The sequence below is a fragment of the Salvia hispanica genome, chromosome 5, assembly GCF_029641045.1.
Source record: "Salvia hispanica isolate PSC_SH4W2 chromosome 5, Shi_PSC_v1, whole genome shotgun sequence".
NCBI lineage: Eukaryota > Viridiplantae > Streptophyta > Magnoliopsida > Lamiales > Lamiaceae > Salvia > Salvia hispanica.
Genome location: NC_142696.1, coordinates 8,996,362 through 9,140,540, shown reverse-complemented (window position 1 = coordinate 9,140,540; position 144,179 = coordinate 8,996,362). Strand labels below are relative to the sequence as shown.

General features: G+C 35.6%; 8 protein-coding genes across 14 annotated transcripts in view; 1 reads left to right on the top strand and 7 right to left on the bottom strand.

The window, feature by feature from the left end:
* Nucleotides 1–23,137: 23,137 nt before the first annotated feature.
* On the bottom strand, nucleotides 23,138–28,830 carry LOC125187955 (casein kinase 1-like protein HD16). Of its 2 annotated transcripts, none has more exons than XM_048084642.2 (17): nucleotides 28,503–28,830; nucleotides 27,747–28,196; nucleotides 27,470–27,595; nucleotides 27,311–27,384; nucleotides 27,133–27,202; nucleotides 27,012–27,067; nucleotides 26,849–26,920; nucleotides 26,610–26,704; nucleotides 26,368–26,434; nucleotides 26,158–26,287; nucleotides 25,854–26,072; nucleotides 25,557–25,687; nucleotides 24,730–24,904; nucleotides 24,534–24,624; nucleotides 24,185–24,342; nucleotides 23,577–23,759; nucleotides 23,138–23,463 (listed from the first exon to the last, which is right to left on the bottom strand). In XM_048084642.2, exons 2-17 carry the CDS (start codon nucleotides 28,140–28,142, stop codon nucleotides 23,404–23,406), a joined length of 2,103 nt encoding a protein of 700 aa, XP_047940599.1. In that variant the 5' UTR covers nucleotides 28,143–28,196; nucleotides 28,503–28,830; the 3' UTR covers nucleotides 23,138–23,403. The 2 variants fall into 2 exon arrangements, with proteins under 2 accessions (XP_047940599.1, XP_047940598.1); XM_048084641.2 differs by having other exon boundaries at nucleotides 23,571–23,759; nucleotides 28,503–28,829.
* Nucleotides 28,831–36,694: 7,864 nt separating this feature from the next.
* On the bottom strand, nucleotides 36,695–37,887 carry LOC125186748 (Late embryogenesis abundant protein (LEA) family protein). The gene is made up of 3 exons (XM_048083194.2): nucleotides 37,752–37,887; nucleotides 37,494–37,631; nucleotides 36,695–37,259 (listed from the first exon to the last, which is right to left on the bottom strand). Exons 1-3 carry the CDS (start codon nucleotides 37,851–37,853, stop codon nucleotides 36,999–37,001), a joined length of 501 nt encoding a protein of 166 aa, XP_047939151.1. The 5' UTR covers nucleotides 37,854–37,887; the 3' UTR covers nucleotides 36,695–36,998.
* Nucleotides 37,888–40,370: 2,483 nt separating this feature from the next.
* LOC125188992 (26S proteasome regulatory subunit 4 homolog A) lies at nucleotides 40,371–43,331 on the bottom strand. The gene is made up of 6 exons (XM_048086142.2): nucleotides 42,804–43,331; nucleotides 42,046–42,291; nucleotides 41,385–41,554; nucleotides 41,102–41,318; nucleotides 40,892–41,032; nucleotides 40,371–40,610 (listed from the first exon to the last, which is right to left on the bottom strand). Exons 1-6 carry the CDS (start codon nucleotides 43,278–43,280, stop codon nucleotides 40,527–40,529), a joined length of 1,335 nt encoding a protein of 444 aa, XP_047942099.1. The 5' UTR covers nucleotides 43,281–43,331; the 3' UTR covers nucleotides 40,371–40,526.
* Nucleotides 43,332–51,239: 7,908 nt separating this feature from the next.
* On the top strand, nucleotides 51,240–54,353 carry LOC148924324 (uncharacterized). The gene is made up of 8 exons (XM_089058343.1): nucleotides 51,240–51,320; nucleotides 51,406–51,489; nucleotides 52,625–52,759; nucleotides 52,848–53,014; nucleotides 53,101–53,281; nucleotides 53,350–53,472; nucleotides 53,745–53,888; nucleotides 53,976–54,353. Exons 1-8 carry the CDS (start codon nucleotides 51,240–51,242, stop codon nucleotides 54,351–54,353), a joined length of 1,293 nt encoding a protein of 430 aa, XP_088914469.1.
* Nucleotides 54,354–55,134: 781 nt separating this feature from the next.
* On the bottom strand, nucleotides 55,135–59,131 carry LOC125220948 (protein FAR1-RELATED SEQUENCE 5-like). The gene is made up of 4 exons (XM_089059053.1): nucleotides 59,041–59,131; nucleotides 56,925–57,657; nucleotides 56,223–56,655; nucleotides 55,135–56,133 (listed from the first exon to the last, which is right to left on the bottom strand). Exons 1-4 carry the CDS (start codon nucleotides 59,129–59,131, stop codon nucleotides 55,135–55,137), a joined length of 2,256 nt encoding a protein of 751 aa, XP_088915179.1.
* Nucleotides 59,132–70,886: 11,755 nt separating this feature from the next.
* Nucleotides 70,887–97,388, bottom strand: LOC125187869 (CLIP-associated protein). The gene is made up of 21 exons (XM_089058141.1): nucleotides 96,991–97,388; nucleotides 95,859–96,014; nucleotides 95,665–95,727; nucleotides 91,543–91,611; nucleotides 91,231–91,396; nucleotides 90,734–90,895; nucleotides 90,368–90,465; nucleotides 89,970–90,044; nucleotides 89,825–89,893; nucleotides 78,519–78,604; nucleotides 78,266–78,383; nucleotides 78,052–78,150; nucleotides 77,630–77,972; nucleotides 75,649–77,435; nucleotides 75,365–75,466; nucleotides 74,783–74,887; nucleotides 74,610–74,684; nucleotides 73,347–73,415; nucleotides 73,183–73,251; nucleotides 71,501–71,602; nucleotides 70,887–71,289 (listed from the first exon to the last, which is right to left on the bottom strand). Exons 1-21 carry the CDS (start codon nucleotides 97,321–97,323, stop codon nucleotides 71,131–71,133), a joined length of 4,305 nt encoding a protein of 1,434 aa, XP_088914267.1. The 5' UTR covers nucleotides 97,324–97,388; the 3' UTR covers nucleotides 70,887–71,130.
* Nucleotides 97,389–101,308: 3,920 nt separating this feature from the next.
* Nucleotides 101,309–117,363, bottom strand: LOC125188309 (polycomb group protein EMBRYONIC FLOWER 2-like). Of its 5 annotated transcripts, XM_089058315.1 has the most exons (21): nucleotides 117,018–117,363; nucleotides 116,497–116,665; nucleotides 116,094–116,149; nucleotides 113,955–114,069; nucleotides 113,717–113,874; nucleotides 113,592–113,635; nucleotides 113,033–113,172; nucleotides 110,598–110,657; nucleotides 110,380–110,501; nucleotides 109,433–109,497; nucleotides 108,914–108,966; nucleotides 108,777–108,830; nucleotides 108,640–108,699; nucleotides 108,385–108,431; nucleotides 108,176–108,297; nucleotides 107,419–107,590; nucleotides 106,101–106,149; nucleotides 105,500–105,583; nucleotides 103,721–103,800; nucleotides 101,788–101,877; nucleotides 101,309–101,578 (listed from the first exon to the last, which is right to left on the bottom strand). In XM_089058315.1, the coding sequence occupies exons 1-21, from the start codon at nucleotides 117,050–117,052 to the stop codon at nucleotides 101,452–101,454; spliced, it is 1,902 nt and encodes a 633-aa protein (XP_088914441.1). In that variant the 5' UTR covers nucleotides 117,053–117,363; the 3' UTR covers nucleotides 101,309–101,451. The 5 variants fall into 5 exon arrangements, with proteins under 5 accessions (XP_088914441.1, XP_047941043.1, XP_047941044.1 ...); XM_048085086.2 differs by lacking the exon at nucleotides 113,592–113,635 and having other exon boundaries at nucleotides 113,715–113,874; nucleotides 117,018–117,362; XM_048085087.2 differs by lacking the exon at nucleotides 113,592–113,635 and having other exon boundaries at nucleotides 113,715–113,874; nucleotides 116,497–116,644; nucleotides 117,018–117,362.
* A 21,983-nt stretch (nucleotides 117,364–139,346) lies between these two features.
* LOC125188719 (uncharacterized) overlaps nucleotides 139,347–144,179 on the bottom strand; it is a 5,404-nt gene continuing 571 nt past the window's right edge. For both annotated transcript variants that reach the window (XM_048085734.2, XM_048085735.2), the window contains exons 2-7: nucleotides 143,700–143,756; nucleotides 143,458–143,607; nucleotides 142,925–142,998; nucleotides 141,044–142,813; nucleotides 140,264–140,414; nucleotides 139,347–140,170 (exon numbers count right to left, since the gene is read on the bottom strand). In XM_048085734.2, coding sequence (XP_047941691.1) covers nucleotides 139,476–140,170; nucleotides 140,264–140,414; nucleotides 141,044–142,813; nucleotides 142,925–142,998; nucleotides 143,458–143,599 — 2,832 coding nt within the window. In that variant the 5' untranslated portion in view covers nucleotides 143,600–143,607; nucleotides 143,700–143,756 and the 3' untranslated portion in view covers nucleotides 139,347–139,475. The remainder of the gene's footprint in view (nucleotides 140,171–140,263; nucleotides 140,415–141,043; nucleotides 142,814–142,924; nucleotides 142,999–143,457; nucleotides 143,608–143,699; nucleotides 143,757–144,179) is intronic.

Sequence of the window (144,179 nt, the reverse complement as noted above, 5' to 3'; positions counted from 1 at the left end):
ATATTCAAATCTTATTTCCAAATTAATCTTGAATAATTTCCAAAATTGAATCCAAAGATATGGAAATCCTAATCAATTTTGGAAAGCGAAGTCACGAGACGAGGTAATGCGACGTCGCGCGGGTGCACATAGGACGAAAAACCCTAATTTCATCCGTTGATGGGGTTGCTCACGGAGGGACACAGCTGCTGCCTGACGTCGATGCTGCTGCGTCGTCTCCGACACTGCTGCTGCATCATCATCGCTGCTATGTGTCGCCTCCGACACCCCTCTAGGCACCGCAGCTACGGTGTAGTCGCTGCCTCTGCACCGCCGGACTCGCACTGCTCCGCTGCAGCGCTGTCGTCGCCTCACGAGTCCGGGAATCCGCCAACGGGCTCCCACTCGAGCTGACGGTGCTGCTGCGTTGCTATCTTAGTGGCTGCTCCAGCAGCTGCTTCTGCGTCGTCGCTGCTGCGACGTCGCTGCAGCCGTCTCTCGGCAGCCTCTGCTGCTCGTGGTGGTGACGCTGCCTGAAATCCGCCGTAGTAGCGTCCCTGCAGCTGCTGTTGTTGCTGCGTCGTCGCTGCTGCGACGTCGCCTTCGCAGCGGCTGCAATAACAGCTACTTTCGAGCCCGGAAACTGCCCATGAAGGACTCCCACTCGAGCCGTCACTGCTGGACTCCATGGCTGCTGTTGGGCTTTCTTTGTAGCCGCCGGCGCTGCTCATACGCAGATCGCCGTCCTCGCCCACAAGACGCCAAACTGCCAGGCATAACAGCAACCGCTCCGACTCGCAAAACGAATTTCCATGTCGCAAGTAATTCCCGTGATTCAATATTTGAACCAACAATTACAAGATTGACTTCATCCAATCATGACATGTAATGATTACAAATCATGTCGTCATGATTAAAATTGGAAATAGGTTGCAAAGACGTACACCGACAATTGAAATTGAGAAACAGTCCATAGGCAGATGTTATCTATCATCGTTAAAACATTCTTCGTTCTTACATGCATTCATCGTTAAAATTAACACGCAACGAAGAAAACAAAACATGCATTCAAGCAATTTACATAACATGAAATTAATCCACATAATCAGAGCCAAAAATTGGCTCTGATACCAATTGTTGGGGTTTGGTGCCCCTTGCACAGCGGAAGACTTGTACAAAACAAATAAATCAGATACGGATCTATTTGACTGATTATGCGATTAATCAATTCACATGTTAAACAGATAATTGCATGCTAGAACGCAAATAATTCATGCTCTAAGAAAGTAAATCCTAAAACATGAATTCTACGGTTTAGGGTTACCGATTTGATTCTCCAAAGAATCGTCGATTGCTCGCGCCTTCTCCACGTGATGATCTTCAATACTAGACCACGGATCTTCTCTCTGGTTCCCGAACTGTATCTCGATATCAGGGTGGGCTGATCTTATCAAAACACTAGGACTCGAATAAAGAAGACAGAAGAAATCCTTTTGGGAAAAGGAGTGGAATTCGAAAATTCCTACAGCTGATGGGGCTGATATTTTCGAAAATTTCAGTAATGAAAATTGTGATTATTCTGTCTCCTTTATTCTCCTATTTATATTAAGTTCCTTTTGGGCCCAGACAGGGATCTATGGAAGGTTTTGGATATGGGCTCGCCCAATTAGCTTTTTACTAATTAAATTGAACCCACAATTTAATACAAGCTTATATTGGAATATTACGAGCAGCCACTACAGAAGTAATATTGAACTCTCCCCATCCAAATCCGAAATTACAAGTAATCCGGGTTTCCACTTTTATTATTTATTTCCCGCGCTTAAGATATAAATGTCCATTAATTAATTAATGTCTGCTATGGACTTAATTAATTAATATCTTATTAATTCCAAGAGTGGACTTAGCAAGAATCATTTATTTATTATTCATAGAGTAATAAAACTCCAACTGGCCAGTTTTCCGAATAATAAAACCTTGTTCGAGCTCCTCTTGAGGACATTATCAAACGAGACTCACCTCGTGCACGTTTCAACATAATAGCAATCCTAGCACCGCTAGATATTAATCACCACTACCCAGTATATCAGGATTATTGGGTTGCGAAAAACCCGCACCATTTGATAAGTCAAAGTAGTGCATAATCAATACCGTATGCTCAATGCTAACATATGTAGATTAAGAAATAATATTTTATCAAGACCTAGTCTTTCAGTAGATAGCATAAAGACACGTCTTGCTGTTAGATCCGTTCAGTGCTATACCACACCAATGTCAAATTATTTCAGTAAGGCTTAGAAATATGCGGACTGACATTGCAACCTTTCACGATAGGTAGCCAAAGCCTATCTAGGTTGTGAAATTCTTCTTTTTCTTTTGCAAAGCATTGCATAGATCTGACCGTGTTACCTTAAAGTGGACGACGCCCACAACCGGTCTACTAAGCAAAAGACTTAGACTTTGTTTACTTCTTATGCATTTAAATGTTTGTAAAACATCTTATAAATGCACAAGCAAACACAATGTAATAATAATAGTGATTCTATTCGTGCGAGACTGCTCGAATAATACTGAATCAGGTTAAAAGTGGATTATAGAGTTTTACGTATACAAGCAAGATTCTATTCGAGCGAAACTTGCTCGAAACATGTTTTTCAGTATACCAAACCTAACAATCTCCCACTTATACTCAAAACATGCTTTCGAGTATACCCACTGCCAAAAACTCTCCCACTTATACACAAAGCAGGTATTGATACTAGATATATCGAACTACCATTCATTTCACTAAGTGAAAGAAAAATCTGCTTGGTAGTTCTCTGATTATATCTTTGTCACCATAATGTCTTTGCTGCGTACTTGATCTTTAATTAATTTCATCCCCATATGTGATTGCTTAGCTTAATAAACTCGTGTGTCCTTTGAGTTAGCCTTCACTAGAGTAATTAAATATAATACTTATAGGCATACTCAAACTTACGATTAAAGCTATTAGGAAGATATTCCTAAGGTAAACACATAATCAGAGGATAACTTACTCGATCACTGATTAGTAATAAAACTAAGACAGTGTAACCCCAAGGACATTACATGAATGACTGGTAAACTAGAATATAATTACTAGTCTTTCTCAAGCACTAGGGTATATTCATTACCTCAATCAAAATCCTTTGCCATGGTTAATATGATATATACTTGCTATGCATAAGCACAACTAATATCAAACTTAGTACACATTATAGCATACATGAGACAACTATCTCCGAAACTAGTCTCATAATTCTTGATCTCACAAGCGTCAAACGACACTTGACTAGAGACAAGACAATTCCATCTTGAGAGGTATAAACCTTTTCATGGAATTTCTAATGCTTAAATGTTCCAAGCAATGTGTAGATATAGGATTCCTAAGAGAATGTCAACATTCTTTCTAGCGATCTTAAAAGGACTTAGATGCTAAGAATGTAATTAGTTTCTCTTAAATCATTTATCTTAAACTGGGTAGACAACCAGTTTCCTACGCCAGATGTCAGTCTTAGTTGTTTGCAACTTTTGTAGATTTCATCATCGTAGAGTACCAATAATACCATACATAATGCACTTTCAACTTCCTTGTGCTTACAACACTGTTAAGGACATAAGTCAAATTCCAAATATTTGATAATTTTGATAAAACACATATACTCTGATTTAGATGCTTGCCTAAGACCACGAAGGTCTATATAAGCTTCCAATCATGCGTTTCTTGCCCTTAATTACATATCCCATTAGAATGTTCTAGTAGATGATTTCCTCAAGACTTCTATTTATAGAAGGCTGTCTTGACAATCATAATACATACATTCTAATTTATGTAAGTTCTAATAGACAATAGGATCAAATAAATCATGGCACAACGATAGCGAGAAGATAATTCTCTTTGGGCATAACCCATTGTCATTGTCTAGCCATTTGAGATCCACATTTACACTTGCAAAGATACTTGCTCCCACTGATTGACACAGCCTGTAGGTAGTATTGCAAGTCTTGTAAAACATGTTGTCTATCTTAGATTGTAATATGGAATCTATCACCTGTTCAAAGATGATTATCCAAATTAACCAATACTACATTGTAGTTAAAGGGATTATGTTCAAGTTAATCTAAGACCGAGTCTTACGACACTCTTAGACCCAAGAACTTGTTGTGTTCCAGTGGAACGCTCCCACTACGATATGGTTCTTACAATCTTAGGTACTGAAGTTGATTTTATTAGTGCAAAAGTTTCTAATGGTATGACTTCTTGGTAATGTGGAATATCTAATATCTCTCTCTTTATTTTGAGAGTTATCACGTTGTTAGGCTTGTAGTTCATATCTTGATCTTCATACAAGAATTATATCTTTGAAGATTACAGAACTTATAACAATACATCATTTGGGACAAACCTTAAAACATGCCTCAGTACTCAACTCCAATTTCTTGGACACTTTTCCAACACGTGTTGGAACAACATTACACCTTGAGATGTGCTAGACTAGAGTCGCTCTAGTCCACAACTCGTGTTTTGTAGAAGGTACTGATGTTGGTAGTTTCTTTAATGTTTATCCCATCAATGATAAGATTTTAATGAGTACAACTCATCACTTAATCAAACTTGTCTTAGAAAGACTTTGATTCCTTCTTACATAACTATCTCATTCATTAGGTGAATGCTTGGATTCGTTAATGGAGATTAGACTCCCACTACTGATCATAACCCTTTGCTCGTCTTCTTATGGTGTAAACCATTAAGACTCGCTAGTCTTTCTATATTGCACTTCTATAAGTATTCTGAATCAAACGATTCTAACTCATAGTGCATCAAACAGACTTTCTCAACTGTCAAGCTATTTAACGAAATGTTAAAATCTTGATAGTCTAGATCAGTTCAAACAATTTCTAAGTATTTTCTTGGCCTTAAGGCTAAGAGCCATAAATACTTTATCATTCAATGATTAAGAAGTTGATGTGTTGTTGAATACTCAACCTTGTCGCACTTATATTATTTTAATACTATGATGCCCTAAGCATCAACCATAAAATAATAGTTGAGCATTAATAGCTCCCACTGCAACAAAAACCTAACTGGATCAAGATCTCTTATTTAGAAGTTGCATTGTCATGTAAGTCATTGTCCTTCTATAAAATAGGTCAATCCAACTCACAAAGCATCTTTACTCGCTTTAAACAAACTTCGATGACAATCCAGGCTCTCCCATTTCCATATCTAGTCTTTTGTTCAAATGACCTAGGACTTAAGAAAAATGCAGCCTTTATGAATTCGTCATCTATCATGTTGCTTTCCTCTAATAGTAACACAACGACTATTATTCTGAAGATTTTCTACTTTTCAGTTAAACCTTCTTATAGTCATTTCTTGTTACTTTAGGCGATGACTTCTGTCAGAAACTATTTGAGTGATCAAAAGATCCTCAAAACATTCTGTCACTTAGGATATTCCAATCGAATCATCTTGACAGATTCTATTGATATCCATCTTTCATCGTCATTAACCAAGACTTGTCGAGCTACTTAAAGGAAAATAGCTTGACCTTATTCCTCAAAGAGCTTGTCAAGTACATGTATAATGCATTCTCGAACATTCTTCGTGGAATTATGTCGAGGAAATGGAGGACATGAATCATTGAGTATAAACTCCAAGCTTTCAGCGATGAGAATCTTATCCACTTTCGTTTCCGGTCTACATAATTTAGGCATTCGAGTTTTCTTTCTTTAAGGATCGCAGACAAATATTAAATGACATTATGAAGATTTGGCAAATAAACTTATTATCACATACTCATGCTCAATACATAATCACAAATAACCACAAAACAATTATGTATCTTACAACTGCAAAATTAATAAATTGTATCCTCCTCTGGAGGTTAATACGCATTAAAATTTTTGACAATTTTACTGGTCACAACACCGACGCATCAATAGCTTCCTCCTCTGGAGGTTGACACGCCTAATGCTGCCTAAGCACGACCATCAGATTTAGCATTACAGAATTTTATTTCTACAACACACTCCCATAACAATGTTCATGTGTTGATAACAAAATCAAGCTATCTCATAAATTCTGATTGAACCCTGAAACTCGCAGTTCCTTAGGATTATTGTCCCCACTCTGCAGGTGGCAATAATATTGGGAACCACTTTCTAGTTCATTCTATTTATTATGTGAGAAGTCCACCCTTATGAACTTACTGTTTTCGTAGGATTATTGTCCCTACTCTGTAGGTGGCGATAATATTAGAAAATCAGCTTCACAAAATTTTGCAGTCCAACCGATGGAGACCATATACAACGCACTTGTTGTAATCATCACTTAGATATTTTTATATGGTTTTTGCATAATTATCACATAAGCAGATAAAACAGATAATCCACTTAAAATAGATGAACACCAAATAAACAGATAAATCCATTTAATGCATGGTATTTAAACACACTGGATAATTAACGACAATTATTTAATCTAGTCAAGGGAGAATCAATTAAATAATTAAGTTTTATATTGGATCATAATTATCCAATTACTGATAAGATTTATCAAGATAGAGTTAACTATCTAAATCCATTTAGGATTATTCCAGATTTTATTTCGATAAAATCAAATCCTACAATTCAAGATAACGTTGATCTAGGATTATCATTATTTAAATCGTACTAGGATATTACTAGATAGAAACACTTCCATCATAATCCTTAAGATAAATAAAATCCAATCAACCAAGATTCATACAAATCTTGATTCTATTTAGAATAGACATCCAGAATATATCAAACATTTCTTAGGATTTCTTAGATAAATAAATTTATCTAAATCCAATTAAATAAGGATTTCTTATATATCATCTTTATCCTAATCTATCTAGGATATACATCCAAAAGATAAGGATAATTTGGATTAATACTTATTTTAATCCATCTAAGATTTGTCTTAATAGAATTAAATCTATTCAAATCCATAGGATAAAATAAATCAATATTAATATTAATCCTAATCCATCTAGGATTTAACTTGGAGTAAATCCATATAAATCCATAGAATTAAATAATATTATATTATAATTATTCAAATCTATCCAAGATTTATCTAGGAACAAATCCATATAAATCTATAAAATAAGAATAAAATATTATACCATTCCTATCCAAATCCATCTAGAATTTATCTATGAATAAATTCATATAAATTCTTAGATAAGAAAAAAGTATAATATTATCATTATCTAAATCCAACTAGGATTTGTCTAGGGATAAATCCACATTAATCCTTAGGATATAGATAAATATTAGATTGTCATTATCCTAATTTAACTAGGATTTTCGTCTAGGAATTAAATCCCTACAATTCCTTAAAATAAGGATAAAATCTATAATTAATCCATGATTTAATACAAAATCAAATCTTATATAATAAATATAAAATCCACAAGATATATTCAAATCTTATTTCCAAATTAATCTTGAATAATTTCCAAAATTGAATCCAAAGATATGGAAATCCTAATCAATTTTGGAAAGCGAAGTCACGAGACGAGGTAATGCGACGTCGCGCGGGTGGAACCCGCGCGAGCGTCGCACATAGGACGAAAAACCCTAATTTCATCCGTTGATGGGGTTGCTCACGGAGGGACACAGCTGCTGCCTGACGTCGATGCTGCTGCGTCGTCTCCGACACTGCTGCTGCATCATCATCGCTGCTATGTGTCGCCTCCGACACCCCGCTAGGCACCGCAGCTACGGTGTAGTCGCTGCCTCTGCACCGCCGGACTCGCACTGCTCCGCTGCAGCGCTGTCGTCGCCTCACGAGTCCGGGAATCCGCCAACGGGCTCCCACTCGAGCTGACGGTGCTGCTGCGTTGCTATCTTAGTGGCTGCTCCAGCAGCTGCTTCTGCGTCGTCGCTGCTGCGACGTCGCTGCAGCCGTCTCTCGGCAGCCTCTGCTGCTCGTGGTGGTGACGCTGCCTGAAATCCGCCGTAGTAGCGTCCCTGCAGCTGCTGTTGTTGCTGCGTCGTCGCTGCTGCGACGTCGCCTTCGCAGCGGCTGCAATAACAGCTACTTTCGAGCCCGGAAACTGCCCATGAAGGACTCCCACTCGAGCCGTCACTGCTGGACTCCATGGCTGCTGTTGGGCTTTCTTTGTAGCCGCCGGCGCTGCTCATACGCAGATCGCCGTCCTCGCCCACAAGACGCCAAACTGCCAGGCATAACAGCAACCGCTCCGACTCGCAAAACGAATTTCCATGTCGCAAGTAATTCCCGTGATTCAATATTTGAACCAACAATTACAAGATTGACTTCATCCAATCATGACATGTAATGATTACAAATCATGTCGTCATGATTAAAATTGGAAATAGGTTGCAAAGACGTACACCGACAATTGAAATTGAGAAACAGTCCATAGGCAGATGTTATCTATCATCGTTAAAACATTCTTCGTTCTTACATGCATTCATCGTTAAAATTAACACGCAACGAAGAAAACAAAACATGCATTCAAGCAATTTACATAACATGAAATTAATCCACATAATCAGAGCCAAAAATTGGCTCTGATACCAATTGTTGGGGTTTGGTGCCCCTTGCACAGCGGAAGACTTGTACAAAACAAATAAATCAGATACGGATCTATTTGACTGATTATGCGATTAATCAATTCACATGTTAAACAGATAATTGCATGCTAGAACGCAAATAATTCATGCTCTAAGAAAGTAAATCCTAAAACATGAATTCTACGGTTTAGGGTTACCGATTTGATTCTCCAAAGAATCGTCGATTGCTCGCGCCTTCTCCACGTGATGATCTTCAATACTAGACCACGGATCTTCTCTCTGGTTCCCGAACTGTATCTCGATATCAGGGTGGGCTGATCTTATCAAAACACTAGGACTCGAATAAAGAAGACAGAAGAAATCCTTTTGGGAAAAGGAGTGGAATTCGAAAATTCCTACAGCTGATGGGGCTGATATTTTCGAAAATTTCAGTAATGAAAATTGTGATTATTCTGTCTCCTTTATTCTCCTATTTATATTAAGTTCCTTTTGGGCCCAGACAGGGATCTATGGAAGGTTTTGGATATGGGCTCGCCCAATTAGCTTTTTACTAATTAAATTGAACCCACAATTTAATACAAGCTTATATTGGAATATTACGAGCAGCCACTACAGAAGTAATATTGAACTCTCCCCATCCAAATCCGAAATTACAAGTAATCCGGGTTTCCACTTTTATTATTTATTTCCCGCGCTTAAGATATAAATGTCCATTAATTAATTAATGTCTGCTATGGACTTAATTAATTAATATCTTATTAATTCCAAGAGTGGACTTAGCAAGAATCATTTATTTATTATTCATAGAGTAATAAAACTCCAACTGGCCAGTTTTCCGAATAATAAAACCTTGTTCGAGCTCCTCTTGAGGACATTATCAAACGAGACTCACCTCGTGCACGTTTCAACATAATAGCAATCCTAGCACCGCTAGATATTAATCACCACTACCCAGTATATCAGGATTATTGGGTTGCGAAAAACCCGCACCATTTGATAAGTCAAAGTAGTGCATAATCAATACCGTATGCTCAATGCTAACATATGTAGATTAAGAAATAATATTTTATCAAGACCTAGTCTTTCAGTAGATAGCATAAAGACACGTCTTGCTGTTAGATCCGTTCAGTGCTATACCACACCAATGTCAAATTATTTCAGTAAGGCTTAGAAATATGCGGACTGACATTGCAACCTTTCACGATAGGTAGCCAAAGCCTATCTAGGTTGTGAAATTCTTCTTTTTCTTTTGCAAAGCATTGCATAGATCTGACCGTGTTACCTTAAAGTGGACGACGCCCACAACCGGTCTATTAAGCAAAAGACTTAGACTTTGTTTACTTCTTATGCATTTAAATGTTTGTAAAACATCTTATAAATGCACAAGCAAACACAATGTAATAATAATAGTGATTCTATTCGTGCGAGACTGCTCGAATAATACTGAATCAGGTTAAAAGTGGATTATAGAGTTTTACGTATACAAGCAAGATTCTATTCGAGCGAAACTTGCTCGAAACATGCTTTTCAGTATACCAAACCTAACAATCTCCCACTTATACTCAAAACATGCTTTCGAGTATACCCACTGCCAAAAACTTTCAACCAGAGCAAGAGAAGGAAGAAGATGAGCCGGAGCTGCCGGCTAAAAAGAAAGTGAAGATGACCCGACCCGGGATCCCACCCCAATCTGGCTCTTGAGGGAGCCAGACCCAAAAGTGAATCACCCCCATGACCAAGTAACTTTTAGTTTCTGCATTCCGTTATATCTATTTATTTTTTTTTGTCTTTGTTATTATCTGTGTCTCTGTGAATATTTGCTATATGTGTTTACCTTCTCCCACTTAGCTCAATGCTTGGTCTAAGTGTGAGAAGTTTATGTTTTCTGTTTATTGTGTCTTCTCCCACTTAGCCCGATGCTCGGTCTAAGTATGAGAAGTTTTATATGATTATTATTTGTTTGTTGTGTGTTGAATTGACTACCTTGTTTCCCCCCTTCACGACGATGGCTTGGGGACAAGCTAGAGTGAAGTGGGAGGGGGAGGGGAGTCAATGTGTGTAGTTGTTCAGCATGTTAGGAGTCGTTAAGTCTAGGTTTCATTTGTGTCTCATGAGCTGGTGAATATAATACGGCAGGATCTCCTTAGTAAGAGTAATTGAAAATAGGATGTATTTCAACTTGGAAGTCTTTTCCTTTAATAAGCCGAAGTCAATCTGGATGAAGTAAGAACGATAGAGGATGCCTTAGCTTACTTAGTTGTGAAGCCCCACTATAAGAGCGAGTTATAAGCCTAAAATAATTTTGAGCTAACACATGTAAATGGGGCCACCACTGAATTCTTAGGGAGAAGAGTCATGAAGGAGAAAAATAGGGAAATTGGGTTATGAAGGTATAAGCTGGACGAAATCCTGGTAAAGGAGTTATAAGCTGGACGAAGTCCAGAGGAGAGAAGAGGGAAATGGAGGAATAAGCTGGACAAAGTCCAGAGAGAAAAAAAAAATTTAAGAAATAAAAAAAAAGGGAGGTATAAGCTGGACGAAGTCCAGGGGAAATATGTCTAAGGGCAGGAAGCAATAGTAACCTGACCCAGTAAAAAAGGGGAGAACGAAGTGTAAAAAGGCAATGGACTAGCGAAGGAAAGTGAGCAGAGTTAAAGAGAAAAATGGCTAGACAAAGGAAGTCCAAAGTCGAGGGTAACGAAGACTATTCACACCCTGCTGGACCCACTTCTACGCCTATATAAAGAGGAGCATGCAGCACACGAAACATACATGATTTTGCTCTCAGCTCACACACTTACACACACTTGGGAAAAATGAAAATTCGGGGGTAGTTAGGGGTTCATCTTCGCAGAAAGTTAGTGGTAACACCGTCCTCACGAAGGGCGAAGAAACAATCAGTTTACATTCAGTTTTTTTTTTGCGCTGTTATTCCGTCGAACTTCAACGTTTTGGAAGTCGATTTGGTTGTTGGTTACTTACCGATTATCTATGCATTTAGTTTATGTCATGATGGTGTTTATCTTGTGTTGATTTACGTTGATTCTGTGTTTTTGAGGTTTAATTTCAGAAGTTGAATGTTATTCTCTGTTTTGGATGTTTTTGTGCTTGATCTGGGAAATAGGTTGTGGATCTGTGTTGTTGTTGTTGATCGGTGGTTGATCGGCGAATCTGTAGCTATGGACATAAATTTGGACGGATTCGGATGCTTGGATCCGGAGTGGATTTAGCATCCGAAGTATGGATCTGAGCAGGGGAAACCGAGTTGTGCATGGATTATGAATTTTCTGCTCTCTTTTCATTTTACTTCGTCTAGTAGTCGCAAATCTGCTCATGTTAAATTGTTCTTCGTTTAATTGCTTTAAATTCAGTCTGCTTCGTTTCGATCTATGTCCTATCTCTGTTTCAACTGAAAGTTTTATGCAAATTGTTGGAGAAGATGATGTCGCTGTTAGTTAGTACTTTAGTTTGTTGTTTTTCAGCTTTTCATCCGTACTTTACCTTTTCAGCAAATGGTCCCCACCGTTAGTTTATTTCTCATGTCTAGGTAATTTAGGGAATAGTTTTCTTAGATCTAGTAATTGCCTCACTTTTTTCCAGTTATATGCATGATTTCTGTTTCTGCCTAGATCTAGCTGTTAGCGTAGCAGATTTCAACTCCAAGTCTAGTTTAATTTCCTCAAACCAAATTGCGTGGCAGCAGCCAACCCAAAAATAGTCCCCAATCCTTGAACATGTTTAATTGCGCATTCATCTCTGTGAGATCGATCCCTACTTCCCTGTGCTAAATTTAGTATGCGTGGTTGAGGGTTTTGAAGAGGTATTCTGTGTGTCCGACGACCGAGATCTTCCAACGATCCGTGAGTTCCTAGACCCTGTGATCTAGTGGATTCGCTGGACCTAGGAAGCTTGATATTCCTTACTAAGCACACAGTCTAAACCCAGCAGCTTCAGGAGGCTTTTGGCGACACATATTTGCGACGCCCGACTGCTGATGATTGCCAGAGCCTGATGCGGATGCACGAGATGGTGCACGGCTTCCCTGGGATGCTAGGGAACATCGACTGTATGCACTGGCAGTGGAAGAACTGCCCGACGGCCTGGAGAGGCCAATTTACTAGCGGCTACAAGGGCAGCCACCCGACGATGATCCTAGAAGCCGTCGCTGACCACCGCCTCTGGATCTGGCATGCCTACTTTGGTGTAGTCTGGTCGAACAACGACACCAACGTCCTCAACTCATCCACCCTATTCGCCAATCAGTGCAGGGGTCGCGGTCTGGCCATTCAGTTCATTGCCAACGGCCGCACACATCATATGAGGTACTACTTGGCCGATGGCATATACCCAAGGTGGCCTGTTTTTTTGAAGACGATCAGCTGCCCAATTGGTGAGAGGAGAGCCTTGTTTGCGGCAAAGCAGGAGTTCGCGCGGAAGGATGTGGAGCAGGCTTTTGGGGTGCTCCAATCGCGGTGGGCAATCGTGAAAGGTCCGGCGCGTTTCTGGTACAAGGAAGTCATCGATGACGTCATGTATGCGTGCATCATCATGCATAACATGATAGTCGAACAAGAACATGGACATGTCACCAATTGGGTGGATGATGAAGCCGGATCTAGCTCCAGCACGGCGACCTCGCCTGTCACTCGAGGATTACCGACTGGCTTCGGTGCGGTTCTACAGCGACAGGCCTCAATGCGCAACCAACAAGACCATACTCAGCTCATGACCGACATGATTGAAGAAGTTTGGAACCGCAACCACCGTCGTTCAGAAATTGTAGTTTTTTTATTTCGTATTGTAATGTTTGAATTTTAATGAAATGAAGTTATTTTTCCAAATTTTGAAGTATTTAAATATTCAAATAATAAATAAAATGCTTAGGACGGACTATAGTCCGCCCACTGCAGGTGGAATAGGAGGAGGATAAAATGCTGACGTGGCGGTGCATAGGGCGTCGCTTAGGACGTCGCTCCATGTTACATATTTTTTACTTATTTGGCAAATTAGTAAGTACTGTGGATAATTAAATGCAAACTCTGAATATTGTACAATTCCAAACTATGATTTGGACAGTTAAAAAAGGTCAACAGATTACAAAATAATATCAACGTAAAATATTAACACACTGTCAACAGTTGACACTGTGTTGACATTTTGTTGATATCAAAATCTTGAAATTTTACATTGTGTTAACATGTGTTGAAAAGTTTAGAGTTTGTACAGATTTGTATTTTATCACTGCGTTACGAGTATTTGTATTTTATCACTGTGTTAACATGTGTTGAAATTTTATTAACATGTGTTAACTTTGCATTTCTAATACATGGAGTATTAATTTAAGACTTTATAAAACCGAAATCGAGTACAAATGAATAAAATTTGAAAAAATAGAACTTTATAACCAAAAAAATCTTGTGGGGGGAAATATGACACACTTAGTCGTGGATGGAGTGAGTATTATTTGAAGGTGAGTATTAATTTAAGGATTCATAATTAATAATATTTGAGAAATTAGTAGTTTATAATGAAAGAAATTTACCAGGACTGCAGTACATAATGACTTATGACTAATTAAATATATTTATAGAATTAACAAGTTAATAAATAAAGATTTGGTTTTAAACGTACTTTATGACCAAAGAAATTTACCAGGACTGCAGTAGGTAATGGCTTATGACTAATTAAATAGATTTGTAGAATTAACAAGCTAATAAATAAAGATTTGGTTTTAAACTTCGGTGATGACATCCACGTGTGATTCATGAATGCAATCATATATAATTTCATTAAAAAAATTCACCGCAGAAATATTGCGAACAAATCAATCATTTGCTCGCATTACAAAATTGACCGTTTTTACAATTTATTTATTTGCTTAATTTTTTTACTGTATTATTTTTAGATACAAAAGCGGGATTGGCTGCAGTGGGCAAATCCATATCATGGAATGTTGTGTGCAACACCCATGAAAATTAAATATAATTATTATTTTTAATTAAGAACATTCACTTTAATTAACATTCACTTTTTTTCCATAATAGTGTTCACTTTATTAGAGTATATATAAATCCCCATAATAAAGTAAAATACATTTTATTTATCGTCTTGGAAATATGTTTACTCTTTAGTATTGCCTTCGAAACCGACGTGACTAAATTAAAGCTGAAGTGATGATTAAATATTGAGTAATTAATCGATAATATCATGACTTTCAGTTGAATTTTGGATTATTTTTTTTAAAATTTAAATGTGGTTATAATTTATAAATATCACAAATTTTGTCTTTGTCGTTGTTGTCAATTTCCCTTGACCTGCAAAATCAAAATAGTGTGGCTGAATTAAAACTGAAATATCAAATTTAATATAAAAACAGATGACATTTTAGTTAAAAAAAAAAAAACCTTCTCGTCAATATCTTTTTTTTTTTAACTTTACATCCACCTCATGCCCTTCTTTTTTCTACTAAATTACACTATTGCAAACACAATTTTTTAATTTCAAAATTTGATTAATCACATCTTTCTCAATTTTTCCCAAAATAGTCTCTCTCTTTCTCTCTCGTTTCCTCTCATTCGATGTCCTCACAATAAGACGATGATGTCATTTCCCGACGGGTTTTGGTAGAGAGAGAAGTGCACAGGATTCTTGTGAAGGTGGTTCTGTTTTATTAATGTTTTTTAATTTTATTTTTGAAATGATGTTATAGTATTTTATATAGTATATCTATACATAATGACACTTAAAACTTTAATTTTAGCAACGTTTGATTTCGATTTTGCGGGTCGGTGCAACATAATTTTAAATTTGTGTTAATGAATTATTGTGCAATATTTAATTGACACTCCGTCTATAGTTTAGCCGTATCAATTTCAGTTTTTGGAATAGAAAAATGTTTTAGAGGCATAATGACAATGTCATAACGAGGTTAAAATAGTAATTGTGCATTATATTATTATTTGTATTTAAAATGATGTAATGTTTATATTATACTTTATTACCCTTTACATTAAATTGTTCACTAATATACTTAATTAAGGACGTTGCTCTAATTATGCCTATTCAATTATTTTCTTAACATAATGCATAATGTGTTTTTCACATTCATAATTTCAATTTCTCATGATAATAAACTAAAATATAAAGAATTTTAAAAAATTTACAAGTTTTAGCATTGTTGAATTAAAAGGAATATAAGGTTTGAAAATGCCAAAAAGGTATAATTAGTAAATTTATTTGAATTTAACAGGAAGAAAAGTTGTAATAATATATATATATTATAGTATGATTAACAAGGATATTATAAAAAGAAACTCAATGGAGTATTAAAACTTTTCATATTTGTTTATTGAAAATTATGTTATAAATTTGGTATTTCTAAATAAAATTAAATTTATTATTAAATTTTTTGACAGAAAACTTTTCAATGAAAGAAAACGTTTTGCTTTCAAAAATTGATAGTGCATTTATTTTATCATGGTATAAATTTACTTAATATAGCATTAGGGTGAATTAGTCATGATATAAAATATAGTTATGGCAAAGTGATATAAGGGCATTATGACATAAAGGCATTATGTCTCTAAATCACTGCCCTTTGGAATAATAGGAAATAATAGAAAACAATAACAAAGTTAATGATATTTTTGAGCAAGTTTTAACTTCATTGAAAAATCTGTAATTCGACCAAAGTTAGTGATAAAAGTGTATTAAATAAAAATTAATGTACCACATAAAATATTAGTATCATAATTGTTGAGTATTTCTCTCATGCTTATAGTAGCGTATTTTCGTCCTATATTTTCCCTAAAGTCTACTCCTAGACTTTTTTGTTAACAGCTGCCATTATTTAGTTTTAAGCAATGTTTTAAAAATCGGATCGGCCGATGAACCAGTGAGGCTACTGGTTCACGGTTCAACCGGTCCGACCGGTTCAATCACTGGTCGAACCGTTTTACCTTGCAAAAATAAAATTAAATATGATTTTACAAAATATATTAAATTTGGTGAGCATATATTACAATTAATATTAACATATAACAAAAATATATATTAAACATTTTAAGTAAATTAAATATTAAGAGTATTTAAAGTAAGTGAATGGTAAAATTTAAATATTTATTAAATATATAAAATTTTAATTAATGTAACCAAAAAAAGTACATATTTTACATATAATAAATAGATAAAATTCATATTATCTCGAAACATTTATATGGTTAAATAATATTATAGACAATATATAAAACTAAATATCAATTTTTAGTTAATTTGGATAAATATATACTATAATAGTATTATTAGTTATTACATAAAATTAAACTTGAATTATTAGTAAATATGGAGTAATAAACTATATTAATAATATATACTCCATATTACATCAATAAAAATAAAATTTAGTGGCTTATAATTAAAATTAAACATATCATAACTAAAAATTATTTTTAAGTATAAAACTAAACACAAATTATTAATTTGTGTGGACAAAAAATTTATATAACAATAATTAATGTTCACAATATTTCATTCAAGACCATGTAGTGGAGTGGTAGAGGTGTTTGTTTATTACCTAGAGGTCTAGGGTTCAATTCCCTCTAGAATCATATTTTGAACAAGCTTTTAAATGTAAAAACCGGTTCTCGGTTACCGGTTCAACCGGTCCAACCGGCCGGTTCCGGCGGTTCAAGACGACTCAACACATGAACGGTTTTAGAGAGCCGAACCGGACTGGACCAGCTGCTGGTTTGCAGTCCGACCGGTTGAACCGACCGGTCCGGTCCGATTTTTAAAACACTGGTTTTAAGACATGTTTTGCTCCTTAATGAAGTACTGTTGTGTTACATAAGAGGAAGGCAACCAGACACAAATTAATGCACATGTTTTGCTCCCTAAATGGCCATAATGTGGCTGGCTATAAATAATTTTTTGGAAGAAAACCGGACCGGTTCAATTACAGTTAATGCACATGGAAAGTATCAAAAGTTTTAAGACGATTATATCCTTAATGCTTAAGTGAGTATAAAATAATCAAGGCTCTTAAATACAACTACAGTTTTCTTTCAAAATTATAATTACGAGACTTGGGTGTCAATCAAAAAAAATACTACGAAGTATATCTAAAAAATCAAATGTCCACTCATCGGCTCCATTTATTTTACAAGATTTTTCGCTTTTTATCTTTTCAGATTTTTCATTTTTTTAAAAATACATTACATCATAATTGTAGCGCCTATTATAATCTTAAAGTTTATATCATAAAATAACTAAATAGTAGTCTTATTAATTAATAATGTTGTAATACCATGCAGTTATTGTAGTGTATTTCATATGAGACTATTAATTTATAACAATCTTAATATCATAATAATTCCTTATATTAAAAATTATAACAACATTTTATAGTGTATAAATAAAAAATATCAAGGGTTGAAATAAACGTGGAGTACTAATCTTATGTTATATCAAGGGTTGAGATAAACGTGGAGTACTAATCTTATAAGTTAATATTATTATGATTGAATATTTACATTTTGTTATGGGTGTATATACAATAATGCAGTGTCAATTTGTATGATCTTACATTTGTGATTTTATAGATTAATTACATCGATGATAATTGAATTGTCAATAATTATAATAGTTTGTAGTGTTATATCACATTTCATAATTTAATATATATGCTTAATCTATTTATAATTAAATTTTGAATTTTTAATCTATAATTAATCTTTAATGGAACTAAAGGCCATTTATTTCAATCGTAAAATTTGAGATTCAAACACTAATAATATTATGGATCTCATTACTACTAACATTACTTTAACTACAATTCTCCTTATCCCTTTTACTTTACCAATTATGTATCAGTCTCATGCCATTTAAAATGCAAATATTTTTATGGGACAAAGGGAGTATAATATAGTTATTTTTTAATGTAATAAACTTATTTTACATAATACATTGTGGGATTATAGCATTATCTTAAATATACAATTGTTTATATAATTAATATGATACATGTATGAATGAAATTACACTGTTGATTATATGATACAATTATAATTTATAAGTAATTTATATGATATGCAATACAATTATATATTGTATAACATTGCGTATAGATGGAAAATGACTAACAAGTTAGAATAGTTAGGAGTAACATCATTGTGTATAAGATTAATTAATACTCTCTCCATTCGCTCATAGTTGAGTCATTTTTTCATTTTTCAAAGTTTCTTCATAGTTGAGTCATTTTTATATATAATAATAATAAACATTTTTCTCACTCTTACTTTATTCTATTTTACTTTATTATCTCTACTTTATTCACTTTATAGTCTATCCTCTTTATTATTTTCTCTCTTACTTCTTTTATCTATCTAGTTAAAATACTAAATATAAATTTCTTAAACTCCATACCGAAAATCTCTACCTCAACTATGAAGGAACGAAACTTTGATCATAAAATGGAGCATTAACTATATGCAAAGTACATACTTACTAGCGTAAATTATTTATGATATATGACTATATATTTTAATAGGTATGGTATGATATATTTCCCAATATATCCATACATTTTATTTGTTTTAACGTGTTGAAAATTTGTGCACAATTTAATGTATTATTATTAATTTTCTTGGAAAAGATAATTGTAATTATTATGGACAGAGAACGTATATGTAAATTTGAAGTAAAAGATATTACTCGTACTAATATCTTTCAAAATGGTGGGAAAGGGTTAGTACGTAAATTCACCTTAGCACTAACTATTTCTATTAGTTTATTACATTAACTTTTATAATTATTTATAAAAAGTACCACACAGCTAGCTGGCCATAATGTGGCTGCATAGCATTTCCCTTAATCATAATATAAATATAGGAATATAGATTGGAGCTGTTTCCTTAATCTAAAATTTACGTGGTAATTCTACATGTTATTATTTTTATTAATCTAAATTCTTCAGTTATGCTTCCTTAATTTTATTATTATGTTTTCCATCCCCTGTCAAATATCAAGTTTTATGAAATTCTCGTATCGAATAAAAGGATATATGGGTCCCTAAAACATGAATTTTGGCCAAGTTTTAGTATTTTCTACTGATTTTAAAATTTTTCTAAAATATTACAAACTTTACATTTTGTTTGTTATTTTTCAACCCAGCTCAAATTAAATATTTATCGATAAAAAACTTATTCTACATGGATAATTGTGAAATGTTTATGATATTTTAGACCACTTTTTAAGTTTATGACAAATAGAATAAAAAGTCATGTAGAAAATCACATATATTTAATAGTGTCAAGATAAAAATAAAATGCATGTAAATTAGTTGGATATGGTCATTGACTTACCATAGAGTAACATACAAAATGTAAAGTTTGTGATATTTTAGACAAACTTTAAAATTTATGGAAAATACCAAATCTTAATCAATTTTTAATGATTTTATGGACCAACATCCCAAAAGAAATTATACAAATTGAATGTGTTTGGGTACCATAAAATTGAAAGTTTGGATTTGAAATGGAATCTTCAATTTCATCTAGTACAATATTTGGTACAGGGTATGAAACTAAATTTCAATTCCAAATTTATTGGAATTTCAAATTATTGTAAAATTGAGCATAATAATGGAAATTAGTGTGGCTAAACTAAAACTAAAATATCAAATTGAATATAATAAAATGATGACATTTTAATTATAAAATTCAAAAACTTTTTCCTACCGAAGTCCTATCTCTCTCTTCAACCCACAAATTTTTTATTTTAAAAAGAGTAAAGGCCCAAAGTGGTCCTTAACATATGACGATTTTATAATTTTGGTCCAAAACATTATCTTTTGAATTATTTAGTCCTCCACAATTGAAAACGGGCCAGATTTAGTCCTTCTTGGACGGTACCGTTAAAAATGGACGGTAAATTCATGTTTAAGCTATTTTGATGGGATTAGGTAACTAAGTATGTTTTGTTAACTACAAGCTAAATTATTATCAAAAAAAGCTCCGCGCGGTGGCGGAGAGGTAGCGCACCGCCGCATTCCCGCACCATCCCGGCGGTGGGAGGTACTTCTCGTCGTAGTTCTTATTCGATAACATGGACGCGATGGAGAACGACACCGCACCACCGCCAATCGAGCAGAAGCAAGAGGGTTCCGGCGACGGATCTCGACTGAAGTCTTTGCTGGATCAGAATATTGTGAAATTGAAGTTCAAATCGAAGAACAACACCAAATTAGGATTCGCCGATGGTGTCAAATATAAGAGATCAATTCCAGAGCTCAAATCCCGATCGATTACTCAGAAATTCTAGAGGAAAACACCTCTCACGAGCACGATCTCATGAAAACAGCTGGGTGGTGGTCGTTGCTTGGCTGGGCAAACTAAGAAGGAAACTTCTTTGCAACCATTGCCTCTCCAAGTTCAATTTGTTGTAAATATGAGCCATTCTCGTTGAATTTCTATGTTCCATTTTAGAGGAAGTCGGCCCATTTTTGTTGGATTTTTTTTGTGTTCCATCTTCGATTTGGTTCGATTGTTAGGGTCGATTCTGGTTCAAGGCTATGACGATATCCAGTTGAATTGGGGTTCTTTCCGGTTGAATTTTTGGGTTCTAGCAATTGCCGGAAATTTCAGTGATTTAGCTGCACACAGCGTAAACGTTCATTTATCAAATCATTATTATTTCATTGCTTTTTGTTTAATGAAATTAATGGGATTTTCATGTTTAACAAATTAATTTAAGTTGAGGAGCACGGTGGAGGAGACGGTGGCGTCGATAAAAATGTTGGGCGAAGGATTGTGGGGATGGAGATGGCGAGAGGTGGAGGCAGCGCGGATGGAGATGGAGATGGAGTAGATCGAAATGATGCTGGAATCCTATGCATTTTTGAAGGGATTGTTTCAGCTCAAGAACAACAAGAAGAAGGTGAAAAGTGAAAACAGACTCATCTGCAGATTCACCTCTTACTGTATTTTCTTTCTTTTTTTTTTTCCAGCTAATTTAAAATGCTTATAATATATGGAGTTTGATGATTAATTTAGTTTTAAATAAATTAAATATTCTAATTAAACTCCTAATCCAATCAAAATAGATTAAAAATGCATTGACAGTCAATTTTTAACGATGCCGTCCAAAAAGGACTAAATTTGGCCCGTTTTCAATTGTGGAGGACCAAATAATTCAAAAAATAATGTTTTGGACTAAAATCGTAAAATCGTCATATGTTAAGGACTATTTTTGGCCTTTAGTCTTTTAAAAAATTAAACTATCTCATAATTTGATTAAGCTCAACTCGCTCAATTTTTTCCCTCAATAGTCGCTCATTCTTTCGCAGACGTTCTCGAAATTAGATGATGATTTCATTTCCTGGCGTGATTTGGTAGAGAGAGACGGGGCACGCGGTGGACGTGAAGTTTTGTTTTTATTAAATTTTTTTATTTTACTTTTGAAACGATGTCTTATATATCCATATATTTTGATACTTCAACTTTAATTTTAGCTTTTTAGTTTCGATTTTGCATTTTTATTAAAAATCCGCAACAACAACAAAGTTATGTGATATTTACATCCTAGTTCTAATCTTGAGGGAAAATCCAGATGTCAACCAAAGTTCGTGATATTAGTGAATGGTTGTTCAATATTTAATTGACACTCCAACTTTAGTTAAGCCTCGTCAATTTCAATTTTTGGGATCGTCCCTAACCTTTAGGGTTTTTGCATTACAGACCCCTGACAAAAAAATATCGCCAAACGAATTATATAATCACGAATGGGGGTTTTTAGTCACTTTTCGAACGAAAATACTCAAATCACTTAAAGGGCATTTTTAGCAATCCCTAAATTCGCTGATATATGACTTTTGTCACATTTCTGCTAACAACTTCTTATGTGATTTTTCTCATAAGTTTTGGTGCTTCATATGTGATTAAAGTTTTCACGTTAATTACGACAACAATATACTCTAATTTGCTTCAAAGACAAACTGACCAATGAAACATTCCCCATTCTCTGCAACATAAGCTGTGTGAATAACAATAATGGAAAAGTGAGGATTTTGAGCATGAACGGCAAGGATGCTATCCTGGCCGGCAACACCCTCGTCCACCTCCAATCCATTTTCATAGCTAAATCTGACAACCCCACAATAGCCCGTATAGCCTGAACCAACGGCCTTTACTCTTGGGTTAAAGCATCTCCAAATTGCTGAAGAAAGTGTTTGGAGATCAGATCTAACGCTCAAGGACACGCAGACAAAGGGAGTGCTAATCACATGCTTCAGAGATGGACGACTGCATTTTCCAGGTTGCGGGAGTGGACTGGAGCAGCAAGATCTTGGGATGTGCAGCCCGATGACCATGTGCTCAACAATAAACACAAGTTCCCATTGTGCAACACCCTCGGGGATTTGCTGGTGGTGTCATGGATGATATTGTTTCCGACATTGTGGATCAAGATGTTGGTGCACAACTCACTCTTCTCTTGGAACTTTTCTCATCTTTCAATAAACCTTCTACTACATGCATTTGATATGATTATGGTAGGGGGCTAATATCAATAGTAAATCATAATAGGATCGAATCACATTTCAAATCTTAGCAATAGCTTTTACATAAGCACACAACCTCCTTGCTCTCAATCCTTACCCCATTGTACAGCTTCAATTTTCTATCACGTCCACGGCACCTTCTTCTTCTTCAATGTCGTCTTTCCATTACACGGAAGCACATCATGTTATATTTTTACTGCCTAGAAACATGGTTACCCAATTTAATCAAAAATGTAGCCTGCCCCCTCATCTCAATAAGTACATATTATACAACTTCAGCAAACTGTACGACCATAACATATCGATGCGATGTAGAGATTCTTGGACCACTTCTCCTGTAAACCAAATACAAAGAATAAATGAAAAAGGAAGTTGTAATATTGAGGAGAACTTGAGAGTAAACTCTCATGTAAACCTCCAATTCTTAGATAAAGTTTAGTACCTTTACATGGGTGCTTGGGAATGCAGATGTACGGAGTGTCTCCTGAGTCTCATCCATTATTTTGCGTCTCGGTATGCTAAGTATGAAAGCTGCTTGATCGGCAGTAGCGGCCATGGATGTTATTCTGTACCCACTTTCCCAACGTCGGTGGATTCCTTCACTTGGATAAAGAAAATCAAGCTCAACCACCTGAGAAACCAATCCACCCGATTAGTATTACGTTATGTCCCAAAACAACCAAACAGTAAAACACAATATTTCCAGCCAACTCATATTGGCTTATTGGGGGGAAAATGATTGGCATTGATTATATACAAATAATTCCTCCACAGTAAATGTGCACTTCAAAAGTCCCACACTACCATCAATTTTTTTCAATTCCCATTATCATAAAATACCAAGGAAGGATATCTGAAATAACAATTTAGTATGTGTAAAAATGACAATGCATTTTGTTGTGTTGATGTGAAGAATAAAATGCAGTTAATCTGTAAATGCAAATGGATGATACAAGTGTTCAAAGATTATAGACCCTCATTAAAAATAGAGACTTGGTACTTTTTTTAGCAAAATTTTACAGGTTAGCTTAGTGAAATATGGTGAGATGTTTTTACCTGTTCAGAGTACCCAGAATTTCTGGACATCACAACACCCCAGCGGCTGCCAGCAGTTGTCATAGATGTGACATGGAATCCTTCTTTCCACTTCTTATTGATCCACTTGAAAGGAAAGGATTCACTAACTTTATATGATTGTTGGGTATAAGGTGTTCCTGAAGGACAGACGAGTTAAAAGCAAAAACATCAGTCTTAATATAATGAAGAAGATAGAATCTCTACCTAAGTAGAACATTTAAAGGATAATTTGTTAGCAAGGAAACTTTTAACAATGAAGAAAACACAGAGGGGGTTGGACAGTGAAAAGAAGAGATATAAACGAGACAACAGTTAGATAAGAGTTTACCTTTAGACATAACCACCAGTGAACTTCCATTAGTAGCACCAGCTATAGAACTGATGTAATAGTTTTTTTCCCATTGTTCCATGATCCAATCCTGCACAGAACCAAGAAAATATTATTGCATGGGCATGTACAATCAGCTAGAATGAAGAAAAGAAAACAACGCAAATATAAAACGAAATAATAAGATTATCTCTACCTTATGAAGAAAAACAGCTGAAAGCTCATAGACTTGTGAAGTAAAACCTGTTCCAGCATCCATGATCAAGGCCCACAGACTTGATGCTGAAGCTACACAGCTAATATACAAGCCATCTTCATTACCCTTCTCTACATGCTGACGGAGTCTTGAATCCGCAACATTGTAGTGATATCTACAAGGAAAATCTCACAAAAAATTATAGAGGTTTGCGATAAAAATGTGAACATAATCCAAGTCAAACACACATGTCGGTTCAAATGTTGCATGACGAATACACCATTCACAAAGATAAAATGCAATCAATTCACATTCAGTTATCAGAGTTGTTGAAAATCAATTATCAAAATATTGAGTCAAAATTGGAGGGTAATCCATGCTGAACACTGTAAAGAACAGCAGCATAATCACAAAAATACCGATTTGCATATGTGAAAATGTATATCATACACCAAAATGTAGAGTGCATTGCAAGAGGCAGCAAAATATGTATTTAAAATGCGACAGTAGAAGGAGAAACATATGAAGCTATTACAATAACTGACATAAGACAGCACCAGAAACTACCAAGAAAACCTGAAAAACCACCAATGATAATATACAAATAATTCACATATTAATCCAAGCAAAGTATGAAACTTGAAGGAACTTAGGACTTCAATATCATTTAAAGTTGTGCGAGGAAAAGTAGATAACAACTGGCAGATATCAAAGTACGTTTGCTAGTCCTCACATTTGCAGTACATTTCTAGATAAAGTACAAACTTTTGGAGAAGTAAAAATTGCATGCACAAATTCCTAAATAAATATTCAAAATCAGCAGTTACCTCTGTTTCATTGGGCGTCGTGCATTATACACTGAGATCCACTGAGTCGCAGGACTACCCAGCCGTACTTTCTTCTTTGGTTGTTCATCTTCATCCAAGTTAAGCAACAACCTACCACGCTTTTGCCCAACCTGTGTGAAGGAATACGATAAATATACACAGATACATAGAAACCTCAAAAATGCACATCCATAATGAAAATGCTAAGTTTGTCTCGAGGTAAATTTTTGTGCTAAATGAAACTTAAGTGAGAGTCAACACACTAAACTTGCTCAAACAAACTGGTTTTCATGCTACCTTAAGAGCTCCATCTATCCTTATTGGTCTCAGTGTAGTGCATGGTTCAATCAGACTATCAAATAAGGAAATCAGCTTAGAATAATTTGGCTCCTCATCAAACTTCATATTAGTAACAGCCTCAAGAAACTGTTTAAATGGAGCAGGGCAAAAGCAACACATCAGTTCCGGAGAGGTCGCCATTTTCTTCTTACAGACTAGAAAACTCTTGTTATCACCCTGTCACGTCACCATCAATCATGAAGGAAGGATCAGCCAAATCTGATAAGATAATCATCAAGTTAACTAAGTAAATGTCAATTACCTGATACCCTTGCCATGGCAACCTTCCTTTTATAAGAAATATCAGGGTGTATGCCAACGACTCTAGATCATCCCTCCTACTTCCTGTACGACCCAAGTGTGCATGCACACTTGCATACCTTATGGTGCCCCTGTGGATCGATAACTAAAGTTTATTGCATACCTTGTGGTGCCCCTGTATATAGCAAAAATTTACATAAACTTAACAAACCTAAAGATATCTGGCCTCTGATCATACTCAACATGTTGCCCGGATGATGCATCTTTCCACCTGGAAGCTGCAGCACAGATTGTGTTCAGAATACCAGAAGATATTGTACTGAGAAAGTGTAGCAAGATCACAAATACTAGAGAGAAACAAAAAATGCTGTATCTCCATTCTATGTTTCTTGCTATAACTAATCAATATGAATGTAGCTAAGCCACATGTTAACAGAACAACAGTTATCTTACCCAAACCAAGATCAATAAGATACAGCTTTTTCTCCTCTGCTGTTCCAGGCTGGCCAAGTAAAAAGTTCTCTGGCTTCACGTCTCCATGCACAAATCTAGATTAGCACCAGAAATTGTGGAAATGGATTTAATAGCCGTACACAAGTGAAAGAAGCAATTAAAAAGGAACAACTCCTTTCCTAGGAAGTGGTGATCTGACATTGAAGAAAATATATTCGGCAGTATTTTGAAGGCTTTACCCCTTCATGTGGAGCTTCTCAAGAATTGAGATAGCCTCAACTGCTATGCAAGCTGTCATACTTGGCGACATCCTGTTTCAGGTGCTCATGGTCAATGGCAATGTGAAGCCTAAAAAGAGGAATAAATGGAGCACATGTCAGAGAAAGAGAGAGATGATCTTACGACTGGCCCAAAGAATTCCAAACATCCCAAAGACTAGGCCCAAGTATATCCATGACCTGAAACAATATTCATTAGAAACAAGATAGAAATTATGAAACCTCTTGAAAATATGTAAACCCACCAGAATGTAGAAATCTCCTTGGCGGCCCTTGTAGTGAACCCATGGTACCCCATAGCATCCATTTAGGGAGCTTAACAGAAAAATTACACAGCACTTACGAAAATGAATATCTGAATAAAATAGAGAAAAAAATGGAGAGATATTGAGAACATTCTCAAACTTTGAACTAAGAACTTACTTGTAGACCTGCCATTCATAAGGAGGGCCGTAATTGCAACCCTTGCTATTTCGGTGTTCAAACTTCAACGCTACCTATACAGAGAAATTTTGATTTTATTAGACAGCGCCAAGATCAATTAGGTAAAAACTTTTAGCAATTATTTGTGCCACATGATACCTCGACAGCATCAGGTCCCATTCTTTCACTGCCACCACTTACTCTTCGACCAACATAAACTTGGCCGAATCCACCCTTACCTAATTTTCTTTCCGTCTTATACATTGGTGAGTTGCCAACTTGAACCTGCGCCAAGTAACACTGGACTCACTAACCAGAATAAAATTCAAATTCAAAAGATTATTGAGATGCGATATGAATGGTGACTGCAATCTCAAGAAATTGAAAGAACCCTCAATAATCCCAGAGGAATTGAGAAGAAGAGGTAACCAATTACCCTCTCAGGCACTGGAGTTGAACTTGGTTCTTCTTCAACTCCCATTACTTTATCAGCACTTCCACCGTCCATTGCGATTTCTTTATCTGCCCCACCCTCTACTTTATTACAAGCTGGATCCCTTGCCCCAACACCAGCTTGAGGAAGAATCTCACAAGGTGGCTCTGGTTCTAAATCTATCAACCTAACCCCCCTGCCTCTACCACCAGCAGTCGGCCTTGCGGGTGTTGCTGCAGAAGGACCTTTAGCTACACCAGCTGCATTCCCTCTCCCTCTCCCTCTTCCTCTCCTTCTGGTTCTATTCTGAGCAGGTGAAAGAATATTTTCTTCTTGATTAGCAGGCTGGAGATCACCAAGCCGTTTTGATCTCCTTGCTCCGCTACGCAATTCTGGCATCGTCACCCATGCAAATCAGCTCCTGCTCACTTCTGTGCAGAATCTTCAGTCAACCTTTAGAAGGGGGAAAAGGTAAAGTCTTCAGCCAACAAACCCTCTATCACCGGGGAAATTCCAATTTATAATCACAAAATGTGCAAAATTTCAAAAAGACACCAAATTTTCACAACATTTAACAGTTATATATACGCTCAATAGCCAATAGCCAATAGCCAATGCAACAACAAAAAACAGATAGATAAACAAACCTATAAAAACACTATATCAGTCATCTCACTGTAAGTTCATCGACAATCAAGGAAGATTAAACAGTTCATTTCCATCGAATATAAGCAGTTACAAAAGAGCAACAGATCGTACCTCATAAACAGCAATAACTGGATGATCGGAGATAGAAACAGGGGTTAGAAAGTTCAATTTAATTAAGCGATCAAAACCAGATCTTCAGCGGAACATATTCGTTATACCTAAAAAAGTAATTATCCTTTAAAATTGGGAAAACAGATAAAGATGTATTGTTGAGAATCAGAAGATATAGAGGGTGAGGAGGCGTTGTTGCAAGGTGTGGATATGGAAGAAACTCGAGGTAGAAAAATTAGGGAAAATCGTTGTGTATTGGTATTGTATATTTGTATTGGTGTATACTGTATAGCAGCTCTAGAATCTATGGCTCTACACACATCTACAAACCTTGGTTAGTGTATTCAATTTTGTATTCATCTAATTATCATCTAATTCTATCGTTTGCCATTTCAATGGGGGTATTTATGGAAACAAAATTAAGGCCGTTAGTTAATAAAAAATCTGATGACTTAAATTCGATTTAGTATAATAGTCATGTATTGAAATTTTGAAATTTGTGAATCAAATTGAGGAGGTGGGTGATTAGGGAGACAAGACTAGTTGAGTAATTCATTTTCAATTGATTACAACTAAAATGCTTACCTACCGAGTATTAGAGAAAAAGGATAAATTTATTTTATTAATAAATACCTAGTATAATATTACCAATATAAAAGACGAAATAGAAGAAATTATTAAGCCAGTTCCATACGAGTATGGCTGGCTGTATGAGAGTAATGTCAAGCCATAGATTTTGCCTCTACGAGGCTGACAATTGTTACTATGTCGACCTAATTTTACTTTATCAGAACATGTTTATTTGGATCCTGAGTCGATCATCCTTTTCACTTGCCCATGTTAATTTAGTTGTGATCTAATTTCAGTTGAACTCGCTCAAATTCCCGCTAGTTGGCTAGTTTAATTTTTACAAGTACCTATCTCAAAACTAATACATGGTTGTATGCCAACCTTCTATAGTGTGCAGGGATCAACATCTGCACATCTGCACTTACCATATACTAATCCATAGTATTTTAGGAAGATTGAAATCTATAAATCTTGTTGATAAGTAGAATGCGTACATACGATACAGTTGGATAAAAACAAAACTATGATTTTTAAGAGTAGTGATTTAGAGACATAATGTCTCCAAGCCATAATAACATTGTGACTAATTTACCCTAACATTAAAGTATTAAATAGATATATACCTAATTAAGGAAAATTTAACCAAATTAATTATTCTTATCTAAATGCATATATGTTAATTGGAGATAAACTTAATCATGCAACTAGAGTAATGAATTTAAATTTTTTTCAATCAAAACCATTCTTGTCGTGTAAATTTTTAAAACAATTAATTAAAAAATCAGTAATTTAGATTACCAGTATTAATTAACACACTACATAACTAAATTATTATATTTAATTGTAAAATAATTTGATTACTTAAATAGCATCATATGCTTTTTCAAATAGATTTTACGTTGTGCTATTCTTTCATAACTTATTTTTTTCCTTAAATTTTCTGAAACATTTTGTCAATATAGTAACAATGAAATCATTCATTTAATAGTATATGAAAAAATATGTAAAAAATTAAACATTTATCTTATTCAATTTGGTTTATATAATAAAATAATATACTATTTTTTCATTATCTTTTCAATTTTTTTATTATTTTTTTTTGCTTTAACTAAATTTAATATTTTTTATTTAATTAAGCTAGGGCGTCTAATATTTTAATATAACTATTTAGTTTTAAAATATTAAATAGATGAGTTAAGAAAATACAATTAATTTTTATTCAGATTCAAATCTATCATTTTAAATGTTAAAAATCAAAGAAATTATTAATTTAATACAAAAATAATTGGATGAATCTACTTTTCTCATTTTAGATTATTTTAATATACCACATGTCAACTACTACTAATTGATTAATAATTAAAAGTAATAAGAATCATAAACTCTGCTAATATTATAAGATAGTGCGGAGTATTATTTGTTTAGAGTTAGGAATTCTAATATTTGCAAAAAAAAGAGTAAGGGAATATTAAATATGTAGCTTTAAAATGTTAAATATATAAGTTAAGAACATGCGATTATTTATTGATCACTGTTAAACATAATCTTTCAAAAATTATAAATTAAAGAAATTATAATTTTGTAAAATAAAGAATTAAACTTAAAATCATAAACACTAGACTCAATTAGCATTCGTACACCATGTATCAAATTTAATTTATTGCATGTTATAGTTAAATATTTTAATATATTTAAAATATGAAATAAATGATATAAGAACATATGATTTTATCGAGGTTCAACTATAATGGTCCAAGATTTAAGAATTTAAAAAAATCAAAATAAAAAAATAAAAAATTAGAACTAGAGAATTCTTAAAATCAAAACCATATACTCACTTAATTAGTAGTATTAATATATAATATAGTATTATCAATTTTAATGTGTTGGGTGTTATATTAAAGTGAGCTAAAAAATTTATTATTTTTTAAAGATTATTGTGAATAAAAAGTGATTAAAAGAATAAGTTTATCAATATTGAAGATTATAGTATTATAATTACAAAGTAATTATTTTTTGTCACATGTTATAGTAACTCTAAGTATTTACAGTTCAAAAATATTAGATAACTAATTATTTATATTTTATAGTGCTAATTATTTGTTAAAAATGATTTAAATTCACATTTATAAAGACTAATTCATTAAGAAGTCTGAAATTATTTGTTTGTTGATAAATCTTATTTTATTTGTAGACAAAATGTACACTAAATATATAAAGCTAATAAAATTAATATTTAAAATTTTAAAGAAATATCTTTAAGTAAATGCATTAAAATGGGCATATATAAAAAAAGTTATCAAATCATGTTTTAAACAATTAGATGATTGCAACATGTTATTAAATGCATGCATCATCTATGCATAATCAAAATTTATATCCTTAAATAGGTGTATTTAGTAAACAAATTAATGTTAATGTTTTGGAGACATAATGTCTCCAAGCCATAATGCTTAAAATGGTAAGTATATATTATATCATATTTTTAATTAAATTTATATTTTGTATATGTACTTTATTACCCCTACATTAATTTGTTTACTAAATACACCTATTTAAGGATATAAATTTTGATTATGCATAGATGATGCATGCATTTAATAACATGTTGCAATCATCTAATTGTTTAAAACATGATTTGATAACTTTTTTTATATATGCCCATTTTAATGCATTTACTTAAAGATATTTCTTTAAAATTTTAAATATTAATTTTATTAGCTTTATATATTTAGTGTACATTTTGTCTACAAATAAAATAAGATTTATCAACAAACAAATAATTTCAGACTTCTTAATGAATTAGTCTTTATAAATGTGAATTTAAATCATTTTTAACAAATAATTAGCGCTATAAAATATAAATAATTAGTTATCTAATATTTTTGAACTGTAAATACTTAGAGTTACTATAACATGTGACAAAAAATAATTACTTTGTAATTATAATACTATAATCTTCAATATTGATAAACTTATTCTTTTAATCACTTTTTATTCACAATAATCTTTAAAAAATAATAAATTTTTTAGCTCACTTTAATATAACACCCAACACATTAAAATTTGATAATACTATATTATATATTAATACTACTAATTAAGTGAGTATATGGTTTTGATTTAAAGAATTCTCTAGTTCTAATTTTTTATTTTTTTATTTTGATTTTTTTAAATTCTTAAATCTTGGACCATTATAGTTGAACCTCGATAAAATCATATGTTCTTATATCATTTACTTCATATTTTAAATATATTAAAATATTTAACTATAACATGCAATAAATTAAATTTGATACATGGTGTACGAATGCTAATTGAGTCTAGTGTTTATGATTTTAAGTTTAATTCTTTATTTTACAAAATTATAATTTCTTTAATTTATAATTTTTGAAAGATTATGTTTAACAGTGATCAATAAATAATCGCATGTTCTTAACTTATATATTTAACATTTTAAAGCTACATATTTAATATTCCCTCACTCTTTTTTTTGCAAATATTAGAATTCCTAACTCTAAACAAATAATACTCCGCACTATCTTATAATATTAACAGAGTTTATGATTCTTATTACTTTTAATTATTAATCAATTAGTAGTAGTTGACATGTGGTATATTAAAATAATCTAAAATGAGAAAAGTAGATTCATCCAATTATTTTTGTATTAAATTAATAATTTCTTTGATTTTTAACATTTAAAACGATAGATTTGAATCTGAATAAAAATTAATTGTATTTTCTTAACTCATCTATTTAATATTTCAAAACTAAATAGTTATATTAAAATATTAGACGCCCTAGCTTAATTAAATAAAAAATATTAAATTTAGTTAAAGCAAAGAAAAATAACAAAAAAATTGAAAAGATAATGAAAAAATAGTATATTATTTTATTATATAAACCAAATTGAATAAGATAAATGTTTAATTTTTTACATATTTTTTCATATACTATTAAATGAATGATTTCATTGTTACTATATTGACAAAATGTTTCAGAAAATTTAAGGAAAAAAATAAGTTATGAAAGAATAGCACAACGTAAAATCTATTTGAAAAAGCATATGATGCTATTTAAGTAATCAAATTATTTTACAATTAAATATAATAATTTAGTTATGTAGTGTGTTAATTAATACTGGTAATCTAAATTACTGATTTTTTAATTAATTGTTTTAAAAATTTACACGACAAGAATGGTTTTGATTGAAAAAAATTTAAATTCATTACTCTAGTTGCATGATTAAGTTTATCTCCAATTAACATATATGCATTTAGATAAGAATAATTAATTTGGTTAAATTTTCCTTAATTAGGTATATATCTATTTAATACTTTAATGTTAGGGTAAATTAGTCACAATGTTATTATGGCTTAGAGACATTATGTCTCTAAATCACTACTCCTAATTTTATACGATACAGTTGGATAAAAACAAAACTATGATTTTTAATATCCATGTTATTAAAGATTATGAGACTAACTAATTTTGTAATGTCCCCGGAATTCCCTTATTTGTCTGATTATTTCTATCAGTTTTCGCTCTTTTATTATTAGTTGCTTAATTTTTTTTATTAGTTTCTTATTTGTTTAAACATAGTTAATAATCAAAACCATGTGTTTCCAGAAAGTAAATAACGCTCATTTAATTATAAGACATTTTGTAATATTATTCTTCACGTGCAATATCTCGATAGTGATCTTTAGCAATACTATTTTTACACTGTACAGTTGCAGTTAGTTATAGTGCTAGAAAAAAATGCATCAATATGCATAAGAGAAATACATGCAAAGAAAATAATGTGTTAGTTCAATTCCTAGCAGAGAAGATAGAATTCGATCCAGTAACGAAGCCAGAATTTTACGATAGGGGGCCCCAAGTCACTATTAATAATTATAGGGTCGATGTATGTGACCACCCAAAAGCTTGAAATGAAGTAATATTTAATAATTTCAATTTTTATGTAAGTTTAATATAGATAGAAACAATTTTTAATTATGAAGGGACAAAGATTTAAAATTCATGTAATTAATAGTGTAAAAGAGAACAGAGAGAAAAACTAATACAATTGGATTATACACATTATATTGTATAAGTGGAAAGAAAAGAGAAAAAAATATGAAGCATAAAAGAGAGAATAGAAATATGTCGCCACTGGGGGTAACTTGTGGCATTTAGGTCACTAGCACCATCTCCAACCAACTGAGCTACAAATGTTACATATTTTTTTTTTTTAATATATACTCTCCCCGTTCCATAGTAATAGAGGCATTTCATTTTGCGCACTCATTTTGAAAAAATAATTATAAATAGTTAAAGTAGAGAAAAAGTAAAATAAGAGAGAGAATAATATAGAGAAGAGTCTTATCTATAATATTCTCTCTCTTACTTTACTTTTTCTCCACTTTAACTATTTATAATTATTTTTTCAAAACGAGTGAGCAAAATAAAATGTCTCTATTACTATAGAACGGAGGGAGTAATATATAGTCAATAAATAAATTGATGGGGAGACCATGGCGGCCCTGCCCCAACATAGTTTCGCCACTAATTAGATCCATTACTATAGGGGAATGATCAATTGCTAACTCATCATTTAATTGCTAACTACAACTAATTTAAGGCCATAGGATTTTGGAAAATGTATGGCCTACAATTTGCCACGTGTAATTTTGATTTTTATTAATTAAATCGAAAAAGATAAAAAAAAAAACTCCAAATTAAGGTTTTAGATGAAAAATGTCAATATAGTGTTTCGAAAATATCAACACAATGCTTATATTGACATTCTACATGTATTATATTGACATATTTTATATAGTATATTGACATATTTTATATAGTATATTAAAATTTCTGCTGTACGAAAAAATTAAATATTTTCAAAAAAAATTTTCAAATTTTGACGTCAGAACATATGCATGTAGTATATCGTTGGAATCCTTACAAAATTATCTTTAATTTGATATATGTTATATGAATTTAAAGTTTTGGGATTTCTTTTAAAAGTTAGTTATAACTAATTTTGTAGTTAATTGACATTAATACCCCTATTGATATTTTTTGGAATTAATCATATGGCCTTATTGACGTTTTTTGTTGATCGTATTGACATTTCAGAGTTGATGATCTAGGCCTTTTATTTGAATATCTAATTACTATTAGTAATTAAGTATTGAGTTAGCAATATAACACTCCTCTTTCTCTATATATCCTCTTTCTCTATATATATAGGGGAGTAGGGAATAAAATTTCATACAATTCATAGCTCTCCAGAATTTTCCATGATGTGATATTCTCTCTCCTAGATTTAGAGCTTTGATATTTTGTCGTCAATGCAATTTTCTAATCTTGAGTACTAGCAATTAGCTAGAAGATTCGAGATAGAATCCAAATGGAGTAATAGAAGTAGCTAATAGTCTATAAAAAGAAGATTGACAATAAAAGGTAATCCCTCGGCCTGAAAAGTATTAACATTTGATTATGCACGAGTTTTAATATATAATTAAAAAAATAAGATAGAGATCTAAAGATTTTTTTTTTAAAATATTATAATTAGTGGAGAATGAGTGTCATTTCATTAAAGAGAAAGAAGTATCCAAAAATAGAAAATTTATACTTTTTAGAGACAGACTAAAAAGGAAATAGATCAAACTTTTTAAAGACGAAGGGAGCAGTAATCTGTAATCCGTAACAACGTGCTTGGGATTTTTTTTATTTGATATATGTAAAATTGCATTCAAGAAATTTCTCTATTTGACATTAATTACGTGAAATTAATTCAAGACATTTCAAAAATCATCTTATGATAAAAAATAAGAATCTTTGGTAATCAACAATAGCTACACACTTACTTGTTTTTATCCATGTTTTAATAATATATCTTTGCTATATCAATTTTTTTCTCTATTTGACATTGACTCTACAAAGAACAAGACTCAAACTTAAAATGGACTCAATGACAGTGGTTAGTAATGTCAATCATACCAGCTACTCTTATTGCAAGTTAATCAGGTGTGGCTAATCGAGCTTAAATTTTACCGTGTCGGAACACAAACCTTTTGGTTAACTTTGCGTCTTTTCGTTTGCTCATCTATGGCTGTCTGTAGTTAGAGACATATGCCCTTCGTCCAATATGTATCTCACATAGTCACATTAGTCTTACACAGGTTTTAAGAAATACTCCGATCCCTTCCTCCCCCAAAGATTCTCTCATTTTACCATTTTTTGTTTGTCCCATAAAGTTTGTCCCACTTGAAATCTTACTAAAAATAGATATTAAACACACCATCAATTTCCTCAATGTGGGACCCTTATTCCACTACACACTTTTATTTAATACAAAGTCAAACAATTTCTTAAAAATCCGCGCTGGATCAAGTTGGGACAAACTTTGGAAAACGGAGGAAGTATAATAGAAAATGGGTTTTAAAAGTTATTACTAGAATTTAGTCCTACGTTTATATACTATTAGTTTTTTAATAAAATGTGAGTGAAAATGAGTTAGTGGAATGTAAGTTCCGTCACCAAAAATGGTAAAAATAAATTGGGACAGTTAATATGAAACGGACCAAAATGAAAAACTGTTTGCACATAATAGGACGGAGGACGGAGGGAGTAAGTTTTGTAAATGCATATGTTATGTATACTCTATTTTTAACACACTGAATATTTTCATATACATTGATACTCACTATTTACTATTTACAAACATATCGATATATACCCATCGAATTACAAATGGAGACACCAAGAACTATCTACCTACTAACATTTTTATCCCAACAAGACAACAGACCTATCTCAAGCACATTGTGGCTGAGATTATTCCCTATAACATATTAATCGTTAAACTGAACATGGTAATTAATATAGATAATTTTAAATTTAATAATAGTCACAGTAGAGTTTAGTTAATTGATTCATTTCTTAGAGTTGATGGTGCGGTCGACTTTGGCCGCCCCTTCCTTGACGGCGGCTTTAGCCGACTCGGCGGAGGCGTCGGCCTTTCCCACCACCGTGTCCTTCACCTTCTGAGTGGTGTCTTTGACGGTGCCCCACGCGCTTTCCGCTGTCTGTTGCACTTTTCCGGCAGCCTCCTGTGCCACGTCCTTCACTTTGCTCGCCGCATCTTGGGCCGTCCCTGAAATCTTTCCCGCGACATTGCCCGCCTTTTGACCCGCCTGTTCATTATCTAATCATATGAGATAGTGAAATAAACATGAATGTAAAGGCTGCGCTAAGCTAGACTCCGAGTCAAATTGAAAAATGTCAATAACAAATGAGATTTATTTTTTATGCATGTTATAAAATTGAAAATGTTAATAACAATTTTATAATATATTAAAATCAAACTAAATATATAAAATAAAACAAACTAGAACGATGCTCATATAAAATATGTAGCATATGCATACCTGGTCTGCAGCTGCAAAAGCCTCTTTCTTAATGTCATCGGCACCCTTCTTAGCAGCGTCGACGCCCTTCTTTGCAGCGTCGCAACCTTGATTGGCCGCGTCATCAAATTTAGACTTCGCACCGTAACATCTTCTCGCCTTATAAAACAACAAATATTTATTCGATTCCATAATTAATTCTACAATCATTAATTCAAATTTACACAATTAAATTGTATTTGTGGATTTTAATGGAGGTATGAATGATTATCAATTCACCTGAGGAGCAAAAACAGAAGTGTTAGGCCTGCGAAAGATGATGTCCAGTTTCTTGGTGGATTGGAGCCTTGTGAGAGAGTTAGCGAATGCCATGCTTGCCATTTCCGTTGTGCTTTTTGTGTATTTTTTTCTATTCAATAACAAATTATAAGTTTGTTAGCAATTTTGGAGAGGGAGATGTATTTATAATGGAAATGTTAAAAATAGTAGTAATATTTTTGGTTACAACATGGTGGACCTCCTTCGAAATGGGTTGACAAAACTCTTTTTGTGGTAGAAGCGGTTGACCAAGTATTGGCGTCATACTAATTTTTTTGTGTATATTAACATTAATTTGCATAATTGTGAGTTAATTTAGGTGTATACTTGTGGTATTTGATTTTGTGGTAAAACATACGCATATTGACTAGGACCTAGGCGGTGTATGCTCACTCACTTATTCACTATCTAGACAAAACATAAGTATATAGCAAAATAGTGGAGTGTTATATTGCTAACTCAATACTTAATTGCTAACTATAACTAAATAATAGTCATTAGATATTCAAATTAAAAGCCTAGATCATCAACCCTGAAATGTCAATACGATAAAAAAAAACATCAATAAGGTCATAGAATTAATTTCAAAAAATATCAATAGGGGTATTAATGTCAATTAACTACAAAATTAGTTATAACTAACTTTTAAAAGAAATTCCAAAACTTTAAATTCATATAACATATATCAAATTAAAGATAATTAAGAATTCCAACGATATCCTACATGCATATGTTCCAACGTCAAAATTTGAAAAAAATTTCAAAATTTTTTAAATAACATACTATATAAAATATGTCAATATAATACATGTAGAATGTCAATATAAGCAATGAGTTAACATTCTTAAAGCATTGTGTTGACATTCTCAAAGCATTGTGTTGATATTCTCGGAACACTATATTGACATTTTCATCCATAACCCTAATTTGGAGTTTTTTTTTTATCTTTTCTGATTTTATTAATAAAAGCGAAAATTACACGTGGCAAATTGTAGACCACACGTTTTCTAAAACCCTATGACCTTAAATTAGTTGTAGTTAGCAATTAAATGATGAGTTAGCCATTGATAACTTTCCTAGCAAAATATAAGCATTTCCTCAATCTTAATCTACAATTTACAAGTTCTTGATGCAAATTGGATATCATTGAAGCATTAATTTTAACAAATAACTCGTTCATAGATTTTACTTGGACGATAATCCTCTAGTTTAATAGGCTAAGTCTCCAAAGTCCAAACTATTTTTTTCCATTTCACACTAGAATTTAATATAATTCAATGGCTTGATATAATCATACTTATATTCCATCCAATTTTACTCACATATGATTCCAAATAAAAATATAGTTATAAGAAATAAATTAATATTTAAATAATCTTTTGATTATATATCCATCTATCTAATGATGGGATTGTGTCATATAAGAGCCTCTATAAATTTAATCTGTCAATTCAGTACGTATATTTTTTAGTGCAAAAATATCTGAAAACTCAAATGTATTAAATGTTACATGCATGCAATTTGAGAATTTGATTGAAATCAAATTACTCCATTCATCCATTAAAATATTCACTTACACATGGGTTGACGACATGAGTTTGAGAAATTGATAAAGTAAAAGAGAGATAGATAAAAAATAAATAAAATATGAGAAAGAAAAAGGAAAAATAGAAAAAGATAGTGTTAATAATTTGAGAGAAATTTTATATTTTAAGAAGAGACTATTTTTTGTAAAAAGTAAAACTATTTTTTATAGACAAGTGGGTATATTATTATATCAACAATCAACATACGAAATCAAAGTTGTTAAAAACAACACATAAGAAAAGTGGCATAGAAAATTTGTAAAGTACTCCTAATAATATACAACCAACTTAAATCAAAAAATTATACAAAGAAAAAGGATTTAACATAGTAGTATAATCTAAGTCTATATAAACCACAATCAATCAAAAATTCACCTTAGACATCTGTGTTTTAATCAGAATTTTTTTTTTCATCATTATTAGCAAGTTTTCATAAAATCTCCAACAAGCGTGCGCCTAGGGTCAGTTTAGACCCTTTCGACCCAAATCCGATCATGCTTTTGACCTGTATATGACCCCAAATATAAAAATGAAAAAAAACCGACAATGAGATAACCCTTTTCTTGTGATCCTCGTCTTGCTATCGTTGCCACCTCGCGCAAGCGCTGCTCTTCTTGACCCTTCCACGGCCTCATGTCGTGTCTTTGTCTCTATGCGATTGGGTTTCGTGAGAATGAGAACCCAAGCCACATACACAATTCTGAGATATTATCGGCTTCGAGCCTCCTCCAAAACCTAGGGTTAAACCTGACAGACTTACAATTTCATCAATTAGGCAATCTTTTAAAGCCTAAGTTACTCATAGTCTTGGAACCGAATAAGACTAGTAAATTATTATTCCAAATTTCAAACTTAATGATTTATTATTCAATTTTGAAAAATACGAGACCAACTAAAATTTGATCAAATACATAATTTATTTGACATTTAACAGCTACAGCAAGAATGTAAACTAAAGACAACGCAGTTATTGTTCGTGGAAGTAAATCAGCTCTTTGTTAAATAATGGAAAACAGATGAAAATCATTGCGCAATTGATTGTAAACATATTTAGTTTCCAAAAATAACTTCAAAGAGCAACAGTCGATAATAAACTTGCAAACTCAACAAGCGATACACATCTACTCCCCAACTCAACATATTCATCTCATCACATATATAGCCCCTCTGGAACACCCTCTTTCTTCTTGAACATGACCTTGTCCTTCGCCTTCTTGAAATCCGCATGCGTCACCTGAGAAATGTATACACGCATTAATAAATACATGTCAAAACATACCAGACCTCATGCATCAGTAGCCTTCAATTACAGACTCACTGAAGGTAAGCGTTGACCCCGAGAAAACATCTATTACTAATATTAACAGCTCTCACCGTGCAATCTACTAGTCCATTCGCTATATAAATTATCTATATGCTGAAATTTAATTTTATGCATGGGTTTCCTTCCCCTCATCCCTGACCCCTATGCTTTCAGCAGAACCCTAAAAAGTGGTGACAGGTTTGAAGAGTTACCTTCATGCGACGCTCTCTCAAGGCAAGCAAACCTGCTTCGGTGCATATGGCCTTGATATCAGCTCCGGAAAACTCATCTTTCGTCATAACAAACTCTTCCAGGTTCACATCATCAGCTAATGTCATCCTTGATGTGTGAATCTACAAGGAAAGTTATATTACGTGAACTCAAAAAAAATTAGTTTAAACAACAAAGCATCCCGTCATTACCTGGAAAATCCGTCTTCTGGTCTTGATATCTGGTAGAGGAAATTCAATCTTTCTATCTATTCTACCTGGCCTAAGCAAGGCAGGGTCAAGACTTTCAATTTTATTCGTTGCAAGAATCACTTTCACATCTCCTCTTGAATCAAAACCATCTAGCTGGTTCAGCAATTCCAACATGGTCCTCTGAATTTCACGTTCACCACCTGAGTGGGCATCATACCTGTGACCAGAATTCTCCAATAAGTACCAGCTTTACCTATTTTAAAGGAATAAATATAGAAATTACCTTTTTGTACCAACAGCATCAATTTCATCAATGAAGACAATTGAGGGAGATAGGTCATCAGCAACTCTAAATAGTTCTCTCACCAACTTAGGGCCATCTCCTAGATACTTTTGAATTAATTCACTTCCAACAACACGCAAGAAAGTTGCTGAAGTAGAATTTGCCACAGCCTGAAGGTTTAATGAAAAATAGAGGTTCATTAATTAAGGCCAAAGTAAGTGTTAATGAACTTGTACTATGAAGACACAAATCCTCCCGAGATGTCTATTACTCATTAGAAATGTAAATACTACTTCCAGATAGTTTCCAATACCAATGGTGCTTTGTATCTTTCAGTTCAGTAGATTGAGCCCTTATAGCAACCAAACGAAAAAAATGAATAAGAATGTTCAGCTTTGGAGCGAGCATTAGCCAAATGCAAGGTCCACTCACTATCACTATTAAAGCTAATTTTTCCTTTAGTGCCTCATAGTACTCATTTTTCTCACTTCTTTTGTTTCTCTCATAAATTCAGGCAAACAAAATATAACATGTCCACTGGCAAATAAACAAGACATGTTGAAAAAACTATGTAATAATTTACAACATTACCAATTGCGAGAAAAAATAATATATGATCTTGACATTTTAGATACAATGAACCAAAAACAAAAGGACACACCTTTGCGAGTAATGTTTTTCCAGTTCCAGGCTCTCCGTAGAGTATAACACCCTTGGGAGGTTTAATACCAATATCTTCATATAGCTCAGGGTGAGTTAATGGAAGCTCAACTGCCTCTTTGATCTCCTGGATCTGGGCATCCAGTCCACCAATATCAGCATATGACTCCAAAGGAGCCTTCTCAACCTTCATCACAGATACCATGGGATCAACATCATCTTGAAGCAGTCCAACGACAGAAAGAACCTGCAACAAAGGAGATTTTCTAATTTAAAAACCCATCCAAGTCCAGGAAGCTATTTCTCTATACAGATCTCTTTACAGCTCTTGCTTTGGTGAAACTTATTTTGTTTAACTCTCTTTTTCTGGTTAGTTAGACACGACAAATGGAATGTATCTAACCACCACAAAACATCATCGCCTGACCGAATCTAGAAAGCCTACTTACTCTACATTCACAAGATAACGTTTCTCAAATCGGTGTGCATCGAAGAAGCATCTAAAGAAATCGTTCTAGCTGACATTGTACATAGATAATTATTCAATTAGCAATGAAAAAAAGTAGCATTCCAATTTACTATCCATAGCAAACTACAACTCCACTCTCAGATGCAATTATAGAGAATCAATCGCAATTATTAGACGCATTATCTTCTCCAACTATATAGGGAAAACACGCAAACAAACGCATACAAACTGTTCAAAACCCTAACAAACTGCAAAACTCTAATTACAAAAGCAATCATATTCATATATACCTTATTGTGCATCAGAATGGCACATCCCGGCTCCAGCTGATCCTTATCGACGAACGACAATATCCCGACGTAATACTCAGGTCCAACAGACGACGAAACGATGGCGTGGTTCTCATCAATCAGCTCCTCCAAATTCCCGACGCTCATCGGCGTGCCGCGCAGGTCGTCGACCTTGGAGCGATCCTCCTCCGTCTTCTCCTCCTGTGGCTTTAGGCGTTCCTGATTGGCTACAAACTCCTCCTCCATCAGCAGATAGTCCTTGATTCTGTCGAGCTTGAGGAGGCGCAGCTTGCACTTGGTCAGAGGCGTCACCACAGGGATCCGTGCAGCCGCCTCCGGGCCCTTCTGCTTGCGCTGCTTGCGCCCGACGCGAGCCGGTGGCGCCGCCGGCTCGAATTTTTTATCCTTCTTGTCGCCGTCGTTCTTGCGGTCGCCGGGGAGCTGGCGATTGAGGCCTCCGGGAGTACCTTGACCCATGATTGGAAGGCGAAATTAGGGATTTTGGAAAATGCAGAGAAAGTTGTCTTAGCATTCAAGAAATGAATGTAGAGAAAAAGGATAAGGGCAGGGTATGTGGGTCGGGCTTTTCCGATACCTGACCCAGCCCATATAACATCTTAGTTAAAAATATACTCCTAATGTTTAAATAACTATTTTAATAAAATTATACTCCATAGAATATTTTTTTTGGTAATCCATGCCCAAGGAAGACGAAAACTAACGAAAGTAAGAAACACTTATTCTATCATAAAGCAACCAACTACTCAAATTCCTCGGTGGATCCTCTAGAACATGGACTCCACTAGAAAAACTATAAGCAAAATGAGACAAAATCAGCAGTAAAATTATCTTTTCTGTACACATGTTGAATCACAACAAAATCAAAATCTTTAAGCATGTCGCGCACCTTCAATACCAAAGGCCGTTGTGATTGAGATATCAAAATGACCCATAATCATCGACACACCAACAAAACTATCACTCTTTACCTCTAGTTTACGACATCCTCTCTCCTTGGCCAATTGTAGCCCATAAAATAAACACCAAACCTCTGCAATCAAAATAGAGCAGTTTCCAATGCTAGCCACGAAACAATATCGCCATCTTCCTAGGGAATCACGAAAGAGACCACCCCAAAAGCTCGTCATGTCCCCTCTTCTAGAGACGCATCTGTATTTAACTTTAAGGTATCCATCGAGGGGGGACGCCATCCAACCTGTATAGGTAATCGTGGAGTTTCATCCCCTATACCATCAACCACACGAAGCTCTCCCACAAACTTGGCCATATTAGTTATTTGAGTCTTAGACCAACATCCAACTCCAAAGACTGTGCACCATTTCAATCTTCTATCCAAAAGACAATTAGAACTAATATTCTGTATCACCCAATCCATCAAACTTAACGAACAGTCAAAAAAGCCTCCACTCTATTATACTTCAACAAACCTAACCACACATACTTCGCATCTGGACAATCACGTAACATATGCAGTCCGTCCTCAGGCCCGCTACCACACATACTACAAGAAACTGTCAAAGACAACCATCTTCGAAACCTTTCTGCATTAACCAAATCCCCATTATGCAACATAAGCCAAAAAAATATTTTTATTCGTTGTGGGCCATACCAACTCCAAACTCGCTTCCACGTCAAAAATTGTGACGGACTTTGTCTAATACATAGTCCCTCGCAAGCTGATTTAATAGAGAACTAGCCCGATGATGACCCAGAAAATCTCATCCTCCCCCTGCGACTCCCCTGGAGGCACGATAGCTGCTATAAGATCCACCACCTCATCTGGCTGAAATTTAGGCCAGTCTCAATCTGCCCCATCTACAAAATATTCTACTAGCTTATAAAGCATATAATCAGCGATATGTTGCGTAGCTACTTTAGATAAGGCGTCATCCAAAGTCAGAACCCAGTAATGGTTCCAGAACTGAATGCCCCTTCCCGTTCCTAAAGCCCACATCAACTTCTTGTTGGGGTTTGAATCCCCTTGCACAGCGGAAGATTTGTACAAAACAAATAAATTAGACGTAGGATCTATTTGACAGATTATGGAATTAATCTATTCACATGTTAACACAAAATTGCATGTGCTACAACGCAAATAATTCATGGTTAAAGAAAGTAAATCCTAAAACATGAATTCTACGGTTTAGAGTTACCGATTTGATTCTCCAATGAATCGACGATTGCTCGCGCCTTCTCCACGATGATCTTCAATACTAGACCACAGATCTTCTGGGTTCCCAAACGGTATCTCGATATCAAGGTGGACTAATCTTATCAAAATACTAGGACGCGAATAAAGAAGACAGAAAAATCTCACGAAGGAGAGCCTGAGAGAATTTTCGAGCTCCTCTAAAAACAAAGGGGGACGAAAATTACTACTACAAATTAATTGTAATTTCTGTCTCATTTATTCTCCTATTTATATTAAGTTCATATTGGGCCCGGTCAGGGACCTATGAAGGTTTTGGATATGGCCTCACCCAATTAGCTTTTTACTAAGTAAATTGAACCCACAATTTAATATAAGCTTATATTGGGATATTACGTGTGACATCTCTAACCCGAAATCATGCATTATTTTGAATATTAGCATATTATATTGTCATTTTTACTGTAGTATATTAAGTGTGTGTCATAAAAGATATATTTAGTGTTACGATCAATCAGTATAGTCGAATAAATAGATAGTTTCGATTCATGAGAATTTTTATATAAATGTAAATAATATATGGAGTAATAAGTATGGATTATTTTGCTTATATTAAATAATTAATATAAATGTGTATGCATGTGTTGTAACGTGTGCATATGTAAATGGGATTATAGTACTATTCATGTATGTAATTTATATATATATATATATATATATATATATATATATAGAGAGAGAGAGAGAGAGAGTCCTATTAATCACAACTCCACTCTTAAAGATCGAACTAGAGACCGAATCTTGACCACATGATCTTGAATTTGATGGATTAGATTAGATAATCAAAGGTTAATTTTTGCACTTCATTATACACTCAATTTACTTCAACTCGGGGGTATTTTTGTAATTTCATAATTAGGGTAAAAATTTAAAAAATTACTCTTCCTCTCTCACGCGTTTTTCGCCGGCAAATCTTCTCTCAAAAGCTTCTCTCAAAAACCACTCTCCTCTCAAAACTTCTCTCTAACTTAGTTCATCTTCATCTTCATCTTCCATCGATCGTCGCCGGAAGAATACCACTGAAATCGGCTATAAGTTCAACATTTAATCGCTAGATTAAGTAGCAAAATGGTCGATACTCGCAAAACTTCTTCTGGACGCCAGTTGAGTTCTGGCAATATTTCAGATGAAGGTAATACAATTTGAAGCTTTGAAAACTTCTTACACGTAATTTAATTCATCTAATTCCTAACCTAGATTCTTATTTTCGTCAAAATAGTATTGAAATATAAACGCAAGCAGCCGGCAAAAACAGAGACAATCAAAAAGTCAAATCGGAATCCGGATGAAGTTGCTGGAAAAAAAATTACAGATACAGAAGGTAAACCTAGAATTAAATCGGAAAAATGAAAAATAAATTATGACAATGAGGTAACACATGATCTGTTGGATGCTTGTTGATAGAGGATTTGTTCATTAGTATTCGAACATGAAGTTTCATCAGAGAATGTAGGATTAAACTTAACTGTTGTAGGTAAATCTTCCTTGAATGAGTTTAGGATTTTAGAATAAAAATTAACTGCTGCATTGTTTGATGTTTTTGAAATAAGAATTGGTTGTAACTGAGATTGAGCTTGTTGTTATTTGATTTTGTTGTTTATCATTGTTCTTGATCATGAACCAGTTCGGGGTTTGGAGTGAATTGCTTGAATCTTTTGATCTATGTCAAGGTTTGTTTTGTATTTGACTTTGCCTAAAATGCTTTTGATCCTGAATCTCTGATATTATCCTGTAAATGAAGTAATAAAACCATATACTGAAGTAAATTCCTAATATACTGAAGTAATTTGATAAAATGAAGTTAAAGCCCTAATATAAAAACTATCTTGTTTAGAATGTGTGGCTGAGTATGTTGAGATGCATCTAGTTTTTCCAATATCCAAACTGTAACATGTGTCATCTCTTGCTAAAATGATCTATTACTAATGAAGTAACAAAACAATATAATGAAGTAAATGACACTAAAAATGAAGTAACAAAACATTATAATGAAGTAACATCTTTAACTGATGTATTGTTTGTACATTAAAATAAACTACATAATCTTTTTTATGAAGTGGTAAATTGATATAATGAAGTTAATTGTGTCTTTAATGAAGTAATATAAATTTAAAATCAAGTAACATAGTATTCTCAGAACTATATGTTGTAAATATATACTATATTCTTATGTATAGGTGAAAATTCGTCTCAAAAGAAGAAGAATGCAAGAATTTCTTTAGACATCCTCTCAATGTTCATATGCAAGTACTTCATTCATACACCTAATTACTTAATTCATATTAATGCACACATTAATGAACATAGAGACTGTGCTATATACAGGTGACAATAAATTGAAGCCTCCAGATCAAAGTATTATAACCACAGAGAAACTAAAAGGTTTAATTCATAAACTCACATTATATTTTAATTTAATACAACATGTCATTTAATAAATTGGAAAGATGAAGTAATAAATTGATATAATGAAGTAATCTATTTACTAAATGAAGTTATCATCTAAAAGGCTTAGAAATAATTCTGTGCCAGAAATTAAAAAGTGAAATCTAAGTTATATAATGAAGTTAATTGTGTATTTAATGAATAACATAGTATTCTTTGTGAACTATCTGTAATTGGGAAGATATGTTAACATTGATTATGTATTCATTATATCTATTTACTAAATATGAATTATCTATTTAGGAGGTAAAACTTGCTTGTAATGAAGTGATAGACATTAAATATGAATTATCTATTTACTATGTTGAATGGGTTTAGGATATTAGGATTAAACTCAGCTACTTTGTTGTTTGCACATTTAAATGACCTATATGCTCTATTAGTTGAAGTAGTAAATTGGTAAAGTGAAGTAATAAATTGATATAATGAAGTAATCTATGTACTAAATGAAGTTATCATGTAAAAGGCTTAGAAATAATTCTGTGCCAGAAAGTAAAAAGTGAAATCTAAGCTATATAATGAAGTTAATTGTGTATTTAATGAAGTAACATAGTGTTCATTGAGAACTATCTGTAATTGATGATGATATCTATATTTATTTTGTAATCTTGTGTTTAGGTGAAAGATCCTTACAAAAGAAGAAGAATGCAAGTATTTCTTTGGAAATTCTCTCAAATTACTTAGGCAATTACTTCATTCATACACTTTATTACTTCATTTATGTTCCATGTTACTTCATTCATACAAACTGTGCTATATGCAGAGGACAAGAAATTGAAAGCTCTAGAAAAGAGTATTATACCAACACAAAAATTCCAAGGTTTAATTCATAAACTCACATTATATTTTGATTTAATACAACATGTCATTTTATCCATTGACTAAAATAGTCCTCTTTTTTTTTTCTTCCAGAAATGTTGAAAATGAAAAATGTAGCTGTTGGTGATAATACTTCAAAACAGCATGCTAATGAAGAATCTGAAGTCCATGATGAATTGCGTACAAAGAAAAATCATGACAAGTATCCAGCAGATCGCGAAGGAGATAAAAACAGAGGTATATCAAATTAATGTTGGATTTTTGTTTCATATTTAATATCTCATTTGATGTTTTATTTAAATTAACTGATAAATCTATAATAGAATTGTGTAATACCATATTGAAGTACTATAGTGCTCTTTTTTTTTCCAGAAATGTTGAGGATGAAGAAATTATCTGGTGGTAATAGCTCTTCAAAGCAGCCTGCTACTCAAAATCTAGATAAAACAATTCAAGCATCAGGTTTGCAGCATATGTAAACAAGTTTTAATTATTCAATAAAAAATAATAATATAGGTGACTAACATAGATAAACTGACATGTTTTAATGAAGTTAATGATGAATTGAGAACAAAGAAAAGACATGACAAACAGCCTGTAGAAGAAGCTCAAAACAGAGGTACTATACAAGTGTTTTCAAATATGATGTTATAAACTATGATCTACTACCCTTGTGTGTGTTTCACTTCCTTGTATCTGGAATTTCTTTACTCGACATTGATTATATTGTAGTGCAGAAAGAGCATTTAAAAATGTGCATTATTGGCATCTCTTTTGACATCATTATTGGATAGTAATGAACTATATTCAATAAATATGAACTAACTTAAGTATGTTATGAAGTATTTTTGACATGTTATTGAATTAGCTTAATGATACAACAAATTTTAGTGTTAAACCTTAAGCGGTAGTAATGAACTTTTATACATTTTATATCATTATCATTATTAATTATAAACATATATTAGGTATGAAGAGGATAAGGGGAACTGAGCAAGAACATACTTCACCTACTGGGGAAGATGTAAACAGAAAGATAGTAAAGAAAGTGTCAAAGAATGTTGATAAAGTTGCTGCAAAGAAGGGCACAGGAGTTTCTGACAGAGTTCTGTGTCTTAAAAGAGGTCCGACAAAGTTTGTTGAAGCAATAAAATCTCTGAATGAGGAACAACAAAAGGCAGTAGAAGATATAGGTTTCGAGAGTCTTCTTCATTTCAATTTGACCTTTATTCCAGCAAAGCTTGCATATGAGATACTAGATAATTTTGATATTGATACATGCGGAGTAAAGTTCAGACGAGGAATACTACATATCGGCGATGATGATGTCCATGCCACGCTTGGTTTACCAAATGGTCATTTGAAATTTGAAAGGAATGGACATCAAAAGTTGGACAAATTCATCAAAGAGATTGCTGAATCTTGTAACCGAGCTAGAAAAAATATGGGTCCTGATATGTTTATGGAAAAAATGTTAAGTGATGTTGAAGATGGGGAAATGTTCAGGAAGATTTTCTTGATTTTATTCGACACAATCTTGATTAACCCCTCTGGAGACGGATACTTGACAACACAGATTGAAGAGGTAATCGATGACATTGATAATGTCAAAGATTATAATTGGTGCGGTTATGTGATTGATTCTCTCCTTCATGCCCACAAGGTTTGGGCTAAAGACAAGAGCAAACCATTCACTGGACCTGTTTCATTTCTGGTGGTAAGTAACTAAAATATATATTCTTGAATTAATCTGTTTTAAATATGAAGTATTATTTAGAAGTGATGAACTAATGCTAAGTTTCATTTTGTAGCCATGTTATGCTGATAGGATTGTTCTTCAATCACGGCTCGTCACAAGAACATTCCCAACAATCAAGGGCTGGACAAGCAAACTGCTAAACAAAAGACAGAAAATGGAGCTTAAGCCTGGGCCATTTGGAAGAGGCATTAAGGAGGGTATTTTCAATCCCCAAAGAAGCAATCTGTTTGAATTGGGTGCAAAGCATGACATTGCCAGCTCATCTTGCATAAAAGGAAGTGATATCTCTCCTGCTGCAAAACGTAGAAAGCATTTTTTCAAAGTTATGGGAATTGCAGCTGATGCACTAAGTGAACTTATGAAGAACATAGAAGAAGATGCAGAAGATGTCAAGAAAGATGCATGCTCTAAAGTTGCAGCCAAATGCTCTTTGAAAATGATGGGCGTGCAACAGATGGGACAAGAAGAAGATGGCATTGAAATCCAAAACATGTCTCAAGCAATGCAAGATGACGACGTTGATGATCCAGAATTTATCGCTGCAGTTGAGAAAGTAATGAAGGTGGCAGAGCTAAGAAAAAGATGGGAAACTGAAGGTCCTTCGTTTGATTTAGGATTTGAGATTGGAGGAAGGAACGTAAGTGGATGAATGGCTTCTTGGTTGAAAAATTGGATGTTGTAGTATGGGAACTTTGTTTTGTTGTGTTGTAATTCATATAAACAATGGGATGTAACTAACTGACTTATTTTGTTTTGTATTTGGGGATGAACTAAACTTATTTTGTTGTAAAATATGAAATGGTTTTTGTAACTAACATGTTCTATTTAGGCAATGGAGAACAGTTGTTCATTGGGTAATGTTTGTATTGTTGTTTATAATTGACAGGTTGATAATACACCGTCAAGGGACATATATCCCGGGAACTATATCTTCGAGGCTGTACAATTCATGCCCATAGATGATGTGAATAAGGTAAAATTTTACATTGCTGAATAATACACCGTTAAGTCTGTTTGAAGTAATATTTCAGTATAATGAAGTAATTGTTGTACTGAATGAACTATTTTTTTACGTTGTCCTTTATTAACTCTGTTTGAAGTAATATTTCGGTATGATGAAGTAACTTTCATTCTGAATGAACTATTTTTTATATAATACTACTGGCAGGGTCTTAATGTACAAATGGGAGATGTTACATCGCCATCAAACTTCAGTGTTGACGCAGGCCTTATGGATAACTTAAAAGCTAATATAATGGAGAAGGTAAAATCTGAATTTTTAGAAGTATACATCTCAAACAATGAAATAGTTTGTCTTTGGAATAAATAATTTTCTAAATCAATACCAGGATTTTAATAAATTATGTGTTGTTCAACATGGATCAAATGTGAGATTGCATATAGATGATGAGCCAAAGGATGATGGTACCAAGGTATAAATCTAAATTACATGATTAAAAATCTTTATCACCCTACTACACACAACATACAACCTTGTGACATGATCCATTTACTTGTTTGATCCATGTTTACAAATGTCAAACCTAACAAGCACTGCATACTTTTTACTTCATTATATTAATAATTTGGTTCATTACGTAGAAGATCCAGTTCATTATGAATTAACTATCTTATTTAATGAAGTATTTTGTTATGTTATTCTACATCCAGAATCTTAGTATAAAAAATGGCAGATATTACACAGCCATCAAAGTTCAGTGTTACCTTGCCTCTTATTATCTCTCTTTAAAGTAATATTTCAGTATTATGAAGTAATTGTCGTACTGAATGAACTATTTTCTACCTTACCTTTTATTAACTCGGTTTGAAGTAATATTTCAATATAATGAAGTAACTGTCGTACTGAATGAACTATTTTTTACCTTGCATTTTATTAACTCTGTTTGAAGTAATATTTCAGTATGATGAAGTAACTGTCATTCTGTATGAACTGTTTTTTATATAAATCTAAATTACATGATTAAAAATCTTTATCACCCAACTACACACAACAAATGTCAAACCTAACAAGAACCGAATACTTTTTACTTCATTATATTTATAATTTGGTTCATTATGTAGAAGATCCAGTTCATTATGAATTAACTATATTATTTAATGAAGTATTTTGTTATGTAATTCTACTTCCAGGATCTTAGTATACAAATGGTAGATATTACACAGCCATCAAAGTTCGGTGTTGATGCTGGACTTATCGAAAACTTAAGAGTTAATCTAACGGAAAAAGTAAAATAACAATTTGAGAAGTATACATCTTAAATAATGAAGTATCTTGTCCCTGAAATGGATCATTTTCTGAACCACTACCAGAATTTGAATACACCGTGTGTTGATGAGCATAGATCCAATGCGAGATTTCATAAAGATGATGGAACCAAGGTACAAATCTAATTTACATAATTAAAAATATTTATTCCCCTACTACACACAACATAAAAGCATTGAAATGATCCTTTGCTTTTATTGATATATGTGTATGATTGTCATACTCAAACAGCAGTGCATACTTTGTACTTCATTATATTTACAATTTAGTTCATTATGTAGAATATTAATGTGGATGCGGAAATTCAGTCAGTGTTGAATGCTTATAAGGATATAGACATGGATGATGATTTCATGGAAAGTTGTTTGGTTGGTAAGCCAGTGTCAACTGAGCTCATTGTTTACAACGCCAACAAGGTAAGCTTGTGCAAAGTCATAGATAATTTGAAGTTTGTTCTTAATATGATGAAGCTATAATAATTGATTTATTTATTGCAAACAATAGATCAAAACTTTGAAGGAACGGATAGATGTACGTACTAGAAATGAGAAAACTGTGTCTCATGCGTTGAGATCTCCATTCAATGAACAAGCAGTTAAGATTACAAACAAGCTCAGTAAAGATGAAAAAGAATCATATTACTGGATTCTTACAACACATAAAACAGAAGAGTATGATTTCTAAATTGCTTTCTAACATTGTATCGCATTATTTTTACTAGTATGTGAAATTCTAACATATATTAAAAAATATGCAGACTTGAACTTGTTTATGACGATGACGTTGTAAAAGTTACAAAGATGGAAATGTGTTCCTTGATACCTAGGAAATTAATTGTGGTTGGCGTTATAGATGCATGGGCTTCCTACCTCAACAATATGGAAGAATTCCGATCACTGTACTCATCAAGACGACTATTTTTCACCACTTATCCTTGTGTAAGTAAAAATTATTTAAATTAAATAATATTAATTGTTGTGAAAATCCTAACTATGTTAATATACAGTTGTATACGATTGTTACAAAACCTCAAAACATGGATGTCAGCAAAATCATTGCAAACTTCTGCACCAACTTGGACAGAGAGGTGAAGGAAATACCGAATTTCAAATGGGAACATGTGGACACGGTACAAGCATCATTCTGAAGTGTCTTAATTTTTTATAAAGTAGTAATTTGAAAAAAGGAAGTTAAAGCTATACTGTATAAACCTATAAAGTAGTTAATTGCCAAAATGAAGTAATAAAACTTAATAGTGAAGTAATAGACTATAAATATGAACTATCTATTTACTGTTTTGTACTCAGCTGTTGTGTTGTTTCATATTCTTCAGATATTTAACAATACTTCATTCTCCCAGTTTTTTACTTCACTCGAGTGATCTTTTACTTCATTACATAGGTCTTTTTCCCCATATGTGCGAATGAGCATTATTATGGTATTTGCTTTTGCTTCAAAAGAAATGGAATTGCTGTACTAGATAACTCTGAAAATGGCGACGACAATGATCTCACAACCAATTATAGTGACATTCCAGAGACGCTGGTTTGTATTTTTCACATATGATTTAATTTTATTACACTTACATATGATACACAACTAAAAATAACATATATTTTATTATACATGCAGAGATCATATTTTTGTCAATTCCTCACCAACATTGGTCTTCACAAACAGTGCAAGACAATATCCAATGCTAAAATACAGAGATTCAAAATGCCATGGAGAACTTCTGAAAATGTTGAAGACTGTGGAGTATTTCTAATGCGCCACATGGAAACATACAAGGGTGAGCGCGAAGGTTGTTGGAACTGTGGTTTAAAAAAATCAAGTTCAGGTGTTCTCCAAAGCTTGAGGGCCAAGTATTGCTCTGCATTGATGTTAGCAAATAACAGCCATAAAAGCTTCAACAACAAACAAGTTACCGAAGCATACTATAAGGAGGAAAGCAATAGCCATGTAATAGATGTTGAGAAAATGATTGCAGCATATTTAAAGAAAAAATGAAGATTTTAGCAGATTAAGTTTTGATATATACATAGATCTATTTTGAGCAATTCAAAATAAAGTACTTCGCTTATTAATGTTGTTCTATATTAGATTTAAATGTTGCATTGGATAATAGATATAGTTCATTGGGTAGTTAATTTGTACAATGAAGTAATAAATTATAATAATGAAGTGGAAATCTATAATAATGAAGTATCAGACTTTGATTATGAAGTATCTATTTACTGCGTTGTATGGGTTTATGGTTTAAATTTAACTGCTGTGATCAAAGTTCAGTGTTACCTTGCCTTTTATTATCTCCTTTTGAAGTAATATTTCAGTATTATGAAGTAATTGTCGTACTGAATGAACTATTTTCTACCTTACCTTTTATTAACTTTGTTTGAAGTAATATTTCAATATAATGAAGTAAATGTCGTACTGAATGAACTATTTTTTACCTTGCATTTTATTAACTCTGTTTGAAGTAATATTTAAGTATGATGAAGTAACTGTCATACTGTATGAACTGTTTTTTATATAATACTACTAACAGCTGTGTAATTTGCTCATATAAATGAACTAAATATTCTATTTAATGATATAATAAACTCATATCAATCAATAAGCTAATGATCTGTTTTCATAAAAAGTTTAAACTAATTCAAATTCAAATTTTAAATGAAATAAGAAACTACGGGTCTGAAGTACTGAACTTAAAAAATGAAGAACAAAACATATACCACTGAAGTAATAAACGACAAAACAGAACTACTGTTAGAGAAAAGAACAACAAGCATCAACATTGTTGTTTCCTCTTTTTCTTCTTCTTCAACTCCTGTATCTTGTCACAATTCCTTGAATCATGCTGACCAATCTCGCCACATTTGCCACATTTCCTTCCAGGCTTCGACAACTCTCTTATTTCTTTCTCAAGGCGTGAAAGACGTCGACCAGAACCCTTGGTGCTGACAACATCAGGTGGATGAACTTCTATTTCACTAGGGACTTCTGAGCCATAAAAATTCTCAATCATCTGTCTCTTTTCACTTATAGACAATACATTTCCCTCACCAAGTACTTCTTTTTTCCCTTCAGCCATAATATGTCTAAATGCACGAATTTTATCACCATCTCCCTCTATAAGCCGTGCGATATCATAAAAATCTGAATGCATATCCTTGTATTCCTGCTTCGTCTCATCCACAGCAATAAATGACTCAATATTATCATCAAAACCAAAATGCACAGCCTTGACAAATTTAGACTTCAACCAACGTCCTCCATGTAACTCATCAGGGACTAACTTCAATTTTTTGTTTCTCAAGATCCAAAATATGTGACTGCAAACGAGCCCAAGCCTCTCAAACATCTTACAACCACATGCATATGAATCACAAGAAATTGAGTATGAAACTGTCCAGTTCTTTGAGAACTTATCATTCAACACATAAATCTCATTCTCACCAACGATTGACACTGTCACCATAGTGACATTATCGACTGCTTCCTCAATCTCACTCTGAATTAGTTTGAAACCACTGTCACTGTAAATTGTTGATGCATGCTTCTCAAGAGCCGAATTTGTTTTCAAAGTTGGAATTGTGTTAAAATCCAAATATTCAAGCCTATTATTGTTGCTCCGTTGACCATCCAATGCATTGTTGTAATACATAAGAAATTCAACAAGATTAGATCGAGACTTGGAGTACCTCTTGAAGAATATGTTCTGAGATTCAGATATAGATGTGGTCTTTATCAGTGAACTCATTGGAAAATCCCTAAAATATGCAGGAACCTGTAGTTCATCAAGTAATACAAATACTTCATTTATTGGCTAATATACTTCAGCAGACAGAAAATATGTTTCCAAAGGAGGATACGTACCCAATATTTTCGTGAGTCAAACATAGAGGTAAACCACTCATTGTCCTTAAGCCCATATTTTTCCATTACATTATTCCAGGATTCTTCAAATTCTTCAGGCTCTATCAACTCAGACCAAACACAACTATTTAACTCCTTTTTCAAATCTTCATTGCCAAGTTGACTCTTTGGTAACTTTTCCACAACTTTAAACATGATGTGCCACATGCACCATCGATGTCTTGTATCAACAAGGACTCTTTCCACAGCAACCTTCATTCCCAAATCCTGATCAGTAATGATCAATTTTGGTGCAGAACCCATGCATTTGACAAAACGTTCAAACAACCATGAGAAAGAATCGGCATTTTCCTTAGATAGTAAGCCTGCACCAAATGTTACAGGTCTTCCATGGTTGTCTTTTCCTGTGAACGGTGCAAATATAATGCAGTACCTGCATTAAACCAATTCATCAAAAAGATTCAGTAAATGTTATGCAGTACATGAATTAAAAGTTAGTTCATTCTGTTTGGTAAATACTTCATCCTGTCGGAGTTTTACTACATTCAACTAAGAATTCTAAATAATTATGCACTCACTTCATTCATTCCAGTAGACTATTAATTCATTATTGACTGTTACTGGTACCTAAAGTAAATGTTTCATGCATATGCAAGTTGATCACATCAATAATCATTTTACTATAAATAACATACTTCATACCTGTTAGTTGAATAGGTTGTGTCAAACGATACTATATCACCGTAGAGATGGAAATTCTTCTTAGCAATGGTATCACACCAGAAAAGACGAGTAAGCCTATCTTTGGAGTTCACCTCAAAATCATAAGTGAATGCCGGACAATTCTCCTTCTTTCGGCTCATTTCATTAAGTATCATTTGTGCATCTGCCCCACGAGTAAATGCTCTCAAGTCGCGCCTATAGTTTCGAACTTCTACAACCGTACACCCAACATAATCCAGCCCACCAAGAACCTCATTCAGCAACTTAAAAGTCAACGTAGGACCTATGTTTGCACTTGCACAATCTAATATAAATTTCTGATGCATTAGATCAATATTGCGATTCAGCCTCATGAATCGCCTATGGCGTCCCTCAACCATATCATGATTATGTTTTTCTTCAAACTGTTTGACAACATAACCAATTCCCTTACAAAACTTAATCCCAATTTTAGACTTGCAAAAACACTTCCTAGAAGAACGTCTGCGTTTTGACTCATGCCCTTGCATTTTATTTTTCTTCTCACCTTCTCTACTGCACACAACATATAACCATGTGACAAGATCCCCCTCCTTCTTTGATCCATGTTTACGAGTGTCAAACCCAACATGCCATGCATACTTATTATAGAACTCAGTAGCATCATCAAGTTTAGGAAAAATCTGTCCTACATAGGGCTTTGGTTGGGATGGACAGTCAGGTAGGTATGACACTGATATAAAACATGCAAACTACTGTCAGTGGAAAATTAAAACAAACAATTTATGCCTACAAATTTAGTTCATTATAACAACAGTTTAGTTCATTTAGCTGTTTTATTACTTCATTATAACAACAATTTAGTCGAATTGATGGCATACTTTAATATACAAACAACACATCAGTTAAAGATGTTACTTCATGATAATATTTTATTAATTCATTTTAACAGCGATTTACTTCATTATTATGAATTATTACTTCATTTTAACAGTGACTTACTTCATTATTATGAATTATTACTTCATTTTAGTAATAAAACCTAACTGTATAAACAAATCAATGATATTACTTCATTATCATAATTTATTACTTCATCTTGTCAGTTTATTACTTCATTAAAAAGAATATGTAGCTCATTTTAATGTACAAACAAGTCAGCACTACAATCATATCAGCATTTAATATTCAATAAGAACAGAAGTTCAGTTTTAATGGTTATTACTTCAGGATAACTTAACTTTACTTCATTATAACAACAATTTAGTCGAATTGATGGCATACTTTAATATGCAAACAACACATCAGTTAAAGATGTTACTTCATGATAATATTTTATTAATTCATTTTAACAGTGATTTACTTCATTGTTATGAATTATTACTTCATTTTAGTAATAAAACCTACTGTGTAAACAGATCATTTATATTACTTCATTATCATAACTTATTACTTCATTTTATGATTTCAATACTTCATACTAACTAGATTATAATTAAAAGGAAAACAGATCATTTATATTACAGAATCTTATCAGTTTATTACTTCATTCTCATGTTTTATTACTTCATTTTGGTAATAAACCTAACTGTGTAAACAAATCAATGATATTACTTCATTATCATAATTTATTACTTCATCTTATCAATTTATTACTTCATTAAAAAGAATATGTAGTTCATTTTAATGTGCAAACAAGTCAGCATATATACTACAATAATATCAACATTTAATATTCAATAAGAACAGAAGTTCAGTTTTACTGGTTATTACTTCAGGATAACTTAACGTTACTTCATTATGAGTACAAATCGCATATACACTACAATAATATCAGCATTTAATATTCAACAAGAACAAAAGTTCAGTTTTACTTGTTATTAGTTCAGGATAACCAAAGTGTAGTTCATCATGAGTACAAATCGCATATACACTACAAACATGAAAAAAAATTGTTTTACTTCATTAGTTTTAAGCTCATGGATCAGCATTCCAACGTTGAAACGTAGTTTTTAGCTCATTTTTCCGAACATTTACTTCATTATCAATATGATTACACTACAAACATGAAAAACATCAAAAATAACACATTACTCAATTGAAAAAAGTCATGAACCTTCGACTGTGGTGTTATCTGATTCTGGCTCTAAATCTGAATCAGAATCCGTATCAAAAAGAGATCCCCCTGGATTAGTAAGATCATCCATAATCGATCCAACATTGTTCGATGTAGATCCAGTTCAAGTAGATCCTAATCCGTCTTCAACCGCGGAATTTGTTGATGTAGATCCTAATCCGTCGATATTCTCCATGAGAGTCAGAATATTGCCAAATTGAAGCAAAACGCGATGGTAAATCAAAGGCAGATCGTGAATTAAAGTAGAACCCGATCGTGAATTGAAGAATCGTGGAAGGAAGATTGAGGAAGATTGTAGAAGAACTTGATTGAAGAATAGAACGCGATCGACGAATTGAAGAACTTGATTGAAGATCGTGGACGGCAGATCGTGAATTGAACGAGAATTGAACGAGAATTGAAGAATTGAAGGAGAACGACGAAACGCAATTGAGATGAAGAGAATAGGTTTTGCATGTTAAAAATTAGTTTCCTAAAATACCCCTCAGCAAGTTTTAATTGAATAAAATTAAAAATAAAATTGTAAATTAATCCTAGCCACAAGATTAAGAAAATAGAAGGCCCTAATTTGGTCTCTAGTTCAGCCCTTAAGAATGGTTCGACATTGATCACAACTCTATATATATATATATATATATATATATATATATATAATTATAATTTTAGTTTGTGGATAGACTAAGATTACATAAATTAAATAAATAAATGTGAGTACGTGGCATAGCAAATGCATTTTCATGTATTATTTGGTAGTCTAAATTCTTAGAAAGATATACACGTTTCCAAATTCTCCTTTATACGTGGTTTTAGTATAAATATAAAGTATAATACTAAGTGACTCGCCTAGTTTTGTAGTGTATATTCTTTTTTCATGAGAATGCAAGAGAGGATATTGGAGGAAGCTACGGTATATTATGTTTTAGAAAGGGACGAAAGTTAGGGGAAAAAAATGAGTGAAGAACAACAGAAGTAGAAAATAATAAGAAGAAGAATATTTAGCATTTAGGAGTAACAACTATATATAATCTGAGAGTGGTAAACAAAGAGAAGGGATCGAGCTTTTGAGTTGTTTATCCATCGTGATCAGGTGTGTATAAATCACACTTTTAATTTTTACATATTTTATGTGATTGATTGTTATGTGTTAATTGGAGTGAATATTTGAATCATATGATGTGAGCTTGAAATGGTTATGTGTTATTTGATATTGATGGTGAAATATGATGTGAATATGTGATTTGTGCAATGGATATGTTTATCTATAGTATTGGGGTTAATTGATGGAATATATGGAGATGTAATTGGTGCAATGGATATGTTTGATGTATGGTATTGGAATTATTTGAATCATGGAATTAAAGAGGATATGTGACGGTCTTGCCCTGGATCTGATATCAATGGTAATGAAAATAGACCTACGGGTCATATTCAATGATAATGGCCCTACGGGTCAAAGAAAACATGCAAAGAGGGGCCTTCGTGGAAAGGTCAAATCAAAGAGGGGCCTTCGTGGAAAGGTCAAAAATGCAAAGAGGGACCTTCTTGGAAAGGTCAAATCAAAGAGGGGCATTCGTGGAAAGGTCAAAAATGCAAAGAGGGGCCTTCATGGAAAGGTCAAATAATTAAAAGGGACCTTTGGGTCGTATACAATGGAAATCCCGGGCAGATACCAGGCTTGACCAGTCACAGAATAATAAACTGAACAGAGTGGCATATGCATATGTACATGAAATTGTTTCTAATATTTGTTGGTTATTATTATATATGTTGGTTAAAGAATATATTGATATCTGGGATGTGGAATTAAAGGTAAGGTTTATATACACTGAGTTGTGGCTCATATAAACCACTAATATTTTTCAGGAATAAGATATCAGTGAAATTATTCGTTGACATAGGTCGTAGGAACTCCACATGTTATCAGGGTCGGCGGCTGACGCATTTTGGCAACTTCTCTTCCTCATCATTTTTGCTTGTAGATAAATGTGTAGTATATAGAGTGGTGAGAGGGTCCCACTATGGTTTAGAATGTTCTGAAATATGTACTTGATAAATATTGATTTTTTGAAATTATATAATGTGTTTTATATTTACTTGACGTGTGGATTATTTATTTTAAATTGTGAGTTTATTTATAGTAAGTGCATAAGTCATAAGGGTTGAGGTGTGACAGTTTAGGTGGTATCAGAGCGGGGATAGAATCCCGCTGGGACATAGTATTCATGTATATCATATGATACATTTTGGTTATAAGTTTCATTTGCATTTGTATTGTCATGAGCATATGTCACTGAGGAGAGAAGGGTCAGCCGCCCTGCATCATCAATTAATTGTAGAAACATCTCATATACATGCTGCATCATATGGGGATTACCCAGGCTTTTAGAACAAAGAATACATGGACCAATGATGAGGTAAAAGGGTAGAATATTTATAGAGCTCGGAAAGGTAGAAGTTGTTGATTTTATGGAACTAATCTGACTGAGGCTGGGATATAGTTAAAAATGATAGAACTGGTGTTCAATCAGATGAGTTGTATGTCAGAAGAAGGTTTTGATTATAGGGTATCTCTTCTTTGAAGCAATACTTATTCTTGGTGGGAAACAGTCCCACAAGCTATGATGCAACCTCTGGTATTCAGTTCAGACGATTTTTCTAGAGAACTCAATGTTAAATATATGCAGAGAAGTGTATTGTGATAAGAAGAAGAGAAGGTTTTGTCTTTAATCAAGGAACTATGTTTGTTGATTATATGAGCTGTCAATATTTCAATATACACGGTTTTCTAGAGAATGTGTTGCGAGTTAATTCAATTGAGCTGCCAGCGGATATTGATTCTCTTGTTCATACACAAGTTTTGATATTATTATGGGTATAGATTGGTTTTCACTTCATCAAACCAAGGTAGCTTGTCAAGTAAAAGAAATGGTAATACAGTCATCTAGACGGGATCGAGTGATATTTTACAGTAATCAATATATTGTTCCAGGTTTTCTTATATTATCTAGATCGGCTTTTTGATTTATTGGAAGTGCATATTTATCTGGATTTTCACCTTATCAGGAGACATATTTCTCTATTGAGCACTGCATTTATTTTTATTTCTACTTATCAACCGTCTTCATTAGAGTTTCAAGAGTTGAAGAAACAGTTACAAGAGTTGTCAGAGATATGTATGATTAATGTTTTACCTTGGAGAGCACCAATATTATTTTTGAAGAAGAAAGATGATACACTGTGACATTATATATACTAGTGGAAGTCGAATCGAGTGACAGTGAAGAATAAATATCTATTACCGAGAATAGAAGACTTATTTGATCAATTTCAAGATGGGCATGTTAATCACTTGCAGTCAGTATTACAGGTTTTGCAAGATAAACAGATTATTGCAAGGTTGAGTAAGCGTGAGTCTAGCTAGATCATATGGTATTGTTGGGACACGTGGTGTCAGGTTTTGGAATAGAAGTGGATCTACAAAAGATTGAACTGGTTTTCAACTGGAAATGATTCTCGATTATTATTCAATTGATAATGAAATTAGTACAGCAGAATTCTTCTTTTATATGGAGTGAAGCATATCAAAAGAGTTTTAATGAGTGGAAGCATCGGTTGAATATGTCACCTATTTTGGTTATCTTCGCAGGTACAAGATATTATGTTATTTATAGTGATGCGCTGAAACATAGATTTGGTTTCTTCTGATTTAATGGAAAGTTTATTGCTTATGCGTCGTAACAATCGCAAGTACAGGAAGTTTCTTATTCTGTTCAAAATCTATTATTAGTGACATTATTTTGCTTTGAAGATTTGACATCATTATCTGCAGGAACACGTATATGGTATTCTAGTATCTTATATATTGACAGAGATCCGCGATTTACTATCTCAGTCTTGATAAAGTCTTTTGTAAGTTTCGCCTCAGAAAAGAGTCATGCGATTCGAGCAAAAAAAAAAAAAAAAACTAAGTTGAGTCCTCATTATATTGAACCGTGAGATATTGTTGAAAGAGTTGGACCATTGGCGTATAGGTTAACATTACCTTCAAAGTTGGCACAGATTCATAATATTTTCTACGTCAGTAGGATTCGGCTTTATCGATTTGATCCTTTACATGTTCTGAAAGATTCTGATATACAAATTTCTGAAAATTTGAGTTATATAGAAGAACCTGTCAATATAGTGGACCGCCAGCTGAAACAATTGCGAAGAAAAGATATTCCAATGGTAAAAGTTATTTGGCAAAATCATAGAGTCGAAGAGGAGACTTGGGAAACAGAGGGTAAAAAAATGAGAAAGAACTATCAACATCTGTTTATGGGTTAGCAATTTCATTGACTGCAATAACTTAGAGAGAAACGAATTTTGCGGACAAAATTCTGAAAGTGGGGAAGAATTGTGACATCTCTAACCCGAAATCATACATTATTTTGAATATTAGCATATTATATTGTCATTTTTACTGTAGTATAAGTATGTGTCATAGAAGATATATTTAGTGTTACGATCAATCAGTATAGTCGAATAAATAGATAGTTTTGATTCATGAGAATTTTTATATAAATGTACATAATATATGGAGTAATAAGTATGGATTATTTTGCTTATATTAAATAATTAATATAAATGTGTATGCATGTGTTGTAACATGTGCATATGTAAATGGGATTATAGTACTATTCATGTATGTAATTTATATATATATATATATATATATGTGTGTGTGTGTATGGGAGTGATCAAAACAAGTATGTGCTTAAATTAAGAAGTGCAACCCAAATCTTGGCTCTAGGATTAGATGATCTAATGGTCAATAATTAACCAAAAATACGGAAGGTCATAATTAAGCAGTTTTAGGTCATATTATAAAATTCGGGTTTATGTCATGTTAAGATCATTTTAGGTCATGCTTTGTTAGCATGACCTAAAAAAATAAACTAACTATGACCTAAAAATACCCTACGTACGACTGTGTTCTGCGTTTCTGTATTTAATCTAGTTTTCATAGATCAGAACCCTATATATAATTATATATATATATATATATGAAAATGATCAATACAAAAATGCATCTCAATACAAAACCCAGACCAAATTCTGAACAAGAGATTTTTCAATCTAATGGTCAACATTATAAAGAAGTTTTAGGTCATATTATAAAATTTGGGTTTCAGGTCATGTTAAGATCATTTTATGTCATCCTTATTATAATGACATAAAAATAAGCTTACGATGACCTAAAAATGACCTCTGTATGCTCGATTCTATATTTTTGTATTAAGAATGAGTTTTACATAGATCAAAACTCTGTTTCTATAATTATAATTTTAGTTTGTGGATAGACTAAGATTACATAAATTAAATAAATAAATGTGAGTACGTGGCATAGCAAATGCATTTTCATGTATTATTTGGTAGTCTAAATTCTTAGAAAGATACACGTTTCTAAATTCTCCTTTATACGTGGTTTTAGTATAAATATAAAGTATAATACCAAGTGACTCACCTAGTTTTGCAGCTTACACGTATTAGGACTATATAAGTATATTCTTTTTTCATGAGAATGCAAGAGAGGAGATTGGAGGAAGCTACGGTATATTATGATTTAGAAAGGGACGAAAGTTAGAAAAAAAAATGAGTGAAGATAAGCAGTAGAAAATAATAAGAAGAAGAATATTTAGCATTTAGGAGTAACAACTATATATAATCTGAGAGTGGTAAACAAAGAGAAGGGATCGAACTTTTGAGTTGTTTATCCATCGTGATCAGGTGTGTATAAATCACACTTTTAATTTTACATATTTTATGTGATTGATTGTTATGTGTTAATTGGAGTGAATATTTGAATCATATGATGTGAGCTTGAAATGGTTATATGTTATTTGATATTGATGGTGAAATATGATGTGAATATGTGATTTGTGCAATGGATATGTTTATCTATAGTATTGGGGTTAATTGATGGAATATATGGAGATGTAATTGGTGCAATGGATATGTTTGATGTATGGTATTGGAATTATTTGAATCATGGAATTAAAGAGGATATGTGACGGTCTTGCCCTGGATCTGATATCAATTGTAATGAAAATAGACCTACGGTCATATTCAATGATAATGGACCTACGGGTCAAAGAAAATATGCAAAGAGGGGCCTTCGTGGAAAGGTCAAATCAAAGAGGGGCATTCGTGGAAATGTCAAAAATACAAAGAGGGGCCCTTCATGGAAAGGTCAAATAATTAAAAGGGGCCTTTGGGTCGTATACAATGGAAATCCCGGACATATACCAGGCTTGACCAGTCACAGAATAATAAACTGAACAGAGTGGCATATGCATATGTACATGAAATTGTTTCTAATATTTGTTGGTTATTATTATATATATTGGTTAAAGAATATATTGATATCTGAGATGTGGAATTAAAGGTAAGGTTTATATACACTGAGTTGTGGCTCATATAAACACTAATATTTTTCAGGAATAAGATATCAGTGAAATTATTCGTTGACATGGGTCGTAGGAACTCCACATGTTATCAGGGTCGGTGGCTGAAGCATTTTGGCAACTTCTCTTCCTCATCATTTTTGCATGTAGATAAATGTGTAATATATAGAGTGGTGAGAGGGTCCCATTATGGTTTAGAATGTTCTGAAGTATGTACTTGATAAATATTGGTTTTTTGAAATTATATAATGTGTTTTATATTTACTTGACGTGTGGATTATTTATTTTAAATTGTGAATTTATTTAAAGTAAGTGCATAAGTCATAAGGGTTGAGGTGTGACATTACGAGCAGCTACTACAGAAGTAATATTGCACTGCCCATCCAAATCCGAAAGTACAAGTAATCCGGGTTTCCGTTTTGTTTATTGTTTATTTCTCGCGCTTAGATATTAATATCCATTAATTAATTAATGTCTCTATGGACTTAATTAATTAACATCTTATTAATTCCAAGAGTGGGCTTAGCAAGAAGCACTTATTTAATATTCATGGAATAATTAAATTCCAACTGTCCAGTTTCCGAATAATAAAATCTCGTTCAAGCTCCTCTTGAGGACATTACCAAACGAGACTCACCTCGCGTACGATTCAACATAATAGCAATCATACCACCGCTAGATATTAATCACCACTAAATATATCAGGATTATTGGTTGCGAAAAATCTGTACCATTTGATAAGTCAAAGTAGTGCATAATCAATACCGTATGCTCAATGCTAACGTATGTAGATTAAGAAATAGTAATTTATTAAGACTTAGTCTTTCAGTAGATAGCATAAAGACACGTTTTGCTGTTAGATCCATTCAGTGCTATACCACATCGACATCATCTTATTTCAGAAAGGCTTAGAAATAATCGGACTGACATTGCAACCTTTCACGGTAGTCTAAGCCTATCTGGGTTGTGAAATTCTTCTTTTTCTTTTGCAAAACATTGCATAGAACCGACTGTGTTACCTTAAAGAGGACGACGCCCACAACCAGTCTACTAAGCAAAAGTCTTGGACTTTGTTTGCTTTTTATACATTTAAATATTTTAAAAAACATCTTATAAATGCACAAGCAAACACAATGTAATAATATACGGATCCTATTCGTGCGATACTGCTCGAATAATACTGAATTGGGTTAAAAGTGGATTGTAGAGTTTTTCGTATACAAGCAAGATTCTATTCGCGCGAACTTGCTTGAAACATGTTTTTCAGTATACCAAACCTAACACTTCTCGTACATCATCACCCAATATTTATAAATTAGTCTCCAAAAAGGCGGACACACGCAGGCCTTCACGGGTCAAGTCCATTTGAAGGATCAAAATTATACTTAGTACATAACAACTTCCCCCATAAGGACCAAAACTGCCCAGCATGCTTTCATGCCAAAAGTAAGATTAAGCAGTCGTAGATCCCGAAGTCCAACACCACCATCCACTCTTGGTCGAGTAATTTTGCACCATGCCACTTTGCTTAGCCGTTGCTCTCCAATTTACTGCCTTAAACAAACCTTCTAACAATATTTTCCATTTCAGAACACGTACTCAAAGGTACAAGAGCTATCTGCATTGATAAAGCGGCATAGTATTTAAAACTACTTGAGCCAAAGTAGCTCTCCCACAAAAGAGAGATGTGTCGCATTCCAGGTTGCAATCTTCCCCTTCATCTTCTCTACAACATACATAGGAATAAGTAGCTTTGGTCACCTTCCTATGCAATAGAGGAACCCCTAGGTATCGACCTAGGTCATCCACTGCCTGCACACTCAAGACATCTATAATTTGAAGTTGATCCCCAGATTGCACGTTTCTAGAAAAGAACAAGTTAGTTTTTGCACTCGAGCTCGTACAAAAATCTTTTTAAGTATTGGAAAAGGCCTCAGCAGTAATAATATCTGCTTCCCCGAAAAGCAAAAGATCATCCACAAAAAAGAGATAAGTTAAGCTCGGTCCCTTCCTGCAAACCCGAAAAGGTCTCCATTCTCCCCATCTTACCGAATGATCGATTCCATGGGCCAATCTCTCCATGCATAAGATAAACAAATATGGAGATAATAAGACAAACAAAAGAGATAATGATCGATTCAATGGCACAATCCACTAGACGGTAGAAAGGATCAGTTAAGTTCTCATTCCAAAAAATTTGCACTGAGCTAGTCGACACATACCTCAATCACATCTATGAGAGATGCTGGCAACCTCACTTCATTTAGAGTATCAAATAGAAAATCTCAACTTACCTTATCATATATATGCCTTCACTAGATCAACCTTTACCGCCATAATGCCCTTCTTGCCCTTCCTTTTCGTTTGTTTCGAGAAATCTATCGATCCATTCCGATTCTTTCTTTTTCTCTTGATTCTTTTCCGATCGAGATGTATAGATCCTGTTCATGGATTAACGAAAATGTGCAAACTTCGCCACCTGGGGCTGTAGTATGTTCCAAGGGTTGGGCTGTTCGCCCATTAAAGCGGTACGTGCGCTGGGTTCAGAACATCGTGAGACAGTTCGGTCCATATCCGGTGGGGGCGTTAGAGCATTGAGAGGACCTTTCCCTAGTACGAGAGGACCGGGAAGGACACACCGTCTTCTTTCTCATAGAATAGATCGCCTCTTGCGCTATGACTATACTATCAGTTGTACGCCTTCCTGCTATAAAGCTAGATTGAGAAGGGCACTGGCGGAACCAGCATAGGGCCAAACCCCCGCTCCAGCGGGGGCTTGCCTGGTGCCGGCAGCCCATTTATACATAGGAGAGTTGAAGAGGTGGGAGCGGAAGGGGGAGAGAGGAGACGCAGCGCAGAAAGAAAGGGGAGGCGGAAATGGGGCGCAGAGGAGAGAGAATAGGGAGGAAGAAAATGGGAGAGAGGGAAGAGGGGTGCGCATTGGAGAGAGAGAAGTAGTTTTCTACTATTTGTCAGTTTTTTTTTTAAGTTTTGGAGTAAATCTCATATCCTAGACTAGGGGAATTTTTACTTTAAAAATTTAGTTTATTCTTAAAAACTTTTGATAAAACTGTATTAAATTTGTGCATTTTATGTGATAAAATATTGTATTATTTTCTATATATATAAAATTCATTTAATTATTTTATTTTCAAATTGTTTATAATCATAATCTCTAATTTCTATTAATAAAAAAAAAATACTTTCTCTGTCCACTATTTAAAGATATATTTTTACTTGCCATAGTTTTACATTGTTATTTAACTTTATATTTATAAAGGTTAATGAACGAAAAAGTCAGTGGACGTTGAGTTTCATTTTTATATATTAATATTATCAGTAGTAGAATGTGAATATTATGAATTAGTGAAATATGAAACCAGCTTATTAAAAGTAAAAAAAAATTACATGTGTCTAGAAATAACGGACAATCCAAAATGACGAAACATGTTAGATTTTGGCTGATGAAGGGAGTAATTTATTTCTAATTCATTAATTCAATACTGATATTGTGACACTATTAGAAAAGGCTATTCGCTCTCGAAAATAATTAGGCTACCGGTGCCGCGCTGACATATTTTTTGTTAAATTTCAGCACCGGCTTCTTACAATTCCTGGTTCCACCACTGGAGAAGGCCCAATGATGAGAGGCATTAGTTGCTTCAAGAGATTTGCAATAGTCTTTGTTACCAACTTATAGATCACACTGCAATGAGAAATAGGTCGAAATTGGGTTATGAGTGTTGGGGCTTCCACCTTTGGGATGAGACAGATCATCGTTCTGTTTATTCTGCCATCCATCATTCCACCCCAGAATTCCAAGAATATTAGCACAAACATCTGCACCTATCACGTCCCAATGTTTTTTTTTAAAGAAGCCTGCTTGAAATTCATCTATGCCTTGTGCTTTCCATGATTTCATGGAAAAAAGAGCATCATTGACTTCCTTTGAAGAAAACTGCGCTCTGATCTCATCAGCAATACAATGATCAATAGCCGGAAAACAATCACGATGCGAGTATAGAGGCCTATGAAGCTCATCCTCTTCATATAACTCCTTACAAAAGAATACTGCAACGTTTGTAATGACACACTCACCATTTTCATTTATAAGCAGCTCAATTATGTTCCTCATTCTTCTTGAAATCGTCCCCAAATGGAAGAAAGAGGTATTTTGGTCCCCTAGTTTGATCCAGTCACTTCGAGATTTCTATTGCCATAATGATTCCTCCTGCTAGGGAACTAAATCTATCTCTTTCTTTAGTTTAGCCTCTAGTGACAATAGACTAGACGACCCTCTATTTTCTAGTATTCTCTAAACCCTGCAATTCTGGTATAGAGATTCTTCTTTCGCCGAAAAATATCCACAAAAACTTCTTTAATCCACACCTTAATTTGCTCCGTAAAATGATGGATAGAATACATGCAACCCTGACTTCATATCCACGAGGAGCTGACAAAGTCATTATATTGATCATGTGATCCAAGCTCTAAGAAAATGGAACGGTCTCAAATTATGTTATGAGCCAGTGCAAAAGTAAAAAAGAAAAAAAATAGAAGCTTTGATTACCTAAAAACCTGATAAAAAAATTTAAATATGACAATAATGATTGTCATGTTATGGCCTAGTGCAAAAACTAAGCAGAACTGTGACATGATGAGAGCAAGGTCGAGGGTATCATGTTGTGGATGCTCTAAGCGGTCACATGCAATGTCCAATTGCATGAAATGTTGTTCTCTGACAACTCGACATGGCCTTTCTTTGCGAGCTTGTCGACACGAAGTGACCTTAAAGAAGGCATCATTGTTGATGGCTTTTTAGTTGATACTTCATACGTTCCATAGTAGTAGAGTCATTTTACCATTTCTGTACGTTCCATAATAGTGAGGTCATTTCCCTTTTTAGTAAAAGTCAACACATTTCTTCTCGCTTACTTTTCTCTCTCTTACTTTCTTCTCTCTACTTTTTCATTTCTCATACTTTATTACTCCCCCGTCCGACCGAATCAAGATGACCACTTCCTTATTTAGAAAATATTTAAAATACTCAATTATCTTTTTTAAACACCCAAAAACCTAAAAACCTTTTATCTCTATTACTTTTTGCATCTCTCCTACTTTTATACATAAACAACCTTTTAATTCTCCTACTTTATTCATCTCTCGTACTTTTAAGCACCCAAATAAACACTTTAAAATTACCATGCATAAAATCTCATGTTGTCCCGAGGAGTCATCTTCCTTGGGATGGAGGGAACATTTTTTTATTTAATACATTACACACTTTTTTTTTTAATCTCAGTGTCGGAAAGAAATGCATCCACTGCCGTGGAACACAGAGAAGTAACATTTAATCATAAATACCGAAGATATTATGCGTAATTGGAAAAAATGATTTCATTTTAGACAAAATGGGTATACATCACAATGTAGTTTTCCACACACCAAACAAGCTGACAATGCGCACAAATAGATTAAATCTTATGTAAAAAGAATTACAACTAAACATCCCCATCGCCTACAGATTTCACACAATATACACGCACACAAACAAAATGAAGAAATAATCAAAATTAACCAGAATCATCAAGCAACGCAAAGCCTCTGCATTCGAATCCGCTGATTATTGGGTAGCATCGATTGGAGTACCAGTCCTCGCTTGAGATATTCTGTTTGCATATATCGTCACCAACCGTAGTTGTGTGTTATTAAGCCCTTCCAAATACGGCAAAAATGCTTTCCCCAGCATGATATATATGTCCACCAGACAGAAAACAACAGTCTGCAAATTGCCAACAAAAATGGAAAAGTTCATTTTCCGATTTTAAGACGATGTATAATTTGAGTGAATACTATACAAACATGATATGTGGAGTTACTCATAGGTCACCTAAACGTCAGAATAAGGGAGGGAATGCTACAGAGTAAAATTCCAGAAGCAAAACCTACATTTGAATTGATGAATTCATGATTGTGAGATTAATTATTTTTACCTTCCGGACATCTGCACTCTGATTCCCAAATGCATCAAAAAGAGCAGGCAAAAATGAGGGCAACTGAGCCATCAGTTCCTCTTGAGAGAGCCTGCCCACAAGCTGCAAAGTAACAGGACATTCTTAGGCTGTATAAAATGCCCAAAAAGTTTCTAACTGCAGCATATAGATTGTTCCTAAGAATTTGCACCATGTCACATATGCTTTGACAATAATGTAAGTAAACAAACAAAAGATTTAATGCTTCAGTGATTTATGTAATAATCAATAATCGGGTCAACAATGTCTTGGCTATATATAATAAATCAATATTCCAATTCCAATACACACATCTATTAACTTAGTTTGGCCAATTTCATATTCCCTCCGTCCCACTCTAAGTGGAGCCTTTCCTATTTGGCAAATGATTTTATACAGTTTTGTTCAATGTGTTGAGTGGAGAGACAATGAAGTATGAGAGAGAACAAAGTATAAATAATGATATTTCCATTTCAGGAATGTGTCAATAAGAGTATGACATCCAAAAAAAGAAAATTTGTCACTTAGAGTGGGGCAGAGGGAGTATTAGATAGCTTTAATACTCAAACACCTATTGCAGTCTTTTCCGTACATCATCATGAAATTGATTCCAAATTCATTCAGTAGAAGACTTGTGATACATCTTTAAACAAAACCTCCACTCAAACTATATTCTTATATTTGAATGCATAGTTAATGACTATGTGAACTAGTGATGGATTGGGCCTTGTGGAATTAAATCTATAGCAACACTCAATATGAAAATAAATATAGGAATTTTAAGATCGTTTCCAGTTTTGGGGTATTTGAATTTTCACCCTTAATTGGTGATTGGGAATTGTTTAAAAGAAAACCTTGCAATTTTGAATCCCTTCCACATCTCCTTCCATTTCTCTCCTGTAACACAAACAGGTTGAAATGTACATCTACTATGGCCAAGTATTAGCCATTCCCTTTCTCTTTTCATGTCCCTCATATAATACCCCCCTGTTTTAGTCATCAGACACTACTTCTTAAGCTGGGAAAAACTAAACCATATATCATACTGCCAGTTGCATGGCCTTGTATCGGATATTTTATTGGTTAAACTTGGTAGAGTCAAGAAGATGATGAGGGACAAAAGGCTCAATGACAAGAAGAGGCAAGGTATCGGCATACTAAGTACTACTGAATTGGACATTCAAATCTATCTACTCTTAACGCATCACCAGATGTAGAATCCTTAAAATCAGTCAGTAAATTAGCAAATATATGCATAACCACATGCATTTGTGTCTTCAAGGACCAGTTCCTACTCCCTCCGTCCACCATATAAACTTTGACTCAGCACAGGAATGTGGGCCCCATTTACCAAAAATAGTAAAAGTGAAATGAGATATCTATTGTGGACATCCATTTCTGTAAAAATGACATTTTATGGTGGATGGAGAGAGTATTTCATAAACATAAATTTATAACGTCTCCTTGGTAAATCTGTGATGTTGGCAAACTAACACTGCATAGATCAGACATCCTTAGATGTCAAAGTCTTGAGAAACAGTGAACAATTGAAAAAATAAAAATGTACCACCACTTTCTGCTAATCTTATTCCTCAGATAGAATAGAAATGGGAAAGCAAATGGAACTTTATATCATAACTTTAAGAATTCCTCATGGATTTTACCTTTGTCAAACAGTTTATGCATGTCACAAGAGTTCTCTCATCTTCAGTCACAAGCAAAGGAACAATAACCTGCAACACAACAGAATAAAATGATGGAGGAATTTTAAAATTCGATTCCATATACCATGAAACTAGACATGTATATAAATCATAAATAATCTTACACTTAGACATCGGAATGGATCATACTGAGACAACACAATCATCAAGCAATGTTCTGATTCATTGGAGACCTAAATGTATACAGAAGAATGAGACAGTGAAATAGGACTGTATGAAAAGCACAGAGGCCATGATTGGTATGATTGAACGGAATGGTATTCCTACTATCAATCTATTTCTTTGCTTTATTTATTTCTTAGGAATTACCATTTCATTCCCTATGGGAATATCCATCCTTCCATTTATCCAAGGAATGGCAACTCCGTTCCATTTTTCTTTCTTCTTGTTTTAGATTTTAGCAAAATTATACAACCTTCGTCCCACAAGAATATGCACTTAGGCACGGGTTCTAATGCATAATTGGTAAAGTAAGAGAGAAGTAGAAAGAAAAAGTAATTAAGGTATTATTAGTGGAGAATGGGTCCCACCTCATTAGAGAGAAAAGAGTTCCCAAATTTCAAAAGTGCATATTCTTGTGGGACAGAGGAAGTACAACATATTATGTTATACTCAATTATATTTCAATTCTATGTATTTCAATATTATACTCCCTCTGTTCCATTGAAAATGACCCACTTTCCTTTTAGTTTGTTCCACTCAAGATGACTCATTACTAAAAATAGGAACACCTTTTATCTCTAATTTATTCCCCCTCTGACTCTCCACTCAGCACAAAAATAAAGTTACACAAAATTCCGTGCCGCCCAAAGAAGGGGTCATCTTCCTTGGGACGGCGGGAGTAATTTTTAAATTTCACAATAAAAATAAAATTTTGAAATTTTAATAATTGAAAAAATACTTTGCACGCACACACAGATCACACATATACACACATTATGCACACACCCCAGCACATATGCGCATACACAACACCAGCACACATAGAGACACACACACACACCAGCACACATACACACACTATGCACACACTCACACTCACACACATACACACTCTGTGCACACACATATACGTATGATCCAAAATATTTTGTAAAAATTTTTGAATAAATTAATTTTTGTGTTGGAATAAACATTAATTATTCACATTTCATTCCATTCCATTGCCTTTCTATATTATTTGTAGTCACCAAGCATAGAAATGAATCAACTAAGGAATAACAATTTCATTCCTTTTGTATTTCTTATCAATACCAAGCAAGAGAATGGAATGAAATTAGCATTCCATTCCCATGTTCATTTCATTCCTTCCTTATTCCATTCCATCATACGAAGAAGGGCCATAGAGCTTCAGGAAATACATGTACCTTCAGAACATTGTCCTTCGTCACACTAAGCAGCTTTTCAATTACAATCTCAACAGAATCCTCCATTGAATCCTTCTGAAAGAGGGAAAAAAACGCGCACAAGGATGTGCGGAGTGTAGTTACATACAAATTGACAGAGTACTAATTTCTGGACATGTAGACAGACCACGGACCTGATTCTTTAACATCTCAACAATGAGTGTCAGAGCCAGCTCGCTGATTAATGAGTCGGAATCATCCAGCATTTCAAGCACAGATGTTAATATCTGATTGAAGTACTGAAATATGCCATTTGTTTAGTAACCAGAAGCAAAATGTTGTAGAATGATTAACAAAATATGACAATCAAATTACTTGAGAAGCTAAGCAACAGTGTTGTTACAATTAAAGCAATCTATTGCTTAGCTTCCACAATCAAATGGATAACTGTGAGGATTTTTCAGGATATAACAGCTACTTCTACATAATCTATTGTCAATCTTTAATCCATATTTTGCGTTGATTTTCCACCTAGCAAGCATAACCAGATGGGAAACAAGTACTCCCTCTGTCCAATTAGAAATGAAACGTTTTCCTTTTTAGTTTGTCCCATTAAAAATGAAACGTTTCCTAAAATGGAAACATCTCTATCTCTACTTTTTCATCTCTCTTACTTTACTCTCTCTTCATTAACTCATAAAACAACACTACATAAAAACCTGTGTCGATTCCCAAATGTTACATATTTAGTGGGACAGAGGGAGTATTTAACATACCTTGTTCCAGACAGAGTGGTCATTACATATGGAAATTTCAATCAACTGTTGAAGTGCATGGAGTTTATTTTCTGAAGTACTGTCATCACTCCCATTGCATATCTACCAAAAGTAAAGAAAGCCTAAGAAAGATACGAATGAAGACTTCCACACCAACATTGCCACTGAGAAGCTCCTTGAATTATTACTTCAAATTACTTAAAAGAATGAGAACATGGCCAGGAGGAGAGTGGCAGATGCAAAGTTTTAAACTTTTGATTCAAGCAAGCAGAAGAAACACTCACCATATGAAGAATTTGAGGAATACTCGGTCCTGTTTCTGTAGAAGAATTCAATTTTAGAGAAGCAAGTTTAGGAAAACTTAGTAATGGTTCAGGTGAATGCTCATTGTCAACCCCAATGTCTAGAGACTTCTGCTGATGATCATATCCAATCAGTCCATTGATGTCCAAACGTGGTGACAAAGAAACCTCTGCATTTGGATGCTTATCTATTGCGGATAATCCCATATTATCACTGGAGATATTAGATGCATATTTTAAACTTTTGTAATTTGAAGTTGTAACATCAGCATTTGAGTTAGTCTCCACCAAATGATGATTCAAATTCTCCTGTGTATCATCAGAGTTTTGGTTGCCGATGGAACCTGTGATGAAGGATGCATCTTGAAGAGAGTTCCACTTCCTCCCACTATCACTGTCAATAGATCCAGAAGAATACCTACCAAACAACTGACTCTTCTTTGATGATCCATTATAGCCATCTTCAGAAGATGCTCCAACCATATCTGAAGGATCATATGAGAACTTGCCACGTTTCTCTTTCTTGCTTTGCAGAAAGTTCATGAGTTCTACCTCGATGCGAGGAGTATACTGCTTGAGGGCTCTTCTTAAGGAGTTCTGTTCTTGAACAGATAAGCTAAGAATGAAGTTCAATACCGCCACCGAATCAAAGTGAGTATAAACAGATATTATGCATGTTATAGCTGCTTCCTTCAGTTTTGTATTTTTATCATGAACCAATGGGGTTAATTTTGCAAGCCATAGCTTAAGGATACCACTATTGGCAGAACCTTCAGAATTTGAAGCATGCTTATTAAATGAGCCAATAGCAAACTCGATAACAGCCAATTTTGCCTTGGGAGACCGTTGTTCGTCCAATGAACGCAACAGAGCAGGTAGGAGAGAATCGGTACCATATGTTTTGCCAACAATATCCAGTGTAGTTGAGCAAGGTTGCCTCACTAATTCCTTGGGATCAATCAACCTAGAAAAAACATGGGGTAGAATCCTCTCCATATAACTTTCAAATGGCTTTCTGCAAGCTGGAATAAGATCTGCAAGAGTTGAAAGGGCTGCCTGTGCAACTTTGTGATGCGGGTCATCCAGGTGTTGGAAAAACAGCTTCATGACCTTCTCAAAACTCTGCATTACTTCTTGAATACCTCTTGGCCCTTGCTGCAGAAGAGAACGAATATAACTAAATGCTGCCACCCGTGCATTCCAATCTGAACTAGAACTGAGCCCTTCACTTAGAGCATCAGTAAGAGAAGCTGGGCTTTCTGAATAACTTGAGAGATCACCCAGTGGGAGCTGACTGTCATCAAAGCTTCTCCTCCTGCCAGCAGACATTCGCCCAGCAGCAGTATTCTTCCTTAGAAGTGGACGCTGGAAATTTGGTATGTGATTACTATGTGACTCCCTATAACTAGCATCTCTGTATTGTGTCTCTAAGTATTGCCTATCATGAAAATTCATATGTCGCCTTGATTCTCTAAAATCAGAATTTTCTTCAGCAAATCCTCTATCATGTACCTTTTCTGGAGCCCTCTTGGCTAAGTAAGAAGAATGTGAAGACTGAAGCTCAGTTCCCGTGCTGTTATAGTGTGATAGTTTACTTGACTCCTTAGAAGCCTGTATTTGTGTAATGATATCAGAAAGCATCAACCCTCCATTGCGATTGTTTCCTTTAGAGATACCAGATACTGGATCTGTTAAAGAATTTGTTAGACTAGCTGATGCTGGAACAGCGAGGGGGAATGGTGGATCACGAGATGATGGAGGGTCAACTCCTGCACTAGGGAAAAGAAAATAAATAGCTAAACCATTCATAGTCATATAAAGACTCAGGAAAATTAGCATCGGCCATTCAAAAGGGATAAAAGTATTCCAGGAGTGGAGCAATTTTTTTACAATCAATATCAAAACAAAAGAGGACCATATAAATTATAAGACAAAATTTAGATAAGGGAACAAAACTAAGTACCTAGGTCCAAACTGGAAGATCGGCCTCTCTCTGATATATCCATGCCTCTCAGCATACTCTCTATGGCAGTAACCTTTTGTTTGCTTGAGTGCAACACACTTTCTAGGCTACGCTCTGCACCCTTGCCCATAGATTTTGCTTGAGAAAGTAGTAGTCCAGAAGTAAGAGACGTCCCTGATGATATACTACCACTTCTATTCATTGCAACTATTGCAGAAGTCCCGTAACCAGGTATAGTTGAAGGTGTGGATGTATGAGAGGAGAGTGACATGTTTGAACTTATTTCACGAATGGAAGGTGAAGCATGTCTTCTATGCATTCCTCCATCTTCATCGTTTATTACCTAGCACAAGATATTGTTTCTCAGTTAATGGTTTCACAATAACTGAAGGGTTCAAATGAAAGAAGAACAACATGTATACCCTTTGAACAACAGGATCGAAGGACATGAACAGACGCCGGGAGCGATCAGGCCAAGTTTTAGCAAACATTCTGTAACATGTCCTTGCAGTAGATCGCACCTATTGAAAAAATGTAGCCCATGAGATTAAAGTAAACCGTGCCTGCAGCTATTGTAAACCTGAGATATGAATGCTGATGCATGCTGATACAAAGACGTATTCCGAGGACACAAACCTCACTCATTGCATCAGCCACACAACATTTGATAAGGTCTTCATAGAGGTCAGCCGAGCGTTGTATTTCAGGTGCATCAGCCCAATATTCAAGTATAAGGAGCGCATAATCACAACACCTAATATAAGAAATCAAGGGGTCAGTACAACCTACAAAAAATAGTTTCTAAGAAAATAAGAAACCAGTACCTTCATGCTTTGTACTGTATATAGAGTATAAGACAGCAGACTAGACTAAGAGAACAGAATAATACCTGGCACGGAGTATAGCATTGCGGTCATTCTTTGCAGAGTCCACAATCCGGGGAAGTACACGAGGAACTTTGCAATTGCGTAACATTGAAGAGTTGATTTCTTGCTTGCTGTATCCTATCAATTTCTAATTACACACTTCCTAGATCCAGTAAATCAACTAGATCACAAGGTCTAGAGACTCACAAGACTGGAAGTCTGGTCGTTGGTACGCAAGCAAACCTTCAAAACCCTCAACCACAGATACTAAACTAGCACAGGGAAGTAGGGATCGATCCCACAGAGATGGACTCGTATAGTACATGCATAGAGATTTGGAAACTATTTTTGGGTTGGCTGCTGCCACGCATATTTTTGGGTTGAGGAGTTTAACTAAGTGAAATTGGAAAATAAAGTACGCTATGCTAACTGCTAGATCTAGGCAAAAAATGAATTATGTATAAGAACTAAATCAAATCAACTACTAGATCTGGGACTTCTACGAACATCTCTGGACCAAGGAGATTAAAACAAGTGGGGACCAAACTCTGAAAAAGGTAAGTACGGACAGAATCGAATCTGCAGCCTAACTAACTAAAGCATCAACTGAAAATGACTTCATCTTCTTCAACGAACACAAATAAATGCAGAGATCAAGAAAAACAAACTCAGATGTAGATCGGAGGCATAATCTTAACAGAAAACTAAACAACGACGGAAATTAAACTGCTAGACGAAGCAAACCAAGCAGAACAAAATCCCCATAATCTCATGCACAAATTTCACCTCCCCTGTTCAGATCCACACTTCGGATGCTAAATCCACTCCGGATCCAAGCATCCGAACAAAAATCCAACCGAACACAACTTCAATACCACGATTCTCGAATCTCCTAAAATATTCAGCAACAAATTCAAGAGAACATCTCAAATAAACAAACCAAAATAGCAAGCGTCATAATAATCAACACGAAATCCAACTTCATCAAGGCAAATCAAACGTAAACAGAACGGATAAACTGATTCAGCAACAAAACAACAAGCTCGACTTCCAAACGTGAAGTTCGAGACTGAACTGAGTACCAAACAGAAATTTTAAAAGAACAATTGTTTCTTCGCCCTCAAGGGACGGTGATGCACTGATACGTAATTCACGAAAACGAAAACCACCCCAAATTTCCCATATCCCTAGTGTGTGTGCTAAGAGCGTGACTGTGTGTGGAGTGTAACCGATCTGCCATTCTTGTTGCGCACTCCTTTATTTATAAGCTTCGAGGTGGGGCCCAGCGAGGTATTGATTGACTTGATTGCCCTCAGCTTTTGGCTTCCTTCCTCTAGCTTTTCCTCGTGATTCCGTTCCTGCTCCTCGCTAGATATCCTCCTCCAGCATCTCCTGGATCTAGCGCTACACACACACCTGGCTTAACAAAACTTGTTAGATCCAGCAGAAATGTGATGTTTTTCACTACATAACCAATGCATGAAATTAGCCTTATCAAACTGCTCACACTTACACCATACTTGTCCTCAAGTATAAAGACAAGAAGAAAAGAAGAATAAGGCGAATTTCAAGCATGGTTATCCCCTTGACCGACTCTACAGACTCTAGACAAAACTCCTACACCTAGACACAACTGAGGCAAAGCTAGACACTAAAACAAAGAGTACATAATCACATAGGATGAAAACATATAAACACATATGCATGAACTGGTTTCAACTTTTAGGCAACCGTCCCCACAAGATTAAGATCAATCCAACAGGCTGCACTCCTCCAAATAGGCCCTTTTCTCCCCTCTACCTAGCCAATCTGTCAGCTCGTCAAGATAGCCTGTTACTTCCCCAATTGTTAGATTCACTCGATCGCTCATTCCTTACCAGGGATGTTAGGACCGATTCTCTCTTAAGTTATTGCCAAACCACTGAAGCCTCGGGTTATGAGAATTCCTCCTTCTATCCTCCGTCACTATCCCCCTTTTTTTCTTTTTTTTTTTTTTTTTTTTTTTTTTTTTTCTTTCTGGACTTCGTCCAGCTTATACCTCCTTGATTTCCTGGACTTCGTCCAGCTTATACCTCCTTGATTTCCTGGACTTCGTCCAGCTTATACCTCCTTGATTTTTTTCTCTCTTTTTATTTCCTCCTCTGGACTTCGTCCAGCTTATACCTCCAGATTTATGATTATATATTTTCTCCTTTCCCCCTTTTTTATTTATATTTTTTTTTTTTTCTTCTCTTTTCCTTCAGCATTCAGTGGCAGACTTTTGACATATGTTAGCTCTAAGTGTTATCACAGGCTTATAACTCACCTCTAGAGTAGGGCTTCACAACTGAGCAAGTAAAGGCATTTACTATCGTTCTTGCTTCATTCAGATTGGTTCGGCTTACTAAAGAATCAGGCTTCTAAGTTGGAATACCTCCTATTTTCAATTACTCTCCCTAAGGGAATCTGCCGTATTATATCCACTAGTTCATGCGATACAATCCTAGACCTACAACTCCTCAAAGCATAATAACACTGCATTGATTCCTCTCCCCCTCCCACTTCACTCAAGCTTGTCCTCAAGCCATCGTCGTGAAGGGGGGAAAACAGAGAATTCAATGCAGAATTAAACAACAATTTCACTTCTCACACTTAGACCGAGCAACGGGCTAAGTGGGAGAAGAATAAACCAACAGAAAACATAGAACTTCTCACACTTAGACCAAGCATTGGGCTAAGTGGGAGAAGATAGCATAAAACACAGCAACGCATGGAAATAAAACACAGAAAAAGAAACACAAAAACTAAAATTTACTTGGTCTGGGGAAATTGCTCATTTCTGGGGCTGGCTCCCGCGAGAGCCAGACGGTGGTGGAACACTGGGGCGGTTTGTTTTCACTTTCTTCTTCGCTGGTTGCTCCAGCTCTTCCTTTCCTTCTGCAGCTTGATCGAGTCCTGGTTTCCTCATTAGCATTTTCGTCCTCGGTGGATTTGGAACTTTCTCGGGAATAGTCGGGGTGGTCAACTGCTGGAATGGCTTGATCGAGGGACTGCTGTGGATGATCTTCTGTGCCTCGCCACTTGACCCAGGAGTCGACTTCGACTGGGTCAAGGGAAGCGTCTGATGCAGCCATTTCAACATCCGCGTAGATATCTCCACAGCTTCCGCCACTCTTTCACTTTGTTTGGCACATTTCGTGGCCAAATCTGCTACGTTGCTGCTCAGAACTTTTACTTCTTCCCGACTCCCATTGAGTTCCTTCCGTATTCCCCCGAGTTCCTTCATCATCTCCTTTTTCATCAGTTGCATTTCCTTTTTCATGTCCTGCACCTCCTTCCTAAGCTCTTCCACCTCTTCACTTGGCATGGCCTCCTCAGCTTCCTCTAATTGATTCCCTTGACCGCGACCTAAAAAAATATGAAGACCCCAGACTCCTGGGTCAAGGTTAAAGTACGAGACATAAATCCCCTTTGAGTTTGGGTCTTCGAAAATATTTTTGGAAATTTTTGAATTTTTATTTTGTTTGGATTTTCTTTGTCTTCTAAAGCAATTAAACTATGTACAATTACCTTTGAATATTCTCGAATCCCCTGGATCAGTGTGTAAAAACATAACATTTCCCTTGACCCAGGAGTTCATCGAGAATATTCCTTTGTCTGGCTAAGTGATAACTGAGAGCGCACGTAGTGGTATTTCCTCCACTACGCATAGCTCAGAATTATCCCTATAGACTTTCAATCTATGGCCATTAACAAGAAAAGGGACCGAGTTAGGAGCACTTCCCTGGATTTCCACTGCTCCGTGTGCGCGGAGGCCAACGATGGTATATGGACCTACCCACTTTGACTTCAACTTCCCTGGCATTAGCTTGAGTCTGGACTGAAATAGAAGTACTTTCTGCCCCACCTGAAGTTCCTTGACCCGGAGGTTCTTGTCGTGCCAGAGCTTCGTTCTTTCCTTGTACCACATTGCTGAATCGAATGCCTCTAGCCGTAGTTCCTCCAGCTCCTGTAATTGCAGCTTCCTTTCTTCTTCACATGCCACAGACTTCATATTCATCTTCTTAATGGCCCAATATGCCTTGTGCTCCACTTCCACGGGTAAGTGACACATTTTCCCAAACACCAACCTATAAGGTGACATCCCGATTGGTGTCTTGTAAGCAGTTCTATACGCCCACAAAGCATCGTCAAGGCGTTTACTCCAATCCTTCCTTGTGGTGTTAACTGATTTTTCCAAAATACTCTTTATCTCCCTATTAGAGACTTCAGCTTGCCCATTCGATTGGGGGTGATATGGTGTAGACAATCTATGATGCACGCCGTATTTCCTCATGAGCGCTTCTATAGTGCGGTTGCAGAAGTGTGTTCCTTGATCTGAGATAATCGCTCTAGGAACTCCATATCTGCTGAAAATGTTTGACTTCAGAAACTTGGCCACCTCTTTAGACTCACAAGTGGGCGTAGCCTTCGCCTCTATCCATTTGGAAACGTAGTCTACAGCGACCAATATGTAAGCATTTCCGTACGACGACGGAAATGGGCCCATAAAATCCATCCCCCAAACATCGAAAATTTCGCAGATCACTATGGGCACTTGGGGCATCTCATCTCGTCTCGAGATTCCCCCTGTCTGTTGACACCTTTCGCAGCATTGACAGTATTCAAAGGCATCCTTGTTCAATGTAGGCCAGTAGAATCCACTGTCTAGAACTTTCCTTGCGGTTCTCCTTGGTCCGAAATGCCCTCCACACGCCAAGGAGTGACAATGATGGAGTACATCTCTTTGTTCCCATTCAGGAATGCAACGTCGAATTATCTGATCTGCACACATCTTCCAAAGATAAGGATCATCCCAGAAGTAATATTTGGCTTCGCTTTTAAGCTTCATCTTCTGGGCCCGGGAGGCTTCCCCTGAACTTGGCACCTCTCCCGTGACCAAGTAATTTGCCAGGTCGGCGTACCATGGTTCTGCGTTACGTACGCGCTTTCCTCGATCAGATTCTCCTGGACCTGTTAAAACTAAGACAGATTCCCAGCTTATCGGTCTAGGTGGTTCGTCCATATAGTACAAATGTTCTTCGGGAAAAACATCGGGAATAGCCTCGTCCGTATCTCCTTGATGAATTCTACTCAAGTGGTCAGCCACTCGATTCTCTGTTCCTCTTTTGTCCCTTACTTCCCAATCAAACTCCTGTAGAAGTAGGACCCATCGAATTAGCCTTGGCTTTGATTCTTTCTTAGCTAGCAAGTACTTTATTGCTGCATGATCAGTGAAAACAATAACCCTTGACCCAAGAAGATAAGGGCGGAATTTTTCGAACGAGTAGACGACAGCCAACATTTCCTTCTCCGTAGTATCGTAATTCTTCTGAGCTTGATTTAGTGTCTTGGACGCATAGAAAATTACGTAGTTTTTCCCATCTATCTTCTGCCCTAGGACGGCTCCCACAGCGAAATCGCTCGCGTCGCACATTATCTCAAAAGGGTGATTCCAGTCCGGTGCCCTGATAATTGGTGCGGACACTAGTCTCTCCTTGAGCAATTGAAATGCCCTCTTGCATCCCTCATCAAACTCGAACTCCACATCGTTGTGCAGCAAATGAGTGAGTGGTTGCGCAATTTTTGCAAAGTCCTTGATAAACCTTCGATAAAACCCTGCGTGACCGAGGAATCCTCTAACTTCCTTTTGATTTGTAGGGTAAGGTAGCTTTGCAATCACTTCCACCTTTGCCTTGTCCACTTGTATTCCTCTTTCAGAGACCACATGACCTAAAACAATCCCCTCAGTTACCATGAAGTGACATTTTTCAAAATTCAGAACTAGATGTTTCTCTTGACATCTTTGCAGCACTAGGTCAAGGCTGGCTAAACAAGTGTCAAATGAGCCTCCATATACAGTGAAATCATCCATGAATATCTCGATGCACACCTCTAGTAGATCCGAAAAAATACTCATCATACAACGTTGGAATGTCCCTGGTGCATTACATAGACCAAATGGCATCCTTCGGTAGGCATAAGTTCCAAAAGGGCATGTAAATGTGGTCTTTTCCTGGTCCTCTGGGTTCACGAAAATCTGGAAATAACCGCTATATCCGTCGAGGAAACAGAAATACTGTTTGCCAGCCAGCCTCTCTAGCATCTGGTCAATGAATGGTAAAGGAAAATGATCCTTTTTGGTGGCTTCATTTAGTTTCCTATAGTCGATGCACATCCTCCATCCAGTGACCAGTCGAGTAGGCACCAACTCGTTCTTGTCATTCTTCACCACTTGTATTCCAGATTTCTTCGGTACCATGTGAACCGGACTGACCCACTCGCTATCTGGAATAGAGTATATGATTCCAAGGGACAGTAGTTTCAGAACTTCCTTGAGCACTTCCTCCCTCATGTTTGGATTCAGTTTCCTTTGTGGATCACGCCGAGCCTTTGCCCCTTCCTCTAGTCTGATGTGGTGCATGCAAAGATCAGGGCTAATTCCAACTAGGTCAGAAAGTGTCCACCCTATGGCCTTCTTGTTCCTCCTTATTACTTCCAGCAGCGCACTCTCTTGGTCTTCAGTCAAGCGGCTGTTAATTATCACTGGACAAGTTTCTCCTTCCTCCAGGTATGCATACTTTAAATTTTCAGGCAAAGTTTTCAACTCCTTCTTCGGTGTGATGGCTTCCTGAGGTAAAGGGTTCTCCGCCTTACTTCTTGGCGCCATTTCCTCTAGATTCGCTCCCTCGTCTGGGCTCTTCTCCTGAACAGATCTGGCTGATTGGAATGATAGTGGCTGGTGGCAGAATGCCATGATCGCTTCATTGATCTGATCATCTGTCAAGTCCTGTGTGAAAAAAGTTTCACACCATCCTGTCACCTCCTTTTCTACAGTCTGGCTCAGCTCCGAATTGTCAAACTGTTCCTGCATTAGTTCAGTCTCAAGATATTCTTGGACTAGGGGGTTAATTACATCTACAACATGCAAGTTTTCAACATCAAGCGGTTTTTTCATAGCTTCTTCAATGTTGAAGGTGTATTTCTCCCCATGATAGTCCAGGCATATGGTTCCATCAAACACATCAATAACAGTCTTCGCGGTGCGAAGGAAAGGTCTCCCCAGTAACACCCCACTAGACTCAGTAGATTCATTTCCCCTCATTTTTATCACATGAAAATCAGCTGGGTATAGGAAATCATGCACTCTAACTATAACATTTTCCAATACTCCCTCAGGAGAGATGCATGTTCTATCGGCCAACTGAATCACTACTTTAGTATCGACCAAACTGACTCCCACCAATTTTTTATATATTGACAGCGGTAGGACATTTATCGAAGCACCTAGATCACACATGGCATGCTCAATTTTAATATCACCTATAGAAATAGGAAGAGTGAACATACCTGGATCTGTACACTTTGACGGCATCCTCCTCTTTTGTATCACGGCGGATACATTTTCTCCTATAACAATCTTCCCATCAGGTTTGGTTTTTCCTGCTATGAATTCCTTGATGAACTTGCTGAAGGTGGGTATTTTCAGAGCCTGCAAAAAGGGTAGGTTAATCTCCAGCTTACTAAATATTTCCACAAGGTCCTCAGTATCATCTTTCTTTTTCTTGGCTTCTCCTCGATATGGGAATGGTTTGGGTCGCTTTACTGCATTCGTGGAACTCCCTGCTGGGGCTGCACCTGTCTCCCTGCTTCCCTCTTTAAGTTCCAACTCAGGTTCTGGATCAAGGAAAAATGGGTCACTTAGTCGAGGCATAGATCCCCTTAAATCTCCCTCCTGGAGGTCATCCTGTATAGGAATTTCTCTGAGTCCAGGATCATCTCCTCGAGACTTCTGATTCCCCTTTTCTCCGTTCATCTGTGAGGGTGTCTCCTCGTTTATCACTTGCTTCGGTCCTTCATAGCCTTTCCCCGATCTCAAGGTAATTTGACTAATATTTGCTCGGTCTGGTGGTTTGACAGTGGCAGGCAATTTCCCTTCATTTCCCCGCATTTCGTTCAGCGACGTGGCCAACTGGGACATCTGCTTTGCCAACATGTCCATGGCAGACTTCTGCTCCTGCTGGGCATCTTGAATTTTGTGCACCACGTCATTGTTAGCCTGCATGTTATTCTGCATGTGTTGTTGGAAATTTACCAGGTCATGCACCATGTCATCAAGATTCCGCTGTGGTCGGAAACCTTGAATTGAACTGGGATTAAATCCTTGATTTTGATTGGTTCCAACCACCTGGTTCTGGCGAAAATTTCCCTGACCTCCTTGATTATTGTTGTACTGGGTTGCTGGACCTGGGTGACTCTGTTGGAAATTTTGATTGTTTCCTGAATTGTTCCTCTGATGCGGTGGCACATAAGAATTCCCTTGGTTGCTCTGGTTCCTGTTGTTCCAGTTATGCTGATCCCCTTGGTTACGGAAATTCCAGTTGTTCAGCCCCTCTTGCTGCTTCCCTGCCCAGTTAGAATTATGCTGTGGTCCTTCCTGATTCCGGCTGGGCCATGTCTGCTGGTTCTCCGCTGGACCTGGGTGTTGTGACTGTGGTTGTTGGTTCCCTTCAGCCCATCTGAAACAAGGATTGTCCCTCCATGGTGCCTCCTTAATCTTCCACTGGTTCCAGTTGGTATTTTGATTACTTTGATTCCAATTCCCCATTGCATTCACTTGAGCTTGGAAATCTCCATCGAGTGAGGGATTATTGTAAAATTGAAGCTGATGTTCCTCTTGACCTGGGTTTTTTTCCTTATCAGTCGACCCAGGGGTATTTTTCTTTTCAATGGCATTTAGCAGTGCCTTCTCCAGTCGATCTATTCTGTCTCTAACCTCTTCTCCTTCTCGTTCCTTAACTGTGTTCGCGGAGCTTCTCCTCATGATAGCACGCGGGCAGTCATACGCCTTCTTCGCGTCGATTAATCTTCCCAGAATCTCGCGTGCCTCGCTTGCCTTATTCTTGGTGAAATTCCCCCCGCTCGAGGAATTCATTAAGTCCTTGGACTCAGGATTTGCCCCTTCGTAGAATAGATAAAATGTTTCAGCCTCCGTCATCCTGTGATTTGGGCAAGCGTCAAGCAGGCCTTTAAACCGAGACCAATATTGGCTTAAAGATTCATCGTAGTCCTGCTTACACTCTTGAATTTCTTTTTTCAAAGCGTTTGTCTTATTGGACGGAAAGAAATAGTCCAGGAACTCCAATTTGAAATCCCTCCATGTGGTGATCGAGTCAGGTGGAAGCCTCAGCAACCAAGTGTTTGCCTCTCCTTTCAATGCAAATGGAATCGCTCGCAGGCGATAGTCCTCCTCGGTAGTTTCGTTAGGCCTTTTCTGGATGCTACATAGCTTACTAAACTCGTTCAAAAACTCATAAGGACACTCATTCCTCCGTCCAGAGAATGTAGGTAAAACGCCCAGCACATTCGTCTTGATCTCAATAGACCGCTGACGTTGATTTGACACTATGGCATGAGCTGGCTCTCCGTCGAGATGTGCAGTTAGCGAACCAATCTCTGGGTCTAGGTCCACTAAGTTTGCCATTACAGACTCCTCTTCCTCCCTTTCCGAATGCTCAGTTTCTGACGACGACCGTGAATCCTCTTTCCCCGATGAATTCCACTCTTCTTCACTCCCTGATTCAAACGGAAATGGATCTACAGTTGACAACCCCGATCTGGTAGTTATGGCGGATGTTGATTCCTTAACTTGCCACTTCAACTGCACGTTCCTTGACCAAGATGGGTTGCTCCAGATTCCTGACCTTGAGCCCTTGCTCATAAACTGCCAAAAGCGAAATTCAAAAGATTAAAACTATTTACACCAAATCTCTAAACACATAAACAAACTACGCCATCCATCCCCGGCAACGGCGCCATTTGAAGAGTTGATTTCTTGCTTGCTGTATCCTATCAATTTCTAATTACACACTTCCTAGATCCAGTAAATCAACTAGATCACAAGGTCTAGAGACTCACAAGACTGGAAGTCTGGTCGTTGGTACGCAAGCAAACCTTCAAAACCCTCAACCACAGATACTAAACTAGCACAGGGAAGTAGGGATCGATCCCACAGAGATGGACTCGTATAGTACATGCATAGAGATTTGGAAACTATTTTTGGGTTGGCTGCTGCCACGCATATTTTTGGGTTGAGGAGTTTAACTAAGTGAAATTGGAAAATAAAGTACGCTATGCTAACTGCTAGATCTAGGCAAAAAATGAATTATGTATAAGAACTAAATCAAATCAACTACTAGATCTGGGACTTCTACGAACATCTCTGGACCAAGGAGATTAAAACAAGTGGGGACCAAACTCTGAAAAAGGTAAGTACGGACAGAATCGAATCTGCAGCCTAACTAACTAAAGCATCAACTGAAAATGACTTCATCTTCTTCAACGAACACAAATAAATGCAGAGATCAAGAAAAACAAACTCAGATGTAGATCGGAGGCATAATCTTAACAGAAAACTAAACAACGACGGAAATTAAACTGCTAGACGAAGCAAACCAAGCAGAACAAAATCCCCATAATCTCATGCACAAATTTCACCTCCCCTGTTCAGATCCACACTTCGGATGCTAAATCCACTCCGGATCCAAGCATCCGAACAAAAATCCAACCGAACACAACTTCAATACCACGATTCTCGAATCTCCTAAAATATTCAGCAACAAATTCAAGAGAACATCTCAAATAAACAAACCAAAATAGCAAGCGTCATAATAATCAACACGAAATCCAACTTCATCAAGGCAAATCAAACGTAAACAGAACGGATAAACTGATTCAGCAACAAAACAACAAGCTCGACTTCCAAACGTGAAGTTCGAGACTGAACTGAGTACCAAACAGAAATTTTAAAAGAACAATTGTTTCTTCGCCCTCAAGGGACGGTGATGCACTGATACGTAATTCACGAAAACGAAAACCACCCCAAATTTCCCATATCCCTAGTGTGTGTGCTAAGAGCGTGACTGTGTGTGGAGTGTAACCGATCTGCCATTCTTGTTGCGCACTCCTTTATTTATAAGCTTCGAGGTGGGGCCCAGCGAGGTATTGATTGACTTGATTGCCCTCAGCTTTTGGCTTCCTTCCTCTAGCTTTTCCTCGTGATTCCGTTCCTGCTCCTCGCTAGATATCCTCCTCCAGCATCTCCTGGATCTAGCGCTACACACACACCTGGCTTAACAAAACTTGTTAGATCCAGCAGAAATGTGATGTTTTTCACTACATAACCAATGCATGAAATTAGCCTTATCAAACATCTATAGATCAAAATATATTTCAAATATTAGAAGGATATAAAAATTATTTTATTTAAAAAAAAACTAAAGACAACCTAACTAAAACATTAAAGCATTACCGTCTTTATGCAGTTATCAGCTGACTCTGCAATTACAAGCACTGTTATGACAACAAGCTTGAAAAGGACCTAAATACAGGAAGGATAGTGAGAGGCAAGATTAATTGTATCAACCATGAAAATGTGTACAAAGAGTTGTTCTCACCGGAATAAACATCTCAGCGCATCCCTCAAAATCCCCCAAGAGTTCTTTAGATAAGAAGTTTAACAAATGGCATGCCTAGCAAATGGAAATTACAAAAGTGAAAAGACCGAATGGATAAAACTTCAGCCAACAATTCAAAAATACATAAAAATTTCAGGTATGCATTGGAAAAAAAAAAAAACCATTGACTCAAAACATCCATAGGATGCATGTATTTGCATCTCAAAAAAAAAAAATTCCGCATCTCAGAAAAAAAATCCGCAGGAAGGCTAGTAGTGAACAATTTAGAATTGAATGTCATGATAAATGATCAGTAACTCATCATAGTCTCATTCTTTTAATGTAAATGTCAACAATCTTATAGAAAGAATGGTTTATGTGATCACACAGGGCCAAACCTGCTTCACAATGCTAGAGCGCCGGTCAGATAATTGTGTGCTCAAAGGACCAATCAGCTGCTTGAGAAGTCCTCGGAAACCAGGGTAATCAGCTGCACCTGCTCAGTTATAAAAGAATGGTAAGCATTCCTGTAAATCCTGATCAACAAAATGATTTTACTTTGTCATCATAATTATATGACAAAATTACTATAGCAGGAACTATTCACTTCTGTATCATAACATGAAATTATCTATTCCACATATTACGAGGCTGTACTCATAGCATAAAGAACAAATTTTTATATCTGAGACAAGACTGGTGTTGATAAATAAAAAAAAAGAATTGGCACCAGGGCTTGGATTATGGATTAGAAACGAACAGACCTCCAATAACAAGGCCTTCGATTCTCTGCATAGCAGCAATACGTATAGACCAATCTTTTTCAGGCACTAAGGTAGAAACTATCTTCTCAAACTCCCTTACAAGCTCTTTTTCTGAATATACTTTAATAGGTTCGACAGGCTTTTCTGTGATGTCACCATCTCCTGCTCAGTGTCAAAAGAGGCAAAAAGTTATCAAAACTTGAAGTAGAAATATATGTTGTCATTTATGCAAAAATGTAAAGTGTAAAGAGAATGAATATAGTTCCACAGTCTTGTGCGTTTGAATCGTAAACTGGTTTTAGGGATAGCAATTTATCTATACATAAACTCAGAAATTTAAGGCATTGCTTCATATGCTAAGAAAAAAAACTGGATTATATTATAACATATGATCTAAAGCGATGACTTACCAATCATTAAATTAGAAAAACAATAATAGCTAGATGACTATGCATTGAAAAACAATTTTGTAGGTAAGAACTGTCATGGGTACTAACCTCCAAAGAGAGAAATCTCACGTGACGTGTTTTTGGCTTTTGGGCTGCTTTTCTTTGGATTATGCATTGTAGGCTTAGTCTGAGTAGATGAGTAATTGCTTGCAATAGCATCCGAAGAGTGAATCTTGGGCTCAATTCTTTCCAGCCTGGCATTAATATCTCTTAACTGCAGCCAATGTGTGACAACAAAGCATTTAAGAAACCATTCAACCTCTGTTTTCTTTTAAAAGGGCTGATCAGTTAAAAAGGGGTTAAGGGTAACAAAAATGTTCTGTTTCATTCAATTGATACAAAAAAATGACCAACACATACCATTGGTGTAGGTAGATGATGTCGATTCAATTCTTCAAGGAACTGAGGCCCAGCCTGAGTATACATCTCCTGAGATGGTTCAAAAAAACAGGAAATGTGGCTCTTTAGCTCAGAAACAATACCACTAGGTAAGCAGATAGTCTAGAGCAACAATACCAAATAAAGCATCTAGAAATAGAATGGTACATATATACTTAAAAAAATCTGCAACAAATTCCTGAAGTAAGAGCTTCACGAAATCACATCACCCTGATATAAAGAACTTTTTGACATAAGATAATTAGTTTTGATTACTTTTACAACACATCCCAATTCACACGAGTAAATCAAACACCAGTCAATTCAAGCTACCAACACATTTAGTGCCCTAAACTTCTCCAAATTTGTGTGAATGGTAAAGTAGTAAAGTACTGAAAGAGTCTATGGTCAAACTGTCAAAACTGCCAGCTAAAAAGGAAAGATTGTTAAACACAATCTAAATTCATAAAATGGTCACTATTCTCATAACAATGTTCAGCTCAGTATTTGATAATAAGACAGATTGAACAGCTTCTCTGACACCAATTGCATAAAAACAAACAAAATCAATTTCAATTTAAACATAATATGCTCCCTCCTTTTTCGCAGGATACCACCCATAATGTCGTTGGTGTCAAACCTTTATAAACCCATTTCCACTATACAAGGAGCATAAGCATCAGTAATTGATTTTAAAGTTGGAGTCTTTGTCAGTCTTATCCAGAGACTAGAGAAAGACTGCCTAAATCAAGGATCAGAAACTATTTATTTTTTCTTCCATCTTGATATTAGTTTTAGTGATGTTTAAAGCACTAAAATGCATGGAATAAAATCAAGATACGTCCCAGCTTAGAAGTTTAAACCCTAATTCGACTATAATATAATATTACCAGTTACTTTTTTGTAACTATGTTCACTAATACTCCATCAGCCCCAGCTAAGATTGACACATTTCTTGGTTGGCACAGGATTTTAGGAGCTATTAGTTAATGTGTTTAATCGGAGAGAAAAAAGGTGGGTGTAAGTATTAAAATGAGAGAGAAAGAGAGATGAATTTTTTAATTGGAAAGAGAAAAAGTGGTTGGGTGTATTAATTGGAGAGAAAAAGTTGTTATATTATTTCCAAAAATAAAAATGCATCATCTTATCTGGGAGAGACTAAATCACTAAAAAGGAAAACGTATCATCTTAACAGAGGTCGGAGGGAGTATTTTCCATGAAAAGAACAGCCTGATTCCTCAATACTCTGACTACAGAGCATGAGGAATGTCTACCTTTATAGAACAAGTGATCAAGAATCCACTTCACTCACTGGTTAATGAATCGTGTTTTCTAGGGAAAGATGACAGCAACTGCAGTAGAATGTGGATGCAGTAGAATGTGGAGCAGTAAGTTGCACGTATTTAGTGGTTATTTGAGCATGAGAACGTGGAGAGGTTGATACATGAATTTAGATATTTGCTTGTAGTTTTATATATAACACATGTACGAAGAGGGTAATCATATTAGAAGTACTTTGCAGCAAGTGTCGAATTTGACAAAGGGTAACGAATGAATCTCCCTTTGTAGTTCTTTTAGCAATTATGTGTTGTAGTTAAAGAAGGAAGTTCCTCTAAATATTGCCATGTATTCAAAGTATTGTTGAACTTGTTCATTTCAATCTCTTACAATCATTCCATCCGCCTTTCACTCCACATCAAATGGCATGGTGAGCTTGGAGTGCCGGAAGACAAAAACTGTAGGATTGGCAAAGGCGGATGAGGTTCCTTCCATATATGGGCATGAAGTCCTCTAGTCGGTCCAGGATATCCTCGAGCGCACTGAAGCACAACTTTATGCGTTTACGTTCCCACCCCAGCCCTTGCCCATCAAGATTTTATTTGACGAGGTAGCAAGAACCCCTACAACCTTCTCTACCAACATGGTGCCAACATTTCTGCTGCAGTCCAGCCTTCCGCCACCACCACAGCCACAATTAAGACATCCCTAGTGTCTCTGAAAGTGGCACCAACACCTCTGCTTTCCAGTCACCACAACCACATCCAGTAAACTCTTTAAGTAGAATTGCCAAGGTCTAGAGCATGTCAGAAGTAAAGAAGGTCTTGGCTCTAAAAAGGCTTTCTAAACGCAATAATGTGTGAATCTCCCCAATCAACCACCAATTGGCTACGGCTAGCGTTGACAAAACTTGGAGATTATGGGATGTATAGACAAGTGAAGAATTGTTTCTCCAATAAGGTCATAGTAGGAGCTGTATATGAATTTACTCATAACAGCTCCTTAGAAGGCTTTGTCCAGTTTGATGTGCAGTCTTTGGAGTTTCGATGATTCTCCACATTTGTTCATGTTCTCAAGCTTGAGTATGAGCCTCCTCCGGACAGAGCAACGGGTTTAAGTTTCAATCCTAGCCTTGAGGGCAAGGCTGTTTTGACAAGGGGGCAATTGATAGCAACTGCATGGGCAGAAAGCTGCGTATATATAGTTGTTTATTTGAGTATGAAAACGTTGAGAAGTTGTATACATGAACTTAGTTAACTGCTTGTCATTTTATATATATAACACTTGTATTAGTCTATTAGAGAAGAGGGGAATCATATTAGAAGTATTTTGATAAAGGTTCCACTCTTTGTAGTATTTCATCAATTATGGGATGTAGTTAAAGAAGGAAGCCCCTCTGAATAATGTCATGAATTCAAAGTATTGTTGGAACTTGTTAATAAACATTTCAATCTCTTACAATCATTCCATTGTATAACTTATTTGCAATTCAACCACATTATTATAACAATGGTGTGATATGCTTCATATGCTGATATCTTGCCAACAGTCTAGCGAGCATCCTCCTTTCACTCCGTATTACAAGATGAATGACATATTTGCAAGTGTTAATAAAATGACACTATCAGATGCAAAAACCAGATGGCAACCATCAGATAGTAGCTTACTAACAGTAAAAAAGAAGATGATTCAAGGACATAGCAAAAAGAATAACAGTGTATTCTGAATGTACTACATACTGAGTACATAGCTCAGCAAGAAATTGATATGTTCACACCTAAATGGCCTAGATACCCCAAAATGGATACACTTGGAATACAATCTATGTTCCAAAGTCCAAACCCTGCTGAATGATTTTAATCTGGATATGTAAGACACATATAACCATCTATATCTAAACTTAAAATTACATATATGTGAAATTAATAGGAGTAAAGGTGGGGAAGATGGATAATTGGCTGCAACAACTAAATTTATGGACACTTTGAACTGAGATACATCACCCTATTTATAGATTGTACTAAACACTCCATGTTGAATTAAAAACTCTAACAAAATAAAGACTACTATACATACTGAAACAAGGAAAAGATAAACTAACTCAAGACTCCTAAACACACTAAAATTATGAAAAGATAAGTACACAAACTAAGGCATAAACTATGGAACAAGATGCATATCAGAAATGGATTCACACCTAACCGTTTAGATACTCCAAAATGGATCCACCCGGAATACTATCTATATTCCGAATCCAACAGCATTATTTTTACTCTGAATATGTAAAACATCTACTCCCTCCGTCCTTGAAAAGTATGAACTATTTCCTTTTTTAGTCCGCCCTGAAAAGTATGAACTTTCTAATTTTGGATACTTCTTTCTCTCTATTGAGGTGGGACCCATTCTCCACTAACAATACTTTAAAAACTTTTTCTTTCTATCTCTCTCTTACTTTTCCAATTATGCATTAAAACCCGTGCCAAACCATATGTTCATACTCTTTGGGGATGGAGGGAGTATAATCTAAATTTAAATTAAAAAACACCTACATGTGAAAGTGATATTGTCCTCAACCAAATGGCCTAGATACTTCAAAGTTCAAAATGGATCCACCCATAATACAATCTATCTTCTGAACTCAGCAGCAATATTTTACTCTAAATATGTAAAACACCTATAACCATGTAAATTTAAACTTAATAAAGTATCTGGATTTAATAAACATTCATCTTCAAAGCTTAGGTGGTGGTGTGGTGTCAGCAGTAAAAAAGAAGGCTATCATTGTTGGGAGTACAGGACAAAACAATACACAAAAACTTTCCTAACCTCAATACATGAAATTGCTGCTTCCTTAACACCAGGGTTTGGATCATTCAACATCTGCAAAATCTGATCCAAGAAGATAGCACAATTGGTGATTCATTCTTGTTAACGTAATCATGCAAAAAAACTTAACCATGAGTAAGCTTCATTTAAAATGTAAGCCTACACCACATAAAAATGAATAGAAGTCAACATACAGGAGGAAGAATGGCACGCTGAAGGGGCAGTTCTGTAGAAGCAAAAAGACTAATCGCTGATGTGACTGTACGAGCAAACTCTTCTCGAATTCTCCAACTTCTGTGCATCCAAGCGTAAGATCCTGCCCTTTCAACAATTATTGTTGGTGAAGAAACCTGCAGCAGAGTTGACAACCTCAATCTCAGAATGAATCTCATACAATTTTATTGTACATGGATCCCGTATTTTAGTTCATTCAGAATAAAAACTAAGACTCATTTGTACTCCCTCTGTCCGCGAATAGGAGTCCCGTTTTTCCATTTTGGTCCGTCCGCGAATAGGAGTCCCGGTTCATAATTAATTTAAATGGTAAAGAGACCCACATTCCACTAACTCACTCCACTCACATATCATTTAAAATTTATATATACAAGTGGGACTCATATTCCACCAACTTTCTTCCACCCACTTTTCTTAATATTTCTTGAAACCCGTGCTGGATAGGAATGAGACTCCTATTCGCGGACGGAGGGAGTATGATATAAGTCATACCTGCCCATTTTATTTTAATAAAACAACTCAAGAGGTATTAATGCGAGAAACAATGTACGAGTACGGTTAGTAAAGAACAATTGGTGATTCAGGTTCCATTACATTGCTAAAATCCTATATCACAGTAATGGCTTTAAAAAAGATAGAGAGTGAAATTAACCTTTTGTTAATCAAATAGGAATCCAAAAGTATTCATTACCATTCAAAAGAGATTTAAGCTCTAAATCACCAAATAAATAACTTAAAGAGGAAAATTCACAATCTTAGATAGGAATCTGTTTAACAGAGGCATGCTCAATTGAGGATTGAGAAAGGTAACAGTACTCTTACAGATTTGTTCCATTGATTTCAAAGTAGGGAAGTCTATAATGGAACTAGCGCGTGACACTTTGGATTTCAGGGGTTTGTAAACCCTAGATGTGGATAATTTCTACAATAGGTTGCAGGGGCAAATTTAGAACGTAGAAATCACACGGAATTGCGATTTTATTAAAACCCTAAGCAACGGAACCAATGCAGAAAAACCGAAAACAACAATTAAAGCTATTACCAATTGCACAAAATTAGAAAAGCAAGCATAAGTGCAGTAACAGCTGATACCTCCATGAGAGTGAGCAGCAGCCTCCGGGCGGCATCCCTAACCGGCTGCTTGGCGTCTCCGAGCCTCTCGACGACGGCGGGAACAAGCGCATTGAAATGAAGCTTAAAGTGATCGCCGGAGAGCACGGCGGCGGAGGCGAGCGCCTGCAAACCGCCCTGCGACACACGGAAGTTGTTGTCCTTCAAGAGATCTAGGCTGACGTCGACGAGTGACGTCACCTCCGAAGGGGACAGAGGCTTTCTAGAAGCTTCGAGGAGTTGGTAGAGGCGCTCGACGCCGGCCATTCGCTCCTTAGTGTCCTTGGCACGCGCCAGCTCCAGCGCCTCCTCCATTGGTGCGGCGGTAGGGGCAGTTGGGTGATTTCGCGATCGGATCTGCTCGGAGTTGGGGCGATGGGAGAGAGAGATGGATAAATAATACTCCGTCCAAATTAAGAGTCATTTTTGCCATAAAAGTCCGTCCCAGTTTAAGAGTTACTTTTAGAATTTTTCATATTTAATTATACAATTTTATCCTATTATTCATCAAAATTATATAAAAATGTCATTATCTACATTAAAATAAATTAAAACAAAAATCAAAAGTCAAAAGAGACCCACCTCCTACCAATTCCACCATCTCACTTCATTTATTACACACTCCACCATATCACTTCATTTATTACACACTTCAATTCTTTCTTAATATCCGAGCCATAACAATAAGTGACTCCAAATGTGGGATGAAGAGAGTATTACGTTTGTAACGAAAATCACAAAATAAGTCGAGAAAAATTTACGGTGACACTGACATTGACTCTATGAATACTGAGTGGGAAAGTAGGAGTATTCAACTTGTATTTTTAAATTCTAGTAGGAGTAATAAATACTCCAAGTTTAAGGTGACACGTATTTATGCTGACTAAATATTTTTTGTTTTAAGTTTTAATGTACTTATAATTTATAAAATAGAATAAATAGAGAGAGGAATAATATTTGGGAACAAAACGATTAAAATGAGAGGAGTAAAAGTGTTCCAAAATATTCACTTTTCAAAAATAAATACGTATAACAAATGAAATTTTTGTTAGAGTAATTCTTTTTGTTAACGGTTCCATCAAAAAATTAACGGTCATGTCACTGTGCAATTAACATTGATCGTTAGTTTTTTTACGGAACCATTAACAAAAGGACTATTTTAGCGACATTTTCATTTGTTATGGACCCGTTTTTAAAAAAAATGAATGTGTTTAATCAAATTCGTATTTTGGTTATATATTTAGTACCAAAATTGACCTTTATTCTTTTGTTTAATAAAATTGTGTGTTTATTTATTTAATGAGTGAGCTTTAATTTAGAACAATATCTGGTGAATATTATGTGAAAATAATTAATATTTGAATCGGCTTGAGGTTTTTTTTTTTATCTGATTATATTTTTTTGTACCATTTTCAACCTCTAGGACAACTTTTTATTTGTATCTCACTTCTCTTTCTCCTCTTTTAGCTTACTAGGAGTATCACTCGCTATATCTCTTAATTAACTTTTTAAACTAAAAGTCAACTTATGTTTTCCCAGTGGAACAATGTATTTATGTTTAATTCGATGTTTAAAGTGATGCTTAAAATATTAAAGTTATTTTTGTATTTTATTAATCTACGGGAGACGTATAAATTTAATCATATAATTAATTTGTTTTTATAATTCATAATTTTATATACGGATATATATAGGATTGTTATCAATTGTTAACTAATTAGCAATTCCAAAATAAGACCAATTCGTAGTCATTAGATTAAGAGATCTAGTGGTTCAAATAATGCAAATAGATTATATTTACATTTTAAAATTATTAAATAAACTTAAAGCGTATTAATGTCAATATGGTAGTTAAAATTAACCATTTATCCTCTCTTTAAAATTATCTTAAAACTTTAAACTTGCGTAACTCTCCCGATTTAAATTTGAAGTTTTCGTGTACATGCGTTGAAATATCTATCATTGGGTTGATAAAACAAATTGACGCTTTTACCTTTATATATTACTCCCTTCGTCCCATAATAGGACTTTTATTTAGTTTGGACACGAGTTTTATGAAATATAAAGAAAAGTGGGTTGAATAAGTTAGTGGAATGTAAGTCTCACTTTTATATATACTCCATCCGTCCCATGTTGCTTAAGACGTTTCTTTTCGTTATAGAATTTAAGAAAGGTGTGTTTAATGAGTTAAATAAAGTAAAACAAAGTAGATGAGAGATTAAAATTATAGAGAGTAAAGTAAAAGAAAGAATAAACTCCCTCCGTCCCAAGATAAGTGACTTGTATTCCTTTTTGGGGTGTCCCACTATAAGTGACCTATTTCCATTTTTAGCAAAAAGTCATCTATCTTCCTTTATTCTCCACCTACTTTATTCTCTCTTCTCTCCTCTACTTTTCCCTCTCTCATACTTTACTCTCTCCACTTTAACTTATTTAAATACCATTCCTTAAATCCCGTGCCCAAAAGAAGTAGGTCACTTATCTTGGGACGAAGGGAGTAGGTAAATTTAGTGGAAGGTGAGTCCTAATTTTATATATTAGTTTTTATAATGATATGTGAATGAGATAAGTTACTGAAATGTAGGTGTATTACTAAAAATGGTAAAAAGTAAATGAGACTTGTATTGGTGAACGGACGAAAATAACAAAATACGACACTCATTGGTAGACGGAGAGAATATTAATTTTAAATATGTAATAACGTAGTATTCCATAAGAAATTTTAGTTTTATTTTATCAAATTTGAACTATATACTTACGTATTTATATCATCTAACATTATATAGAAATTTGAACCATATAAAATATGTATAAAAATATTTTGGAAACCATAATAAGAGGAAGAAATGAGAGGATAAGAGAGCAATGAGGGAAGAGAGAGAAATAAGAATAAATATAAATGGTCAAAATTTCCCTTTGAGATTGAATGGGTATAATGAAAAATAAATACTCCATCCGTCTCAACTTAATTGTCACTATTTTTTATTTTAGTCCATTCCAACTTATTTGTCACACTTCATTTTTACCATAAATAGTAAATAGGTCTCACATTCCATTAACTCACTTCACTCACATTTTATTATAAAACTAATATAAAAAAGTTGGTGACATTCCACTAACTTTTCCATTTGTGTCATAGAGGATATTTTAGGCATGTGTAAAACTAGTACCAAAAGTGATATTACAAAATATTCTCTTATTCTCCTCACTCTTTATACTATTATTATTAATCAATATTAATATTATTACTACCGGCTTCTTGGGTAAGAAAGATCTCATTCTTTAATATTATTAATAATTAAATTATTTTTTAATATCATTCAAATATACTTAATTATAATCATAGTTAAAATTATATTTAATTATAATAATAATAATAATAATTAATTATAGTATAATTATTTAAAATATGAATCATATAATATTATTATATATTAATAAAATTATTATTATTATTATTAATATTATTATTCTATATTAAATTAATAACTAATCAATATAGTCTTACTAAAAATTTAAAATTGTGAATTGTATTCATAATGATATAAAGAGTTGAATATTTTTAGTTAGATGTTTCAACCCTAAAATGAGTATAAAATAATTTAATAAAAAATATTCAATTGATTTAATTACATTAAATAATTAATTTAATTAGGTATTTTATTCTTAATTTATATTATGAATGCAATTAGATGTATGTATAAACACTAAAAAGAAAAAAGAGGGAACATAAACCGAGAAGAAAAAAGAAAGAAGAAAGGAAGAAAAAAATACTAAATGGAAAGAAGAAAATGAAGCAAAACGAAAGAAGAAGAAAAAAAGAAATAAGGAAAAAAAAATCACATGTTTGGTACTATTCATATGAAATTTCCGAAAATATCATCCATTATAAAAAAACACATGCTTTAGTACCTAGGGTTATTTTTGTCACATGGTACCAAATACGTTATAAATTAAAGATCAAGTACTATTTACATGCGAAAGTGAAAGATCAGGTACCATTTATATACTTCACTCTTAAATATAAATAATTACTACTCCTTTCGTCCCAAGATAAGTGAGTCATATTTCTTTTTGGGTGTCCGACTATAAGTGGATCATTCTCTTTTTTAGCAAAAAATCATCTCTTTTACTTTATTATCCACCTACTTTATTCTCAATTTACTTCTCTACTTTTCTCTTAAATCCCGTGCCCAAAAGAGCTTAGCTTATCTTGATACGGAGGGAGTATAAAACTAGAATTAGAGTTGTCATTGAACAATTGGTCTCCTGCAAAACTACCAGATAAGGGAAAAGGAGATGGTAAAAAATGAAAATTGATTATCTTTTCCTGTCCAAATACAAGGAAGGCACTTAGTTTGAGTAATGGTGAGTCGCCGCAGCTACAGTCATCAAACCTCAGTTACTTATGCCAGAGATAATACAGTCAGAATCATTCGAATATCATGTGTCTAGGTCGGTGTCTGCGTCTGCCCCTTGTGGTTGCTCAAGGATTTTATTACAAATGTTCATTGTACGAGCATCCAGAAGACCATGATTCCAGAGTTTGATCATAAATAATCTCCAGCACCTGCAAACGGTCAAAGAAACAGACTTGAATACAACGACTCGCAAAGAAAGTGTACAAATGCTAAATAGCAGCCGAGATAAATAATTGTTGCTATAGATGACCAGGCGTCAGTCTTGTAGCAGATATAGAAGGATAAAACAAGTTGTGGAATACAACAAACAACTCTAAACAGTTATCTCATGAAAACTCAGCACAGTAGGAGAAGCTACCAAAGTAGTGCTGGTATCAGAACAAGGTCCTGTTTGTGCAATTCGGAGAAAGCCTCGCACGCCCAAGAAATATGACCATCCGCCAGTACCCTGCCATCATGACAGAAATTACAAATGAAGTAAGAACAAATATTATGCAAGTGACAAAATAATTGGACACAAGCATTTTTCCGACACAATAGATAAATCAATGATGATCTACATGCTGTTGTACATGGGAAGTTTAATGCTCCCTCCATCCCACAGTCTTGCTCTAATTGGAACATTTCTATTTCGGCACAAGATTTTAATTTTTATGTAGTGTTGTTTTGTAAGTTAAGTGGAGAGAATAAAGTAAGAGAGATGGAAAAAGTAGAGAGAGTGATGTTTCTATTTTTAGAAATGTGTCATTTAGAGTGGGACATCCCGAAAAGGAAAATGATTCACTTACAGTGGGAGGGAGTATAATGCAGCCAAAAAAGTTCTTTGAAAATCGAATGCTTGCTTCACTCAGCAAAAGTCGGGGTCACCCTATTGAGAATAGAACTAACTAAAAGCGAACTGAATTGAGTAGTCGACAGCCCATCTTCATGACCAAGAAAATTATTACACCCACCATGAAATGGTTATACTACTACTACTACTACTTAAGAGCTATTTGGAGTTTGATTCTCTAAAAAGCTCACTCAACCTTACTCAGTGATACTCATTATCATAAACAACTCAAGCTTTAGTTTGACAAACTTGGCTCATTATGCCGTGAGCAAGTTTGTCAAAATATCCACAAGCTAGGTTGAATTTGTAAAACTATTAGTTTACTACTCCATCAGTCCAAGAAGAAAACATAACAATTGCCTTATTTGGAGTCCACAAAGAGTATACCACTTTTCTTTCTTAGGACATGACCCCACACTCAACATTATATTCCAACATTACATACACCTCTTATTTATCAAACCCACACTTTTCTTACATAGTGGAATCTCAGTAATACCTTTTAGCCACTACAAACACATCCACCAACTAATTTTTAAAACCTGTGCCAGCCAAATGATATATACTCTTCGTAGATGGAGAGAGTACAACTTATATTATCATACCTATAGTAGTGACAAGTATGCAATGATCTAATCATCCTGTTCCGTTATAGAAAAACTATGAATTTTAGTAGTACATACTCCCTCCGTCCCACCCTAAGTGAATCATTTTCCTTTTTGGGATGTCCCACTCTAAATGATACATTTCTAAAAATAGAAACATCACACTCTATTTTTTCCCTCTGTTATTTTATTCTCTCCACTGAACTCACAAAACAACACTACATAAAATCCCGTGCCGGAATAGAAATGCTCCACTTAGAGTGGGACGGAGGGAGTAATATTTTTGTTGGAGAAAAAATAATTTTCCTAAAAATGATAAAAAATTGAATTGGAATATATACATTTACAAGGCTTGTTGAGACTCAATTAAGCTTAAATGAACTGATGCCCGCCCCTTTAACACGTTCGATAAAATTAAGCTTGAGCTTTGCTAAATAATAAACGAGCCACACTAAAATTTTTTAATACTATGTACTCACTAGTAAGCACTCCACATTATTATTCCTCATACAAATTTGTAAGCTAGCAGAAGGGTGGATTACCAATATTGTACACACGTTCTACACCCCACGGGTAGCAGCTAATAAAAGAACTTGAATAACCATTTCTAAACCTATAAAATAATGGTAAGCAGAAAAGGTGAAGATTTTCAGTTATTTCTATCCAAGTTGATCAATGCAACAGAACAATAGAAATGCTCTTTCTACGAAAGATAATTTATCATTACTACATGGCAGTACATTAGTATGTATAAATTGACTCAACACATTTGTGTCTGCATGCGTGCATAACATGGTACATGAGCAGATTCTATCGGGATGGTAAAAATGGAAGAGGTTAAAAAAGGTACTGACCTTTGCTTCCTAACAAAAGAGTTCCAAAGATGCATCAACCGCTTCTCATCTTTTGTGACATCCACAAAGTCATCCAGCATCTGCTCCACATGAGTAAATCATATGCAAACTCAATGTAATGAATCTCCAAAAGTATAAACATGGTACTCTCTCCGTCCCACTCCCACTCAAGATGTCCACATTCTTGAGTGGCTCGGGATTGTAAGAGAAGTTGTTAGGTGGAGTAAGTAGAGAGAAAAAAGTAGTTGAATATTTTAATGAGAGAGGAGAGAGTGATTTATTTCCAAATATAGAAAGTTAACATCTTGAGTGGGACAAACTAAAAAGGAAAGATGGACATCTTGAGTGGGACGAAGGTAGTATTACTTATGTAATGAAATCGGTATTTAACCCATCTGGTTCCCTAGAATATTTTGCATCATGATCTTAGCAGAAAGAGTTAAACAGATGAAATACTTTGCCTAGGTTATAGGTATTCAAAGCCGCAAAGGAAAAAGTGAGGGACTTAAATACTAAAATCAAATAAGTAAGGTATACAATTCCTAAGAACAAAATTTGTTGCGGATTAAAGAACCACCAGGCTGTTTTTTTTATATCTTATTTCACGTAGAACAGTAGATGTATAAACCCCCAAAAAATTCTGACTCTTCAGATGAGATTTTTTTTATTAATTCAACCAAGTTTTATTTATGAATAATATATTTTATAGGTAGTTTCTACCCAGAAAAATATTCATTACTCTATCTGGTCACAAAATTAAAAGGGTATATGTTATAACAAATACATGTATCCATAGGCAATAGTATCATGTTGACAGTCAATTTCACTATAATAATTTGGCGATATTATAAAGTAGTTCAGAGAAATTATGTGTATCATGTCATCCTGCTGAAAGGCAATCAACGTTCACACAGACCAGATTGCTAAAGTATGGCAAGAGATCTTATACTTCTAACGTGAAAAGAACATTGAATTACATCAATTGCAATTAGCTACACAGTGAGCCCCGTAAACACAATTAAATTGTATATAATATTTATATCAAATGTACATGGGACTGTTTAATTAGCTACAGTTAAAGTGTTCACTGCCGCTAAAGAAAGGGGTCATCTTCCTTGGGACGGAGGGAGTATTTATTATCATTTTTCCAAAACAATCTCAAAATGAAACGCCTCTACTACTTCTTTATATGATTATAGTTATATTTTACAATATATACCAGAAATTCGGTATACACCATGTATATAGTACTAGCTCTGTTCCACTCAAGCACTCCAGATGTCCATATTCTTAAGTGGCACGTGATTTCCGGATGAGTTGTTAGGTGGAGTAAGTAGAGCGAGAAAAAAGTAGTTAAATATTTTAATGAGATAGGAGAGATGAATTTATTTCAAAATATAGAAAGTGGACATCTTGAGACAAACTAGAAAGGAAAGATGGAATTGGCTCAATTTTCATTCTCATCCGTCAATATCCATTTATAGAAATTTTCTCTTTCTCTTTCACTCTTACTTTATCATTTATGGACCCTTCCATCCACTATACTATTTCAACTACTTTTTCTTCTTTTATTACTTTACCAATTACGCATTAAAACCCATGTCATCCCCAAATGACCTATCTCTATGGGACGGAGGATGTATATTTGGTACATTCCATTTCGGACTTTAGAGTATTGACACAACCGTACAATCAAACCAGAGCAAATTGAACCTCAAATAACAGTTCAATGGCAAAAGATTCTGAGAGTAAGAAGTATTATTCAAGGAGCCTGCATACCCTTCGGTCTTCAAGATCTACAACATCATCATCAACTTCATCCTCACTGTCACGGTCTGATAGGACTTGCGCCATGGCCATGGGCTGTAAATTACCAAATCATCACTTGCAAATTTATTAAATTAAACTCTTAAAATTTCTCTTAGTATAGCATGTCACACTAGCTTTTCAGTGCATTCATTATTTTCGAAATGCAACACTGGATACCTGAAGCCATGCATAGCCCAGCCTCAAAGTCTAGAATAACTTTACATAGTAAAGTGACAAAATGAAGTCATTTGAAGACAGGTACAGCAACAACGGTGCAACACAAATTTTAAGACTAAAGGATACAAAATACAATCAAACCCCCCCCCCCCCCCCCATTTCGCAACTAGCTTTTGATTACAAGAGAACTGTAGCATTCCCTGACACGATAACATTATCAAAGAATGTTTACTACTAGACACCTTTAACTTGGATTATTTATAGAAGAAAAAAATTGAACAAAATTTTCCAACAGAACTGTACTGCATTGCATGTGGGTAGAAACTGAAAAATATGACATGCACATTCATGTAGAAAGTTGATAAGATATATAAATGATCATTGAGCCACTCACTTGCGCTCTGTGAGAGTGAAAGAACTTCTGCTTCGGCAAGAGTGCACGACTGTATCCGGAAAAAAGATAGAAATGATAAAATAATCTGTCAGCTCACTTCTCTAATGGGGTAAAAGATCTGTGTTTAATGATTATGAAATATGAACTCTTTTAGTTGGCTAAATTTCTCGGCTTGATTCAAGATATGTATAAAGAGAAACAGCTAGACCTCCAAAGTCTGAACTAAACGTATTAAAACAATTCAAAGAAAATATCATCCAATGATCCAAGTCACATGAAGAGTGAGGTCTAATTCCATTTTTGTCGGTCCACCAAGAGTGTAGTGTTTCCGTTTCAGGCAATGTTGTTAAAATCGTGCTTGGGGCGCCACTGCTATCGCCCCAAGGTGGGTGGGGCGAGCGAGGTGCATTGGGCGCAGGTGGGGCGCGTAGAGACTGGGGGCCCTCATTTATGCCTATGCATTTTTACCTCTTTAAAATATCTGCACTCCTTAATTCATTTAAATCCCATCTCCCTTGATCCTCTCAATATTCTCTCTTTCTCCATCTCTAACCGGTTAACAATATTTTGACTCATGGAGCTTTACTACTTCATTTTCGCCATTAAATATGTTCCCTATGCTGATTCACATCTCTTGCACTTATACCTATTTAATTCTTCTAATTTTCAACTTCCTTAATCCTTTTAATATATCTCTCTCCTATTGTAACTGGTTAACAACATTTAGGCTCATTAATAGTGCTTTACTACTTCATATTTCGCCATTAATGTGTCACGGGGACTCCCTATTCTCATTTATAGATCTACACTAATATGCTTATTTTGCCCATTTATTTCTCACTTCTCATCTTTCTCAGTTAAACCTCTGCACATTAGGGCGCCTCAACTCATGGGACGAGCGCCTCGTCGCCCCTGTGCCCCAGAATTCTACCTCAGCACCCCGGGCCCCTAATAACACTGGTTTCAGGATATAACCTCTTATACTTTTTCCTCATTCACACTCAATCCTTACAAAGGACCCACCACTTAATTTTACTTTTTTGTGAACCCAAAAACACAACCTAACGAATACTTGTCCAACACCAATACCCCCTTATGGGACCCATCTCCACTTAAAATACATCTCTCAACATTTTTCTTAGAAACGTGCTCTCCCCTCGATACCACCCTTTGAGGACAGGCGGAGTATAAATGTAAAAAACTTGGTAGCAAAAAAAGATAAGACAGTCGAATCAAGCTAAAGGTAGCAAAGCAAGTGAAAATTGTTATTTATGAGTTGTTTGAGAATCTTTAAACTAAATCTGAGGACTTCACTTACTTTCTAGGATCAGAACGTTCAACTGATAATTTCCTTGTCTTCGCAAATTGTAGTAATGCTGGAGGTGCAATGTTATTTCCAGGTAATGACTGGACACATTCAGGGTCCGCATATGAATGAGCATTGGCAGATGAAGCTCTGGGACTGGATGCGTTGCAGTCAGCACTCTTTTCTACACCAACAAAAACTGAGATGTGAGTTTCTTTTCAAGTCTATTAACAGACATTCACATAATACTTTAAACATGATTATCTTTTAAGTTAACTAGCCCTTTGTACAGCAATTTTTACCTTCATCTAAAGGCTATAACAAATATAAGGAGGCCAATGGCCAACCAGTGCAACCTAGAAAATTTATACATTTGAAACCCCTGTGCAATTAGATTTACAGGAACCAAATGCAAGAAACTGATCATCTTTTTGTTAAGCAGAAACCAATGCGGTTAGTCTTACAAAATTCTTTGATAATTACACTAGTGTTCAGAGCATCTGGGATTAGGGGACCAAATGCAAGAAACTGATCACTTGTGAAGTTCAGAGTACAACCAACAGCTTTACACTTCAGCATGAAAGCAAATAAAGAAAAAGATTAGCAATGATTCAATAACAAGGCTAATTTGTTGGATAAATTATCGATGCTGTTAGTGCTGCAACCATTGCTTGATATGGTTAAATCTCCAAAGAAAATATCGATATACAAGAAATGGAACAAAAAAAGAAAATGACTAAATAACCATGAAATATATTGCGTAAGTTACCAACAGTTTTTTCTCTAAGCTCAATAACTGATCCTGGCATTTCTGAATCTAAGACAAGAGGATGCACAAACTTCAGATTTTGCCTCGGGCTCTTCATTTTTCTACGCCGTGGTGCCTTTGAACTATGTTGCACCCAAATTATTTAACAAAATTGAACTTTTATAATCCCAAAGAGATTATTCTGAAAATATTTAGTCCATAAGGCATACCAAAGGAAAAACGTTTGTTCCTTAGGATCAACACCAGCTGCAACAGTCTGCACAAAACAAAGTACAGGTGTTAGTCGAGTTCACTAATGCAATTGAGAGACATCAATTATACATCAAGATCTATTTCTCAGACTTGGGAGCGTCAATGCCCAAGGCAGATCCTTGTGTTTTATTTACTGCACAAAACTATGTAAGCATAAAAGTTACTAACAAACATGTGAAGTCAAAGCCAGAGAAAAAAATAAACATACTGACCTCAGATCTCCATGTATCAGTCTTTACAGATATATTGACAGCTTGAAATTCCTCTGTTACCTACACATTTTCTTCACGAATCAGTACAGTTCTTTACTTATATTGTAAAATTAATGACCTCGATTAAGTTTACCAACCCAAAATTCAAAGTTGAAAAGGTCATGGCAGGCAGGCAGATGATACTTGAGACCCTATTGATAAACTTCAGGAATCAATACATGGTCGGAGAGCAATTTTCATTAGAAAAAATATAGACGATCATATTTTACAGTACCTTAAAGCTTGCACATTTGACCAAACATAAAGGGCATGCAAAGTCCTCTGTTACTGTATATATACATTATAGAGTCAGCCTTTTCACATGCAAATACTCAGACAAAGGTACAAGTCAAATAATCTTTAGAATAATACTCCCTCCGTTCCATAGTAGTGGAGGCATTTCTTTCCAGCACGGATATTAAGAAAAAAGTGTGTAATGTATTAAATAAAAAGATAATAAAGTAGTTGAGTGGAAAAAGTAGAGATAGTAAAGTAAGAGTGGGAAGATGTGTTACTTTTTACTAAAAAAGGAAATGACTCTACTACTATAGAACACCCAAAATGGAAAAGTGACTCTACTACTATGGAACAGAGGGAGTATACAAGTTAGAATAGTCATTGAAACCAAACATGAGTTATTTTTGGATATGGATCTTATGAACAAACAGATGTTTACTTGAAACAAAGGCAAATCATGCAGGTGGAGAATCCAGAGGCACTTTTACAAGAATGGGGAACAATAGGAAGCTAATACCTTCAGTCCTCTGCAACTTGTTATTATAGTATCTGTAGTTGAAAACAACATTTCCAGTCCTCAACCTGGATGGCAACAACCAATAGGATAGGTGAACCACCGAATTACCAAAAAGTAAAAAACATCTTGACCAAATTTTGTGAGGCAATGAGATAAGGATATGGAATGATGAATTTTCTTCAGGAAGGAGAAAGTAATTCAAATGAACATTTTATTTGTATTGTTTAAAGTCATGTTCCTTTGTAACTTGCTCAATTTTATAATTGCAAATATGTAGTTCTCAATCCCAAATATTAGGAGATATAACCAAAGTTCACATGCCACAAAGTAAAGAGAATAGGCAATCACATTCTTATCAATAATATTATTAGAAACAAGAATTCATGATATTAATCATCAATTCTTTTCCATGACGAAAGAGGTTGCCTCCGTCATACTGGCATGTAAAATACCAATGGATCAGTATAGCAGTAGAGCAATATCCAGAAACTTAATAAGACAAGGATAGTCCATAGTTATTGGTTATTGCAAGATTTTATAGTGAGATATCGTTTGCAGGTGGTAACATGGATCACAAGAAAGCAAGCTGCATTTTATAGTGTGGTTGCTTAGGTTTTGGTTAGCTCAATATGTCTAAACAGTCTTCAAGCATTTGCTAGTACAACCCAGCTAAATTTGCAACACTCAGATTAGGACCCAGGCCCTTAAACAACCCATCCGTCCACCACCCCTTAGGCTGACATTTTAACTCATTTTTAGGTAGTCCATGTGATGAATTGAAGTCAGAAAAAGAAACACCATGAGAAGTTCGTCATGGTATATGGTAACAATGAGGTAAATTACTAATTGCTTTTATACTGAGATGAGCGATGCCCAGTGGCTGTTTTAGTCAGACAATGTGGATGGTGATCTTATGTATTTGCATTGTGGTTATGCAAAGAATCTACCTGATAATCTGAGGCAAAGTAGAGGAAGGAACATCATTGTATGAGAATGAATCATAAGGAGATCTCTCTTTAAGCCCAACTTCTTCTGCTGCAACACAGACTTGCAGTTGTTGAGACAAAGCCTTTGGAAAAGCAGACAAACAAGTACCAGTTAACAAAAATGTTAACTAGGGCTTCTCTGGATATAAGAAAGTTGTCTCTGTAAAATGGGAAGATACCATAGCTCCAGCATGGGTACTATGAAATGAGAAGCATTTATCTTCTCCGAAACAGCCAGTCTGTGGAAAAGAACTATTCAGAAGAGGTGAAGAGAATAAAAATGAGGAATCTGATTAAGGATGAGGATGACTAATTTACGAAGTTAAACATATTCATCCTTCTTTACTTCAAATATTAATAAAAGAAATCTAATAGCATCACATACTTAAGAACTAGATTTGTAGCCTCAATGATCCTGGGAACTGGGAGACAGAGACAAATTATAGTGATCACTTAAGAGCTAGCTTTGTAGCCTCAATGATCCTGGGAACAGGGAGTCCGAGACAAATTATAGTGATCAGAAATAGTTAACTAAAAAGCAAATGGCTCATAACAGACTTGATATGAATTGAGTATAAAACTACAGGTCTGAAGGCCTCAAGAAGACATCTGCATTACATCTAATGATGGCAACATTAAATTATAATAGGAGAAAATGGAAAATGGGGATAATTAATAGGGACTGGAGGGAGTAAAATGCACCATGTGTAAAACAAAATTATATGAGGCAAAAAAATATGTAACATTATATGATAAATTGATAGACATAAAATACATACTTTTGGAAAATAGTGTATGAAATAGAGATATAGACTATGTTGGGGATATGACAATTGAGGATATTTTAATTTAGATATGATATGTATGATAATTTACATTTTAATTATTGAGCTAAGACTTCAATTACTCCCTCCGTTCCGTAGTAGTGGAGTAATTTTGCCATTTTGGTACGTTCCATAATAGTGGAGTCATTACCTTTTCTAACAAAAGTCAACACATTTCTTCTCTTGCTTTACTCTTTCTTACTTTATTCTCTCTCCATCTCTCTACCTTTTTCATTTCTTACTTAATTCTTCCTTTACTTAACTAACTTAACATAATTTTTCATAAATTGCATGCCGAAAAGAAGCACCTCCACTACCATGGGACAGAGGGAGTATTAGATATATTATACTCCATCCGTCATGCCATAAGTGAGGCGTTTCTTTTGGAAACGATATTTAAGAAAATGATGTTTGGAGAGTTGAGTGAAGAGAAAATAAAGTAGGAGAAAGAATAAAGTAGAGTGAAAGAGAGAATATATTAAGAGAGAGAATAAAGGAAAAGAGATTAATTGAGTTATATTTTTTCAAAAATGAAAATGGCTCACTTTAGGTGGGACGTCCGAAAAAGAAATACGAATCGCTTGTTTTGGGACAAAGGGAGTATATTCACAACTTCATGCTTTTATTATGTTCTAAGATTTGCAATATTATATTTGTATAATTTTCTAAATTATTGCATTTTATAATTGTTTTTAGATATATAGATATTAATAAAAAAAAATTATCGACCCTGCCATATTTATTGGAAGACGCACAAGCATTTCCTGCCTAGTTGTCACAGGTGACATGAATCTGCTGGACTTGCATGTGACGAACCTAATTATTCAATACTATTGTCGGTGGCCTTATGATAATCCTGCAATAACTTCTCACCACTACATCCCAAGTATTTGAATAGATTAGTAATGGGCAGTAGGTAATTAAGGTGAAGATGAGTGAACTGGGTTGAAATTAAATATGTACAAGGGAGGAAGAGTCTGCATAGGGGACGAATACATGAGAGAGAGAGTTGGCAGAGTGGTCGGGATAGAGGGAAAAAGAGGGCCAAGAGAGAGATAGAAGAAAAGGACAAAAGGGGCATTTTTGTCTGGAAAAAAGACTTTCAATTATACATCCCCAATAGTTTTGGGACCATTTATGAAGTTACACATAAAAACTGATGAATTAAAACAATGGAATTGTGGAAGAAATTTGAAATCCTGATGCAGCCAGCACAGCTAAAAAGTGGAGTTGTGGCTGAAAATTTGGGACTGAGTAGTGGATGGCCTTAAGACACCTCAAATGTCCTAACAGGCACTAAGGCTATGCAGCACGCATGCAGCAAATTGGGGACTAGCATCATCCTAGGTGCAATTAAAACTTCTATATTTCTTTAAGGGAGTGGGGGATGGATGGCCAAGGGCCACCAGAGGCCTTGGCAGGACCTATAGAACAACTAGAGACATTAACAAAACAGGACAAAATAAAGCTACTATTTCAACAGGAATAAAATAAAACATATATGTGAGAAAAATCACAACACAAACATAATAACCATCCCATTGATGCTATTTTGTCAATAGAAAGTAACATATCTTAGCTTAATTGATGGCTTTAGAAAGTCATACACAAGACAAAGGCATCCCAAGTTTGAACAGGTGTCCAGAATTTAGCAAACTCAAATCCACAGATTGGAAAAAAAAACATATTAACAAGTTTTAGAAACATCGGGAAGTGTAAATCACCATATTTAGTTTCATTATTTTCCAATGACACATGATGCAACCAAAAGAATTATCACTATTGCATACCTTCAGGAAACAGGAATGCAAGTCAACAGGCAACAGCATCTCAGCTCTCTCCCCACTGTCCAAGTTCATAGACTTTCCCCATGACAACTGAAGCAAATCCATTGGAATCTTACCCATGAAGCAGTGACCTCCAACATTAGCTATCATCATTAAGGAACACTCAGGCAAGAACCAGAAAAATAGAAGAAGAAACCAGAGGTGAAAGAGAAAATAGAAACCTAAAGCCTCAATAATAAGTTGCAATATAAAAGAAAATATAATACATAGCTTCTCTACCTCCTAAGATTCTAGAAAAAAAATAAAATTTTGCATTTTCAGATCAAACAATTTCTTAAAAATCTGACAACCAACCAAATTTGAATTTAAAAGAGACCAGATTAAATTCTGATACTCCATTTCCAGTTGATATACTTGTCTTGTTTTTTCGGAAGAACACTAGATATCAATTACTATGATTATGCGAAAACAAATACTAATGGCATCTCTCTGAACTCAACAGCTATATTACTGAAGCAGCCTAATCTGATAGAATATACCTATCCAGTATATTCTAACTCACCTGGAAATAATGGCGCATCCAGGTGCTCCTTAAACAATTCAGCAATAAGATAGCAGCAAAACATGAAAATTTGCAAACTTGTAGTATAAGTTAATGTAGACGTCAAGTATGGAAAAAGCATACCACAACTAACAAAAAAAATTGTAATAGAGCCCGATTTGACTTCTGCTGATAGTTTATTAATCTCGGGAAGAATAAATTTTGCTTCATCCTGGTACATTGCATCATCTCCAGTACATTTAGTCAATATACATTCTCGACTAAATCGGTAAACTGCAGAATCCTGCATCAATAAGAAGTCAGAGAGAGAGCACTGAAGGACGTACCAGAAAATCTAATAAGTTCTACAGAACTCAACACTACCTCTACAACTGCAGGACTATAAACGGGTCTAGCCAACATTATACACAAAGGTAATAGATTTTGAATTTGAGATTCATCATTTACAGTTGATGGTAGTGATATTGTCATTTCAATCCTACAAACAAAGAAATGCACATGTAAACTACATCAGTATTGCAAAAGAACAAAGAAAATACAGTAGTGGTAAGTACTCCCTCCGTTCTACAATAGTAGAGTCATTTCATTTTCTACATTCGTTTTAGAAAAATAACTATAAATAGTTAAAGTGGAAAAAGAGTAAAGTAAGAGAGAGAATATTGTAGATAAGACTTTTCTCTACATTATTCTCTCTTCTACTTAACTCTCTCTCCACTTTAACTATTTATTAATTATTACTATCATTTTTTGAAAACGAGTGTAGAAAATGAAATGACTCTACTAATGTGGAACAGAGGGAGTAATATTTAAGGTCCTGACCAATGGAAGATATTGCAAATATGTTTAGATTGCCCATTGTGATGAACCTTCAGACCCAATCAGTATTTTGGGGTAAAAAAGACAAAACATTATATGCCCAACCAGTCCAAGATTCAGAAAAAATAAAAGTGGAGGACACCATGCAAAGGTTGTTCTAAAAGAAACAAGGAATAAGGAGCCAAGACCGTGGAAAGAGACAGCATAATTTATCTTCAGTAGAGCTATAATTAAGTTCAGAAAGTACCAAACAAGAGTGCGCAAGAATATTATCGCTCATGGATAAAAATATAAATGGTTGAGCAATAGGTGGAGGCAATGTATACATTTCCTATAATCATGGCATCCGAAACATATGTACGAAAGACATGATAAATAATGAAGAAGGTGCCGGAACAGGAAATAAAATAAATGAAAGATAAACACTGCTCCCATGACTAAGAGGTCATTATCCTATAAGGCCACAACATAAATAGCTGAACTAAACTTTAACCTTAAAGCCAGACTTTAAAAAAGATTCCAACTTGAACAAATCTCTAAAAGATTAACTTATCTCAAAGACTTCACCAATGATGAGACGTTTGCTAACAAGAGTTAACTAAGTAACAATTAATAAACAAAAAGTTACTGCTGCAGATCATTATCAATCCTCCCCTTGTCAAAATAGCCTTGCCCACAAGGCTGGAATTGAAACAGGCCAAGAGGGCTTATATTCAAGCTTGAAGACATGAGCAAATGTGCAGACTCACATAAACTCCAAAAAGGCAAAACATGAAAATTGCATGACGAGCCGAAGAGCAGTGGGTGTGAACCAATTGGATGTAAAGTAGTGGATACAATGGAGGCAGCGACGGATAGTGGTTGTGGCACAACGAGGCACGACTTTACCGAAAACAAACAAGGTTAAGTCTGAGGCAGTGACATAGGCGTGGACAACAGCTTAAGAGCCATTGGAAACTGTGGTCGTGGCGGTGGTGGAGGGTTGGACTTCAGCAGAGGTGCTGGTGGAACTTCCTGACATTGAGGTGGTCGCAGTGGGGTGCTGGTGCACTCACTTACCATTCACCTGCAACTCGGCTTATTTTCCCGAAATGGTTCAGTCTATTTGACCAAAATCCGACCCATTTACATATTTGAAATATGGTTTTAATATTTTTCAACTTTCACATTTATCAGATTCAGATTTTAGAACGCGAACTCTCTCTTAACCCTATCTCCACTGCCCTAGCCCCGCTACTGCCTGCCACCTAGCTCCCCACCGCCCTCCTAGAGAGCTTTATAGTGAATTGTTTATTTAATTTCACATTTAAATTTGAGGTAGATTGGAGGAAAACATACAGTACATACTTCAGCAAAATAATACATCCTCTGTCCCACTATAAGTGAGGCGCTCCTTTTGGGCACGGAATTTAAGAAAATGATGTTTAGAGAGTTAAGTGGGTAGAGAATATAGTAGGAACATGGACAAGTAAGAGTTTGAAAACCCATTAGTGACAAGACGGTAAGATAAAAGACCTTATCTCTTATGCACATGCATTTGGCGCATGATGTTAACTACATGGACTGCATACATTTGACACATGATGTTAGCAATTCATAACTAACATCTCATGGCAGCTGAAAATTCAAAATTAGATGTAGAAAAACAAATCACAAAAAAGTTTTAATATATTTAAGGATTTCTACCTTTTCTTGTGTTTTGCTTGTATTTTGTACCGTAAACATCTCTGAAGAAAGGATGGCTGCAAAAGAACCTGCCTCTAGTTAGATTTTGTCCAAAATACACTTTCCAACAAGCATATACAGGAAAGAGATTGGAATGAAATGAACAAAATTCATTGTGGGTGGATAGCTTATCAACAATAACCAAAAAATAAAAAAATAAGTAATTATTATGTAGATGTATGTTTTAATTCACCATTCATGTGCTGCTACCAAATGAAGTAACTCCCCAAGAAATAGCATTGGATAATTCCACCATCATTTCCAGAAAGCTACTCAAATATTTTTTTTGAAAAAAGAAATAACATGAACAACTGAGACTAAGAGGAAGAGGGCACAGGCCCGCAGCAAATTAGAAAAACCTTACGTTTCTAGCAGCACGGCACTGAAGAATGTTGTACAGCTCAACTGGCTTGCAGTAAATTGAGAGGCTTTCTTCAGCTGCAATTTGCTCTTCTGGAGACAAATGCGCACGGGGATCTTGTCGACACATATGGTCCACACCTCGGGAGTAACTGCAATTGCAAAAACAATTCCTGTTCCAAGATAAGATTACACTGATTATTCTGGCCGATTGCAGATACAATTCATGTTCCACAATCTAAAATGCAGAGAATATCCTAGTTGGCCTCTAACAATGACATTTCAAATGCAGTTAACTTGGTTGAAATTTAAGATGCCAAGTTCGTGAATCTAACAGACATTCGTCAAATTAAAGACAGGGAAAACGTATTTACCGGTTCATAACCTAAGACTATTTTTCGTGGAAGGCGGTAGTATCTTAATCAATGTTATACCTCAGAGTCGGCAGGAAATATTAAAAAGGGCAAAGAATGTAAAATCCAATTACAGAATCAGCCATTCAGTGCAGAGAATGTAAACACTCACGCAGTTTCACGAGCCACGAGAGGTATGCCCGGCATCCGTTGCTAGGGCTGTTTTTAAAATTTAATCAAGCCGACCGGAAAAGAGGCTGGAGCTCGGGTTGTATAGCCCAAACCATCAAATTCTTCTTCCTCTTGCAAATGCCAACACTGCCACTTGTATGAAAGCGGCACTAAGTTTGCTGATTCGCTGAATAGATGCTACTCTCTCCAGTCATACTCGCCAACTCCTCATCCTCCTCGCAACGAAAACATTTGATCTAACGGGGCTAATTCATCCGATCTTTGTGTTCAAAATTTGGATTGATGGAGAACGAAGCTCCTAAATGGTGGAATGCGGTAAAATTGGAGTTCGAATTTTAGGAATTAGGGTTTATTTATTGGTAAGTAGTACTCCCTCCGTCCCAAGGTATTAGACCAATTTTCCTTTTTGGGATGTCCCAACATATTAACTCATTTCCTTTTTTAGCAAAAAACATCTATCTTATTTTATTCTCCACCTACTTTTTTCTCTCTTCTCTCCCCTACTTTTTCCCTCTCTCATACTTTACTCTCTCCACTTTAACTATTTAAATATCACTTCCTTAAATCATGTGCCCAAAAGAAGTGAGTCTAATACTCCGGGACGGAGGGAGTAGTAGAAACTAAAGGAATTAAAACATTTGAATTAATACTTGACCACATTTGAATTAATACTTGACCACGTAGTTAGGACTCGTTTGATAAAAAAGATGGGATATGAGAAGATATGTAAAACAAGATAAGAAATACGGGCTTCATGTTAAGATATGCAAAGATATGATTTTTTTCCGTTGTTATTTGATAGAAAAGAAATTATCTAAATTTGTATTGTATATTAAATAACATGGCTTAACTTGACAAATTGGTGGGATACACAAACAAGGTTAATGTTATAATTTTGGTAAGATTAGATAGGGCCCTGGTCTTATATTGGGCTTTGAGTTAAGCTTAAGTATGATATCAAACAATTAAAAATATCCATATATAATTCTCTATCTTGGTATTACTAGCTTATCAAACATGCCCTTAGGGTTAATAATTCATTGAGGAATGATTTCAAAAAATAACTTAAAAATTTTGTTTATTAAGCATTCATAATAGCGGACTAGCCGCCGACGCCCTAGCCACCGGTTTGCGGCTAGGGCACTCAGCTCGATGGACGAAAAACCAACGCCTTAGAGCTAGGTTCTGGACTAATCGGCTAGCTGATCGCTTGCCACCTATTACGGGGCGAGCGATGGGCTAGCCGACTTTTTTTTTATAATACTCTATATTTATAATTCATTACACTTTATTTTTTTAAAATATTTGATAAACATCAACAATTAAAATGAATTAATCATATTTGTCGATTTATTTGTTGGGCTAGGGCATTGGCTAAGCTATTGCTAGCCTATTGCCAGACTGTTGTTTGGTTAGGCTATTGCTAGGCTGTGGAAAGGACATGATGATATGCCAAGAAGAGTTTTTGGCTAGACTATTGCTAGCCTTTCCTTATTTCAAATATACTCTAGATGAATCACAATGACTTCATTTTTACTTTATCTAAAATTATACTTTTTCTTTCATTTTATTAGTTTTGAGATATTTTTTAGCATCAAAATTAAGAAATAAATATTTTAGTTTGTTTAGATTCTTAGTTTAAGTAGTTAATTTTATTTTGCTTGAAATAGTTTTGGTTGGTTTTAGCTTTTGGTTTAGGTTTTGCTTTAATAGACCAGAAGGTTGAAATCCTAATGAGCATGATAGAGAACAAAGAATTTATGTGCTTTAGAGATACTGAATTGCCTATGACGTTAAAATTCTTTCATACTTAAGTTTTCTTGGCTAATGATTTAAAAAGTAGGTAAAAATGCAGTACATGAGTAATGAATGTATTGTTTGCCTTGAATCATGCTTTATACATTGTGAGATGCAAACTTTTAATTCATTTTGGTGTGGATGCATTTCATAGTCCTTGTATGCTTATATCTACATGGTGATTTAAATGATAAAAGATGAAATTATATCACCCTACTTAGCTACTTTATATCCATAATAATGATTTGTATTTCATAAATTCCTTAGCTAACCACTTTAACTCTATTACGTCTTATTATTTGCAAGTTAATTAAAGGAGATATTCAAACACTCTTGGGAAGTATAGATTATATCCCTACTTAGCTACTTTATATCCATAATAATGATTTGTATTTCATAAATTCCTTAGCTAACCACTTTAACTCTATTACGTCTTATTATTTGCAAGTTAATTAAAGGGGATATTCAAACACTCTCTTGGGAAGTATAGATTATATGTGAAAAGAGTTGGAGGGATAAAGTATAAAGAAAAAAAAAAGTAATGCTGTGTATTGTTGTAATTTTTATAACTTTTAAAATATAAATTAAGTTCATAAAACAAGATATGAATCCCTTAAAAAACCACTTTTGCAAATATACAAACGTGCAATGTAGTACAAAAGGTGTCAAACCCACAAGAATGAGATTAATTGCTAAATCTATTAAAAAACGGTAAATTTATGGTTTTATATATTTAGACAAATGACTCAAACAAAAAGATCGAGAAAATAAACATGAGAATAACACAACATAGGAGAACTACTTCTAATTTGGTTCAGATTGCTTTTTCACATGACTCCTATTTCATAATTACTTTTCTTGTACTTTTAGGGACATGTTGATTTTACACTCGCTATCATGTCTCCTAAGTTCTACTCACTAACATATCACTCTTACAAGACGCATAGTAAGCTTTAGATTAGCTTCTATTATTGACCGAAACTTCCTTATCTTTATTTGCTCCTTATTCTATGTTAAAGAGACTTTAGAATTAAGACAATTCCCAAATTAAATTTTCTTGCTACGCTCAACACAGATAAAAATAATCTCCAAAGATAAAAACTAATAAGAAAATGAAATCATAAAAATTAAATTAAAGGAGTTTATGTTCAATAACCCTACTATAAATTAATGTAATGCTAAGCTCTAGCAACTCATGGTGGTCACATTAACAAGGAAATAAACAGTGGCGGATCTACGTTAGGACAAAGGGGTGGTAGGCAGTAATCCTTGCCACCCGCATGATGCGGGTTCGAGTCTTGTCAACTCTAGTTTTTTCTCTTTCAAGTGTATATTACACCAATGTTTTTATCCTCTTTAGCCTATATTCTCTGTTTATTACTTTCTAGTACCAATCTATTCATTTATTTTCTTTTCGTTAGTTTTCATCAATATCAATATTGTTATTCTTTTAGCATATTTACTATGTTAATTATTTTCTTGTAACAATCTATACTTTTATTTTATATTTTCACATTCGATTTATAATGCATCTAGTGTATAATTAGTTTGCAAATGTATTTATTTAATTTTTTCGTTTTTCAATTTTCTTGTAAAATAATTTAATTTTTTGAAATCATATAATTATTTTATCTTTTTGTATCTTATACATCCATAACTTCTAATATATTTAATTTATTCTTATAAAACATTGTTTAATTCTCTTATAATGTAGTATTTATTTTATCTTTATTATTTCTCTATCATGTGTAAATAATCATCTATAGAATATAAATATAACAACCCTCATTTTTATATACAATGATGTTTACTATAAAAAAATACGATTAAATTGTGAGTAAAAGATCGGCATAATTTTGGCTATAGCTATTTTTTGCACCCCCAAATAAAAAATCCTGAATCCGCCACTAGAAATAAGTTAAAGATATCATGAGGACAAGGCTGGATGGATGAAGCTTCAATCTTGCTCTCCTTCTTCAAAGTGTGGCTTCCAAGCTCAATTCTATCGGCAAAATGTGTTCAAGCCGCCAAAAGTTTGTTTGGGAGTCGTAGTATTGTACTTATCATGGACAGTTGCCTCCTCTCCATTGACTCTAAAAGTCATAGTATTGGAGAGTCACGTTGCCCGTGGCCAAGATTGGTTGTCCAAACATAATAGGCATGTTTTTATCCTCCTTTATGTCCAAAGTCATAAAGTCCACATACATAATGAACTTATCAACTTTAATGGGGAGATCTTCCACAATACCTCTAGGTTTGATAATGGACTGGTCAGCTAACTAGAGGTGGACGTTGGCGAGCTTCATTATTTTCAAAAGGACAATTTCATCTTCAGTCTTTTGAGACATTAGTGAGCTATGCCATGTTTTGTGCTGCCGTTTGAGTCTCGAGTAGTTCTCTCACTTGATCAAAGGATATCGTTCTCAAGCCTTCCTTGCTCGTGGCATTGATCCAACGCACATCCTCACAAGTAAGACCTTTGTAGAATTTGTGCAACTCTTTGTCCTTGTTTGGAGCCATCCATGACTTGGGCACTTTCAAAGCAAGCTGAGAATTGATACCATGCATTGGAGAAGCTTTCACTATCATCTTGTTGAAAGTTGTGGATGACTTCTCTCAACTTGTCCAAACTCTCCGGCGAGTTGAACTCAATCAGAAACTTTTTCTTATCTCCTCAAATGTAGCAATCTTGTACCCCGATAAGGAATCATACCATAATCGTTCCTTTTCCTGTAGAGAGAAAGCGAAAATGTATCGTGTGGCACTCCTTGCAGCTTGTAGTTACTTGTTAGCTCATAGAATAAATTCAGGCTACAGGCTTCATCACTCTTCTCCCAAAACTGAGATCATTCAATAATTAAACAGATGAAAAACATCTCGATAATCATCAGCCACTTTGAAAAAATACAGAATTCTCTTCCAACTCATTGATCTCCCTACCGTTCATGTTTTCTGCTAGCAACAATATCTCTTCTGAATCTGAACTCTCTGAATCAAACCCCTCAGCCTCTGTCTCACTGAACTCAAGGTACCAAATTCGGCTAAACCATTTGATCATGCAAACATGTACTAGAATAAATATCAAGCACAACACAATAGTATAAATCAAAGCAAGTAAGGGATTCAGTTGGCACGATGTCACCCCTCTACTGGAAGTGAGAACCTCGACAACTCCGGGATTAGTCCTAATAATCGTGTGTATAGTAAAGAAAGTGTTTTAGCATAAAATCTGTTTTTAATAATTGATGGCTTTACTCCTGCTATCAGAAAAAACCAAAAATAAAAACTCACAGTCCAAACAACTAACGCCTTTCTCGGTAATAGCAACAAAAACTTGTGATTTTTAGGGTATAAATTAAGTTCTTACAACAAGTTATAAATCTTTAAAAATACCAATTCTACTAGTATACAGGCGTGCAATGTAGACAAAAGATGTCGAACCGACATGAAAGAGATTAATTGTTAAAACTAATTAAAACTACTGAAAAACGGTAAATTTGTGGTTTTATAGGTTTAGAAAAATGACTCAAGCAAAAAGATCGAGAAAGTAAACTTGAGAATAACATAACAAAGGGGTAGAACTACTCCTAATTGCTTTTTCATATGACTCGTATTTCATAATTACTTTTCCCATACTTTTAGGGATCCTGTTGATTTTACATTTGCTCGAAGCTGAACATTGAGGAATTATGCACCTAAGATAGGGTAGCTCTACTTACTAACATATCACCCCTACAAGACGCATAGTAGGCTTTAGATTAACTTTTATTCTAGCATGAGAGTTCCTTATATTTGTTTACTCCTTAAAAAATTCTAAGTTAAAGAGACATTATAATTAAGGCAGTTCCCAAGTTTACTCTTTGAAAAACCCTAAGTTAATGTTCAACAACCCTACTATACATTAGGAGTAATCTCAAGCTCTAGCCACCCATGGTGGTCACAATAACATGGAAATAAGCTAAGATACCATGGGGGACAAGGCTTGGGTGGATGGAACTTCAGTCTTGCTCCCTTTCTTCAAAATGTGGCTTCCAGGCTCAAATTCTCACGGAAAAATGTGTTCGAACTGCCAAAAGTCTGTTCAGGAGTCCTGCCCTAGCTATTTAAATAGTTAGGGCTTGAAAAACAGGTCCAGACACATTTTGCCCAATCCCCGATTAGGCATTTTTGGCTCCGAAAACACCCGACCGATGCGATTTTTTTGACTTGCGACACACCCAAATTACCCGGTGGGGCGTTTCTGGTTCAAAAAAGCTCGGGTGACGCATTTTTTAACTACAATGCGCAGTCTTCGTAAAACAATCATATCTTCTTCTATGGGACTATGATTGAGGCATGCAAGATATCCACACGAATCTCTTTCAAAGAAGAATGCAATAGTGACCATGTAGAAGCATATGATATTAATCTTGGCATACTGACTATTTAAATTCAGACCTCTTTTTTTTTCTCTGCTCTCTCTTAGAGCTTGATCTTTTTTCCTACAGTATATCAAAATGAATCTGTTTTTCACCTTAAAAAGTGTGCTAAAATAATACAAAAAAAAAATTATAATTTAATTAACATCATGGACATGAAAGAAAAGAAATGATGCACAGAATAAACAAAAGAGAGGTTGAAAAAAATGAAAAGAAAAGAAAAAATCAACGGAAGTTGAATAATGAGAAGAAATTTAGACTATGTCTAGAATTTGCTAAGATTTCATATGCTGAATATGTACTAAACTAAATGTAGTAGAAATTGATCACTTTTGTTATGTTTGGATTTAGTTACTCTCTCCATTCCAAGTTAATAGAGACATTTAATTTCCTGCACTCGCCTTTGGGAGTTGAAGTTATTATCAAGTCAATAATAGGTCTCCAAGTCTTTGAATACTCCCCATATATCATTGAAGAGGTCCAGAATTCAAGTTCCAGTTCCTTATATTTTTATTATCTTCCATCTATTCATCAACTTGGAGCTATGATCAAGGCAAGAGAATACGAAAAAGCTTCTTATTCAACTTTATGATTTTACTAGTTGTTATTTCATGTCTAATTTTTAAATATGTGTGTTGCTACTTTGTCTATGGATAGCTTAACTGCATAATTTCTAGTGATTGATAATAGCTCTTCATGTTTATATAAGTTTCGATTTTAATATCGAATTACGTCATTTACTTTGTTTCGTTTTGTGCGAAAATGCTTCTGACGGATTGACAACCAATGAATGCATGATTTAATGGTATGTGCAGAATCTAGAGAGGATAGACTTTATAACGCGATAGTAAATATCTCCAAAAGGGTAAACTAATAGTAAGGGATTCTCTATGGTCTTATGAACTATTTGGAGTTGCATGTTTTTCATTGACGACCTTAAGCTATGTAATCTACTTTCTCCCTTATTTGAAAATAGTTGTGTGATTCTCTATATTAACTATGTTCTCGCGATTTAGATATATTAATTGTTATTTTATAAGCTAAAGTAGAGAAATCATATTTATGGAATTCCTCTGTTGCCTGATTCTTTACCACTTTGTTTATTTACTCTATTTTTATTTACTTGTTTATTGTCTAGTTTTAATGAAATCAAACCATAAACCTTGTGTTTCGAAATAATATATGACCCTCGCTATATGAAAACCAGTTTGCAATTTTATTCCTTGTGATTCAATAATCAATTTCATGTGCTTACATTTATGTATACTCGAATTATCTGACAATTATTTTAGTGCTAATAAATTGTGCATCACTTTCCTCGGCTGCAGTGTTAATAAATTGTGCTAATAGAACTGGGTTGACGCGATGCAACACCCACACGGGCTGCTGTGTTGTCCCTATTTGACGAGAAAATATTCAGTGGTCCTTCCACACCATCATGGCACCATGAGGTGGTGTGTCCAACCAATTATTTATTAACAAATAAGAATTTAAAAGAGCACTAAGGCCATCCGCAACGCTATCTCTTATCCGTCTCTTAACCGTCTCATCTCTTAACTATTCATGGGCCCCACTGTACTTTTCAGCTCATCTCTTAACTAAGAGACAGCACCTGCAACCCTCCATCTCTTAACAATCTCTTAACCATCTCTTAACTATTCATTCAATTTCATTTTTTATTTTTAATTCCAACAAACTCAATTAATAAAAACACACTTCATTAAAATAAAATAAATATTACAACTTAAAAAAAGCCTAAAAAATAGAAAAAAGTACATAATTTAAAATCCTAAAAAATAAAAAAACTACTCCGCCGGCGAATCATCATCCCCCGAAGTCGGCGGTACAACTATACCAAGTTGAGCTCTCATATACTCAATTCCGGCCATATGGGCGGCAACTTGGCCAGGATTCACTTTTGAGAGGTTCGCCATCGTGGCGACTAGGTACATGGACATTAGGGTGTGCGAGCCCGTGCCCGTGCCGAAGCCCGAGCCCTCGCCCGCCTGGCTTGGTCCGCCGCGGCCCATCCCTCTCGCTCTCGCTCTCCCCCTGGCTCTAGCCGCCTTCGCCGCCTTGGTCCCTTGCGGCCGACGTCGTGCACCGGAAGAAGACCCCCCTGCATCATCGATTGGCGTGCCCTCACGTGAGGTGTTGCCTTCGCCGCCATCACTAGACGAGTAGTGGCCACGCGTCGTGCGCTTCGTGCGTTTCGAGCCCGAGGCCGACTCGACACCGCCAGCCCACCTGTCAAGGTGGTGGACTTGCGACCAAACATCGACAAGCTTGAAATCTTTGCCGACGTCGTCTTTGAAGACCCGCATCGCCGCTCTCAGAATGTCGGCTCCACTGGCTCCGCTCTGATAATTCGCCTCTTCTTCCCTGTATATCGCGCAAAATTTTTTGACATCTTTGTCGCTTCGCTCCCAATGACTGCGGAGCATCTTCACGTTGCGGGGGACGGTATTTGTCGGCCTTCGGGCGTTGTAAAGTCCGGTGACTTTTTCCCAAAAGCACATGTGGTTTTGTTGATTCCCGACGACAGGATCGTACGAGACGCTGATCCAAGCGTCGTACAGAGCCAACGTCTCAGCTTGGCTGTATGCATGCCGGCTGCCGTCTCCACCAACCTCTGCAGCCGCTGCCTCCTCTTCCTCCTCGGCATTGACGCCGAGACTGAGGTTCATCCTGCCGGAGCCGGAGCCGGAGCCGGAGCCGGAGCCTCTACCGATTGGCCAGTCGGGCAAATTGCGATCAGGCGCCAAAAAATTCTCCGGAATTTGGGATAATCCCGGCGATTGCCCGTACCTCTGGGGGGGGAGAGACGATAGTATGCATCCACATCAAAATGTGGTGTTTGGTACGCCGGCGGGGTGGTCGAGCCTTGGGTGCCCGGCGACGAACCGGGAGTACCCAAACAGTTGTACATGCTCGCCCAATCGTCGAACGAGTTCAAGTCGAACCCGACGGAGCGCCGCCCGCCGGAGCCACCGCCGCTGGAGTTTCCATCGCCGGACATTTTTTCAACAATTTGAGAGTAGTGTTTGTGTGTAAAATGGAAGAGGAATGAGGAATGAAAGTTGTGTTTGTGTGTAAAATGGTGAATGAAGTGTGGAGTATATTTATAAAAAAAAAAAAAAAAAAAAATTGAAAAATTCGACCGTTTGGTCCCCAACGGTCATTTGACCGTTTGAATTTTTTTTTTATTAAATTCGATTTTTTCGAATTTATAAAAAAAAAAAAATTTATTACGTCATAATTACGACGCCCACTCGCGGGCCGGCGAGTGGGCGTCACGCAACGCTCCAGCGCGCGCCACGTGGGCGCGCGCGTCGTCTCGCCAGCTCGAGGCCGGCCTCGCCGTGTCACGTCACGTGACGAGATGTCTCGTCTCGTCGAGACGAGACGAGCCTCGTAACGCTGACTCGATGCTGGCTCGTCTCGTCGAGACGAGACCGAGCCAAAATCGAGCCCGCGTTGCGGATGCTCTAATCCAACTAGACATATAATTATTTAGGAAACATTCATTATACCACTTTTATGGAAAATTGCATAATATAAATATGAACATTATCAATATATTTTCAGCTTCTATATATACTTCGTATTTATATTTGCACTTACAATAATAATAATATCCAATATGTACCGCAATAAAAAAAAGTAATCCTACATCATTTTGTTAATATTATTTGATGTGTATGATTTTTATTTTTTATTTTTATATACATAAATAAATATATGTATGTATATATTACCCATAATAATAATAATAATAATGATAATAATAATAATAATAACTTATATGTACCGTTGATAAAAAAAAATAAAATGTTGCTATTTAACACTTGCGGGTATTCTTTTATGGGTATGTTATATTTTTTCTGATTGATTATGAATAAATATGATATATATACATATAAAGCATGACCGTAATTTAATTTATTTGCATATTAATCTATTTGAGTTTATATATTATCGTTTATATGCAGAAAAAAGATAGAAAAATTACATTACAGTCATAGATTTTTTTTTATGTAGTAAAATTTTTAGTTATATACATACACATATTTATTTGTGTAAATAAATAAAAGAAAGAACATCATATAAAATAATACTGCTACTAATGAAATGTTGTAAGATTATATTTTTTTATTGCGGTACATATGGGATATTATTATTATATTATGTGTATATAAATATGAAACATATATAGAGCTGAAAATAAATATATCCATATTTGGACTATGCAAATTTTTATAAAAGTGGTATAATAATGTTTCCTAAATAATTGTATGTCTAGTTGGATGTGTGCTCTTTTAAATTCCTATTTGTCAATAAATAATTAGTTGGACACACCATCTCATGGTGCCATGGTGGTGTGGAAGGAACACTGAATATTTTCTCCTATTTGACATCCCGACTCCAATTTGTGTGCTTTGTATTCTGGACCCATTTCATGTTTTTTTTTGTTACTGTATAAAAATTCAATGGAATGGCAAATAATCAATTTGTAGGAATGCAGAAATATCAAGCTAAAATCAAACACTAATCTATACATATATAAAAGAGGAGTTTTGGGGGTATTTATGGAATTACCAAGGAGAGTTTTGGGGGCAATTATGGAATTACAATTCTTGATGCTACAAATGAAATTTATATTTACTACTCCACGTCCTGGGTTGAACATTTAGGATTGAATAAATAAAGTTGTACTTTCAATTTTGTGGTCTATATTTATATAATGTACTAGATTTTAGTGTTTGGTAGAAATTGTTTATAAAATTGTCGAGGCACTAAAAAAGATTGCTAGAATGAAATTCCATTTACTATGTCATTGGGTTGTACATTTAGGATTGAATAAATAAAGTTGCACTTTCAATTTTGTGGTCTATATTTATATATAATGTAAATTTTAGTGTTAGAAATTGTTTATAAAATTGTCGAGACTCTCAAAAAGATTGGATTTTGCATCTTTTGTGATTATGAGAAGGCATGTGAACCGATTTTTCTAATTATTGCATATTAATTGTCCAAAACATAACTCCCACCATCATTGTGTGTATCAACATTTGTCACTGCATTATAGCCATTACTCTATATTAATTGTCTAAAAAATAACTCTCATCATCATGGTGTGCATCAAATGCACATCTTATACTAACTGTTTACAACAATATAATAATTTGCCAAATTTAATTTTAACCTAAGTGGAGAATGTGAAGAGTTTGAGAAGAGCCGCATAAGTTAGGGGATGAATTTTAATTTTTATAAAATAGTGTGCATTAATATAGAAAATGAAAGGTTAGAAAGCTATGATTACATTATTATTAGATTAGCCGGCAATTTTTTAAAAACGCTATATTGATGTTTAGCCATATCATTTATTTAAGATAATTTGAATTGTCGTTACTTTTTTCCAAATGATAACTATGGCTGCTATTTGTAAATATAATTATCATCACTTTAAATCTTACATTAAATATTTGTTCATATAGCAGACTACTTATTCCTGATATTGAAATTTTATTCAAAGATATAAATAAATTACTTTTAAGTTTAGATAAGTTAAATATCATAAAAATATTTTGCCCTATAAATATGACATTTGATCTACCCACATATACCTACTTACCTTATACAGCTCAAACTTCATCTTTTTGTTCTTCCCACGAGTAGCAGATTGATATCATGGAACCATGCCACACCTTGCTCGATGATCTACAACCAACGAAAACTAATTCGATTATCAAAGTTCGTTGCATCCATGTCTATGAAATTGCCGCTCCTAGAGACAGAACTAATATCGCGAGTTTAGAATGTGTTCTTCACGATCGAATGGTACATTGTTTTTTGCTTTTTAGTTATATTTTTGCAAGTTATATGAAATCATTAGCTATGGCCTTTTATTGTGTTCAGGCATAAAGATTCAAGCAACTATTCCACGAATTCTACACGCAAGGTTTGGTGCACTAATTAGGGAAGGGGGTATTTTTCGTATACGCAATTTTCTCGTGAGGCAAAATCGGCCTCGCAATCCAGTTACAAATCATGCATACCACATTAAGATGATTTCAAGCACACAAATATTTGAAGTTAATGAGCCTCAATTTTTAAAAATGCTTTTTTATTTCTAAGTCATTTGAGGAGATTATGCAGATTGGTAATGTGTGTGTTGAACCACTTTTTGGTAAGATTATCATCTTTACTATATATTTTTTGGTTGTACTTTCAATATCATGGACGCATGTTTGACCAATTAATTCATGGACTGATGACCGTGGTAGAAAAAAATTGTCTAGCTTTGCATTTCATTTTTTTAGCCTTCGTATATGTATTTTATTCATTTTATTACATTCCTTACACATGTGAAACACAATTATTTGATTAGATAAAATACAAGTATAGCTTCAACAAAACACTAATTCGGCTTCAATAAATAATATCATTGGGTGAATAGATGCTTGGATGAATGCAAGCAAAAAAAAATTTATTTACCGTTCACATAACCCTATTGTAAAACACTTTCTTAAGATTTTGGTAAATAAAACCTCTACTATCAGTAAGGATTATCAAGTAGGTCAACCCAGTGTAAGATATCGAATACATATCTAAAATTCCCAAAATAGAATAAGTGAACAACAAGGTAGAATTGAACTGGGACTGAGGGAGAATTTTATGATATTTGATTCATTTGTTGGTCATGATGAGTATATTTTAAAGTTAAGGGTTTAGGATTAAGGTTTCAAGGTTTGGGTGTTTAGTGTATAGGTTCACTATATTGCAATGAAATGAAGCTCGACTAGAAAGTTTCTCATCAGTGCAATCTTAAATTATAGTAGCTTTTAATAAACAATATATTAAATCTCATTAGGAGAAGTGGTAGTTATACATTCTTTAGGTTTTTTTTTTTTTTTTTTTTGTGTGATGGAAACTTGCTTTTTTTGTGAGCAGCAGCAAGGATGGTTCTCTTTTCACCTCCACTGTGTGCGATTTACACATAGTGCAGGTGCGATTTTCCCTTTCTGATTTCTTTTGCGAGTTCGTTGGGTTTGCTGGCTCTCGGTGTCCGTTTACTGTTCTTTTGGAGGTGGAGGCTTCTGGTCACGGTTCGATCGGTGGTGGAGGCCTTCGATTGCTAGTGTTTTTCGGCTTTTGCGTGACCTTTGGATATGGCCGATTCGGAAGGTCTGGAGATTCAGGGGGGTGAAGTGGAGGAATCAAGCTCTTTGGTCCTGGGGAAGGAAGTGGAGCGGGTGCCGCCAGTCGAAAGGCGATCGGAGAGGAAAAAATCCCTTCGATCTGCTTCGTCTCGTGGTCGGCTTACTAGATCAAGGCCAAGATCACCCATGATGAGGATGGCGGAGATGAGAAAGGGTGGTTTGAAGGGGTTGAAGGGTGTGGAGGGTTCTGATTTTAAGCTTTCTAAGGGGAAGAAGGGTCTGATGGGTAAGGGGTTTAAGAGGCTGGGGTCAATCCCAGAATGTGATGCTGATGATGGAGTTCCTTTGGAGGGGGTGGGAGGAGAGGATTGTGCTGGGAGTGTTGGGGGGGCTGATGATGGAAATGAGGTAGCTATATTAGAGGAGAGTTCGGTTAGGCTAGTGGCTGCAGATAGTTCTCTTGTAGACAAGGTGTTTGATGTTTTACCTGAAGAGGCTGGTGGGGATAATGAAATTCTGATGTCTTCTCCGGAGAACTCTGAGATTAGTGAAAGTGATAAGGGGGCTCCCTTCTTGTCCATGATTGATTCGGTGGTGGCGGCAGAAATAGATAGTGCTCTGGATCTTTGCGAAGCTCAGCCGCTGCAGAACATGGCTTTTTTGCTGACAAATGGGAATTCGGAGGTAGAGAAAACTCAGGGAAATGGAAAGGGAGGTAACATGGAGGTGAAGGTGTCTGAGGTGAATTTGCACACCCAGCCAACGAGTGTGATGCTGTCAAATGGTAATTTTCCCCCCCTGACCAAAGAAAACTTTCGAAATGGAAATAATATGAAGGTCCCCCCTTCTTTTGGAAAAAAGGAGAAGGATAAACAAGGGCGTGAGGGGGGTCAGCCTGAGGTTGTTAAGAGAGTTAGTCCTTCCTCCTCTATGCCTCATGGTAACAGAGGCCCTGTGCTTCAACAGAACAATATGGCAGGAGCTTCTAAAAGTAAAGATGGGATTGTCTATAGGTAGTTTGCTGATATTCTAAAATCTGGAGAAGAGGAACCAATTTTCTTTGAACCTGAGAAGATAAAAAAGATAGGAATAGTAGGAGAATCTTCAGGGCTTCCCTCAATTTATTTTTCTGGAACAGACACAGCCTTCCTTGCGGAGAAGCTTGGGCATGCGGTTGTAGGAAAGTTTTCTCACTCAATACCCTCGGCTCCCCAAATTCAGAAAGCTTTATAGGGGATGAAATTTGTTGGTGAATACCTCTGGAGTTATATTAATGCAAAACATATTTTGGTTCAGTTTAAACTGCTTGCAGATTATGCTAAACTTCTCAATGGTCCGAATGGTATGCCGGTGTGGTTTGTAGACAGACATCCTATGAGGGTCTTCAAATGGTCCCCTGATTTTGATCCATTCTTTGAGTCCCCCATAGCACCTATCTGGTGCAATCTAGTGGGACTTCCAATCCACCTCTTTGAGAGGTCTGCCTTGTTTGCTATTGGAGGGCTGCTGGGAACACCAATTCAAGTTGATTATGCAACTAACTATCTCAGAAACGACTTTCTTTTGCAAGATTGTGCATTGAAATTGACATCTCCAAAGCACCTCCGGAGGAAATTGTAATAGATATTCAAGGGAGAGAGATACGGCAAAAAGTTAAATGGGATAGAATTCCTCTCTATTGTCAAGAGTGTAAGCACGTGGGACATTCGAGGGAGACTTGTTATGCAAATGGTAATAAAGAAAAACCTGCTAGGAGAAATTTCAACAACCAACATGTCAAACGGCAGCATCCAGATGAAAAGAAAAGAGAGGAAATAGAGAGGCAGAAGGAAATGGAAGTTGATGCAGTGGGTGGCCAGCCACCTTCGGGCTCTTCGGGGGCTGGTAATAGTTTGGAGGAAGGGGCGGCAGGAGGCTCTATGGAGATCCAGAGGCCTTCTCAGCCACAGGCAGAGGAAGTCCATGAGCTTGTTGCTGATGAGGCAGGTTTTTCGACCTTCTGGAGTAAAAAGGGGAGGTATGGTGGGTTCAGGGGCAGAGGTCAGGGAAGGGGCTTGGGAAGATCCTCCTCTTTTGATAGGGGGCGGGGGGGGGGGGGGGGGGAGAGGGGGGGGGGGGGAGAAGGGGGAGTCAAGGAGGTGTGGGTGGGAGCATGGAGGGCTACGATTCAGGAATGTTTGATGCTCTACTCTCACAGAAGGGGGAGGAGGTAGGGGAGACCTCTGGGACTCTGGTTCAGAGTTCCTTTTCAAGCACAAAGATCCTTAAAACGCTGCCTAATGGGGATTTTGAGGGTGAAGTGTATGAAGACGAAAAGGACTGGGAACCTGATGAAGATCAAGCGGAGATAGAGAGGATTGAGAGTGGAAATCTGGTGGATAAGAGGGAGGCTGGTTCAGGTGATCCTCGGGACCCGATTGATAACTGTCTGCAAAAGAAAGGGAGGTTTGAATCCTCCGCGGTTTCCTTGATTGTCTCATGACTTTCAACATATTAATATGGAATGCTCGAGGTGTAGCTAATAAGAGTACACAGAGCACCATCAAGTTCTTGATTAAAACTCACAAAATATCGATCATGGCCATCATTGAGCCACTAACAAGCCCAAAGCCGGATTTCTTCAGTAGAATGTTTGGGCTGCAATTCAAAGGGGTGAATGGAAATGGTCAAATATGGTTGTTTGCAGAAAATGGAATGGAGGCTGATGACTGGGACATCTCAGAACAGGTTCTTCATACTCGTATTTCCTCTGATCTTTTTCCTATTCCTTTGCATCTGTCAGTAGTGTATGGAAAATGCTCGAGAGAAGGGAGGCTCCCCCTTTGGGATAAACTTAGAGAGCTTGCAGTGAGAATGGAGGGCCGGCCATGGCTGGTAGGAGGGGACTTTAATGTTTTCCTCTCGGAAGAAGAAAGGCAAGGTTCCAGCAAAAATAGGGTAAGGGAGATGGTGGATTTTGCTAATACTATAAGTGATTGCCAGCTCCTGGATCTTGATACCGATGGTGCAAAATTCACATGGGCAAGAGGGAATATTTTTGAGAAATTGGACAGAGCTTTGATTGGGGAGAGGTGGCAGGAGCTTTTTGCTACAACAAGAGTTACTAATCTGCCTAGAATAATGTCTGATCATGGCCCGCTGCTTATTCAATGTCAACTTCCTGGTCCTCCCACCCGTCCTTCTTTTAGATTTCAGAGTATGTGGATCAGACACCACTCCTTTTTGAACGAGGTGGAGAGGTGCTGGATTGAACCCACGGGGGAGAAGGGCATGCTAAATTTGCAGCTGAAACTGGGGCGTGTTAAAAAGTGCCTGAAGTGGTGGAATAAAAATGTCTTTGGAAATGTCTTTGAAAAGGTAAAGCAAGCCGACCTTGCAGCTCAGGAGGCTCATAAAAAGTTTGAGCATGATCAGTCTCCTTCCTCAAGATTGGAGATGAATAGAACCGCAGCAGAGCTTGTGCTTGCTTTAAGAATGGAGGAAGATTATTGGAAGCCAAAAGCAGCCATTAGATGGACAGTTGAGGGAGAGAGAAATACTAAATACTTTCAAGGTTGGGTGAAACAAAAAAGGGCAAAGTCTAGGATCCATGCCATTGAGGAGGAGGGAAGAGTCATAACAGACAGTGGAGAGCTGAGTGCCTCGGCTGTCAGGTTCTTCCAGAATTTATTATCCTCTGACACTGATATTTTACATGAACCAGATTTGGATCTTCTGGCCTCTCTGCCCCCGGATTTTGATATGCAGGTGCTGGACAGCCTTCCCACGATTCAGGAAGTCAAGAATGTAGTGTTTGGGATAAATGCGGATAGTGCATCGGGGCCGGATGGGTTCTCCCTTTTCTTTCAAACCTGCTGTGATATTGTTGGTGCTGATGTCTCTGAAGCGGTTATTGATTTCTTTCAAGGAGCCGAGATGCCAAGAGGCTTGGCGGCAACAATGATCGTCTTAATTCCTAAGAAGAAAAGCCCTACTAAATGGTCGGAATTCAGGCCAATAAGCTTGTGTAACGTGTCCAATAAAATTATATCAAAGCTCTTGTAGATGAGGATGGCTCCCCTGCTCCCGGATCTCGTCTCCCCAAATCAAAGTGGTTTCATCAAAGGCCGTCTCTTGAGTGATAATGTTTTGCTGGCCCAAGAACTGTTTCATGAACTTTGGAAATGTAATCCTTCGCCAAATATAGCGGTTAAACTAGACATGGCCAAAGCGTATGATCGTGTCCAATGGCCGTTTTTGATAAAGGTGCTTAGGAAGATGGGTTTCTCGGAGTTATGGCTTGGAATGATTGAGAGATGTATAAATCCATGTTGGTTCTCAATTCTAATAAATGGAACTCCAGCTGGCTTTTTCAAATCCTCTCGGGGTCTTCGGCAGGGTGACCCTCTCTCCCCGTCCTTATTTATCCTGGCAGCTGATTACTTTTCTAGAATCCTGGATCGTCTTATACTGGGGAACAAGAATATGAGATATCGCACGGCCAGATACACAATGGAAATATCTCATCTTGCCTACGCGGATGATATTATCATCTTCACCCAAGCCAAGAGGGCCTCACTTAGGAAGTTGAAGAATTGTCTTAAACACTATATGGAAGTATCAGGTCAGATGATCAATGAGGCAAAGAGTTGCTTTTATATAGACAAGAAACAGGTGGGATGGGCGGCTGATGTCATTTCTGTTGGAGGTTTCCAGCACGGGAGCCTTCCTTGCACATATCTTGGAGTCCCCATCTTCTGTGGCCGGAAGAAGACTAATCTATTTATGTTTATCAGAGATAAGATAGCACAGAAGATTCTCTCCTGGGGTCATAGGCACCTTTCTTTTGGAGGTCGGCTTACCTTGGTTAAAAGCATTCTAGAAGCCATCCCGGTGCACATCTTTCAAGTCCTTGAGCCAACAAAGGGAGCTATCAGAATGCTGGAGCAAGTCTTGGCCAGATTTTTTTGGGGCTCTTGCAGCACAACAACCAAAACACATTGGATCAAATGGAGGGACGTCTGCAGGCCCACCTCAGAAGGGGGTTTAGGATTGCGAAGCATGGCAGACACAATGGAAGCTTATAGCTTCAAGCTGTGGTGGAGATTCCGGGCATAGAATTCTTTGTGGGCACAATATATGTACAAGAAGTATTGGTCAATATCTGCTTCCTTAATTATATACAGGTCCAGTAGGTTCAGCCCAATCTGGAGGAGAATGTTTAAGGCTGGGGTCCAATGTCAAAGCCTTATCAGGTGGATGTTGGGGGAAGGTAAGATTAGTTTTTGGGATGACATTTGGATGGATGACCAGCCGATTAGCGCCTTTTGCTCAAAAATAGGGAACCCTTCGTTTGTAAGAGTGAGAGAGTTCTGGTCTGGTTCTGGTTGGAAGGAGGATGATGTCCTGGATTTGTTGGATGATTGGGGTGTCCCGATAGAGGTGAGTGAAAGAGTTTTGGACACACCGATTGATATGGTATCTGGGGATATTAGCCGTTGGGCCTTGACTCCTCATGGCAATTTTACTGTGGCCTCGGCTTGGGAATTTTTACGAAACAGGGGAGAAAAGTTGGAGGTTTACGAGTTCATTTGGGGAAGAGATATTAGCCCCTCAATATCGGTTTTTCTATGGAGGCTTCTTGCTAATCGAATCCCGGTAGATGCAAAACTGCAATGGAGGGGAGTGTCTCTCGCTTCCAAATGCCGCTGCTGCTCTAAACCAAGTATGGAAACAAGGATGCATCTCTTTGTAAATGGAGATGCAGCAACTTCTGTGTGGGAACGTTTCTCAAGGTGGTTTCCACAAGCCCCGGGTTATGATAGAGGACAGAACCTGGAACGGCGTTTGAGATGGTGGCAGAAACATACGGTTAGTAAGAATAAACACCACATATGTATCTTGATTCCTTGCTTGATTGTTTGGTACCTTTGGATAGAAAGAAATGAGTGTGTTCATAATGATAAGACCTTCATAGTGGAAAATGTCTATAAGAGAATTGTTAATTACTTAAGGAATCTGGTGCTGGCGGGTGCTCTTGAACAAGACCAATGGGAAAGTTGTGATCCGAGAGTAGACTTCATGGGAAATCAGGTGAGGAAGCGAAAGGTGAAGAGGGTGGAGACGGTCTTGTGGAAACCGCCAGATTGGCCGTGGTTTAAACTCAACACTGATGGGTCTTTTGAGGGGTTGACAGGTAGAGCAGGAGGGGGGGGGGGGGGGGATTGTTAGAGATCACTTGGGGGAGGCTGTGGAGGCCTTTTGCGTTCCGTTGAAGGTAGCCTCGAGCTTTGAAGCTGAGCTTAAGGCCTTGCTTGAAGGAGTGATAATCGCCAAGTCTTACAGCAGCAACCTGTGGCTGGAAACTGATGCAGAAATGGTCAGCCTTCTTCTGGGGAAGAGACAGCTGGGTCCGGCAGAAACTAGACATACTATGACAAGGATCATGATGGAGCTCCGTGGGGTCCTTTGGAAGATCTCGCACATCCGGAGAGAAGGTAACAAGATAGCAGATTTCCTGGCCTCGAGAGGGAAAAACAAGCAGTCTTTGGAGAGAATGGAGGGGAGCGCAATCCCAGTTCGGGTGAGAGCTATGGTTAGATTGGATCAGCTTGGCATGCCCAATTTTAGATTTTGAGGATAGCTAGTGGTTTTCTCTAGTCTAACTTCCTTTGTTCATTGAGGTTGTCTTTTGTTTTGATTTTGTTGTTCCGGATCATCCACTTTTGGGAATGGTCTATGTACAAACTTTGCTTTGCATGATATATATGGGATGAGGGACCTACTCAACCCTCCACCATGAAGGTGTTTATCAAAAAAAAAAAAAAAAAAAAAACTTGCTTTTTTTGTGGTCTCACGGTGAGTCATTTTTCCATTTTACAAAAATAATGTACAGTACTCCATTACTTTTCACGTATTTATATTTTAGCTGAATCCTAACTTCCTCCGTGTATTTTTACTAAGCGGGCCATATTAAAACTTAAACTAAAAACAACCATTCTTCGAAAAAATGGAGTAATATATAGAGAGTTTAAATGATTCATTTTTCAATTTTAAATGCAAAACGATTAATACATATTTACGACTAAAGATAAAAAGTAAAATGTGTGATTAAAGGGCCTCTAAAGATATAATTATATGTTTGAACGTATGATTAGTAGAGCTCTAATAACTAATAACGTATTTCTTTAATAAATGGAAGATATTGACCATTGAAATCAAATTTAATTTAATAAAACCTAACAATATGAGTAGTGGTTGTAATTTTATTTGTTTAAATATTTGATGTTAAGAAATTACTTATTGGGGCCTTGGGGGTTTAGCTGTTTTATGATTTTGGATTTCTTTATCTAATTTGGCTCATTATTCAACTTTTTAATTTGGCAAAATTATTAATTTCTATTTATAATAAATTGGTTTGGCACAATCTATCCCCATAGTTATGGATTAATTATATTAAATGTCTTGTGTCATTCGCTATCTATCCAACTATGGAATTCAAATATGTTTCTTTAAAATTTAATCACAAATTATAAAATCGTATTCATGAATTCATTAATAATTAGAAATTATAGTATTAATTTAAAAGGATAAAATACAAAATAAGAATGTGTCTAATAATAAATTAACTCTTAATATTAAATTAATCTAGCTTTTGAAAAGAATGCAGAGTTAGAAGTTTTAAATGGTGATAATATTTTTAAACATATAATATTATACTACTCCCTACGTTCAATAGTAGTTGAGTTATTTTGTCATTTTGGTATGTTCCATAGTAATAGATTCATTTCCCTTTTAGTGAAAAGGCAACACATTTCTAAAATTAACAATTTTCATATAATGATATTGTTTATAGTTTTAGTTAATTGAATTACATTCTAAAATTAATATTTTAAAATTACTAGTAAAATTAATATTCTAAACCCTAATTACTAGCACGGGTGTAATACTAGTAAATCTTATAAAGTCTAACCCCTAAAATTGTATAGTGAAAATTGGCCAGAGGAAATTTGGACAAAAACGTAACTTTTCATTGTTAACCTACGAAATAATCTCGGCTGCCGAACACATTTCTATTTTTATCTTGTTTTTACTCTTATTGGCTTAACAACAAAACATAAACCAACAATAATAATCTCATTTTTATTTTTGGGCTGATAACAATTTAATATTACTCCCTCATCCGAAGTGAGGCGTATTCCTTTTTCGACCGTCCTATTATAAGTGACACATTTCCTTTCTTTTTAAAAAAAGTAACATTTTATCTATCTATCTATCTATCTCTTACTCCCCCTCGCCCCAAGATATTAGATTCATTTCTTTTGGGCACAAGAATTTAGGAAATATTTCGTTTAGTGGTGTAAGTGGAGTTAGTAGTAGAATAAATTTTTACCATAAATAGAAATGGTTCAAATGTATTGGGACACCCCAAAGTGGAATAGGGATCTAATATCTTGGGACGGAGGGAGTACTTTACCGTATCTCTTACTTTTCTCTCTATTTTTTTCTCATTGTTACTTTACTTTATGATATCATCATTGTTATCTTAGCCAAAAACCTGGACAAAACCACAAAGGTATAAGTAAGGGCAAATATGTAAGACACATTCAGCAAGATGTAACAGCAACTGTTTACAATTCGGCATATTGTCTCACTATTGCTATCGTTGCATCATTTAATGCATTATGCGTTTCTGCTTTTATTCATTTACACTTTTCTAGTAAAAACTCACGTGATATATCAAGTTCACAAAAATCTGTCGTCTCCCTCTCTTCATATTTCAAATCTTATTAATAGGGGCATTGTAGAGGAATTTTTCTAGAGAGAGAGACTGTGGTGAAGGATCCAAACTCACAACCAGTGACATTTATATCATATTTCTACCACTATAAAACAAGTTATACAAATAATATACATAAGAGGTCATATTATGGGGTCATATGCATATAGATATAGGGGACAAGTTGCATCACTTAACTGAACAATTGGAGATGGGGTGGGGGGACCATTCTCGTTTGAAACACAACAAAAAAAAATAATAAGTGAGTATAAATACATTGCTAAAAGAATAAAAACGCATCGTCACTCTCTACCTGTCAATTCAACCACTGCCTCCTGCACAATCTCTTCCAGCAATTCCACTTCAATTTCCTTACCCAAATTATCCATCTCCAATCTCAAATGATCTACCCACCCACTGTCCACCACCTCCTTCCTCATGACCCTATCAACCACCAGGCTGTTGTTGTCCTCGTCATCACATTCGACATCACTACTAAACCAAGCACTCATCCGAACCCACACCTCATCCAACATGTTAGTGTTGGACTTAATGCTTGGAATGGCTCGTTGGGTGGGACCAGACCCGTATCCTGCTACGTCCACTAACACTGCATTTACGCAATCAAACACAAGCTTTTGCATTGATCTCTTTTGCCTCCGCTTGGCCTCGTGCAGTGTGTCCTTCTCGTTTAGATCAACGTACTTGTCTCTTAACGATGGATTCAGAGGGCTTTCCAGCGAGTGCCATCTTGCCAGAAATGATTCTGATTGCACCTCACCCTGCAACCCAGCTACAGAGAGTAATGTCTCAACTAGAAGAACCCATTCTCGCTCTCCTTCCTCAGTTCCTTGGGCAATTGAGGATTCCTTGATGGGGTATGATAAAGCTGTGTCCATGCACGAGTCGTCCCATGATAGGGTACGAGCAATAGAACCAATAGGTGGTGATTTGTCAATTAAGTTTGAACTAATTGCATTGTGTGGCAACTCATATCCTGCAAAAGATGGTCGGATAAAACAATTAAAACCAATACTATCAAAGAAGGAAAATTGCAGCAATAGCAAAATTAAGGCAACATCGACTGTACCATGTTGATCGGGCTTGCCATAATGGGAGAACACTTTCTTCGTGTTATCACAATCCTCAAAGAGTGGATCTAAGACGGATACTGGACTAGGCTGGTCCTGATTTTCAGTAAAATTTGCAAATACAATTGGTTCTGATACAGACAACTCTGCCTGTAAATGTTGGAACGTATCATAAGTGTACAGTTGGCAGTTTAGATAAAAAATAACTATCCATAGTCAAAACCTATAAGATAATAAGAAGTGTATATCCCTGCAATATAAAGTACTCGGTCACAAGAATAAAGCACACAGCAATTATTTTGTCTGAAACCAACAAATTTGCATGTGTCCAATAAGCCAAAGCTCTGGGTAAACTTAATAAACAATCATCACAAGTTACTAATTCTGTTTATTTTTTCCCTCACTAGCTATATCTCTGTAAGCAATTTTCCACCTCATTGGTCCCCCACCCATGATCCTTTAGCTTCTCAATCATGATCAAACTTCATAATAGCCAAGCCAGTTGGAGTTTTGCAACAACACTATCTGTTCTCTCGTAAAAACTGTACAATTATCATCTTGGTGGAAGCCATAATAATTTCTTCAAGATTTTAGGAGAAATTCATAGAAAATAGGTGTAAAAGGTTTTAAGAAGCACTTGGGCGTGATTGATGATACAACTGCATCAGCTAAAACTTTGAAACATATTTCATGTAACTAATCTTGCACCTGTAAACACACAGTATGAATCAAGTGGATAAACAGTCGAAGCAATCATGCATATTACATGATAAAATTACCTCCGGAGATATCAGGCCCTTCTTGAAGATAGGGTTTGAAGAAGATGCCTTAATTGATGACCCCAGCAGATCAGCTGGCTCAGAGTCATGCCCTTTGCTAACAAGACTTTCAGTTTTACCGCTGATAATGTCTGCAGGACAAGAGGGGCATTCATGTTTGGTGTCAGATACAAGGAAATTTTCTTTACTACTCTTTTTGTTCCTTGAGGAGAAAAAATTTGAAACTTTCCCTTTCAACGATGATTTGGAACTTCTTACTTTCCTGTCCTTCGAAATTTCCAGTTTATCCTTCTCAGAAGCTGAAACTAAGGCATGTAGCCCAGTTCCTAACTTATTACATGATACAGGCAGAGACTTTGACCTGCTGAGATTTATTGTTGAACTATCCACATTTCTGTTTGTCCTCTGTTCACTGAATAAGTGATAATTTACACCCTTTGATTCTTGATTGGAACTGCCTCCTTCCCCAGGTAAAGCAACCTTCTTTGTCTCAGACAGAGCAAGCATTTCACCCAATGTACTCGAGCTTCTCCGTACATGTCTTTGTTCTTGACAGCTCCCACTAGATGCCATCATGACCCACCTTTCAGAAAGACGTTTCTTTGCTTCTCTGCAAACTGATGATTCTGGAGAATAAGATGCTCTACTAAAAGAGGAGGACGAGAATGGACTACCAAGCCTATTGACATAATCCCAGGAGTGCCTAGACAAAGGTGACGCAGCTTCTGAATCACTAATATTACCAGCTGGATACTCGATTTCTGATCTATTAAATGAACTTTCATCAGCGACATAGCCATTAGAAAAACCTGACGAAAACAAGGTTTCATCTCGGTGGTGCCTACCAAGTTTTTCACGCATTTGCTGAGTAACTGATTTTGCAATTTCTCTGGATTCCTGATTATCATTGTCTTCTTCTTCGCCAAAAAACTCTTCACCATGCACCCTTGCTGACTGGGATTGTGGAGAGCCCACAGCCTTATCATCAAGTAATTTTCCGAGACTTGGTTTTAGAACAACTATTCGAGTCGGTTGAGTAAGAGTTTCATAATTCTTCCAACTTGCAGAAGGGGAATTCCCCAGATGACCTTTTTCCAAACCATTCAGATGAACAAAGGCACACTTATCCATTTGTTTATCTTCTCTGTTCCCAGCAGCAACATCATGATTCCCAGCCATCTTTGAAGGTCTAAGAACAGTGATACGCTTTGTGTCAGGTGGAGGAATTGAATGCAGATCGTACAGTTGCTGTGAAATTGCAAAATTTGGTTCCTGCAAACACTTAAGAAATAAATCTTTATTGGAATTCAAAACTTCTAACGCATCTTGGAATTGCTTAGACTGGCGAAGATTTTCATCCATGGAAAGGCGTTTTGCTTCAACAAATTTCTGACGAACAAAAGCCAGCTTTGTGTCCTTTGTAGTTTCATCATGCCTTCCCTTCCGTGTTGATTTCTTTGATTGCTGCCATATTTCATAAACATCTTTGAATTCATCTCTCTCTACATGATGAAAAAGTCCATTCTGTTGTTCCCAGTTACTCATAGGTATCTCTGAATGACATCGAGGATGACCTTTAGAGTGGCTTCTTTGCGTTGCAGCGCCAAGTTCGTGTTGTGGAATGGGATCAAGCCCCATCAACTTTGCAACTAAATTAGGTGGTCTGTTTCTGGAGTCCACTTCTTTACACATCTCTTGCGCACTGAGCATCTTCACAGGCGTCGTATTTGTGTTTTTGTTTGAAATTGTGTCCAGATATTCAGATACTATCTGCAATCCACACAAAAGAATAAAATATATCGTCCATGTAAAATCTGGAAAACATTGTGGGGAAAATATATTCCACATAATTCTCTAATTACATAGTAATAGTCCTGTTACCACTTTTTCTTCAATTTGATCAAGAGAATGGCCCATGCTTGATACATCTGATCTGCTTTTTGAGACAGGTGAACCTGAAAATAGGTTGAAATTATGTAATTCAGCAAGATCGCATTATGGTCTGCTAAAGGAGAAATACTACAAAAAATGAAACTTCAATTCAATGGCCCCTTAAAAAAAGAAGAAAATTAAGTTGAGGGTGGCCCACGAAGAGAGGCATATCGCCCAGAAAATTAGATGCACAGATTATGCCGAGCAAATAAGAATTAGATGTTCAAATTATGAGATTCATACCAGCAACAAATTTAAAACCCAGCAACCATTTATAAAATAATTAGGTAGACCAAAAGAAAAGTAACAGACAGCCACATTTGAGGCCAATAAAAGATAACTCTGCAATAGAAATAATCCATCTAGTTATTTTAAACATATAGAATGGTCTCTTAGAATGTATATGACATGCATGAGAACGCTAGATTTCAGTAAGGAAATTATATAACATATCAGAACTTTCAAGTAGAACGAGTGTGCACCATCTCCATGTGGTTTATCAGTTAGAAGTCTGTCGGCAGATACACCAATGTTCAACTCGAACAGGTTCACCATTCTTCCTAAGCATCCTGGATGTGTCTTTTCAAAGTTTCTAGTCTTGCCATTGCTTGAAATACCATTCATCTCAATACCTGGTAAAAATAATATCTTAACCATATTACATAGACTGAAACGGTGGACCTCCCTGCTAAGTCACAATACATCAAAAGCAAGAAAGTAATACCCAGAAAAAGGTAGATGTCCAGCAAGGAAAGGACTCCAGGAATCTGCAGCTTTCAATCTGAAAACAGAAAAGCTACTTTAGAAAAATTTAACCACCCAGAAAATCAAAGAAAGGCATAAGAAAAAAAAATGGCTGATAAATTAAACGGTAATTGAATGATTTGCCTAAAAAAATTGGCAATGTTAAAGAGAAAGGGAAGGGGGCAAATTGAGGGTAAAAAAGAAAAAAAGTAAGGCTTTGCTCTGAAACAGAAAACTACGTAATGTTAACATTAAACCTGACATCTGTAGGTTGCATCAGTGAACAAACTACACTTTTTCACCCACACAAAAAGATAAGAAAAAGAGTTACCAAAAAAACTTCAAATACCAATTTCCTTTACTTTAAACGATCAATATTTTTTTGAAAGCTCACATTTGAGCCTAATTCATAAGCTTTCCATAACAAATTTAGGTAAAAGGCGAACTCGGATGCAAAAAG

Bases quoted from the DNA above. Each gene is read 5' to 3' on its own strand.
- LOC125187955 (XM_048084641.2), bottom strand. From the start codon at position 28,142: ATGCCAGAATTGCGTAGCGGAGCAAGGAGATCAAAACGGCTTGGTGAT. The intron at 27,385-27,469 runs GTATCATGTGGC...TTCTCTGTATAG, and splicing joins TGGGACCTGATGCTGTCGAG to GTAGCGTTGAAGTTTGAACA. The intron at 26,073-26,157 runs GTAATTGACATT...GTGACGTGACAG, and splicing joins TGCCATGGCAAGGGTATCAG to GGTGATAACAAGAGTTTTCT.
- LOC125186748 (XM_048083194.2), bottom strand. From the start codon at position 37,853: ATGGCAAGCATGGCATTCGCTAACTCTCTCACAAGGCTCCAATCCACC. The intron at 37,632-37,751 runs GTGAATTGATAA...TTGTTTTATAAG, and splicing joins CTTCTGTTTTTGCTCCTCAG to GCGAGAAGATGTTACGGTGC. The intron at 37,260-37,493 runs GTATGCATATGC...GATAATGAACAG, and splicing joins CTTTTGCAGCTGCAGACCAG to GCGGGTCAAAAGGCGGGCAA.
- LOC125188992 (XM_048086142.2), bottom strand. From the start codon at position 43,280: ATGGGTCAAGGTACTCCCGGAGGCCTCAATCGCCAGCTCCCCGGCGAC. The intron at 42,292-42,803 runs GTATATATGAAT...CCTTTGTTGCAG, and splicing joins CCATTCTGATGCACAATAAG to GTTCTTTCTGTCGTTGGACT. The intron at 41,555-42,045 runs GTGTGTCCTTTT...TTAAACCTTCAG, and splicing joins GAAAAACATTACTCGCAAAG to GCTGTGGCAAATTCTACTTC.
- LOC148924324 (XM_089058343.1), top strand. From the start codon at position 51,240: ATGGGAGATGTTACATCGCCATCAAACTTCAGTGTTGACGCAGGCCTT. The intron at 52,760-52,847 runs GTAAGCTTGTGC...TGCAAACAATAG, and splicing joins TTGTTTACAACGCCAACAAG to ATCAAAACTTTGAAGGAACG. The intron at 53,473-53,744 runs GTACAAGCATCA...TTCATTACATAG, and splicing joins AATGGGAACATGTGGACACG to GTCTTTTTCCCCATATGTGC.
- LOC125220948 (XM_089059053.1), bottom strand. From the start codon at position 59,131: ATGGATGATCTTACTAATCCAGGGGGATCTCTTTTTGATACGGATTCT. The intron at 56,656-56,924 runs GTATGAAGTATG...GGTTTAATGCAG, and splicing joins ACAACCTATTCAACTAACAG to GTACTGCATTATATTTGCAC. The intron at 56,134-56,222 runs GTACGTATCCTC...GATGAACTACAG, and splicing joins TTGACTCACGAAAATATTGG to GTTCCTGCATATTTTAGGGA.
- LOC125187869 (XM_089058141.1), bottom strand. From the start codon at position 97,323: ATGGAGGAGGCGCTGGAGCTGGCGCGTGCCAAGGACACTAAGGAGCGA. The intron at 78,384-78,518 runs GTATTATTCTGT...TTCTTATATTAG, and splicing joins AATGCTATACTCCGTGCCAG to GTGTTGTGATTATGCGCTCC. The intron at 75,467-75,648 runs GTGAGTGTTTCT...TACTTTTGGTAG, and splicing joins TTCCTCAAATTCTTCATATG to ATATGCAATGGGAGTGATGA.
- LOC125188309 (XM_089058315.1), bottom strand. From the start codon at position 117,052: ATGCCGGGCATACCTCTCGTGGCTCGTGAAACTGC. The intron at 113,636-113,716 runs TGGTATGCTTTT...CTGCTATCTTAT, and splicing joins ACAATTTTTTTTGTTAGTTG to TGCTGAATTGTTTAAGGAGC. The intron at 101,579-101,787 runs GTAGCTTCTCCT...GACCGTTTGCAG, and splicing joins CTGATACCAGCACTACTTTG to GTGCTGGAGATTATTTATGA.